General features: G+C 37.1%; 3 protein-coding genes across 9 annotated transcripts; 1 reads left to right on the plus strand and 2 right to left on the minus strand.

The window, feature by feature from the left end:
* The first annotated feature begins 38,749 nt into the window (after positions 1–38,749).
* Positions 38,750–55,291, plus strand: LOC131161544 (protein MITOFERRINLIKE 1, chloroplastic). Of its 5 annotated transcripts, none has more exons than XR_009138528.1 (3): positions 38,756–40,115; positions 40,532–40,705; positions 55,114–55,291. XR_009138528.1 is itself a non-coding variant. In XM_058117373.1 (2 exons), the coding sequence occupies exon 1, from the start codon at positions 38,871–38,873 to the stop codon at positions 40,068–40,070; it is 1,200 nt and encodes a 399-aa protein (XP_057973356.1). In that variant the 5' UTR covers positions 38,750–38,870; the 3' UTR covers positions 40,071–40,115; positions 40,559–40,890. The 5 variants fall into 5 exon arrangements, 1 of the variants encoding a protein (XP_057973356.1); XR_009138529.1 differs by having other exon boundaries at positions 40,559–40,705; XR_009138527.1 differs by lacking the exon at positions 55,114–55,291 and adding an exon at positions 41,159–41,538.
* Positions 55,292–59,151: 3,860 nt separating this feature from the next.
* LOC131162523 (transcription factor bHLH57-like) lies at positions 59,152–64,312 on the minus strand. Of its 3 annotated transcripts, none has more exons than XM_058119108.1 (7): positions 63,860–64,312; positions 62,849–63,409; positions 62,312–62,725; positions 61,149–62,062; positions 60,924–61,048; positions 60,708–60,793; positions 59,152–59,410 (listed from the first exon to the last, which is right to left on the minus strand). In XM_058119108.1, the coding sequence occupies exons 1-4, from the start codon at positions 63,947–63,949 to the stop codon at positions 61,976–61,978; spliced, it is 1,152 nt and encodes a 383-aa protein (XP_057975091.1). In that variant the 5' UTR covers positions 63,950–64,312; the 3' UTR covers positions 59,152–59,410; positions 60,708–60,793; positions 60,924–61,048; positions 61,149–61,975. The 3 variants fall into 3 exon arrangements, with proteins under 3 accessions (XP_057975091.1, XP_057975090.1, XP_057975089.1); XM_058119107.1 differs by having other exon boundaries at positions 60,708–60,804; positions 63,860–64,219; XM_058119106.1 differs by lacking the exon at positions 60,708–60,793 and having other exon boundaries at positions 63,860–64,219.
* Positions 64,313–107,726: 43,414 nt separating this feature from the next.
* LOC131162459 (NDR1/HIN1-like protein 12) lies at positions 107,727–108,700 on the minus strand. The gene has a single exon (XM_058118957.1). It carries the CDS (start codon positions 108,540–108,542, stop codon positions 107,943–107,945), a length of 600 nt encoding a protein of 199 aa, XP_057974940.1. The 5' UTR covers positions 108,543–108,700; the 3' UTR covers positions 107,727–107,942.
* Positions 108,701–144,179: the final 35,479 nt, after the last annotated feature.

Here is a 144,179-nt window from a genome sequence, read left to right on the forward strand (position 1 = left end):
ACCTAGGAAACCCAAATTGAAAATTCACTACGGATAAAATGACGACAATCGAGGCTAGGACCTCGTGGTGGTGTCCGATCATCAATTTGGCTAAAGATTTAAGCAAAAACTGAGAAAAGGAAAAGGGTTTACCTTACCCTAGGAGTGGTGCCTACGTCACTCCTACGACAAATCCACTCTAGTAGGAATGTCGGTGGTAGAGAATGGAACCTGGTGATATTTTCTGTTTTTCAATCGACGCCCGTTTGGCTGACGAAATCAAGGAAAGAGAGAGAGAAGACGAGGAGACGTTTAGGGGGGCAGCCTCTCTAGAAAAAAAATCCTTCCTTCAAGAAGGATTGAATATATATATATATATATATATATATATATATATAAATATAAAATATAACATTAGATTATTAAATTATATTATATTAATATATAATTATATTATATTATTTAATTAATAATTATTACTTAATTATTGAATTTATTTATTTATTTTTTACACTTCCATGCATATTAATTTTCTGTTGCGTTACATATGGTAGCCATTTTTTTAGCTTTTAAAAGTCCCTTTTTACTTTTTTGGAAAACTTTCAAAAGTTACGAATTTGAAACTTTTTAAAACTAAAAGCCAACTTTTCCCCCAACAAAATATTCTATTCTATTGTTGTCTTTATTTTTTTTCAAATATTACAAAATTATTGTTGTGAATAAACTCGAATTTTGTATAGCAGAAATTAAACGCAACAACCAATGAAGAACAAATATGAAACAAACACACACGGAATATATATAGAAGCAAGAACAACAATGTAACAACCCCAAAAATGATATGCATGGAAGTGTAAATAATAATAATAATAATAATAATTAATGTAATATAATAATATATTAATATAATATTATATTATATTATAATATGATATATATATATATATATATATATATATATATATAGAGGAAGTCAAAAGACTTCTTAAGTAATCCAGAGAGCCATCCCTCGTGAATTCACTGCTCTTTCTCTCTCTCTCTCTCTCTCTCTCTCTCTCTCTCTCTCTCTCTCTCTCTCTCTCTCTCTCTCTCTCTCTCTCTCTCAAATTCTCTTCCATTTCTTAGCGGAATTAAAGAACATACACCATTTTAGGGTCTCAGCTCCGCTCTGCAATGATTTAATATAGCAAATTTTGTTGATTGCACGTCGTAGGCACCACTCCAAAGCTATTGTAAGTGGACTAGATTATGGTAGGTTTTATTTTAGAATATTACCGATTATATTTTAGTACATGAATTTAATTATATTCATGTTATTTCCATATGCCTGGGTTCTTGGGAATATTTTAGAAATAAACTAGACTGAGAGGATTTGATCATATTTGAGTATTTAAATATACTGGGAATTAAATTTAAAAACGGGGATTTGATCATACCCACATTTTAATTAAATCTACTGAGTATATATTTTGAAAATTCTGCGAGCAATTTTTGAAATTATAATTAATGAATAAATTGTGTGGCATGAGTTAATTTAATTTTGTTGCCTAATTGAGCAAATTAGAATTTTACGGTGTTATATTCGATATATATGTTTGATTTGGAATTTTGATGAGATTTATGACAATTTGTACAATGAAAAATGATGAGATTATTATTGTATGGTGTTATAGTAATTATGTGGCTCATTGGAAATATTGATGAGATATTGTTACAATTACATGTTGAGAAAATGATGAGACATTGTATTGTGTTGTTGCATAAATTGCAATTATATGTTTTAAGAGTCCTAATGTGCCGCATGCGTGGTGGATGCTCAATACCATAGCTACAGATGAGTATTAGTGCAGCCACACTGTTGTGAAAGTGTTGGCGGTGGATAATGGATTTGGCCTGAGAAGGGTAGTACACACCTGTTTCCGGACCAGGATGTGAGGCAAATCTCACTTACGGACAAGTTACTTTTGATTTTGCCTTGGTTGGCCAACTAAGGTTAAGTCCAGTCTTCGGACCATACAACTAGGTCATGGGGGTTACACATGACATGCATCGGCCGAAAGAAGTCTTGTCTACATATTGAGTATTTATGTGATGATAACCTTTGATAGGCATAAAATGTTTTGAAGGAAAGTATGAGTATTTGATTATATACATGATTAAAAGATTACAAATGATATTTTTATTAAAATAAAACTTTGATTAAATTGTTTTGACACTAAAACTTATTTCAGTCACACATTGATGATAATCTAGTCCTTATTTATTGAGAGATGTCTCTCCCAATTATTATTATATATTTCAGATATCTTAAAGAGCATTGTCGAAATCAGAGTAGCGCAACAAAAGCGTGGTTGGGATTAGAAAGAGAGGTTTAGATTAAATGTTAATTTTATTATTTTTGGTTTATCTTGAAATTTCTTAAGGATGTATAAAATTTTTGGGTTATTACAGTTGGTATCAAAGCAATTATTCGAGTTACTATAGTTGGTATCAGAGCCTAGGTTATCGATTCTGTAGACTTTATGAATGATTTTTACCAAAGTATAAGTATGCATTATGATGAGAGTATGAATGGATAGGTTAGGTATTGTAAGATTGATCGGATATAAGTTGTCTTGACTCTATGAGTCTGATCCTGTTTTGATTATGACAAAACCAATGTTTTTCACTTGTGCACTGAGCTTCTTGAACAGGTCTATCCTTAGCATGCACTGTTGGTAGGAACTCAAGCAAGCCATATGAACTATGAAGATCAAGCTTCATTTATGACGTCCGAAGAATCGAAAGAATGAAGACATATTCTCTATTGTATTTGCATTCCTTTTTAATTGGTCTATAATAATTTATATAGTCTAAATTAATGCATCTGCATGCATGATAGGATTTAATGCTCAACAAGACCATAGGGACCGAATGACCTTAGGGCACCTTTCAATCGACCGAGACGTTCTTGAAAAGACCTTAGGTCCTAACACATATGCACTAAAAAGTCCCCATTATCATTCACAATCAGGGGATTAAAATTGAGATAAAATGGACTTTAATTGAGAAGGTTAAGAGGGTTCGAGTGACTGGACCCAAGCTGTGTAAAACGGCTCGGGCGACCGAACAAGTCAACATGTTGACTTGGATTCGAGCGACCGAACATATTTGACCGCATCTTCCACGGGTGACCAAATACCTAACTTGACACCTTTTCACCAACCCGGGCAGCCGAATCCCACGTTCAAATATGCCTCGGGCGACCGAATTGGCAAGTTTGGGCTACCAAACTTAGCTTCGGACACCCGAATTGCAGACAGAAACATTCTGTCTTTTGTTTAACCGACCAACCCTTATTTCGGGCACCTGAACCTTTAAAAAGTGTATTTTTGAGTGTGTATTCGAGCACCCGAACCTTAAACCAGGCACCCCTGGTAAATTAATTTTTACTGAAAAATTAAAGTGATTAAATAGGGTTAAAATGTTAAACTCATTTAAAATCTTTTTAATAGTGCCCATTAAGTCTCCAACAGTCATAATTTTGCCCTTGCCTATATATATCTTCTCATTTGCAAAATTAAGAGTTGATTAACAAGATCATTAAGGAAAAACTCTCTCAAATTTTCAAATCTCATTCAGCCCATACTACTTCCATACACTCTCTATTTTGCTATTCCCTTGATAGATCAAGTTCCCAAGAGTGTTATTGAGTGTTTTACATTACTAAAACTCTTCTTGCTTGTTGATTGATTATTTTCATTGAGAGTTCTTAGCTAGGATTTTTCCCCCGGTTAAAACAATAAATCCTTGAGCGGGAATACCCTTATAGCTAGTGAGTCTTTGCATCTTGATTGCAAGACTCATCAAGCTTGTGGATTTTGATTTGAAAAAATATTATTTTACACAAGCTTGCATATTATCTTTGATATTATTTTTTCCAACTTCAATTCAAAACATCTATTATGCTATACATTTAGAATATTCTTGAGATATTTGATTTGGATTGTGTTAAACTTCATTTAATTATTTGTGTGTTGAATATCTTATCTTGAATCAAAGGTTGAACTCTTACATATACATACACTCACACATCTTAGAGAGTTTACATATTGGATCTCACCTGAGTATTAAATCCATATCATCTGTGAGTGCATATTTGTTTGTGTTGTATTTTGGTACATATCTGCTTTACATGAAAGCATAAACATTGTACCAGTTATGTTGTGAAAATACTGTTGTATTTTAGGCGTGGCTTGAGGGGGCGGTAATCCAACCCGATAAGGATTGTTTGTAAAGGTTGAGGTCAACCCTGTGCTAATTGACCTAGTTGTTTAGGTGCTGCTCCACCCGTTAAGTGAGCCTTAGTGTAATCCTTGTGCGGGTGTGCCAAGGTGGGGACGTAGGCAGGATTGGCCGAATCTCAATATCATATTCGGTGTCACATTTACATTTCTTGCATTATATTCTGTTGTATGCTTGATTTAATTTCCTTACTGAATATACTGCGTATCTAATAGACACAAAATTGCATTAAGTTGAGAAATACTGAAATTGCATTGTATGCTTTGAATATTGTTAAATATTTCATATCTGCAATTTCATATATAATTAGACTGCCCCTAGGTTGTGTAATACTGTTGCTAGATTAGTTTAACCTAAGAGGAAATTTTTAAATACCAATTCACCCCCCCTCTTGGGATTGCACCAAAGCTAGCAAGTTGCACAGCGGAATAAAATACACTAAGCAAATTGAAATTTTAGATTTCTGTCTTGTAGCTTAGAAACAGAAATCCATCGACGGTTTTCTGAGATTTCCTGAAATAGTCAACGATTTCATAAAAGCCACAGCAAACCGTCGATGGTTTTTCTCCTAGAATGCTGCATTATGTTATTTTCCTTGTGTAAATTAGTTCTTTCAAGAAATGAGCCACCATTCATAGTACTAGAAAATTTTAATTAGAATTTCGGGCATTTTGGAAGGTGCACACGTTGGAGTTTACTCTTAGTTCTCTATGATTCTTTTATGGTTTAATGTGCATGGATCTAGGAGCAACTGAAAGGATTTTGGAGGTTACCATAGGGTTCTGAAAGTAGAATAGAGATCCCAAGAGGGGGGTGAATTGGGTTATTTAAAAATTTTAAGTTTTTTTAAATTCTTTTACTTACTTGTTTAGTACTCACAACAAAACTTAAGTAAATCAATCAATTATCAATCAAAATCAAAACACACAACAATTTGCTAAAAACTTAAATAATCCAATTAACCACACAATACCAACAACCAAAATAACCAAGAAGTTGCAACTCTTTGAATTGCTTTCAGCTTTTGTAATTAGCCCTGTAATTTGTATGCAAGCTCTGCTTTGGATTGAATTTTATTGCATTTCTCTCAATTAAGATTTCCGCAAATTAACCAATGTACTCCCTTGTGGGTTTCCACAAACGGTTAATTGAAACATACTTTCTAAAGATTAAGAGTCTTCTTTGAATTCAGTGTTTAAGCCCTGCAACCTGCACTTAGCATACACAAGAATATATATATATATATATGTATAGTGCATAAATTAAAAAGAGTAGGGTTGAGAAGAACATAAAGTTTTACGAGGTTCGGCTTATCCCCAGCCTACGTCCTCACCTTTGGTCAATTCCACTATGTACGCTATTTTCTAAACGGAGCAAGCCTTTTATAATAATCCCTCTTTTTCAGGAAGAGAAACCTCTTCAAGCGATCAACCCACGCTTGGTACAACGATCCAAATCAATTTTGAACCGTCAAAATACAATGAAAAGGCTACAAGAATCTGAGTACAATGAAACTCTCAAAACAGAGCATATTTGTACAAGTTAGAGCACAGAATATACTTCAATCAAATAATAATATAGAAAGTATGAAGCTCAAGTATAGAGATCACCAAGGGTTCTTTTAATGATTGAGAAAACTCAATGTTAGAACCGTAGGTTGATGATTCAGCAACAATTTCAAAAGATATCTCCCAGATGGAGTGTGAGCAATAAAGAACTTTGAGAGAGATTGAGAGCTTGAATGCAAGAATGTTGTGTGATTGCTTGGTGATTAATTTCTTGGGATTAAGAGAGAGTATTTATAGGCTTTTTAGGATTTGTTTCCTTGTTCCCCAAGTTACTTGAAGTATCCACCAAGTTTTTATAGCGTTCATATTTGAAAAACTAATTTTTAAAATTTTCCCGTTGAAGTTTAAAAATTTGAAATCCCATGGAGTCAGTCGGCTGAACAGGCGACTAGGTAGTGTATTTCACAGGGTCAGTCTACTGGACAAGCAGCTAAGGTCTTTCTATCTGCCAAAAATAAATTCAATTAATTTGTCAGTCGGCTGGCTTAACCACGTTTAAAATGTCAGTCGGCTGGACATTGTTAGTCAGCTGAGTAAGGTTAGTTCATTTGGTCAGTCAATTGGCCAGTTTATTTATCCGTTGTATTCTTGTCAGCCGGCTAAGTAAACCCAGTGTAATTTGGTCAGTCGGCTAACCAGTCCATTCTTTTTCCAAAAACTTCTAATTTTGATTTGTAAACCTTTGTAATTTAAAAGACTCAAATGCAACTTTACAAAATCATTTTCCAGGGTTTTCAAAAACTAGTCTCTGAGTCTTTGCACCCTAATGAGCTTCATATTTCGAAATTATATTTGATTTGAAGTACTTACAAACGACTTTACTGAATATGACTTTTTAAGTACTAAGTCTTCAAGTCTCTTGAGGTTCATCTTGACTTCGAGTCCCACTTAGCCTTTAAGCTTTTCATTTGTCTTTTATTTCTTCAATACTTTAAGAAGCTTTCACTTGATCGACTTTGATTTCCAACTTGCTTCCATGACAAACATGAGTATAGTTTTATGTAATCTTGAAATAAAGTCACTCAACAACACATGTTAAAATATCCTTCATTTGTTTTCATAAAAACAAGATTGAAAAGTCTAGTTAGGCCAACAGGTTCAAATGCTTAGAAATCCCAGGGGTTCTTTAATGGTGAAGTTCTTAGGGAAAACTGGTTATCCTAAGGTTCTATGAAAAGTTAGAGTTCTCTTGTGCATGTTGTTCTTTTATGTTTCCTTGCACTTAAAAGCAAATATTCAATCTTTCCATATTCTCATAAGTCAACCATGAGTCTTTTGATCACTTTCTAAGGAGAGTATAGGGTCAAAGTTTAATTTAGGTCTGCAATAAAAATATTAAGGAAGTAAATTTAAATTTTGTTCAATCAAAAGATGAATGGAAGATACTTTTCAAGTAGCCCATGAGTCAAGTATCTAATGAATTTAGAATTTCAAAGATTGAGGATCTTTTAAATTTGTTTAAGAAAATAAAACAAGAATTTAGAAATAAAAAATAATAATAAATAAAATAAAATAAAAGAATGAGATAGATTTAATTTAAATGGGACCCACACATCAAAATAATATGGAGAATAACTAATCCAGGTGAGTGTGAGAAGATCCTACAATGAGAAATAACATTACTAGCACATAGAGATACATCCAACACCCAAGGGAATATCAACATGTAAAAGAGACTGTGATGCATAAGGTGTCTTAAGACTCGTCCCATGATCAGTCTGACCAATCATCTCAGACTTGGAAGTTACAATTTTTGCATCTATTTAACCAAATAATCTAGTATTTTAAGTTGATGATCTAAGGACAAAAATTTAGTTTTAGGAAATTATCAAAACTTTTTAACATATGAAATTGGAATTCAAATAAACAAGCACATATATATAGATATGGAATCGAAACTCCCACAAAATAGTGCCAGATTGAAAGAAAATTCTTCAATTTGCAAGTAGAAAAGTTTGGATAGAGCGTTTTGTTTGCTTGGAGGAAAAACCCAAATGTGTAGCTGATGGACTTGGATTTCCTTATTTGGTGGCTAGATGAGTTTGTGAGTGCTTGCCTTTATTTTTGAAAATTGAAGAAAAGCACTTGTACAAAAATTGGAGAGATAAATTTTTGGGTGGGAACTAAAGAAAATTAGAATGGTAAGCTTATAGAGTTGAGTTTACAATTGAATAGCAAAGGTTCTTGTAAGAGTTACAGGCGATTGTGGGTTTGGAGAAGGCGAGTGTAGTTGAGACTTAATTTGAAAATAGTCCTCCCGAGATTGGAAGGAGGACCTAACCGGTTGTTTAGATTCAGTGAAGTGTGACAGGCAATGTGGAAATTTCAGTGGTTCTGAATGGTTATCAGTCTTTATGTTGTAGTATTGTTAGATAGAAGAGAAGTCTTCCTTTTGGTTCATTCAAAAAGAGGTCAGCTAGTGAGAAGAGTTAGTTGAGGAAGAAAAAATAGTTGTGGTCTCCTTCAAGTTTATTTATGGTGATCTTATTGTCGTCATATCTTCAAGATTCTAGGATACTATTGCTTAGGAAAGCAAGATTCTAGATTCTTTAGGGAATTGATATTTTTGTTTAATTAGGTTTCTTAATTTAGCTTCCTCAACTTTCAAGCATAAGTTTATGAAGGCCGTATACATTAGTTTTGGAAAGGGTTGTCATTGAGAATTAAAGTTGTTGGATATTGATCATGTATCACTGTACGTAGGAATGTTGCTTTGCCTTGTGGTTATATTTTTGTACTTGGGATTCCCAAAATCCTTATTGAGGTGATACAGTATAATGGAAGCTTAGAATACTTTAGTCTTGGTGAGTTTTTTTTTTTCCCATATTTCCTTAAATCCACTGTTCAAAATGAAGCAATTATCATGGAGGTTCACCATTGTCTTTTGTTTCAGAAGTTGAATTTGAAGTCAATGATAAGGTTCTAGTTAAGAGTCATTCTACAAATAAACCAAATGTACTAGGAAAATATTTGGCAACTCTTGTTTAAGTCTTGGGGGTAATTTAAGTTGAAGTTGGCCTATTGCACAAGGCTTACACTCATAACAAGGTCCAGAAAAGTGGATGTGCGGATCTTATGGTTGTTTGTGGTCTAGACTTTATGTAGTTGGTGTAATGAGGTTTTAGTGATGTATTTCAGTGGGAAGTGGAGTCAAAAATGCATGTGCGTCAAAAATAAATGAAGACATCAATATTATGTTGTGGATTAAATTTTATTTAACTTATATTCGAATCTATATGCGCGTGTGCATGTAGGAATATAATATCTTGGTATAAATCAGTAATAAATCAATTTTGAGTGCTGTCTACGATGATGAGTTCCTATTGTCTTCATCTATAATACAAGAATTTTTCAAGATTGGTACCTACTTTTGTTATTAAGTGGGATAAGATTATTGTTGTGGCTTCCTTGTGGAGTCCTATGCTAAGAGTTTTTAAAGGAGAATCCAGAACATATTGACTGTTGAGAGAGAAAGATTATGTCGTTGTTAGATTTTGGGGGACTAGAAATGAGAATTAAAGTTGTTGGGTGTTAGTTATGTATTAAGTGGTATTAGAGCAGGTCATCCAATCCATCTGTCAGTGTTTGCTATCAATTTTTTTAGAGGGTTGATTATGAGTTTTAACTCAAACTTGTTGGGTTGACGATGGATTTTATTTGGAGTTAAGTTTAGCAAATTTCGAGAATGAAATTTTTATAATGAGGGGAGAATGTAACGACCCTAAAAATGATATGCATGGAAGTGTAAAAAATAAAAAAAAATATAATAATAACAATAATTAATTAATTAAATTATATAATATAATATAATATAATGTTATAATATGATAATATATATATATATATATATATGTATAGGAAGTCAAAAGACTTCCTAAGTAATCCAGAAAGCTCCCTCTCACGAATTCTCTACTCTCTCTCTCTCAACCTCTCTTTATTTTCTCTTTCCATTTCTTAGCGGAATTAACGAATGGACACCATTTTCGGGTCCCAGCTCCGCTCTACAATGATTTAATTGAGCAAATTTCATTGATTGCACGTCGTAGATGTCACGCCCCAAACCCGGCATTGGGACCCAGGGTGTGATGTAGTAACCTAAACTGTCCCTGTGCGGCTTTAATACGCTCAAACAAAGTTGGTTGGATCACCAAGCTAGCAATGAAAGCCTGACGATCACCAGCCACCAACTCTATGCCAAGGCTTTCTAGATCTCGTTTGATATGATGTTGAGTTACAACTACAGATACTACCGCATGCTTCAACTTCCTACTCAACGCATTAGCTACCATGTTAGCTTTTCCCGGGTGATAACTGATGGTCCAATCGTAGTCTTTGATCAGCTTAAGCCACCGTTTCTGCCTCATGTTCAACTCCTTCTACGTGAAAAAGTACCTGAGGCTTTTGTGGTCAGTGAAAATCTCGCATTGAACACCATACAGGTAGTGTCGCTAGACCTTCAGTGCAAAAACTATAGCAACCAATTCCAGATCGTGCGTAGGGTAATTCTTCTTGTATTCCTTGAGTTATCAAGAAGCATAAGCTATTACCTTACCCTGTTGCATAAGCACACATCCCAAACCCTTCAAAGATGCGTCGCTATAGATCACAAAATCGCCATCCCCAGAAGGAATGGTCAAGACCAGAGCAGTAACCAGTCGCTGTTTCAACTCCTGGAAACACCCCTCGCAATCTTCGGTCCAATCAAACTTCACACCCTTCCTGGTTAATCGTGTTAGAGGCCTAGACAACTTAGAGAATCCCTCCACGAATCGACGATAATAACCCGCTAGTCCCAAAAAACTCCGAACCTCCTACACACTCTTTGGTCTCACCCAGTCGACCACAACTTCAATCTTACTAGGATCAACTGAGATACCGCTCTTAGACACTACATGACCTAAAAATGTGATCTGATTCAACCAAAACTCACATTTCTTCAGCTTGGCATACAACTTCCTCTTTCGTAGAATCTGTAGCACCAACCTCATATGATTTTCGTGCTCTTCTGGACTCCTTGAGTATATAGAAATGTCATCGATAAACACCACTACAAACTGGTCTAGGTACTCATGGAAAACTCTTTTTATCAGATCCATGAACACCGTCAGAGCATTCGTCAACCCAAAAGGCATGACTAAGAACTCGTAATGGTCGTATCTAGTTTGGAAATCGGTCTTCGCAACATCCCCAGATTTAACCCTCACCTGATGATACCTTGACCGTAGGTTGATCTTCGAAAAGACCTGTGAACCCTGTAGCTAGTCAAAGAGATCATCAATATGAAGCAACGGGTAACGGTTCTTCACAGTCACCTTGTTGATCTCATGGTAATCAATACACATGCGCATCGACCTGTCCTTCTTCTTCACGAACAAAACTGGAGCTCCCTAGGGCGAAACACTAGGTCAGATAAAGCCCTTGTCCAGTAATTCCTACAACTGCTCCTTCAACTCCTGAAATTCTGCTGGAGCCATCCGGTATGGAGCTTTAGAGATTGGTGCCTTACTAGGTAGCAACTCTATTGCAAACTCCACCTCATGATCCGGGGGTAAACCGGGTTAGTCTTCTGAAAACACATCCGGGAACTCATTAACCACCCGAATATCCTCGAGCTTCAATTCATCCTACGGTGGTTCCTTCACGCAAGCTAGGTACCCCTGACCTCCGTCCAAGAGTAGCCTCCTCGAACCCTGCATTGGGACCCAAGGTGGGATGTAGTAACCTAACCTATCCCTGTATCATATAAAACACAAATGATACTATAATGAATGAGGATCCGACCCCGTAGGGTTCCCGTACACCCTATGCACATTCACATACACGACATATACGCAACGAAAAAGTTCATTCTATACATACATAGTACCATACCAGAGTCTATACATATAAAGTCTAAGCTCCATAATACAAAACATAACCCAAGGTGCCAACAAATACCCAGAACGACAACCCTATTACAGTCCAAGTACTTACACTAGTACCCTACATAGTAAACCTACCACCACGCTCCCAACACAAGGATGCTAGTTCCAGTTACTCGAAGGACCTAAAAACATATACGTACGATAGGGGTGATACACCTCTCAGTAAGGCAGATACAGGTTATATCAATGTGTGACATATGAGTGTTATTATGACATATAAAAATATACACAGTTCAGTTCCAGTATTTTCACAAAACAATTCCCAACACACACATGATCAAGTAACTCGGTGTCGTCACACCCTTCGACACGAAGCCGACCTACATTACATGACATCCCCAGCACATATCGTAGCCCCAAGCTCCCATGGCATCGTACCAGTACATTTGGTGGATCCACACCCTTTGGTGATCAGTCAGTAAAAGGCGATATTTTCTGCCCTCGGATATAGAGCCAGACACTCTTGCCACTAGCAGGTGGTATTTCACACCCTCAAATATAGAGCCGGACACTCTTTCACAACCTGGAATAGTTCAGAACTCATGTTCTTATATCTCATTTCAGCAAATCACAACTCAATGCATATTCATATAATAGTTCATTCCACACTCATTTGGTAATCTCAAAAATCATGCTTTTCAAAATATAGTTTAAAACAAGTCAAGACAGACCATCTCCATAACACAATATATAACACAATATATCCACGATTTTCCAACTAAACCAGAGATGCAACCCGATGCCCCCTTTTTCCCAAAAACTATAACATGAAAACCACGTAAATTTTACCTGTTAGATTTCCCCAAATAAGTAGCAAAAACATACACAGGATCGTGAACCACAGTTCTATCGAATTTGATTTCGAAAATAACCGATATAAACAGAATTCCCTTACCTTTCCCCAAAAATCCAACCCAGACTCTACGGCTCCTAAACAACGAATCGAGTTCCCAAAACCTATAAACCATAGTACAATAATTACTTACAATCTTACTCCCAACAATTCTACTGAAACGGAAATGAAAACCGAACCCTATCTCAATTTTTGGGTCAAGACCTGAAGACCTCAAAATGAAGATCCGTTCCACAGAACACATAGAGATTTCTTCCATAATCCTCGCAGTAACGTTGGTTTGTCGATTCTAACAATGAATGACGAAGAAATCTAGAGAGAGAGAGAGTGTGTGTGTGGCTTCAAGTTCTAGAGAGAGAGAGAAAACCTTAATAACTTAGCTTCAAAGCAAAGAAATGGATATTTATAGAGCCTTTGACTTGGCCAACCTCATCGATGAGGCAGCGTCTTTGTTGACGAGCTAGCGAAGGAAATTCATCGACATAACGGTGGCCTCGTCGACGAGCCTGAGATTTTAGGATTTCCCAAAACCTCTCAGCTTCTCATTGTCGACGAGCCTTTGCATTTCGCCGCCAAACAATAGAAGGGTCTTCGTTGACAAAAATTTGGCTTCGTCGACGAAGCCTGCTTAATTTACTGTTTTACCCTTTTCTTATTTATTTATTCCATATCTCACGGGTTGGGTTCTTATAGTAGACATCACTTCAAAGGTAGTGTAAGTGGACTAGATTATGTCAGATTTTATTTAAAATATTTCTAATTATATTTGAGCACGTGAATTTAATTATATTCATGTTATTTCCATATGCCTAAGTTCTTGAGAATATTTTGGAATTAAATTAAACTACGCAGATTTGATCATATTTGAGTATTTAAATATATTGGGGGTTAAATTTAAAAACGGGGATTTGATCATACCCGCATTTTAGTAAAATCTACTAAGCATATATTTTGAAAATTTTACGGGCAATTTGTGAAATTATAATTAATGAATAAATTGTGTGGCATGAGTTACTTTAATTTTGCTGCCTAATTGAGCAAATTGGAATTTTACGGTTTTATATTCGATACATGTGTTTGATTTGGAATTTTGATGAGATTTATGACAATTTGTATAATAGAAAATGATGAGATTATTATTGTATGGTGTTATAGTAATTATATGGCTCATTGGAAATAGTGATGAGATATTGTTACAATTACATGTTAAGAAAATGACGAGACCATTGTATTGCATTGTTGCATAAATTGTAATTATATGTTTTAAGAGTCCTGATGGGCCGAATGCGTGGTGGATGCTAGATATCGTAACTACATATGAGTATTAGTGCAGCCACACTGTTGTGAAAGTGTTGGCAGTGGATAGTGGATTTGGCCCGAGAAGGGTAGTACTGTAACGACTTGCTTGATTTACTACATAATTAATCATAATAAATACCCTGATACCAATAACTAATGGTATAGCGAAGTCAACCCGAACCCGTGGGTAACGGGGACACACTTGTTATACACAACAGATACCTAAGCAACAGTAAACGTAATCCCATTCATAATATACAATACCAGAGTTTATAAAAACCTTACTATGTCTGTAATGTATATACACAATCCTCACAACCCCAAAAGACAAAACTATAATCATACACCAAAAACTAGTTGATCCTAGTTCAAAAACTCACCCTCCTAGCAGTGTAGTAAAAACTGCCTCTAATGGCGCGGAGCTCGGTCCTCCTGTCTGTCTGGGTTTCCTGAAATAATTTTAAGCAGGGGTGAGACAACTCTCAGTAAGGGAAATAAATTAAATACAATTGTGTAACAACATGAATATTTTCGTATTATAAATAAATAAACAGTACGTGATACATGCTTGGTAAAAATCTATAATATAATAACTTAGTAATAAGTATATAATCATAAGCATATTAAATCATACTAACTTTCTATTATTATAAAATTGTCTGCTATAACTGATAATACTGAAATAGACACAGGATGGATAGATAGTTGATGTCATGTATTACCCCACATTACGGGTTGTGCAGCCCGAAGGCGGGAGCTGACAATGGTTAGTCGATCACTGTCAAGTCAAATATGTCTGTAAGTACGATGGGCCCGCCCCACCTTAGTTTGGACTGCCAGGGGGACATCTACAACACTACACTGAAGCCACATCGACTATCCATCTCCCACCCCCTCTACTGGCAGGGGTGGTAGCGCAAGTCTGAACTGAACTGAATAGCTACGGTATCGTGCCTTGAATACTTATCTAAACTACCATCCGGATTCTGATAACATATAGTACATATACATATACTGGTTTAACATGAAAACTAAATTGATAGCATTTCTCTGAATTTTGTCATATCATAGTAAACACGGCCTTGCACCGGATAAAGTACATAATTACGGCCTTGCGTCGGCTATCAATCGTGGCCTTGTAACGTACATATTATACATACTAATCTGAATAAATGCATTGTTTATCATAAGTGCTAAAACCATAATTTCCTATATTATCCATGTTTTTCCTGAAAATAACTATAAACATGTCTTTTCTGTAAATCTGACTTAACATAATACAATATACGTGAAATAATATTCATGCCACACAAACTGAATAAAACATGAAATCTGTTCTAAAATTACATTTCTTGACATTTTACACTAAAACATATTCCTCTATAATAGCAAGATTTTCCCAAATATATTTTCTCAAATATACTCATACATAATACATGCTTTCTGAAAATTAATCTCCTATTAGATAATAATAATTTTCATGAAAAATTACTATTTTAACTTACTCCCTTACTTGACCACTAGAAAGCCTAAAAAATAACTACCTTTGCACCCGCTGGGTTCTCAGCTCAACACCCTAAAAATAACATTTTTCCAAACAGCACTTCAATATTTTTCCAAATACTAATTTTCTATAACTTCAAAAATACCAAATATCCATTAAAAAGCCTAAGAAAACCAACTTACCCCGAATCTGGGATGGTGTCCAAGTTAGTCCTACCAACGATCTACTCTAGCAGAAATGAAGAGAAACTTCCCACGAGTAGCGTGGTGGCTTCGAATTGTCAACCCGATGAAAAACCAGCCCGAATTTTTAAAGAGAAGGGGAGAAAATCGTACAGGAGAGAGAGAGAGAGAGAGAGAGAGCTGAGAGAAAATAATTTCTCTCAAAGAAAAGGTCATCTTAGCATTATTAGAATGCTTAGCCACGTGTCTTCATTGACGAGACATGTCACTTTGTTGATGAGGCCATGTACGAATTTTGTCGACAAGCACTTACCCTCATCGACAAATTTCAGGTCCAAAAACAGCCTTCTTGGTATCTTCTCATCGACGAGACATGTGTCCTCATCGACGAGCCCAAGAAGCTCGTTCGTCGACGAGACCCTGCTGAATTTCCTATTCCAATTTCTTTTCCTCTCCTTCTCCTATTATTTAATTAATATAATTCATCAAGTCTCTACATTCTCTCCTCCTTATAAAAATTTCGTCCTTGAAATTTAGTATCTGTACGATTCCCCATCCCTTAAAGAAAAGTGATCTACTTATTTTATTACGTACCCTCACTTGTGGCAGAGGAATACCATGGTTACATTTAAGGTTTTGGGAGATTACATATACACATAAAATAAAATTCTCCCATAACTAAAACATTACCTACTAACAAAGCTGCTACATGTACTAACTAACTTGCAAAAGAAATATTACATAACCACTCACACTTTTTTGAATATAAATGAACCCCACTGAACAAATGCGGATATTTCTACCTTATCTGTTTCTCGAGCTCCCAAGAAGCTTCTTCTACCACATGGTTTCTCCACAGAACTTTTACTAAAGAAATCTTCTTATTGCGCAATTCTTGTTCTTTCCTATCCAGAATCTGAACTGCTACCTCCTCATAAGTTAGTGAATTACTGAACTCTAATTCACTATAGTTGATTACGTGGGAGGGGTCTGGGACGCATTTCCTTAACATGGAGACATAGAATATGTCGTGTATCATGGAAAAAACAGGTGGTAAAGCTAGCTTGTAGGCAACTGGTCCTAATTTTTTCAAGAATTTCAAATGGACCAATAAACCTAGGACTAAGTTTACCCTTCCTTCCAAATCTCATAACACCCTTTAACGGAGCTATCTTTAAAAACACATGGTCTCTAATATCGAACTCCAATTCCTTGTGGTGAGTATCAACGTAACTCTTCTACCGGCTCTAAGATGCACTAATCCTCTCTCTGATAAGCCGTACCTTATTATATGACTGTTGCACCAACTTTGGCCCCACAACTCACCACTCACCCATCTCATCCCAGTATAAAGGAGAACGACATCTTCTTCCATAGAGCGCCTCAAATGGTGTCATTCCAGTACTGGCCTGATAACCATTGTTATATGCAAATTCCACCAACGACATAAACTGAGTCCAACTACCCCCAAAATCTAGCACGCACACTCGAGGCATATCTTCTAATATTTGGATCATCCTCTCACTCTATCCTTTCGTCTGAGGATGGAACACCGTGTTGAAAGATAACTGACACCCTAGAGCTTCCTGTAAGCACCTCCAAAATCGTGACGTAAAACACAAGTCTTGATCTGACACTATAGACACTGACACAATGTGAGAACGAACTATCTCTTGAATATAAATCTCTGCTAGTTTGTCCATGGAGTAGTTGATCTTAATGGGAAGGAAATGGGTAGTCTTTGTCAAAGGATCCATGATCACCCAAATTGCATTCTGACCATGTGATGTTGTCGGCATACTCGAAACAAAATCCATAGATATGTGATCCCACTTCCACTTTAGGATGAAAAGTGGCTGCAACAATTGTCACGACTTGCTCATTTTTCCATAAATTTTTTTTTATAATAATATCATCATAAAATCAATACCACACATCACACATTCCAGCTCAGCAGGTCACCATCCACCTGGACCCATGGGTACTAGGGATAAAACAGAACATACAGCAGAAGCCTACGTAGTAGAAAACACACAGTAATATGTATTTAATCATATCATACACTACAATATTCCAGAGTTACTACATCCACTGTATTTCCAGACATACATCCCAAAAATAAAACCTAGGGACATTTCCCACAAAATCTAACTGTCCCTACAAAACTCACCCTTCAAAAGGGCAGCTAACAGCTCTATATCAGCGGGGCTTTTCCCGCTCTCTTATCTGGGGCTCCTGAAAAGTTAATAAGATTTAGGGGTGAGACACCTCTCAATAAGGGAAATAAACTAATACTAGTGTGTGGCAACATGAGTATCCCATGTTCTACATATACCATACATATCATATTCAATACTGTTTATCAAATCTGGGAAAACATATGCATGTCAAAACATGGCAGAACATACTACATTTTCATAAACATTTCTCATCTCATATCATAATAATAATAACATTAAAACAATCCTAGTAGGTTAGCTGGCTGTTGTCATGTATTACCCCTACATGACTGGGTTGTGTGGCCCAAAGGTGGGACCTGACAATGGTTGGCCGACCACTGCCAAGTCAAACAGTAGTCTGTAGGTCCGATGGGTCTACCCAGACTGGTCCGTACACCAGGGGAGATAACAGCACACTTCTTGAAAATAACCACATCGACCATCCAATCTCACACCACTCCGTACAGCGGCTTTAACACAGATATCATGATCACGAGGACCATGGACACATAGCAACAGTACCGTGCAAGTGCTAGCCTAGATCAAGCCAACCAAGTTCTGATATCATATACATATACTAAAATCGTGATACATGGATATCTCATATCAATAATTATCAAATTAATCATATCATTTTTCACATATACATATTTCACGAAAATCATCGGCCCGTACGCCGAAATTACACATTTTATTATAGCTCGGCCCGTACGCCGGAAAATCACATAGCACAGCCCATACGCTGGCAAATCACATAGCTCAGCCTGTACGCCAGCAAATCACATAGCACAGCCCATACGCTAGCAAATCTCATCCACATAGCACGGCCCGTACACCGGCAAACATATCCACATAGCACGGCCCGTACGCCGGCAAATCACACACACACATATATATATATATATATATATATAAATATCTTGGCCCGTACGCTGGTTTTCCATCATAGAAATCCATATCATCCCCATTCCCAGAAAACAATATTTCACAACATTTTTATACTCATGCCACACTAAACAAATTTTCCACGTATTCAATATATCATCATTTAAACAGTATTTTCCAAATATAAATCATATATATAAATATATTTATTTTTCCTGAAACCAGATACTACATATATATACATGCATTTTCTCAAAACAAAACTAGCTTAGTTTATCCCCTTACCTGATTCCTGCAAAACCCCTAAGAAAATCTTCCCTGCACCCGCAGGGTTCTCAACTCAACAACTCTGGAAATGAAAACTCACAAAATTAAAGTTCAGTATTTTCGTACGCACAACATTTTCTATAACTAAGTTAAATTCGGCTTAAAAATTCTTACCTCAACTTAAGGATGATTCCCAACGTTCCCAAACAACACCCCTGGAAACGAAAACTTCCAGTATTAAACTTTAATATTTCAACGTGTATAACACTTTTCTTAACTGTCACAACTTCAAATTTGACTTAAAAAGTCTTACCTTAACTTAGGGATGATTTCCAAATTGCTTTCTCCAATGATCCGCTCCGATAGATTTGTAGAGAACTTCGCCAGGAGCGGCGTGGTAGCTTTGGTTTGTCGATTCGGCGTAAAACTGGTCCGGAATCGAAGAGAGAGAGAGAGGAGAGAGAGAGAGAGCACTTCCAAAATAAAAAATCTAAGCAAGCTTCTTGAAGAAGCTTGCACACTATTATGTATATATATACATATATTAATATCATACTAAACATTAATTAAAGTAAAACTTCTTGAAAAAGCTTTCACACTTTATATATATATATACCTTTAACCTATATATTAAATGTATATCATAATAACTTACTTATACACACACACACACACACACACACATATATATATATATACATGTTTCAAAATATATATATATGTATATATATTTTTTTCTTATCATACTATTTATTTTACTTGTTAATTTTATTATTATTATTATTATTATTATTTTAAATTTTATTTTTCCCGGTTACTACAGCAACGGCCCCACCAGTCTCTGGTGCTCAGCCTTAATCTGCTGACACATTAAACACCGAATTACATATTTGGAAATCTCCTTCTTCATGCCACTCCATCAGTAAGACTCTCACAGATCTTTGTACATTTTCATGCTACCGGGATGAACTATATATAAATATCTATGAGCCTCCTTTAGGATGGTCCTCTTAATATCAGCATTAGTAGGAACGCATAATCTAGAACGGAATTGCAAAGTTCTGTCATTTGAAATACTAAACTCCTCTCCCTAACCATCTCGCACCCTGGCTATTACTTCTACTAATTATGGGTCCTCTTTCTGAGCAACTTTTATCCTTTCCTTACCGTTTCACCCTTACCTAGTCGCAGTAACACTAAATTGTCGATGGTTTTTTGCGCCCCCACCAAACCATTTTCCCTCTTTCCATTGTTTTTCTTATTATTTCTATTTTTCGAGTTTCTACATTCTCCCCTTCTTATAAAAATTTCGTTCTCGAAATTTGTTACTCTTAACTTACACCAACCTTGAGGAAAAAGTTGAAATTTTATTAATTACCCTTACTTATGACGGAGAAATACCATGGTTATATATGCAGGTTCTGAGAGATTACAATCAATCACATAAAAAGAAAATTCTCCCAAAACCATTCATAACCTATAACCAAAAACACTAACTTATAACTACTTATCCTATCGTGTACAATTCAATAATCAAAATAGTCATTACATTTACATTTACTAGCTCAACGCTAGGTCCCATTAAATAAATGTAGATATCTCTGACACATTTTCTCTTCCAGCTCCCATAAAGCTTCCTTAACTTCATGATTGCACCAAAGTACTTTTACTAATGGAATTCTTTTAGTGCGCAAGTCTTGTTCCTTTCGGTCCAAAATTTGAATGGGCACCTCTTCATATGAGAGAATATCTTTGAGTTCCAGTGATTCATAACTAATTACATGTGAAGGATTTGGGACGTATTTCCTAAACATAGATACATGGAATATGTCATGGATTCTGGACAGTATAGGAGGTAATGCTAACATGTAGGCAACTGGACCCACTCTTTCCAAGATATCAATGGTCCAATATACCTAGGGCTCAACTTACCTTTTTTTCCCAAACCTCATAACTCCTTTCATCGTTGCAACTTTCAAGAATATATGATCCCCCACACCAAACTCCAACTCTTGTCAATGAGTGTCTGCATAACTTTTTTGTCGACTTTGAGTTGTTTTAATTCAGTCTCGGATGAGTCTGATCTTCCTGAAGTCAATTGAACCATCTCTGCCCCCAAAACCTGCCTTTCACCAATTTCATCCCAATATAACAAAGATCGGAACCTCTTACCATGCAATGCTTCATATGGTGCCATCCCAATATTGGTCTGGTAGCTATTGTTATAAGCAAATTCAACCAATGTGTTGACTCTATGAGTCTAATCCGGTTTTGATAATGACAAATCACTTGGTATTTGATCTGTGCATTGAGATTGTGAACAGGAACTATATTAAGCATGCACGGAAGGATAAAAAGTCATGGAAGCCATAAAGAATAAAGTATACACAACTTAGCAGATCCATGGAACTCAAAGAGTACAAGAATGAAGATGTAAGCACCAAGTTCAAGAACGTCATGAGAATGGGTGTTTAGAACTTATGTATTTACATTTTCATATGATTTAATTTGAGGCTCAACATATACCATAGAATGACTTTAGGACTCATGCATTTCATGAACACCATTAGGGGACATTCATGAATTTAGAAATATTTTTAAAACCCCGAAAAATATTTTTATAAAAGAGCCAAGAAAGAAAGCAAAGCAAATTTATAAACTAGAAAGAAAAAATTCAAAAGATGGGAACTTCAGTAGCTTGAAGTTAACCTCAGTCACTTGAATAATTTCTTTAGGAGACCGAGGATTAAGTTTAGTCGCCTAAAGAATTAATGGTGAAACACAGAATCTGACCGAGGCACTTCGGTCGCCTGAACCTGAAACTTCCGTCACTTGAAGTTGTCACTTCAGGAGCCTGAACTCAACTTCAGTCACTTGATCCTGTATCCAAGTTGATTTTTCGAAGAACTAAGGAACTTCGATTGCCTAGGCATTCGACCTCAATAGTCTAAACTTGCAAGAAAACTTAAAAATTTAATTTTTATTAAGAGAACTCGCGAGATATTTTTTAATCCAACGGTCAAAATTGATTCTAAGGGTAAGACACCTCTATATTGAATTTCTAAACCCTAGTGTGGTAGCTATGACAAACAAGAAGAGAAGAGAACATCTTGTTGAAATGAGAATTGAGAAACTTGAACGTCTTGATATACGATTGCCTGCACTCCAACGTACAATCATCAAGCTTGGGCAAATCAACTCAGAAAATCAAAGGGAATCTATTTACACATCTTGATTTCAACTTGGTATTGAGGTTTGGTAAATCCATTAGTGTTTTTTCTAAGAGTTTCTCACATCATAATTTGTTATTGAATATCGTTAAAGAGTTTGATCTTAAGTGTTCCTAACCATATAGAGATTTTTTTTGACTAGTTTGTTACTTGAGAAAGTTTTAATTTTGCCATTGATATATATATTTTTCAAAGAACTTCTCATTTCAAAATCTATTGTTGAAATAGGCTGAGTGATAGATAGTGAGTATACTTTTTATATATATTATTTAGATAATCTCACTACTTGATAAAGGGTTTCATCATTGGTTAAATAGATTTGATTCAAGTGTGTGTTCTGTTAAAAGATCTATATTTTAGATATTAAAACACTTAATTAAATATCCTTGGTGTTCATAAATATATATTTTATTTTGGAATATTTTCTGAAAGATATTACATTTGGTTTTTTGATCTTTGGAATACATATCGTATATATATAGATTTGCATATTACAAAGATCGTGGTGTAATTGAATAGTTGAAAGAAAGATTTTTTATTTAGATCTTTACAATATTCAAGAAAATTTTTTTAACAAGATCATATTTGATATTTGTGCATCTTGTCCTCGAGGCTATTACTCATACAAATATTTTGGAAGATTTGATAAAAGAGAATTTGCATATTGAAGCATATCATTCATAAACGATTGTATCATTTCATACACTCTCAGCTTCAAGTTTCATCATATGATTATGTATTTGGAATTTGAATTGTACTCACGAGCTTTGTTGGAAGCAACTTTGAGTGTTTTTATAGATTTCATTGTATTCACGGTTCAGGTTGTGAACCGGGTTTGAGGAGAGAGTTGTATCTCTTGTAAGCAGCGGATTGTAAGGGAAGCTCTGTCCCAATTTAAGGAGCAGAGATTATAGTGGAATCCTTGAGTGGGTTGCTTAAGGCAAGGACATAGGTCGGGTTGGCTGAACCTCGTAAAAACTGTGTTTACATTCTCTCTTCCCTTATCTCTTTACTTTCCGCACTACATTTCATTACTTCCATTGCATGTATGTTTGTTGAATAATCTCACACGAACTTGATAAGTAATTGGTTACATTTAGACATAAGGACTAAGTGGTGAATAAATTTCAAAGAATTTTTAAAATACCCAATTCACCCCCCTCTTGGGATTACACCTAAATCAACACAGTGGTAAATACTGGATCCAACTACCTCCAAAGTCCAGCACGCAAGCTCACAACATATCCTCCAGTGGATGTGAACTGTGGGTCTTGGTCCGATACAATGGACATTGACACGCCATGCAGTCTAACTATCTCCTGTATGTACAACTCTGCAAATCTACTCATGGAGTAGTTAACTCTAATTGGTAGAAAATTGGTAATCTTCATTAATAGTTCAACGACTACCTAGATGGCGTCTTATCCATGCAATGTCGATGGTAATCCTGTGACAAAATCCATGGAAATGTGCTCCCACTTCCTTTAGGGATGTGAAGTGGTTGCAACGTTCCCGCCGATCTCTGATACTCAACTTTCACCTGCTGGCATGTCAAAGACTACTCTACATATTTAGTAATTTCTTTCTTCATATTGCCCTACCAAAAAGACTCACGTAGATCCTTATACATCTTAATACTTCTTGGGCGCACTGTATAAAGGGATCGATGCGCCTCCTCAAGAATGGTTCTTTTAATCTCAGCATCGGCAGGTACACATAGTCTGGTACGGATTCTCAAAACTTCGTCATCTGAGATATTAAACTCTACTCCTTGACCATTCTGCACTTTTTCCATAATCTTTACTAATTCCATATCCTTCATCTGAGCAGCTTTAATTCTTTCCTATAAGGTGGGCTAAAGTATCAGATTAGAAATGAGTGCCTGGTAATTTCTCTCTACTAACTCCACACCAAGCCTTTCTAAATCCATTTTAATCGGATGCTGAGTCACTATTGTTGATACTGAGGCATTCCCTAATTTTCAGTTTAAAGCATTAGCTACCTTATTAGCTTTCCCTGGGTGGTAACTGATGGTGTAGTCGTAATCTTTAATCAATTCCAGCCACCTCCTCTACCTCATATTCAACTCTTCCTATGTGAAGAAATACTTCAAACTTTTGTGATCAGTATAAATTTCACATTTTCTGTCATACAAATAATGCCTCCAAATTATCAATGCATATACAACCGCTGCTAATTCCAGATCATAGGTAGGGTAATTCATCTCGTACTCTTTAAGTTGTCAGGAATCATAAGCTACCACTTCCCCCTGTTGCATCAGTGCACAACCGAGCCCTTTGTGTGACACATCATTGTAAATTACAAAACCTTCTTCTCCCGAAGGTATTCTCAAAACCGGTGTAGTGATAAGTCACTGCTTTAACTCTAGAAAACTTTGTTCACACTTATTGGTCCAATCAAACTTCACACTTTCCCTGGTCAATTTTGTCAAAGGACTTGACAATTTAAAGAATCCCTCTACAAACCGACAATAGTATCCTGCCAATCCCAAGAAACTCCTAACTTCCTACACATTTTTGGTCTTTCCCAGTCCACTACCGCCTCAATCTTGCTTGGATCTACAAAAATGCCACCCTTAGATATCATATGTCCAAGGAAAGTGACTTTCTTTAACCAGAACTCACATTTCTTGAACTTTGCATACAACCTTCTTTCTCTTAGCACCTAAAGAACTATCCTCAAATGGTCCTCGTACTCCTCAGGGCTCTTTGAATAGTCCAAACTATCATCAATAAAAACCACAACAAACTGATCTAGGTACTAATAGAAAACCCTATTTATCAAGTCCATGAATACAGCAGGAGCATTTGTCAGTCCGAACAACATAACCAGGAACTCATAATGGCCTTATCGAGTCTGGAATGCTATCTTTGGAACATCCTTTGCCTTGACCCTTACTTGATGGTACCTAGATCATAGATCAATCTTCAAGAAAGTATGTGTCCCCTGAAGCTAGTAAAACAAATCATCAATATGTGGAAGCGAGCATTTATTTTTAATTGTCACTTTATTTATCTTTCTGTAGTTGATACACATTCTCATTGACCCATCCTTCTTTTTCACAAACTATATCGGCACTCCCCAGGGTAACATGCTAGGCTTGATGAACCCCTTGTCCAGCAATTCTTGTATTTGCTCTTTCAACTCTTTCAATTCCGCTGGAGTAATTTTGTATGACACTTTAGAAATCGACGCTATTTCCAAAGATAGTTTGATAGCAAATTCAACCTCACGATCACGAGGAAGTCCCGGCAAATCCTCCAAAAACACATCAGGAAAATCTTTTACTATCGCAATATCTTCCAACCTAGATTTCCCTTCCAACAATTTCTTTACATAAGCCAGGTACCCCTGGCATCCCTCCAACAGCAACCTCCTTGCCTGAATAGCTGATGATATCTGTGGTGGGTCGCGCACATGTGTCCCCAAAAATCTATACTCCTGCTCTCCTGGATGTCTGAATACTACTTCTTTCTTATGACAGTTGATACTGACATAATTGGCAGCTAGCTAGTCCATTCCTAGAATTACCTCGAAAATGTGCATGTCTAGGACTACCAAGTTAGCTAGCAAAGACTTCCCCTGAATATTGATTGGACAATCTTTAAATACCCTCATACACAACACTACAGTCCCAATCGGTGTAGCCATAGATAACCTAATATCCAATGGTTGAACTTCTATTCGCATCTCTTGATAAATTTCCAGGCTATGAAGGAGTAAGTCTCCCCTGAATCAAATAAGACAATAGATTTATATGACAGAATATAAATGATACCTGTCACCCCATCATCAGCCGCCTATGCGTCTCCAAGGGTCAAAGCATAAACCCGTGCTGGGGCAGTATTCCTCTATTGATTGTCGTGGGGTGTTTGATTATTTCCCCAATAGCGATTTGGAACAGGCGCCTGATTCAATGGCATACGACAGTCTCGTACAGTATAACTCGGTCTACCACACCAATAGAAAATAATCACCCTAGCTCGGCATTCACCTGGATGTCTCATGCTGCACCTCGAGCAAGTAGGGGGTGCTAGATCAGCCTGAGGGACTCGGTGTCCCACTACCTACTGCTAACCCCCATCGTATCTCCTCCACTGCCCCTGACTAGTACTGGCTTGGAATCCAAAAGGCATGGGCCTCTTTCTCTAACTTTGCCCTCTTGTACCCCTCTGCTGACTGATTTCTGCTATAGTGGCCTTGTCCACTAGTTCTAAAAAATATCGTACCTGAAACACTGCCACCTGCTCGTATATTTCCTGTTTCAGCCCTCTCTCGAACCTCTATGCCTTTCTGAATTCATCCGAGATTATAAATGGGGCAAAACGTGACAACTCCACAAATTTAGCAGCATACTGTGGCATTATCAGATGGCCTTAGGTCAAATTCAGGAACTTCTCCATTTTGGCATCTCTAATGGAGGCAGGAAAGTAGCGATCATAAAAGATCTCCTTAAATCGTCCCCAAGTCAGCGCTACAGGTATTGGTCTCTGCTCCTCCAGGAGCTTTACCATTGACCACCATCGTTCTGCCTCCCCTATCAACTTAAAAGTGGTATACAATACATTCTGTTCGCCGGTGTAATGTAGTATTGTCAAGATTTTCTCAATCTCCTACAGCCAATTTTCTACCATAATCGGATTGGCACTCACAGGAAAAGCCAGGGGATTCATTCGGGTGAACTACTCAATCGTGCAGCCCTGATCTACTAGCAAACAACCCTGCTCCCTAGAACTCCGAGCTATCTCAACCATAACCTGCCGAGCAATGCTACGCAATACCTGATCTAAGTCACTGGCACTTGAACTGGATGCCCCCACATGGCTACTACACCAAACCAGTTTCCCTCTTTCCTTTGTTTTTCTCATTATTTCTATTTCCTAGGTCTCTATACCCTGAGTTTGGTGCCGCACCATAATGTTCAAAGTGGGACGATGGTGGCTGAAGTCCTAAGGTTATAAAAAAAAAAGAAAAAAAAAAAAGAAGCAATGTCAATCAATTCATTTTCATTGTATGTGTTAGTGCGTGCATGTGCATACCATTATATGTGTATATTATTATGTCCATATATTATATGTTTGTATACACATATATATACACACACTAGTTAATAGCACATAATAGTACTAAGAAATATAATACCAAAATTATAATTTTTGAAATTAAAATCAAATATAAAACATGTGCTTACCCCAATTTAATTAATAGAAAATTTAGTTATTTTTATAACATTGTAATATAGGTATCTAGTGCTAGTTTGTATTGTGCTTATACTTATTTTGATAAGATATTTAATTATTTATACTATATTAAAAGTTCACATTTTTTCTAATTAAATTTAATAAAATATGGACAAAGATACAATAAACCTTGTTAACATATAGAATAATCTTTTATTGGTGTAAAAAAAGTTAAGTTAATGTTGAAGAGAGAGAGAGAGAGAGAGAGACGCTACAACCACTTAGCCCCTATTGTTTTTTTTTTTTTTTTTTTAATTCTCTTAATTTCAATTCTATCCCTTCTTATGTATCGTATACATTGAACCATTTTTTTCTTCTTAATTGAATTTTTTCGATTTTTTGTGTGATGTTTTAGGTTCATTATAATTTGGTGATTGTGTATCGACATTAATTTCAATTAATGTCTAGAATATAACTCATATTATGATGAGTTTAAACTTCTTCTAATTTTTTTAATGATATTAAAACTTCCATTATCCATAATGACAACTAGTAGTATATTATGGTAGTCCAAATTATACCGAGTTAAAAGAAAACCTATATACTATAGTTAGCATGTGATAAATCCTTTCATCAACTAATATCCTTGATTATACCGATATGCTATAAAGTTACTATCAAACCATTAGTTCACTTACATATATATGCCTAACTTGGAGAGAATGACTCCTTAAATAGGGTTGTTAACTTTTTTCTAATCACACTTCAATCCAAAAGACAATGCACATGGAATACAACAATAAAGCCTCAAATTAAGGATACCTTTACTCTAAGGTAAGGGGCTTTTTTTGGAACTCACAACGATTGTTGTTATCCCATGTAAACAAAAGCTAATTAAAGGATAAAAAAGATCCCCTTAGGCCATTTTAGGCCTTTAAAGCATTTATTTTACTCTTTTATTGTAGTAAGAATAATATTGTTGATTTTAGGATTATAGTTTGACTTGGACTGATATTTACATCAACACATTATATTCTTACCATATTTCTCAAGTTTCTCACCACTTGACAAATAAACCAAATTTGGGTTATATAAGATATCTTAATCAAAGATAAGTGTTAGGACCGGAGGAGCCCATGGGTAAGCTTGACACATATAGGTGAACACCAACTTGACCCAAAAGCTTAAGCCTATTGGGTCTTGGGTCCAACCATGTATATAAGCACCCATCATCAACTTAATTTTTTCAATGTGGGACAAACTCACAAGTGAAATTCTCAACAATCTTCACCTCACTTGTGAGTTCTAATCCCAATTCCCCAAGAGTTGCTCAAGTGGGTCTTACCACTAACGTCTTATGTGCCTCAAATTGCATTCCATGTGCCTCTGAACCAGTCCTACCTATAACGACCCAAAAAAATAATGATATTTAAATATTAAAAGAGAGGGAAATGGAAACAGAAACAAAAGGAGGCAGCAGGGAATTCGTCAACAAACACAGGGAGTTCGTCGACGAGTGCATAAGGGAACTTGTCGACGAAGCTACGCCTCATCAACGAGAAGATACCAAGGGTTTTGGGACAGAATGAAATTCGTCGACGAGGGAGGAAGTTCGTAGATGAAATTACTGAAGGACTCGTCGACGAGGTGACGTGTCTCGTCGACGAATCCAACCCTAAAAATAGCTAAAACTCGGATTTTTATCAAAATTTCAGCGCAGAACTCTTTTCTCTCTCTCTCCTACGACTCCCTCCCCTTCTCTCTTCGATCTTGGCCCCATTTCTCATCGGATTGAAGATCCGAAGTTGCCATGACGCTCCTGGCGAAGTTCTCTACAAGTCTGCCGGAGCTGATCGTGGGGAAAGTTGATTTGAAACTCATCCCAAATTCAGGGTAAGACATTTTATTCAGTATTTGTCTTTCCCTCAGTTATAAGAAATACAATACACGAAGAAATACTGATGTTTTGTTCTGAGAGATTTGATTTTTAAGATGTTGAGTTAGGAACCCTACGGATATAGAGTCAGAATTTTATAGGGGCTTTTCAAAGTTAAGGTAAGGAAAATATGCTATGTTAGGAGTTTTATAATGTTATCAAAGATTTTTATATATGTATATATCAGCTTATTACCCAATTTTGCAGGATATGTGTTTTAAATTCTTGTGTGGCCTAAGTAGATAATTATTTGATGAAAAACATATACAGTTCCTACAGTATATCATACTATACAAAACACACAGAAATAGACCATAAATACAGTTTATATAGTTTTTCCAGTATATGGAGTTATACAAAATATATAGATATAGTTATATATTCACAGAGATTATACAGAAAGATATGTATGCATATACAACTTTTATACGAATAGTTTCATAAAACATATATATATATATATATGTGTGTGTGTGTGTGTGTGTGTGTGTGTATAGACACATATACATGTATACAATTTTACTTAGACCAGTATATATATTACAGTTTTACTCATAATAGTATATACATTGTTTATAGTATGCCATGTTTCCTATTACTATAACATATAGAGTATACAGATAGAGTATGTAGACAGAGTATACAGATAGATATACAGAGATAGCATCCAAATGTTACAGATACAGTATACAGAGATTACAGTATTTACAGTACAGAAAGATAGCGTTATGGTAACTTTGGAAACATGATGAAAACAATAAAAGAGTATATATGTATATATATATATATATATATATATAGTATCAGATCCCTGAGGAAAGAATACAGACAGATACAAATAAAGAATACAGAACACGGTACCATTGCTATATACAGATAGAGTGCAACCACATATCTCAGATAGTGTGGGGGTATCGTCGACCGTGCTCGGAGAGTATGTTGCTCCCCAATTTACTCGGTGGAGGGGGCCGGTTTGACGAGGTAGTAGCTAGTTCCGAGCCTAAGAGTGGATGCAGTTTGGCAGGGCTGAGGTAGTGTAGAGTATATTGACTTATCTGGAGGGCCGACGAGATTAAGTCCCACCTATGGGCCGCACAACCCTGTCATGAGGGGTCAAATTATGACATACAAAGTTCCACGGATAAAACACAATTATGTATATATATATATATATACAACTTTACAGTATATGATGAGTATAATATGATATTAGCAGTATGAAAAGTAGAAAACTCAGATGATATAGTTATATTTTAAATTGTGAAAAAAAAGATATGCTTTACAGATTTATTATTGTATTACAAATTAGTTATTGAAACAGTATTTTAACTTAGTTGCCACACACTAGTAATAACATATTTCCACTTACTGAGCGTCGACTCACCCTATTACTTTACCATTTTTCAGGTGAGCCAGCTAGGCGAGCAGATTAGGCTCGCGGATAAAGAATATATTGATTACCCTGGTTCAGAGGGTAAGTTTTGTGTAGGGTTTTGTATTTTTAGGTAGTTGACACTGGAGAGAGAGAGATGTCTTATATAGTTATGGTCCGAAATACTGAATTCTGGTATTGTATATACATGTACATGTGGTTATGTGATTTATGTTCTTCCGCTGCATAGGGATGCCATTACATGCAGGTGATGAAGTAATTTATTATTATTAAAAAAATGATGAAAATTTTGAGGTTGTTACACTACCTCTCACGTCTTGACCCTATTCGGATCCATCCCAGGCATAAATGATTCTTATTGGCCTCGGTCACTTAGCACGTTAAGAGAATTAGTTTCACATCTCGATTTTTACACATTCGCTCACCTAGACTTATGAACCGTCAGCTCTGATACCACTTGTTAGCATCGGAGGAGTCCATGGGTGGGTTTGATATACATGAGTGAACACCAACTTGACTTAAAAACTTAAGTTGAATCATAAATTGGTATTTCAACAACATAACATAGAATGCATGAAATCAGTGATACATGACTCTCATGTTCCAACAAATGGGTCTTACTTGATGATTAGGTGGGTGGTATTGGCTAACATGCATAATAAAGGTATCAAACCAACTTGTTTGATAAGCAAACTAGCCAACTTGTAAGTGGCTGGTGAAGATGAAGTGAACATGGAATCCTTGGTTTGACCAAATATTAGTGGTAATAATAAAGTATAAAGCATCCACGAGAATGGTATACCATGAGTTTTCATTGCCATTGCATAAAAACGTTAAATTCTAAGGAGATCAACATTCACTAGGGAACATAATTAGGAAGAAAAATTATCTGTTGTTTTTTTTTTTGTCCCACATTGGTAGAATACTTCCACCTTAGTATAAAAGGTGGTTTTGAATTTTTTATATTATTTGTCCCACATTGGAGAGAAGTGTTTTTTAGACTTGAGGTTGAAGCTATATAAAGAGTTCAACTCTTCATTTGTAAAACACACCTCAAAGTTGTACTTTGTCAAGAAGTAGTGGATTGATCATCAGCGCGCGAGGACATAGGTCATTCTATACCGAACCTCGTAAATTTCTTGTCTTGTTCTTTTTATTGCTTTATTATTAGTTTCTGCATTACTTTAATTTCTTTTATATTCAATAGCAATAGTTGTAGTATTGGTGTTTGGCACAAGTGGGGTGCCCGGCACAATAATTGGTATCAGAGCTAGGTTGAATAGTGTTGATACGGAGGTGTTCCTTTGTTAGGATCCTTGATTTCACGTTTGATGCCTAAGAAAGACCTTGTCTAAGCGAGTGCTCGGAGACCATTGCGACTCAGTCGCTCCCTGGAGGTTGGCCTGGTCAAAGTGGATTTTCATAGGATAAAACAGAGTAGACACAGTTGGTACGTACTATTCATCCTAGGCCTTTTGCTTTGTTGGTTGCTATTGAATATATAGAAGATGGTAGAAACTAGTGCAACAATAGAAGAAACTCTGTCCACACGAATTCCAACCCCTTTGGCTTCAACATCATCATCGAAGACGATAGCTAATGCTCGGTTTGAGGTGGAGAAATTTGATGGTACCAATAATTTTGGTATATGGCAATGTGAAGTGATTGATATCTTGTATCAACAAGAACTAGATATTGCTTTGGATGATAAATCGGTAGATATGGGTGACAGAAATTGGGAAAAGATCAATCGTCAGGCATGTGGTATGATTCGTTTGTGTCTCGCCAAAAATCAGAAATATTGTGTTATGAGGGAGACATCTGCAAAGAAATTATGGAAGACAATGGAAGATACATTTATGACCAAGAGTTTGGAAAATCGGCTCTATTTGAAAAAGAAATTGTTTCGCTTCCAATATCAACCAGGTATTTCGATTAATGACCATATAAATGCTTTCAATAAAATTTTGGCCGATTTGTTAAATTTGGATGAAAAGGTGAAAGATGAGGATAAAGCCATATTGTTACTGAATTCTCTCCTTAATGAGTATGAACATTTGACCACCACTTTATTGTATGGGAAAGATAAAGTTACTTATGATGCTGTTTGTACTGCATTGATTAGTACTGAATGCAGAAAGAAGGATCAGAGTGTCCATGAGGAAACAGCAGAAGCACTAACAATAAGGGGACGTTCTTAGAGTCATATGCCTGGAAGGAAGAGTAAATCTCATGGGAGGAGTAAATCTCGTGGGAGACCTGCTAATGATGAATGCGCCTTTTGTTGTGAGAAAGGGCATTGGAAGAAAGATTACCCTAAATTACAGCAGAAGAATAAGGGCAAAGCATATTCTAATGCCAATATAGCCAATGAAGATGGAAGTGAGTCAAATTTTTCTCTTGTTGGAACATCTTCGTCACATTATATTGGTGAGTGGATTTTGGATTCTGGTTGTTCCTATCACATGTGTCCCAATAGGGAATGGTTTTCTAATTTTGAAGAATTAGATGGTGGGGTTGTTTTTATGGGAAATGATAATACTTGTAAAACAATTGGAATAGGATCAATACAGTTGAAATGTCAAGATGGAACTATTAAGACCTTGACTGATGTTAGGTATGTTCCAAGCCTAAAGAAGAATCTGATTTCATTGGGTGCCTTAGAATCTAAAGGGTTCACTATCACTTTGAAAGATGGAACCTTAAAGATTAAATCAGGTGCACTGGTGGTGATGAAAGGAATAAAGAAAAATAACTTGTATTATTTACAAGGTAGTACAGTTATTGGTTCAGTAGCTGTTGTTTCTGAGAAAGATGCAGGTTCAGATATAACCAAGTTATGGCATATGTGATTAGCACATGCAGGAGAAAAATCTTTGCAACAATTAGCTAAGCGAGGTTTGTTAAAAGGTGCAAAGGTGTGCAAACTTGAATTTTGTGAGCATTGCATTTTGGGAAAACAAACTAGAGTGAAATTTGGCACAGCAATCCACCAGACTAAAGGTATTTTAGACTACATCCATACAGATGTATGGGGGCCCACAAAAACGGCTTCGTTGGGTGGTATGCATTATTTTGTCACTTTTGTTGATGATTTTTCTAGAAGAGTTTGGGTGTATTCTATGAAGCATAAAAATGAAGTATGTGATATTTTCCTTAAGTGGAAAAAATTAGTTGAAACTCAAACTGGTAAAAAGATTAAACGGCCCAGATCAGATAATGGTGGTGAATACATGAGTGACCCGTTTATGAAGATATGTCAGGATGAAGGTATTGCTCGACACTTCACAGTTCGAAATACACCACAGCAGAATGGGGTGGCAGAGCGTATGAATCGGACTTTGCTGGAGAAAGTTCGATGTATGTTGTCTAATGCTGGGTTAGACAAAAGGTTTTGGGCTGAGGCTGTTAAATATGCGTGTCATCTTATCAATCGTATACCATCATCTGCAATAGGGGGAAAAACACCCTATGAGGTATGGTCTGGAAAGCCTGCTAGTGATTATGATTCTTTACATGTATTTGGTACTATGACTTATTATCATGTTAAAGAATCTAAGTTGGACCCAAAAGCCAAGAAAGCAATATTCTTGGGGATAAGTGTAGAAGTCAAAGGATACCGTCTTTGGTGTCTAGAGATGAAAAAAATGATTTTAAGTAGAGATGTAACTTTTGATGAACTTGCGATGATGAAGAAAACAATACGCAAGGAATCACGAGTTAAAGAGAAGACCAGTGGTACTCAACAACAGGTGGAGGTTGAGACAATTTTGGGAAACCCAGTGAGAAATGAGACTACACAAGTTAACTCTCCAGTTACGGTAGGGACTAGTGTACAAGAAGAGGAGATTTTAATTCGAGAATCTTCACAGCAACAAGAATCAATTGTTTCTCAAAGGCCAAGACGAGAAATTCGAAAACCTGCTCGGTATACTGATATGGTGGCCTATGCACTTCTAATTGTGGATAATAATGTTCCTTACACTTTTAAAGAAGCAATGAGGTACTCTGAATCAGACAAGTGGAAAAAAGCAATGGATGAAGAAATGCAGTCTCTTCATCAGAATCAGACTTGGGAGCTAGCCCAGCTGCCTAAGGGTAAGAAAGCAATTGGTTGTAAATGGGTTTATGTAAAGAAAGAAGGATTTCCAGATGCAAATAATGTTCGCTTCAAAGCTAGATTGGTAGCTAAGGGCTACGCACAGAAGGAAGGTATTGATTATAATGAGGTGTTTTCTTCAGTTGTTAAACATTCTTCCATTCGAATTTTGCTGGCTTTGGTAGCACAATTTGATCTTGAACTAGTTCAACTCGATGTAAAAACTGCATTTTTACATGGTGATTTGAAAGAGGAAATCTATATGACTCAGCCAGATAGATTTCAGGTTGCTGGAAAAGAAAATTGGGTATGTAAACTAGGTAAATCGTTGTATGGTTTAAAACAGTCTCCAAGACAGTGGTACAAACGATTTCATCAGTTTATGATGGGTCAGAAGTACATAAGAAATAAACATGATCATTGTGTTTATTTTCGCAGACTACAAAACGGATCTTTTATATATTTACTCTTGTATGTTGATGATATGTTGATAGCTTCAAAGAATAGGGAAGAAATCAACAAATTGAAAAGTCAGTTAAATCAAAAGTTTGAGATAAAAGATCTTGGTGAAGCAAAGAAGATACTTGGCATGGAGATTCGCAGAGACAAAATGAGAGGAAGAGTTAGTTTGTCTCAGAAACAGTATTTGAAGAAGGTAGTACAGAGTTTTGGCATGTCTAAGCAATCAAAACCAGTAAGCATTCCTCTTGCTCCTCATTTCAAACTTAGTGCTGCTTTATCTCCTAAATCAAATGAGGAACGTAAGTATATGTCACAGGTTCCTTATGCAAGTGTTGTTGGTAGTCTGATGTATGCAATGGTTTGTACTAGACCTGATATTTCACAAGTTGTTAGTATGGTGAGCAGGTATATGCATGATCCGGGTAAAGGACATTGGCAAGCTGTGAAATGGATTTTGAGATATATTATGAATACGATTGATATTGGTATAGTATTTGAGAAAAATAATACTATTGAACAACATGTTGTTGGATATGTGGATTCGAATTTTGCAGGTGATTTGGATAAACGTCGATCAACGACTGGATATATTTTTACATTTGCTAATGGTCCAGTGAGTTGGAGGTCTACCTTACAGTCTACCATTGCCTTGTCTACAACAGAAGCAGAGTACATGACAGCTTCAGAGGCTGTTAAGGAAGCTATTTGGTTGCAGGGTTTACTTGAAAATTTGGGAGTTGTACAGAAGCACATTGTTGTGTTCTGTGATAGTCAAAGTGTTATTCATTTGGCAAAGAACCAAGTCTACCATGCACGAACGAAGCATATCAACGTTCGGTTTCATTTTATGTGGGATATTATTGATGGAGGCAAGATACTTCTTCAGAAGATTGCTACAACTGAAAATCCCGCAGATATGTTGACCAAGATTGTGACAACAATCAAGTTCAAACATTGTTTGGACTTGATCAATATCCTACAAATCTGAGTATTTTTGGAAGGCGCCGATGATGTGGAACTCCAAAAAATATTGGTGACTGAAAATTTTGTTGAATTTATCGTCAAGGTGGAGATTTGTTGTTTTTTTTTGTCCCACATTGGTAGAATACTTCCACCTTAGTATAAAAGGTGGTTTTGAATTTTTTATATTATTTGTCCCACATTGGAGAGAAGTGTTTTTTAGACTTGAGGTTGAAGTTTCATAAAGAGCTCAATTCTTCATTTGTAAAACACACCTCAAAGTTGTACTTTGTCAAGAAGTAGTGGATTGATCATCGGCGCCCGAGGACGTAGGTAATTCTATAGTGAACCTCGTAAATTTCTTGTCTTGTTATTTTTATTGCTTTATTATTAGTTTCCACATTGCTTTAATTTCTTTTATATTCAATAACAATAGTTGTAGTATTGGTGTTTGGCACAAGTGGGGTGCCCGGCACAACATTATCATGTTAGGTTCTTTAAATGTTAGTGTTTCAAATCTAAAGATAAACAATCATAAATACGTGTTATATAGATCTTGTGGAACACAAAGAAAGAGGACGAAGCAAGAATGGGTGAATAAAAAGAGAAAATCCAAATGAAATTCTCACAAATGTAGGTAGATTTAGGGGTGAGCATAATTCGAGGAAACCCGAATTAATCGAATTAACCGACCAATTTCTATTGGTTCGGTTCGGTTAAAAAATAGATCGGTTCGGTTCGGTTGTGGATGTACCAAATTTCGGTTAATCGGTTATCGGTTCGGTTAAGAGAAATTTTAATTTGATTAACCGAATTACCCGAAATAATAATAAATTAAAATTTAAATATAAACGAATAATATATATATATATATACGCGGAATGGGGGAAAGGAAGAGGTGGTTTTATTAACTGTGTCTTTGTGCCTACATTGTTCTTGCCTCCAGAAATTCGTTGTCCAAAGGCTGGCCTGCAAAATAAATGCACCACATATCCATGCCCTGGTGGTGGAACAATGCCACCTGAATGGAAAATCTAGAAATAATCTCTAGCTAGTTAATTGATAGGATATTGGGATCTGATGCAAGAAGGAACTTATTCTTTGTGATGAATGTTCCAATAACATAGCTAGATCATTTCCCACAAATGAAAGCCATGACATGATGAGCTCATGTCCATTGCTCTCTTAGAATTATGGAATTGAGTTGTAGTAACTCCACTGGAAGTCACCAAGGGAATGCATTCAGTTTCTATGACTGCATATCATCTGGACAATAGGATTTATAAATTCCACTTTTATAAATTAATAGTAAAATATTATTTTTTATTAATAAAATTAATAGATGCAAAATATTTTTTTAATAAAATTAATAAATGAGTTGCAGGTAAAAACGTTATAATTATAATCTATTTTTAATAATTAATTTAAAATAAATTCGGTTAACTGAATTACCCGAAAAGGTAATTCGGTCGGGTGAGATTCGGTTAACATTCCTTATTCGGTCGGTTCGGTTAATAAAAAACATTAACCAAAAATTTTGGTTAATTCGGTTAATTAACCGAATTTGACCGAACCGACCGTTTGCTCATCCCTAGGTAGATTACATAAAAGAAGGAAGAGAGGGGGAAAGACAATTCGGAAAGTATGCCCTAGTGTCTTAGAAGACATCCTATTAACCAAAATTTGAATTTCCTTATTGAAGATCTTTGATTCGAAATATGTGGAAAGAAATATAAGATATGATAATACTACCTCTTTTTGTATAATTCAAACACAGTTTGGACTTCCAACTTAACCTTAAAAAAAAAAAAGAGGTACTCCCCAATCTCTTTCCCTTGCATTATTCCTTTTTGAAAATATTAGAATAATTTAAGACATGCCTGATTGAGACAAATTATGGAATTGAACAACAAAGCTCCAAGGACAATGTTCTCCTTTTTATACTAGTTTATAGATTTTATACATGCTTTGCTATTTTTTAAATAAAATTCTAAAAATCATTTGTTAAATATAAAACGAAATGAATGAGATCAAGAATGCCATGAATGCATTGTTATGGATGATTTTTTTTGGGCAAAAAATATTGACAAGGTTTGGTAAAAAGATACTAGCATCCTGTGGGATTTAAAAAATTTTAAATATCTCATTAAGGTTTTAAGATTTTCAGAAATTTTTTTAAAGGTTTGCTAAAAAAAACATAAACATCTTCTTGTATTTTACAAAAAATACAAATCTTTTGAGGGAAAGTTTGTATCTTTTTATCTGAGGAGAGATTTATGATATTTTTAAAATCCTATTTGAGATTAATGAAATTTTTGAAATTTTAAGAAAGGTTAGAAGCGAAGGTAATGGTCCTTTATTTATTTATTTTATATAACTAATTGATAGATTTTTCTTGTGCTTTGTTATTTTATAAAATCCTAGAATTACGGCTGGTATTAAAAATTAATTAATTATTTTCACACGAGGGTCAAAAATCTCTTGCAGCAGCTTCAATCTGCGTCATCTCTCTAAGCTCATTCGTCCCCTGAGTCCAGGCCAAGCTCAAGATTTTTTATTTAATTGAAAGCTAGAGAGAGAGAGAGAGAGAGAGAGAGAGAGAGAGAGATAGTCAGGGAGACGGCCATGGAGAGTAGAATCTCTGCATCCCTCGGCCTCCCGTCCCCCAACCCCAGCTGCCATAGCCGAGCTCTCATTGCATTCGATGGCATCGTCAACCACTTCAATGCCCTGGTGTCCTCCCCAGATCTCCATTCCTTAAACCCTATCACCAAAACCCCGAACATCATCGATGCCGCTAACACTGCTTACTGCTTCTCTTCGACTTCTCTGTCCATGAAAACCCGGAAATGGCCCAAACCCGCCTCCAGAGACAGCCTCCATGTCCGCTCTCTCATCAAGAATCTCTCCCTATTCGAGCGTGCCCTCATAGGCGCTTCCGCCGGCGGCATCGCCGGCGCCTTCACCTACGTCTGTCTCCACCCCCTCGACACCATCAAAACAAAGCTCCAGACTAGAGGTGCCGCAAAAATTTACAGAAACACGTTTGATGCCATAATCAAAACTTTCCAAACAAAGGGAATTCTAGGGTTCTACAGCGGCGTATCGGCCGTAATTGTTGGCTCCACCGCTTCTTCGGCGGTGTATTTCGGGACCTGCGAGTTTGGGAAGTCGCTTCTGTCGAAATTGCCTCAGTACCCACCTCTGCTCATACCCCCAACCGCCGGAGCAATGGGCAATATCATGTCGTCGGCGATTATGGTGCCCAAGGAGCTCATTACGCAGAAGATGCAAGCGGGGGCGAAGGGTAGATCGTGGGAGGTTCTGTTAAGGATTCTAGAAAAAGATGGGTTTTTGGGTCTTTATGCAGGGTACTCTGCTACATTGCTCAGGAATTTGCCTGCTGGCGTTTTGAGTTATTCGTCGTTCGAGTATTTGAAAGCTGCCGTTTTAAGTAAGACGAGGAAGGCTAATCTGGATCCACTTCAGAGCGTGTGCTGCGGGGCATTGGCTGGTGCGATATCAGCGTCAATCACGACGCCTTTGGATGTTGTGAAGACGAGGTTGATGACCCAGGTTCATGGGGAGGCAATGAACAAGGTTGCTGCGGCTATGTACACTGGGGTTTCGGCTACCGTGAAACAAATTTTGAAGGAAGAGGGATGGATTGGATTGACCCGTGGAATGGGTCCTCGAGTTCTTCATAGTGCTTGTTTTTCGGCATTGGGTTACTTTGCCTTTGAGACGGCTAGGCTCACAATCTTGCATCATTATCTGAAACGGAAAGAGTTGGACTTGGATGAAATTGCTGTTGCTCCCTCCTGATCCAGTGGCATCAAAATCATATGTTCTCGGAAGAGACAGTGTGTTGTATGTTGGTGAAATCTTCGATCCCTTCCATATCCTGTTTTGTATTTTTGGTTTTTCTGCTTAAGCAGATCTTTAGTTGTTTATGCTTGCCTTGGCTATCAGAGAACTCTTGCTTTGTATACATTTTACATAAGGCACTTCAACTATGGTGATTTCCATGTTTCTGGGTATCATCTTTTTTAAAATGTGGTTTCATTGTTAATATATAGTGTAAAAAGTCCTTTAATTTTGAGAAGATCTCCAACCTACAGAAGTTTCTTAAGTATTTGCCAAAATACAGTACTTGCATGAAATCAAATTTAGCTGATTTTGTTAAAGTTGTTGCAATGAACTCAAATTTAGTAGATTTGATTTCAGTGCTGAGTTTGTTTTTGCAATTACAATGAAATCGAGATCAGTAAATGATTACTTGGCAGCCTTCCTCTTTGTTCCTTCAAATGCAGGAAGAAAAGCTACATAGAGCAACAGTAGCAAAGGGTGATTTCCTCTGATAGTCAAATGTTGGGGCTCAATAATTGACTGTCATTTGAAGATTACAAATTGAATGTTGGCAACGAATCTTAGCAAGAAATTGGCTACGAACACTTGAGGTAAGTACCCTAAAGTCCCAGTTCTAGCCCAAACTCTGAGCATCTTATCCAAAATTTGAATCAAACTTGTGTTTTGCAGTTTCTATGCATAATTGAGGATAAAACAACAATATAGTATAAATCTAAACTCAGTTTTGTTTATGGAATTGAGAAATTTGTACATTATCGTGCTTTTGAGTTTGAAACCCATTTTACTGTGTAAATAAGTTTTCAAGTTTTAATTTTTTTTATTTAGCATCTCAAGTAGCCTGTTTTCATGATGGGAATGCTTGTTTGTTGTTCTCCTTGCCTTTTTATTTTTTTAACAAAATTTTCTTCATATTTACATGGAATGCAATATATTATACGCTTGTCGGCACCCTTCATGCAATCAGGTCTTGGGTTGAGTTTAACACTTCTCCTTTGATATTTCTACATGGATTGAAAGTAACCAGACGTCTTTGGTGTTGCTAGGATGAGGGGAAGATTAACGAGAGTGTGGGTGAAGAAAATGGAAGAAGATATAGTGAAATTCTATAAACAGAAGTATGACCATAAATTGAGCTGAATAAGAAGAAGGATTAATGTAACTGATTCTAGGCCGGTTTGATGTTGTCATCGTTGTGGTTGTGGTTGTCTTTTCGGTGTTTGTTGGGTCAGATGTGTTAATGGCAAATGGCAGTGGACTGATTAGTGACAAAATGAAATTTTGATGCTCTGCGTCTGTTTATTTGTTTATGGGGAGCTGAAAATCACATGGCCAAAAAATAATTGTACTTGTTTTTAACTGTATAATTCTTAATTTTTTTTTAGTGTTGAGGTGTATCCATCTTTAATTTAAATTTTCTAGAGAAGTTGTGTGTGTGGTTTCTTTTGGGGTGTGGTTTTGTTCCCATCTGCCATTAAATGCTTCTTTTTAGTCAGCAAAAATATAGAAATCACCCATAATGCAGGGTGTCAAAGAAACCGAGAATAGTATGGGTGTCTATCATGTGCAATCCACCATACCAACTAATTCAGCAGTGGAGCTGATCCTTTGTAGGTTATTCTATTTTTTTCCGCTCACAATCCAAAAAATGGTGAAGAGAAAAAGAATGAAGCTGCCCATCTTTGTTTACTTGATTGAATGCCTTTCCATGCCCATCTTTCTTTCTCCACTATCATAGCCGTGAGTAGTGACTCACTGCGGCCTCTGGTCAATGCAGTGGCCAGAACCCAGAGATGTCTGGTCCAGGAACAGTGTAGAAGGATATGGTCAAACATCTTGGCATCTTCTTTGCACGAACGACAACTGTTGACAAGGGGAAGTCTCCTATTCTAGAGGTTGTTTATGGTAAGGATCTTTCCAAGGGTTGCCTCCCTAGCAAAAAAAGCAACCTTTGTGGGGCAAGGAGTCTTCCAAATAATCTCCCTTGGAAATCTTCTACGTGTCACTGCTCGAGATGAGTTTCCTGCAGTGAGAGATGACAGCAAAGCTGCTGCTATAGCCCAGGTTCCACTTTGATTCATTAGAGATGTTTTAGAATTGAACTTTGTACAGACTGCCAGAGAAATCGACAAAGCTCTCAATCTCCCAATTGTGGGCAACTGAGCATTCCACACAATTGGGGTGGCCTTGGTTCGAGTAGCCTGCTAAAGTGCATAGTTGTGGTAGGTCATTTTAAAAATAGTAGGAAACTCCTACACCATAGGATTCTCTCACTTCTTTAGGGTTCCATTTGGATTAAGGTTTTGTTTGAGGAAGGGAAGGAAATTAAGAAGAGAATTCATTTTGCAATTTTGTTCTCTCTCTCTCTCTCTCTCTCTCTCTCTATATATATATATATATATATGTATCTTGTACTAGGAAATGAATATTTATTTTAATATTATTTTAAAATTAAGAAAAATTTAATACTAATGATGTGCAAAATTAAATTTGTGTTCATTAATTTGTTGCAGGTGTTATTTTTTTATCACTTTCCTTGGTAACTAAACACGAAAAAAGTGATTTACGTTGTATTTTTGTTTCCTTTCCTTAATGTTTTCCAAGTTCCAAACGGGGCCTAGAAGTCCAACAGTCTTGATCAAGACCATATTTTCAAACAATGGTCTTTCTCCAACAATGTCTTCATGAACCTCCAAACTCATTTCCCGAGGAGGGCTTTGTTGAAGGTAGACAGGGGCTTGAGAACTGAGCCTCCATTTTGTATAGGTTGATTGATAACCCCCCCTTTGACAAGATGGCTTTTGAACTCTTCTCTCATATTTCCCCAAAAAAATATTTTCTCAATGTCCTCCAATGTTTTAGCCATTGAGCAAGAATGTGGAAGTGGGACATGCATTAGACATTTAGACCAGTAGATTTAAGAGTGTACTCTTTATGTGCCCAAGTCTACCTTCTTTTGATAGGTAATTCATTCTTTTCAATCTAGCAAGCTTTTTCTCAATTCCTTTGATGATTGGATCCCAAACTCCTTCATCACTAAATTTATCTCTGAGAACAAGACCAAAGTTGGTTAGAGGAATAGATCTCTGCATGTAGCCTAAGATGCCGACAAGGAAACCCTCTCATTGCTGTCTCCGGTTGGGCATAATTTCACTTTTTCCCAATTTGACTTTTAGCCCTGAAAATGCTTCAAAGGAGAGGATAATACATCTTAAATTGAGGATTCACTGATGATCCATCTCACAGAAGATAATGGCGTCATCAGCAAAGACAAGAGGCTCAACACATACGTCACTTTGATGAACAGTGAGGGAAAGAGAGGATCTCCTTGCTGTAGGTTCTCAACTCTCTAGAGGAATTGAAAAAATCCGAGGGGCAGCCATTTTTGAGTGCTGTAAATGTGGAGTGATGATACATTGATGAATCCAGTTATGCCAAAGATAGCCAAAGGCCATTCTTTTTGAGAATGAAGAGGAGAAAATCCCAACTGACATGGTCAAAAGTTCTTTCTGCATTAAGTTTGCGAACCACCCCATATTTTCTTGCCTCGGAGAAGTTATCCACAACTTCAGAGGCTACAAAGGCAGTATGCGTAATTTGTTGGCCTGGTTTGAAAGCATGTTGATGCTTGCCAATGACTTCTAGGATTGCTTTCTTGAATCTCAAGTGAAGCACCTTGAATAGGATTTTATAAGTACTTCTAGCCAGGCTGATAGGCTGGAAATCCTTGATATTGAAGGCACCTTCTTTCTTAGGTATCAGGGCCATGAATGTTAAGTATGCTAAAAAAATCTCTGCATGTTCTTTGAAAATCATAAAAAATCCTGATAATGTCCTGCTCATGGCTACCATAAAATGCTAACACTCTAGCAAATCACATATTGGTAGGACTATTCCAAAATGTTGTATATTTTTGCTTCCGAGTTCTAAATTTAACAGGACAAAGTTTTAATTCAATATTTTTCACATAGCTTTTTATTGGTTAAAAGCGGGGAATCATCGCATTTTAATTCTATTTCTTTCATTATCGATCTATTTCACTACAAAAAATCTCGTCTAGATATAGAAACACCTCAACATCCTCTCCGAAACATATAAGTGCCATTACCTTTTTTTTCACCAATATATATTAATATATTTGTATATGTTTGTGTATATATATATTTAAAGTATACCCCTAACATTCCTCATTTTAGAGTATGTTCTGTACAACGATCTTGTTCCCATTTCATGAACCAAATGTTCCATTCTAGATTACATTGGTCCTTCTGTGGGCATTTGTTGTTTGGTGTAGACATCTGGTGTTCAAATCCTTCTCTTTGTGCGTCTTGCGCCGTAAGGCTCTAGTTTTTTGTTTCCAAGTTGTTTCTTCTTTGTTAATGACATCAACCAGCTGTTTTTCCTCAAGAACCTAGCTTTGTCTTCAGCATTGAGGCCTTGAGCTAATTCTTTATCATGTTGCTCCTTGATGCCCTCATGCCCCAAAGGATCACATCCTTTTTCAAATGCATATTCCCATGCGTGTTCCTATTCCCCCATTTCAACTTTTCTTTCTATCCCTTCAGTTTTGAAGCAGCCACGTGGTTTGCTTGCACTTCAAAATGAAGTGAAGACCACCATAGCATGGCTTTGTTGGCACTTGGCAAAACCCTCGTGCTTAAGCCACATATTTTAAAACAGAAGAGAGTTAAACCACATTTAACCCCAGAATGATAGGGAGATGATATGAGGAAGGCCTTGGGAGAAGCTTTTGGGAAACCTTGGGGCAATGCTCTTTCCATCCTGTTAAATTAGAACCTTGTCAATCCTCGAGGAGGGGATCGCACGAGAATTAGACCAAGTGAAAAAGTCACCAGGAAGAAGTAGGTCAAAGAGGGCATTGACATTGATAAATTCAAGGAATTCCTTCTATTGGTGTTTCGTCCGACTTGAACACGCGTAGTGGAAGCGCACACAATCAATCACGAATCACTCAACAATCACTAATGTTAACACTCGATGATGAAATATACTAAAGAAGCAATCAAACAATAATAAGAACAAGCAAAATAAAACTAGAACGCACAAGATATACGTGGTTCGGCAATCGCCTACGTCCACGGGAGCAGCACTTTGGTTTTCACTATGAACAATGTCAAAGCTTACATCTTTGGGTTACAATAGTGTTTAAGTATGAATCCAATGCCTAATAGAAGAATTCTAGTAAAATTAAACTACATTTATAGTGATCCCCCAGAGGAAAATCCTTTAGATAAGCCCAATCTACAAGTCCCCGATTTGATATCACGTAATCTGCGTCGATTGAAACAATCGACTATTTAGGCCAAACAATCGACTGTTTGGTGCTGAGAAAATACTCCTGCGTATTGCTTGAAACCGTCAATGATTTGGTCTAATCAGTCGACGGTTTGCCCCAGTGCTGCATACTCTTCTCATGCAATTGTCTCGTCTCACGTAGCTTTCTCTGGTACATGTGATCCGCTTAGAATATGAGCCACATCTCCAACAATCTTAACCTTGGCGAATATTCATCACCTTGGAAATCTGAAAGCACAACTGATGCTCCTCCGGGGCCTGTAGATTGGGTCTGTCTCCCCTCTAGCACTAGGAGACGTTGATTAAGTCCAAGCAATGCATGAACTTGTTCATCGTGACCGGCTTCGTTAGCATATCAGCCGCATTGTAAGATGTATGGACCTTCTCAAGAAGAAGTTTCCTTGAAGCAATCAGTTCCTTGACCCTGTGATACCGCACATCAATGTGGTTTGTCCTCGCATGATACACCTGATTCTTTTCTAAGTAAATGATACTCTGACTATCACACTGCAGCCGAACTCCACCTTGCTAGACACTCAACTCTTTGACCAACCTCGTAAGCCACAACGCTTCCTTGGCAGTCTCAATAATTGCCATGTACTCTGACTCGGTAGTAGACAATGACACGAGCAATTGTACCATAGACCTCCAACAAATGGGTCCCCCCACAAGGGTAAATATGTACTCCGTGGTAGACTTCTTGTCATCCAAGTTTCCTGCGTAGTCAACATCCACATACCCCGCCATTGTCGGATCACTTTGTTGTGCTTTGAACTCCATGCCATACCTGGTCGTACCCCTCAAGTACCTGAGAATCCACTTCTTAGCATCCCAGTGCTGTCGACTCGGATTCGAGAAGAACTTGCTCACCACACTGACAGTATGTGCCAGGTCTGGCCTTATACACACCATGACATATATTAAACTCCTCACTGCTCTAGCATAGGGACCCTCGACATATCCTGGACCTCATCGTCCGTACTTGGGCATTGGGCAGTAGACAGCTTGAAATGACTCGCCAAAGGCGTGCTCACTGATTTAGCATTGGCCATGCTAAACCTCTCCAACACTTTCTCCACATAGCCGCCCTGAGATAACCATAGTCTCCTTGCAGTTCAGTCCCTGCGAATCTCCATGCCAAGTATTCTCTTGGCTGCACCCAAATCTTTCATATCGAACTCTTTTTCCAATAGAGTCTTTAACCGATTTATCTCGGTCATGTCTTTAGCAGCAATCAACATATCATCTACGTATAACAGGCTTAGCTGTAAAAAAATAATAGACCTATCCACAAGTTCCCTCACATAGACATAGCAATCGTACTCACATCTCCTGTAGCCGATCTGGGTCATATAGGCGTCAAACCTCTTATACCACTGCCTCGGAGACTACTTTAGCCCGTACAGTGACTTGTTTAGTTTGCAAACTAAATGCTCCTGTCCAGGTTGGCTGAACCTTCTAGCTGTGTCATGTAAATAAGCTCTTCCAGGTCACCATGAAGGAACACCGTCTTTACGTCCATCTGCTCCAGATGCAGATCATGTTGCGCCACTAGCTCCAACACTATCTTGAGGGAAGTGTGCTTGACCACAGGGGAGAAGATTTCATTATAATTTACTCCCTTCCTCTGCGAGTAACCCTTTGCTATCAAGCGAGCCTTGTACCTCTCTATTTTCCTTTCTGAAACTGCTTCCTTTTTCCTGTATATCCACTTGCATCCAATTACCCGCTTCCCAGTTGGAAGCTCCACCAAGTCCAACATTTAATTCTTATACAATGACTCTATCTCCTCCACCATAGCGCCTATCCAACTACCCTTCTCCTGGCTATGCATTGCCTCCTGATAGGTAGTAGGATCCTCGCTGCTGGTGATAAGTGCATAAGACACCAGATATCCAAACCGTATCTTAGGGGTGGCCTGACGATGCGTCTAGGTCTGTCTACAGCTATGCTCCAACACGGCTGCTGGTCATCCGAGTTAGAACTCCTTGTGTCATCTCCACCTTGAGTTTCTGACTCCACTTGCACTGCTCGCCGATCTCTTAGGTTAGGACTCCCTGCATGTCTACCCAAAGTCTCTAACTCTACTTGAATTACACGCTCATTGTTGCTACGATTTTCTAGCATCTGTTTCTCTGTTTTTTCGTGAGTACGCCGCAACATGGCTTTCTCATAAAAAATCATGCCCTTACTGATCACCACCTTGTTTGCCACTGGATCCCACAACTTGAACCCTTCCACACCTTTCTGATATTCCAAAAAGATGCACTGTTTAGACTTTGCATCAAGTTTAGATCTCTCCTTACCTAGAATGTGCGCATAGGCCGGACACCCAAATACTCTAAGTCCAGAGTAGTCTACCTTTTCACCGGTCCACACCTCCTCAGCAACTTTCCCATTTTATGATGCCCTAGGTGATCTGTTTACTAAGAAACACGCCATATTAACTGTCTTGGCTCAGAAATTCATGGCGAACCCAGCCTACAACTTGAGGTGTCGAGCCCTTTCAGCTAGGGTCCGGTTCACCCTCTTTACTACACCGTTTTGCTGCGGTGTCCGGCGTATAGTAAAATGCCTTCTTATGCCTTGTTGCTTGCAGAACTCTCTGAATTTCGAATTTGTGTACTCAGTCCCATTGTTTGTCCCGAGGAATTTAATCTTTCTCCCGGTCTAGTTCTCCACTTCAACTTCCATACTTTGAACCTCGCAAACGTTTTCGACTTGTGATGCATGAAGTAAACCCAAACCTTTCGTGAGTAGTCGTCTATAAAACTCACATATCCCCCTCGTGATGCCACTCTCACTGGTCCCCAAACATTCGAATGACTGTAGTCCAGTACTCCCTCTGTCTTGTGCGTCGCCGTCATGAACTGAACCCGGTTTTTCTTCCCAAGTACGCAGTATTTGCAGAACTACAACTTGCATAATTTTACCCCCTTCAGAAGATCTCTTTTGTGAAGTGCCTGCACCCCACACTCTCCTATATGCCCTAGACACATATGCCACAGAAGAGTACTGTCAGACTTAGACTCTACGGCTATAGTTCCACCTACAACTGTGGTACCCAATAGTGTGTAAATATTACCTGACACTCTCTTCCCTTTCATCATGGTCAGAACTCTTTTGCTCACTTTCATTACCCCACTTTCGGACTTGTAACTGAACCCGTTGCAATCCAAGGTGCCTAATGAAACCAGATTCTTCCTCAACTTTGGTATGTCCCTCACATCACACAACGTTTGCACTACACCGTCATACATCTTGATTCTGATATTCCCCATCTCAATCACTTTGTATGCAGCATCGTTCCTCATTAGAACGGAACCAGAACTGACCAGTCTGTACATAGTGAACCAGTCCTTATTTGACGTCATATGATACGAACATGTAGAGTCCAAAATCCAAGAATCCACGAACTCATCCGATCCCAATGAAACCGAGAGCCTATCACTGTCACTGCTCCCAAAATCTCCTTCTTCAACTACATTCGCTATTGTTGGCGAACCTTCTTTGTTTTCAGCACCTCCTTTCCTCCTTTCCGGACATTTGGGTTTTATATGCCCTCTTTTGCCGCACTTAAAACACTGCACATCTTTCTTCTTCTTGGACTTAGACTAAGCCTTATGACCGCTCAATCCACTCCGAGAACCGCTCCTCTCACGATCCTGATTCCCCTTGCCACAAGCCCTTCAGCATGTGAACCCTTGTCGCTGGTCTTCTTCCTTTAGTGGAACCCCAACAAAGGCACTCTTGATATCCTCCAACTCCAAAGTTTCTTTCCCTAAGTTTCGTAACCAGGTTTTCGTATGTTGGAGACGTCGGTAGGGAATTTAGTAGCATCAATGCCTTATCTTTTTCCTCAAACCTCATATCGACGCACTTCTGATTGCTAATGATTTGATTGAAAGTGTTGATGTGCTGAGAAAGATCCGAACCCTCTACCATCTTAAGTCCATAAAGCTTTTGCTTAAGATACAACTTGTTCGTAAGCGACTTGGACATGTACCGGCTTTCAAGCTTCAACCATATCGGTGCCGGTGATTCCTCATCCATGATGTTGTATATAACGTCATCAGCCAGACAATGTCGGATTGTGGAAACGACCTTTGTTTTAAGCTCATACCAACTTGCCTCATTCATGTCTTTCGGCTTCTTTCTGTACAAAGCCTTCACCATCACTTGTTGCACTAGAAGATCTTTCACTCTTTGTTGCCAAAGCCTGAAATTACCCATTCCATCGAACTTATGCACATCGAACTTTATCGAAGAGACCCCAGCCATTGCAGAACCTGAAGCTCTGATACCACTTGTTGGTGTTTCATCCGACTTGAACATTCGCAGCGGAAGCACACACAATCAATCACGAATCACTCAACAATCACTAATGCAAACACTCAATGATGAAATATACTAAAGAAGCAATCAAACAATAATAAGAACTAACAAAACACAACTAGAACGTACAAGATATATGTGGTTCGGCAATATCCTACGTCCACAGGAGCAGCACTTCGGTTTTCACTATGAACAATGTCAAAGCTTACATCTTTGGGTTACAATAGTGTTTAAGTATGAACCCAATGCCTAGAAGAGTTCTAGTAAAACTCAACTACATCTATAGTGATCCCCCAAAGGAAAATCCTCAAGATAAGTCCAATCTACAAGCCTCCGATTTGAAATCACATAATCTGCGTCAACTGAAACAGTCAATTGTTTAGGCCAACCAGTCAATTGTTTGGTGCTGAGAAAATACTCCTACGTACTGCCTAAAATCATCGACGATTTGGTCCAATGAGTCGACGGTTGTGCTGCATACTCCTCTCATGCAATTATCTCTCGCCTCACATAGCTTTCTCCGGTACATGTTATCTGCTCAGAATATGAGCCACATCCCCAACACCTTCATACTGATGCTCTCTGAATTTCCCCTTCTTTCACGAGGCTATAAAACCATGTTGAACTCTCACCCAATGACCTGAGGGGCATCCCATTTGTCTTTGATCTCGAAAAGCTCATTACAGAGTAGCTGCCTGGAGGGTCTTTCACGTGGACCATAAATTCTAGTGAAAATCCCTTTGAATTTGTCCCCCAAGTTCTTGAGAAGGCAAGATACCGAGAAGATATTTACTGTGTTCTAACATTTCCATTCTCTTCCACAGAACATGATGACTTCCTGCATTTCCAGCAGCTCCTAGATGGATCTATTTTCAGTGTTTATGCCCCCATAGGCTGTTGATCTCAAGCATATATGGTCTCAGTTTTGATTTCCTGTAAGCAAAGCATATTGTGTCACCTCTGCATTCTTTGGAGAAACATTTAACCGTTGCCCTTTCTGAACTTTCATGCAAGCTCCTAACAAGTCCAAGAAATAAATGTTAACAACATGATTTCACCAAAAATCCCTGGATGCTACCAGCTTCTTCTGAGTCAGAATCTTCTGCCAGACATTTGGGTTCTTTGTTAAGTGTCCTCTTTTGTTTCTGCCTTGTGATTTTTTGATAATTAGCTTCCCTTCTTCCCTTCATTTTTCTCTATTTCTTCAAAGAGGCTCGGACTTTTCTTTGAAGCTTTCAAAAGACACTCAGGCAGTCTTATTGACCGTCTTCACCTTGCAGAGGGACCCAGACAGATCCTGCACCTTGAAACAGATAATAATGTCAGTATCCAGCCTTTCAGCTCATTTTCTGGGGAAAGAGGTCCTTCGTGAGTGTCATCCAAGCTTTGTTCAGAAGCTGGGATTAGTGCTGGACAAACATCGCTATCCAGGGACTTGGCTAAGTCCATGGCATCCTGCAAGGTTGCTCTCTGAGCCTGCATGAGCTGCTCCTGAATCTGTCCAGGTTCTAGGCCTGAATGCAGTGGGTCCCAATCGAGATTGAAGCTTTGGGGATTACATGGTTTAGGTCCTTGTTGGTTGATATGATGCCAAAAGTATGATGTGTGGGTATAAGGGCCAAAGAAGTTCCCTGGATTGCTCATTCTTGAAAATCTCATATTGAGGCCCACATAGAGCTCAGCAAAGCTGTTGAAGAGCTCAAAAGCCCAGACTGGAATTTCAAAAAGTTTGCCATTGGGGGTGGGTCCAGCTGCCTCCCGAAATTTGATCCTTGCTTAATAATGCTTGTGAAAGAGTGTGTGAGGTTGTCTCCAAGCCTTGGACTGGGGGTTGTCATCGGTGCATGTGTGATGTTTGTGTGAACTGATGGTCTAGCTCAGTGTGTGGCCACAATGGAGGCAGGAGCAGTCTGCCTTTGAGGGATTTTGGATTGTGGATCCTTTGAGAGGTGGAGACTTCTTCATCATTACAGTAGGTATCCAGGTTACCTGCTTTCTGCTACATAACAGGTCCAAGGGCTTGTCTATTGGAGCAGGGAGCGATGTGTTGACCCAAAACTTCTGTGGCTGTAGAGAATTTTTACCATCGCGGAGTTCAAACCCTCTGGAAAGGTGATGTTCCTCTAATCCCTTGCATTGATTTTTGACAAGGCTGGACCTGATGTATCTATTTCTTTTCTCCTCTTTTTTGCCTTTTAAGCCACAAAGATGCTTTGTTACAAGCCCTGAAATCTTCTCAAGAGGTGAGAAACCTGTCCACCTCGTCCACTTTGAGGAAGATGGAAACTTTTCTGGCCCTTCGTTGTTCGGTTATTCTGGGAAGGTGGACTCGTTTGCCATTGAGCACCAGTTCTGAATGACTTCCTTTCCATGGTCACCGATCTTCATGCGTCAGTTCGCATGAGAGAGGGAGAGAGGGAGAGAGCGAGAGAAGAGATGTCACACTTAGAGATTCCCCATCTGCCAGTAAGTGCTGTTTGCAATTATTGATGGGATTGGGATTTTGTAGAATTCCTGATGCAGAGAAGACCAAAAATTTTTGGTGATCATGACTGTTTCCAATGGTGATCAATTTTTTTGGTCACTGCTGACTTAAGAGGTCAGGATGTAGCTAGTACATTTGTGCTGGTTGAGGTATTCTGAACATCAATTGGTTTTAGGATGGAACTAATACATTTGTGCTGTTTTAAGGTGTGTTGCAAATCAATTGCTTTTATTGAGGCTGTCTTCCCACTGAGCATGGGTGAGAAAACCTTTCCACGCATTGATTGAGGCTGTCTTCATGCTGTCTTCCCAAGAGGTGAGAAACATGTCCACCTTGTCCACTTTTTAGGAAGAAGGAAACTCTTCTGGCCCTTTGCTATTCAGTTATTCTGGGAAGGTGGACTTATTTGCCATTGAGCAGCAGTTCAAACAATTTCTTTTCCATGACCACTGATCTTTGTTCATCCCCTCGCATGAGAGAGGGAGAGAGCGAGAGAGAAGAAATGTCACACTTAGAGATTCCCCATCTTCTGGGAAGTGCAGTTTGCAATTACTGATGGGATTGGATTTTGTAGAGTTCTTGATGTGGAAAAGACCAAAAGTTTGTAATGATTGTGACTGTTCAAAGATGATCATTTTCTGGTCATTAAGGTCAGGATGGAGCTAGTACATTTCTGCTAGTTGAAGTATGTTGCATGCCTGCACATCAGTTGGTTTTGTGATGGTGCTAGTACATTTGTTCTGGTTAAGGTGTGCTGCAAACCAACTGCTTTTATTGAGGCTGTCTTTGCACTGCTATGGGTTGGTTAATGTGTAATCCCTTTTTTTTTTTTTTAAATTCCGGTTGTTGATTACTTGGTTAGCTTTTGCACGTGTGCAGAGTAATTGCATGTGGACTAGCATTAGCCTCTTTTTCTTTATATGTAGAGTACTGTAAGTCGGGAATTTTCTGTATAATTTACAAGATTTAGGTAAAAAAAAACACCATTATCTATATTCTATTGCACATGACAACTTCTTAGGATCTGCAGAGCCTTGAGTTGTATGGGAGTATTTTGGTGTTTTATTTTATTTCATCTTTTTTCCCATGTGAGAGCTGTAAGTTTGTAGCGATGGTTAAAAATCAGATGGGAAACCATGCTCAAAATGCTGCGGATCTAAACAGTTAGACACGCGGTTGTACCATGTAAATGTTGCTGTATTCTCGTTGTGAAGGCATAAATGCATTTTTTCCGTGTTTTTTGGTTAGATCTTTGTGAAGAAATGGGATCTATTCTTGGGAATAAAAGAATTCCTATGAAACATGGTCATCCTATTCTCACCTCCTCCCAATTAGTTTCACAAAATTCTACCCTTCTGAACCAAATTGTCCTTGCTATTTTGGTTTTTGAGCAATAATGCCCTTATAATATGATATAGTGATAAAATTAAAAAAAAGGGTAGTCCGGTGCATAAAGCTCCCGCATATGCGGGGTCCGGGAAAGGGGGGGGGGGACCACAATGGGTTTATAGTACGCATCCTTGCCTTACATTTTTGCAAGAGGTTGTTTCCACACATTGAATCTGTGACCTTCATGTCACATGACAACAACCTTACCATTGCATTTAAGCTCATCTTCATTATATTTCAAATAATAAATTACTAATAAACACAAAGCAAAAATTTTAAATTAGCATAAATATTAATGTTTTAATTAGAAATATATAAAATGTTAATTAAAGATATTACTTATAAGGTTTAATAAATTTGAAAATTTTTTAATTGGGAACCAATTAAAATTTTAATTTGAAAAGGTTAAAATGGCAATTAAAAATATGACTCAATACCTCTTAGGAAATATTAATTAATATAATATTTGTTAATTTTTTAATTAGAAGTATTGAAATGTTAATTTCAAAACTTAATTAGAAAATTTTAATTGACTTTTTAATTCAACAATATTTAAAATGTCTATTATTAATATTTATATTAAAGAACATTTTAATTGAAATTTATAATTTATTCAATAAAAATAGTATTATTATTGTTTTTATAAAAGTTTAATATAATAGTTAATACTTAGACGCAATAATGCCCTCAATTACTTCAGTTAATCACTTATTAAGTGTTAAATGCTTTAAATATGTAATTGTTGAAAATTTTAGGATATAGATTTAGTTAAATACATATTCTTAGTAGGTCTTTTGTGTTGAGATATAAAATTATTCTTCATAAAGATATATACTATGATTAATATGTTGAACCAAACATTATCATCTGAATTCTATGTGCATTTCTAGGAACCTTGAATGCAAACCAAAAAAAAGAAAAAAATATTCTCATGAAGTAGGCATCCTATTTTCTCATTCCTGAAAATGACATTCCATGCGAATATTTTTTGATGTCATGAACTAAATGCCACTTGTAGGGTATTGATGTTGCTAAATGAATATATTTTTTTGGTGGAAAATGTGCAATCCTACTATTTTTGTCCTAGGGCTTAAACCTAGGTCGCGTTGCTCAAATAATGAGAAAAAAATTAGGTACTTTGGAAGGACTAGCGTGACCCTCCTATCTAATGAAATCACTTTAAATAGTAGGACCCATTAGAATACATATAGATCCTTGAGATTCACTGTTAGGAGTGATTTCATTGGATGATAGGATCTGATGAAGGGACCATGCTATTCCTCCCGAAAGACCTAATTTTTTTTCTCAAATAATTGGTTTGATATTGGATGTAGCTTTTACCTAGACAAGATGCTTAATGTTTACAATGCCCTTGTCATTAGGGATGGAGATAACATTGATCAACCTCTTATTGTGATTTTTGAGGTGGACAATATGCAAATAAGCTGCTTATTTTGCAAGCCTAATTTTTTCCAGGAGGAGACCAAGCAAATGGAATGACTATGCATGCTACTATGATGGATCTCAATGTAAGCAAAGGCAAAGCAAAAGGGATTTGGGTAGTATTAAAGGGATTAGATAGATAAACATTTTGAGTTCATACTTTAAAAGCCCCCATCCATTTTTTTTTTTGCAATAAATGGCTTGTGTCAAATCTGTCGATATCCTCATTGGCTCATCTAAAAAGCAAATCATATCTTCTTGCAATTTAATGTTCATCCATAGTCGGCAATAAAAAACAAAAAAAGAAAAAAAAAAAAAAATCTTTGTAGCAGTTTGATGGGTCAAACTGGTATCTGGTTTGTTCTTGATCTTAATTCTTGATAATGTTATGGTTGGTAGCTGACCAAAGTGTTTAGATAATACTTGTTATTGTTGTGGTAAGGCTCTGCCTCAAAAAGCTTCATTTTTGTCTTCTAACAGAGGGAAGATGTCCCTAATGGAATTCTTGCCTGATTTTTCAGTAGAATTTGAATAAACATGTGAACTGTTTTTGTGTTCTAGGCCAGACCTTATCCATATGTTGTAATGAATGACTGCCCCTGTTTTTGGGCTAATGCTGGTGCTAATTTAGTTGAAGGGGGCTGCATTTATTTCTTGTGACAGGAAAAAAAATGTCCTTGTCATAGGCAGAACTTGTCCGATTTTCAGTCGAAGTTAAGGAAATAAATTATTCGTAAACAAATCACAATATAAGAATTTGATAATTTATGAAAAATGTATTGTAATCATAAAGGAAATGGCAATGTAAGAACTTTTCTTAATTCATAACTCGAGATCTTGTATGAGTAATTTGTTTTCCCTTAAATCTTTGATTGATATATAATTTTTATTATATAGCGTAGGGCAAAAGACATTAACTTCTTTTGAAATTTGACAAAAAGATAAAAACCTCTATTGAGATTACAAAAATTTCACAGACTTCTCTCGACATTTAAATCTTATGATACTTGCACTCTTCAAATAGTGTCTTTTTGCTAAATATAAGAGGAGGTTTATGGTTTTTTTTTTTTTTTTTTTTTTTTTTTGGGGCAAACCTTAGGGAGGTCTGTCAAATTAGTGAAACCCTAATAGATGTTTAAGAAAATTTTAAAATCTCAGAAGAAGTTTTTATCTTTTTGTCAAATTTTAGGAGAGGTTAATGTTTTTACTCTATAACTTATTCTGTTTTATTTCTAGAAATAAACATTTCCAATCAAGCATACCTTATCTTTTGTAATAAATAACTTGTGTCCAAATCCTTATCAAAATTTTTATAAAAATCATATCATCCTTGTTTGTTTGTCTCAGATATTAATACTGCTATGGATTCGTGTTGATATCATTATGTGGGAGATGCAGCCTCCATTTGGACCGAAAATGACCTAGTTGGAGGCATAATTTTGCCTTATTTTTGGAGAATTTTTACGAAATTGAAGTTATGAATAAGCTATTTAAGTTAATATTTTCAAGAAATTAGTACATTAGGAGAAATATTTAGGACTTTCTCGTAAGTAGGGTTTACAATCCATTAGTCGAAATTTATTATATGAATGTTTTGGACCTATTAAAGTAATGTGAGATCCATATCATTGAAATATGTACAAAATTATATTTGTTATGTGAGACTTGGTTATCCTTGCTTCGGCCTTAGGTCTTACAACTATGGTACCATAGACATATCTAGTTAGCCTTCTTCTTTCTTCGTCCTCTTTATACTTAGTTGCTTTAGCCTTCGTTTTTCGGGTTTAGGATTGTCTCTTTTTCAGGGGCAGGAGCGGTAGAAGAGGCTTTTGCTCCTACGGAAGACCTTGCTTCAGAACTATTAATCTAGCATCTAATAATTAGTGGGTTTTAAATTTTACGGGAATGATTGCCTCAGATTGTCTCCTACGAGCCTCTCATATGTTATTTCATTTTGTGATAAAAGACCAACACAAAAATAGTAAAAGCAATATTAATTATTATTATTATTAGGGCAAAAGAGAATAACTCCATCCAGGGTTTGATAAAAAGATGATTCTCTCGAGTTTTAGAAATTATGTAGACTTTTCATTTGGTTTGAGAAAAATGCATCAATCTCTTTTAAAGTTCTAAAAATTTTATAGACGTCTTTTAATATTTGATTTTTAGGACACTTAAATCCCTATTATCGGCATCTCTTTCTTATCAAATTTAGGAGAAGTTAATATGATTTTTAAAATATTAAGGGTTGTTTGTTTCTTTCTCAAATTTCTAGGAAAGTTCTTAAAAATTTAAAATTTTTTAAAACTTCACCTAAATCATTCTCTTTATTGTTTTATAATTTATAATTTATTATTTTTAGCTTTATGCTCCCTTCGGTGTTGAAGAGGTTATATTAAGGTTACATTTGATTCATAAAATAAGAATATGTAAGTTATAATTTTTAGTATATAAACAATTATATTGTAACCATAAACCAAATAACTTGATGAATTTTTTATTTTATAATTCCATGACAAGAAATAAACAAGAAATAACTATTCATAAGTTTTACCACAGGAATGTCTATTCCTTTCACATTACATGTCAGATAAAATAATAAGAAATATACAAGGAATAGTTGTTCCCTTATTTCCAAATTTCTCATTGCATTCCATTTTATTTCAATGAATAACTATTCCATGAACCAATGGCAACCCAAGTCTTATGTGTTCTGATAAATGATAATGTTATTTTTTGAGATTTAACGAAAAGACAAGAATCTTTCCTGAGCTTCTAACTTCCATTTTAAATTTGATGAAAAGATGCAGAGTTTCCTTTATTTATTTATTTATTTATTTTTTTAATTTCACATATTCTCTAAGAATTTGGCAAAAAAAATGTAGTATTTTCTTCATACTTGGCAAAAAGACATCTCAAAAAGGGAGTATAAATTGTTATGGGATATTTGAAACTTTATAAGAGATCTGTGTCTTTTTGGTGAACTGTTAAACTGTAAAACTTTTTAGATTCTTTTATTAGACATCAAGAAGGTCAATGTCTTGTATTTTTTTTTTAACTTATTTTTTTTTTTCATTTTTATAGAATCATTTATATGATTTTCTTTTGAAAAGAAAGACACTTTTCCGTCCTAATATTCGTTAAAAAGATGCCCACTTCATTTGAACTTTTAAAAATCTTATGAGTATTTTTAAGAACACTTGTAAACTTTTATTAAACTTAAGAAATCTTATTAATTTTTAAAAATTTAGTAAAAAGATAAATCAAAGAGATAATTTACAAGTGTTCTAAAAATAAAATGTGCTAGCCAAGGCTTTTGAAAAGGAAAGGAGATCTTTATTTTTCTATCAAGCCGAAGGAAGAAGTTGGGAATTTTCTTGGCCATTTTCTTTTCTTTTCTTTTCCTTTTTCCTGAGGCATCTGACCTAGGTGGGGCGGAAGAAAATGAAAAGAGTTGGCAGTCTTGAGGGCGAAAGCAATGGGGGAATAACACGTACAAAATGATGAAGACAAAACATCCAAAACCTCTACGGACATCCCAAGTCAAAATATACAATATATACAAAAGAAGCACAGCAAGCACGCTGCTCTCTCCCAATCATGACTTTCAGTATAAAACTAAATAAGAAAAATGAATGCAAACTGATCAATCTGCTCAGATAAGGGTAAGCAAGATGGACCCTATCACCCCACCTTGTTGTCCTCGCAAAATTATGGCACATGTATAACAAAGGTAAGGAATAAAGAAAATTAACAATGAAAGAAAAGAATACGAGTTTATATGATTTGACAATGCATCTATGAGTTTATGAAATTTATTTTATATAATTTTTACTATCAAATGCGCCTCTCTCCCTCAATGCACCTCAACTGAGTTTTGTTTAAATAAATAAAGAGGTTTTGCGGGGGCTCTGAATAAATCCTATGAATATGAACAAAATAATGATGGTAAAGTCATATGATTTATAGTTTATACAATCGAAAAATGTCACAAAAGTTTCAAACTAAGCTCACATATCAAATATGCAAATCCATGTATCATTGCAATGCATATTTGGTAAACAAGATGAGTTGACCACATGGGCAATTGCAACTTCAAAATTCATTAAACTTATCAAAGTGAACTAGCTATATACATAATTACATACAATTGTTGAATGTCATCATGTGTCTTTCAGCAGTTTACATGCTTTAATTTATATAAATTTCACTGACAATTCAATAGAAAGAGTATGTCCAACGTTCTCAGGTACTCGAGATTGCATCTTGCTGCAAATGAGAAATGGTTCTCCCTCCCAACACTGCAAAACTTTCTCACATCTTCAAGAGTCTGCAATTTAGGTACAGGGAAAAAGTTAAACGACTATTTAGGAAAATGAACGTGTTCGTACATGTACATTTAGCTATGAGAATAGCCTGCTCGCATGACCCAACGTTAGGTCTAGACCGATGAAGTAGTTCACCGCTCGTTCCTAGTCCATGCCTATATCGAACTCAAGACTGCTGAATCTCTAACCAAAATGAATTGTAGGCAGACATACAAGCACCAAACAGAAGCTATGTACATAGGGGAGCAGCTAGAGAAGCATTCCCATTCAAGAGAACAATCTAAATGTTAAAGCCAGTAAAAATGTCAACCACAAAAGTTTGTATAGTAATAGTTTTACAAAGAGAATATCGTGGTTTGCAACTGATCAAGTGACTCAAAGAAATTGCATTTGGCTCAGACATAAGATGGGATTGTATGTTCCCTCTTGCTGAGCAAAAAACCAAATGATCAAAGCAGGCATACATCCAGCGGATGGAGACATTCAAAACATGTAATTTAACAAAGCTTATACTTGACATTATTAGCATGCTTTAAACAATTTCCAAATCCACTATTTGCAATCCACAACTACTAAAAATATCCCATGTCAAACAATGCAGACTCTCTTTATGGAAATAGTACTTTTTTATTTTTTGGAAAAAGAGGGCGGCACCTCCTATTTTTATTAGAAAACCCCTCACTTATGAGTTATGGCGGAGGAATATCGTGGTCTGGAAATAGTACTTGTTGAAGCGAAAGAGTGTCCTCAAATATTTTTAGAACACATGTTACTTTACTTCGAAAAAATAGAGAATAGTGAATGGATGCATGGGGACATCAGATTAAAAAAAAAAAAAAATTGCAAATGAATGAGGCATCACATTCCCAATTTCTTTTTTCTATGAGAAACTTTCCTATCAATGTGAAAAACAAGTTTAATCTGCGCACCAGTTATTCATGTTACACCGAAAACCTGGAGATATAGAAGCATGTGATTTTGCCAAACTTAGATGGAATTGCAAAACTACTCAAAATGAGGGTTTTTATTGTAGACATGGTTAATTACCTTGGCTTAAGTAGAAATTATGAGAATTGTTGGTGCATGATGTTTCAGCAATTGAAAAATAAGTACAAGAACAAGCAGTATATCTATGAAGAAACAATCTTAAATTTTCTCCCCTACCTATACCATATTAAATATTTCTAATCAAACCAAATCAATTGTGCAGTGATCAGTTAAAAAAAAAGGGTCGCCCTGTTTAAAATTCCCCAACAAATTTTAGAATCCCATAAAAAAAGGGTAAAGACAGAATAACACCTTTCCGTATAAATTGGTCTGAGCACTTGCAGAAGATTATGCAAGTCAAGCATATACAAAGGTGCAGCAGCACAGCTGAAGGTGCACTGCTCAACAACTCAAAAGATAAAAAAGAAACAAAAAAACTCTGATTAATACTTCCCAAAATTTTCACAAGCCCATAGCAAAAAATAAAATAAAATAAAATAAAATGAAGAAAAAATGATAGTATGATACCTTTCAATTGGTGTGCCGTGCACATACTTGCAAAACTTCTGCAGATAGTATTCAAGCAAAGGTCCAGCAGAGAAGTGCCTACTGCCTCCACACTACTTAAGACTCCAAATAAAACGGAATGTGCACTGCTCAACAAATCAAAAAGAAAATAAAAGAACCCCTAATTAGTATTTCCCAAAAAATTTCATAAGCCCATAACAAGAAAATGGAGAAGGAAAATAGTACCATTTGTTAGGATGGGTAGTTGCACTTAATCTGCAGATTGTTAACACGCCAAGGCGCAACAAGAAAATGCCTTCAAACTAGTTTGTGGTTCAAAAAACATTGGGATTCTTGAACCCTCTCTGAGATGGAATTGTCGCAAGTGAAATCAAGGTCATTTTGCAAATTTATATTGGCAGAAAACCATAAGGATGTAAAGCTTCAAGGGTTGTTTCCGGTTCAACAAATCTTTGCAAATGAGTTGAGAATTCTTGATATTCCCATTCCAAAATTTTGTGAGGAAGATGTTTGGGATTTACTTGACACGCAATGTGCTCACAAAATACTTTTATCTTACTTTTTGATAACCCAAATTCCTGTAGAAATGGTACAGCACATTCCTACATATGGGTTTCAAGTTCAGCTATTTCCACTTTCTTAAAGTAAATGCTTAATTAGGGCTCTAAGAATGAACGAGGATGAGAATGGCTTGCTATGCAATTGGAACATATTAAGGTGAAGAAGATGAATATAAGAAGAATTGCTGAGGTGTGTTCAAGGAAAGGAAACAATTGCCCTAGGGTTCTAAGGAGGGTGGAATGGATGTGGGAAGAAGTATTCATTGTGAGATGCTAGTGCAGGTTAAGGGAAGAAATCAATGGCAGGGCTGGTTGTTTGCCATATTAGAGATGGCAATGAAAGAGGATGCAAAGGTAATTAAAGTTGGAAATTTATAAAACTATATGTCAAAAATAAAATTTTCAAAATTTGTTCACCCAGACCAGACCCTAAAGGAAAAAAAGCATCTGCCTTTTAGCAGAAGGGGGTCAGTTGTCCCTAATCCCTAATCACTATCGGCTGCCATTGATAAAGCTAAAGATCTGATGAACTGCTGCTGCAATCTCATCTGCTGATCCCAACTTGCAATCTTCCTCTATCTGCTTTTCACCATGGTCAAAACCCCACCAAAATCACAACAACAAAAGCCATCCATCAAAATATAATAATAAATAATAAACAAACATAAACAAAATCAAAAACCAAAAGCAAAAGACAAGCAAAGATTCTGGCCCCTGCACATGGGGCCTAGGGTTTCTCCCCTCACTGTGTTGCTGCCGGATGACCCAGAAATAGAACAGTAGATTCCCATCAAAGAAGAAAGAAAATAACAATAATAATGATAATACCTTGAGATTGAAGGAGTAAAGAACGGAGCACTGTGAGGAGGTAATGTTGAGATGCAACACTGTTAGTCTGAGATCTTCCATGGCAACAATGCCCTTGAGCAGCTGCCCCGGCCTCCTCCGGCACTGAATTTTCATGTTCGCGTGCGTTTGGACCACGCTCACTGTAACGTCGATTTCCGCCTCCGACGACGACAACTTGTTCCCCGGCGCTGAAACACTCCCGTTGTCGTACTGCTGCTGCGGCTGCGGCGCCGTGAACAAACAGCCGAACGGCGTGGAGGACGACGCCGTGGGGCAGCCATCTCCGTCTTCTTCGGCTTCCTTCATCCTCTTCTGAGCCTCCAGAGATTGAAGCAGTTGCTCCAGCTGTTTCACGAAGTCGATTGCGCCGCCAATAATGGATGCTTGGTCACCCTGAAGAATTCGAACAAAAAAAACCAACATTAACTAATCGGAGACTGAGGACAGAAAATAATGGATTAATTTGAATTCTCAAAAAGGGTTTTGGGTATCAAAACGGCGAGAATCGAAGAATACCCTTTGGATGTAGGATGCGGGCATGAGGGATTTCAGTGCATTGAGGTGGTCGTTCATTTGGCGGCGCCGGTTGCGCTCGACGGCAATGTGGGTCATGCGCTGGGTTTCCACCTCCTCCTTGTTCTTCATCGCCCTCGTTCTCTTCCGCTTTCTCCTCTCCCGGCAAGGGGCCGCCGGGGGCCGAGATTTAGGGTGTTCCCGTTCCTTGGATTTGACAGGCGTAGGCATCTCCGGCATGTCGTGGGTGACGCAGCTTTCGTGCTCTATGGCCTGAACGTTCCGGCCGGCGGTGATTTCCGGCGAATGGGTGATCTGTAATGGCTTTTTCTGGTGCTGTAATCCCAAGAGCATCACCTGAAAGCTGGGCTCCGTGAAGGGTACGAAATGTGAGGATTCCACGCTTTGCAGCATCTGAAGGAAAGGCATATTGTCCTCTAAGCCTGTTTTTGTTTCTTCTTCAAATCTGAAACTCCTTGCGTCCACAAATTCATGCCCTAATTCCGAAGCTACTCTGCTTTCTTGCTCCAAACACAACTCACCCTCCAGCTGTTCTCCAAAGAACTGCATCAAAACAAAACAAAACCAAACAAAACCCAGCATCAGTTTATATATATATATATATATATAAAATTTTAAAAATTATTTGTTTATTTGAAAATGTGAAGGTAGAATCTGCTAAACTAGAAAGTAAGGCAAACTAATATCTTTGCTGCATTTTCTAAGCCGAACCTTGAAGGAATCAGATGAGCAATAAATGGTGTTCCAGACAATAGATGAGGAAAGAATGTATATAGGAAGCAGAAGGGAATGAATGCAAATGGAATGTTGTGAGATAACAGAGCATAGCCAAGGTTGGCGTTTGCAGAAACACCAGCACAATGCATTGAATGCAGGCATTAATTCCCTGAAGTTAAAAGTTAATGCGCTCTTACTCTTATTTTGATTTTGGAAAGGGATTCAAAAGAAAACTGGAAGAGAGAAATCAAGTGGGTACGAAAGGAGCTAACATACAGAAGGATTAATGGTTCCTTGGAGCCTCTCCATTACAGCTTCACTCTCTCTCTCTCTCTCTCCTCCTTGCTTTATCTGGGCTACCAACATTCCATGGCTGGTGATGCTAACGAAACCATGATGATAAATGTAAGCTCAGGGCAGCACAAATGCAGGACATGTTCCTCTGATGCTAACGGGGCTCTTAAATGGAAAAACATTAAATGCTTTGAACAGGCTTGCAATGCACACATACAGAGAGTGAGTGTGAATTGTTGCGACTCATGCTAGCTTGAAGAGTGCAGACACACCAAATGACCAAAGCCCGTTTGACAAAATTCTCATAACCTTATCCCCCAAAAACTGTGGCCTCCATTTTTCTCATCCTTTAGCTCCACTGCTTTCACATGCCATATATAAGAGAACCAACATTCCCCTTGTACCATAATCCCTTTGGACAGCTACTCACTATCCAAATTTCAAACAAAAACATTGTAATCTTATCCCCATCTCGCCACCCTCAGCCTCTCCCCAATTGGTCCTAAGAATTACACTGCCACGTGGGACACCACACCTCTCTAGTGATGTGTTTGGTGAGAAAGAAAATGTGGAAGAAAAGAAAGTTTTCTTAATCCAATGGTGCTACATACATTTGGGTAGGACAATTTTCCATCCCTTCAACCTGGGTTTTCTTCCTAATGTAATGATTTTCTCTAGCTTGAAGTGAAAACCCATCTCACATTCTCGCTCATGAAGCTAGAGGATGGGTAGGTCCCCACTTTGAGCTTCAGTTCATGTGCATATAGCATGACAGAGGCCTTTCTGGTCTGCAAACGTTTTTTCCTATTCGAAGGATAATCCAGAAAACTCCGTAGCTGAAATGCTTAGCTAGGAGAAAAGATGAAAAGGATTGATCTTAAGATGCCATACATGAACACATACTATCATCAAACACAAACCCTGGAGATCAAATGGTTGGAAAGCAATTGCAGAATTGCTAATTATATCAGCAAAGCTGTTAATTTCTGCATATACAGATCCACATGACGAATGGAAATCAACCTGGTCCCAAACACCAACAAATAAACACACACACACACACACACACACACACACACATATATATATATATATATATATATATATATATATATTTATGTATACACATACATACACATGAATTAGAATCCAGCGTAAGAACCACAAATGAATTCTGAATGAGTAATGTATCATTGAACAAATGTAAGCAAAAATGCACCTTGCAGTTTGTAAATGTGTGATCATTCAATTGGATTCCCTTATTGCACCTTGCAGTTTGTAAATGTGTAATCATGCAATTGGATTCCCTTATGTTGGAGTATAGCATTTCACATTGACAAGTTGGAATTAAAATCCAAGGAAGAAAGACTCAAGGCAAAGAAATGAGACAAAGAAGATTCAAGCAACATTTTAATTGTTTAACTAATTTAGTTTGACATAGTTAGTTTTCAGTTATATGGTTATGGTCTTAGATGTATTATATAAGCCACAATTCTGTTTTGTGTTAATTATTATTTTTTTGAAGTTAGATTCTAATTTCTAGCAGTATGTTATATCTCGGTTGTATTTTCTCAGTTGTATTAGTTGCTTGTATTCTTGGTTCAATACAGAGAAATAGAATTCAGTTCTTCTTCTCTTCTCTCTGATTGTTGAAATTCTTAACATGGTATCAAAGCAAAATGTTCTGATTTTTTGATTCCTGCTTCTGCATACATTTTTTTTTTCTCTCTATTATGGAATTCTCTTCAATATTTTTTTGTTTCTTGAATCTTCTTTACAAAAATGTCTGATGCAAATCCTCTTAATTCTTCAGATTCTTCTCATTTATCAGATGATCTTCTTGTAGTTCCTTCCAATGATTCTTCAAGCCCATACTTTCTTCATCCTAGGGATAATCCAGGGTCCTTGCTGGTTTCTGAGATCTTTGCAGGAGACAATTATATTGCCTGGAGCCGATTGATCACCATTGCTCTTACAGTCAAGAACAAGGTAGCTTTTATTGATGGCTCAATCTCTGTTCCTGCTACAAATAATCGTATTCTTCATATTGCTTGGCTTCGTGCAAATAATCTGATGCTTTCTTGGCTCATGAATTCAATTTCTAAAGATATAAGAAATAGCCTGTTATATGTTACCTTTGCTGTTGATCTATGGAATGAACTGAAGGTAAGATATCTACGTAGTGATGGCCCAAGAGTCTTTCATCTTGAAAAGGCTCTCAATTGTATAAACCAGGGTTCATCTTTAGTTACTGAATATTTTAGTGTTTTCAAAACTCTTTGGGATGAGTATATCAGTTATAGACCATTCCCAACTTGTACGTGTGGCAAGATGGCCTCTTGTACTTGTGATTTGTTCAACTTCTTGATCCTCCGACAGCAATTAGATTACGTATTGAAGTTTCTCGTAGGCTTGAATGATTCTTTTGCTTCAATAAGAAGTCAGTTGCTACTCACCATTCCATTGCCTAGCATGGCCAAGGTATTCTCTTTATTACTTCAAGAAGAAAAGAAAGTCAACGACAACTAACAAATTTTTCAGCTGCTGAAACACATGCTTTGTTAGCTAAGCCATATAATCAGTCTACTCAGCATAATCAGTCCAAGTTTTCTAAAGACAAGTCAAAGAATTCTTCATTGCATTGTACTCATTGTGGCTACAATGGTTATACAATTGATAAATGTTTTCAATTACATGGTTATCCTCTTGGTTGGATTGGACCTAAGGGAAAAATAAATATTTCTTCTGCACATGCTGCCATTACAACTAAAGATATCTCCAATCAATAGAGTAATGATGCTCCAAGGATAAGTTTAACTGTTGAAGAATTCAATAAACTTTTAGCTCTTGCAAATTTAGGTTCATCTACTCAGACCACAACAATAGTAAATCTAGCCACTACATCTAATTTCTCTGGTAACTTTTCACTTACTGTAATTCAGTCTCTATCAAGATTAATTCTGAACTTTCTTGGATCTTAGATATTGGAGCAATAGATCATATGATTTGTTCACCTTAACTTTATTGTTATCATCCTAAATCAGTTTCAATTTCTATTAATCTCCCTAATGGACAAATTGTTCTAGCACTATATACTGGAACTGTAAATCTTTCTAGCACTATTTTTTTTGCATAATATCCTGTGTGTCCTTAGTTTTTCATTCAACCTTTTGTATGTTTCTAAACTAACCAAAGATTCTAATCTTTGTATATCCTTCTTTGGTTCTTATTGTCTTTTACAGGACCACTCAATGAGAAGATGATTAGGATTGCATTTGAGAAACAAGGACTTTATCACTTTTCTCAAGCTTCATCGAAAGTAAATTCCTGCCAACATTCTTTGCAAATTCCTTTTTTGCATTCTACACCATCTTTCGCATGAGTCACTACAAAAATTAAGTCAAACCTTTGGCATTACAAATTAGGCCATATTTCGAATTCTAGAATTCCTTTTCTTCAACAAATAGACAATTCAATTGCATTTGATTGTACAAATGTTTGTGAGCTTTGTCCTCTTGCAAAACAAAAGAAGCTCTCTTTTCTTGTTTCTCAACATAATTCTAATAAAAAGTTTGATTTGATTCATTAAGATGTATGGGGTCCATTTGCTGCTGTTTCATACTCTGGTTTAAAAATTTTTTAACCATTGTAGATGATTTCACAAGATGTACTTGGGTTTATTTACTTAAAAACAAATCTGAAGTATCATCTCTGCTCCTAGACTTTTGTAAAATGGTCTTGACTCAATTCAATACTTCTGTCAAAACAATTAGAACAGACAATGGTTCAGAATTTATACTTACCAATTTTTATAGAACATTTGGCATCATACATCAAAGAAGTTGTGTAGAAACTCCACAACAAATGGAGTTGTTGAAAGGAAACATCAACACTTACTAAACACAGCTAGAGCACTGATGTTTCAAGCAAATTTACCTTTAATTTTCTAGAGTGATTGTATAATAACTGCTGCACATATAATAAATAGAATTCCAACTCCTCTTCTCCAAAACAAAACACCTTTTGAAATGTTATTTCATAAAACTCCAAATCTTTCTCATCTAAAGGTTTTTGGTTGCTTATGCTTTGCATCTACAATTGTTCATCATAGACAAAAGTTTGATCCAAGAACAACTAAATGTCTATTCTTAGGTTACCCTCCCAATGTCCAAGGATATAAACTCATGGAGTTAACCACAAATAAAATCATTATTTCCAAAAATGTTGTATTTCATGAAACTACCTTTCCTTTCAAAATTCTTCCATTTAATTTTGACATTTCAAATTTTTTTGTTTCCTCCATCAAATTTCTAACATGATTCTATTAATCCTATCACTTCTGTTCCACTTACCACATCATTCCCTTCTCCTGTTTTAGATTCATCTCACATTGACAGAGATCATTCTGATTCAGCAGCAACTGGTTCACTTAATAACACCTTATTATCTCCTTCTGCATTTGATTCTTCTCCATCTACCAACAACCACTCTGAATCAGTAGTTTCCATTCCTCATGATTCTTGTATCAGAAAATCATCCATAATCAAATGCCCACCTAAGTTCTTGTAGGATTATTATTGTGGTAATGTCTCATTGTTTCCTTATGCAACAATTCATCTCCTTCCATTGATTGCCTCTCCAACAAAGGTATTCTTTATCCTATTTCATCTTTTCTTTCTATTAATAGACTCTCACCATCTCATAAAGCTTTCTTAACTTCAATTTCTGTCACCAAAGAACCAAAGACATATAAACAAGCTGCCAAATTACCTGAATGGCAAACTACTATGAGAAATAAATTACATGCTTTAGAGTTAAACAAAACTTGGGAATTTGTTACTCTTCCTCAACACAAACAGCTAATTGGTTGTAAATGGGTCTTTCGAGTAAAATACAAGGCTGTTGGAACCATTGAAAGACACAAAGCAAGGCTGGTAGCTAAAGGTTATACTCAACAAGAAGGGTTAGATTTTTTTGATACCTTTTCTCCAGTAGCAAAAATTACTTCAATTTGTTTATTGTTACCTGTTGCTGCTGTCAAGTGTTGGCACATCCATCAATTAGATGTAAACAATGCTTTTTTACATGGCGATTTACATGAAGAGGTTTACATGGAAGTCCCTCCTGGTTTAGATGTTCACCAGCCCAATTTAGTTTGTAAATTACTCAAGAGTATCTATGGATTGTAGCAGGCCTATCGGCAATGGTTCGAAAAATTTTCTCAAGCACTTCTTAATTATGGTTTCACTCAAGGGCAGTCTAATTGCTCTCTTTTCATTAAGAAAACAACTAATTCTTTCACAACTTTACTCATCTATGTCGATGATGTTTTCTAGCTAGTGATAGCTTAATTGAAATTCAACAACTCAAGTCTTTTCTACATGATAAATTTACAATCAAAGACTTAGGATAGTTGAAGTATTTTTTGGGATTGGAGGTAGCCAGATCAAAGTCTGGAATCTCTATTTGTCAACGAAAGTATGCTTTAGACATACTTCAAGATTATGGGTTTTTAGGTTCCAAGCCAGCCGCTTTTCAAATGGAATTGTAGAGACTCAAAGAATTATAGTAATTAAATAATAAAAGAAAAGAGAGAAAAAGGAAAATTTCAAAAGGGTACTCACAGGGTCTCGTCTACGAAAGCAGGGCATTCATTGATGAGCATCCTTCTTGGGCTCATCGACGTGGACACGTGTCTCGTCGATGAAAACTTATTGAGAGGGCTGATTTCGAGGCCTGAAACTTGTCGACGAGGGTTAGGTGTTCATCGACGAACTCCCTTCTAGACTCGTCGACGAGGCCACATGGCCAGTCACCTATAAATATGCAAAACAAAGCTTTTTGATGAAAATTTTAGTCTCCCTTTCCTTTCTCTCTCTAGATTTCGGATTCTCAGCCTTCTCTTTATGATTTTAGGTCCGATTCTCCCTGATTCGATGATCAGAAGCCACCAGGGTGATCCTGGGGAGATTCTCTACAACCTAACTAGAGTAGAAATTCGATTTGGAAAGTTTGGGAACCATCCCAAAATCAGGGTAAGTGGATTTTTTTAGGTATTTCCACTATTACTAGTTTTATTTGAGCTTGGATTTTGTGTTGTGAGGGTATATACTAGTGTTTTGTGGAATAAAATTAGGGTATTATATTTTCAGGGTTAGGGTGTTTTTGGGACCCTGCAAGCATGGGTTGAGAAGCCCAACATATATATATATATATATATATATATATATATTTTTTTTTTTCTAGAAGCCTAGGTATATTAAAGTTTAAGAAATTGTGAATAGGCAGGTTCAGGAAGTATGAGTGGATAATTTTATGGGGAAATTCAGTGATTCACCGAGGAATTTGTATAAATTATTACAGGATTTTGAGATTGGTATGCTGAAGGCGTGAGGGTAGAGTTAGAGGCGAGCCTCCAAGCCAAATAGGAAAGGAAAATATGCTATGCTAGGAAATTCAGGAATTTTATCAGTAAAATATGGTATTTGTTTAACAAGGTGCAGAATATTGATTATATAGTTTTACGGATTTCAGATTATGTGTTTTATGTGGTCTGAGTAGATATTTGTTCAGTATAGAGTTTATACAATTTTTCATAATACCATAACTTTTCAGAATTTATGCACAGAAATATGTATTATCAGATTTTACATAATTATAAATTACAGTGTATATATATGAGGATAGATAATTTATAGACAGATATTTTACAGATATTTTATAGATAAATATTTTGTAGCATTTACAGAATTTCATGATTTCTAAAACCATAACACTCAGACATTACAGATTATTTAGTTAGATATTATAGATTATTCAGTCAGATATTTCAGTTAGATATTACAGTTATTTCAGTAAGATATTTCAGTATTTTAGATCAGATTTATAGTGTTATGTTTATTTTGAAATCATGATGAAATAGCAAGATAATACATATTTACAGTATTAGACGCTGATGAATTATATCAGTTATTAGCAGAGCACGGTATCGTTGTAATTTTAGATTAGTTTTCCAGCTATCGAGCCACAAAGTTTGTGTCCGGGCCGGGCTGAGGATTGGTGGTGTGCAGTTTACCAGCTACCGTGCCATAGAGTTTGTGTCAGGGCCAGGCTGAGGAGGGGTAAAGGTTAAATCATGATATACAGTTTTCTAGGGTATTATCACAGTTACTTGTATGTCTATAGTTTTACAAAACAGTAGCATATATTTTTATAGTACTAGAATTATGAATAAATAGTACTCAGAGATGTCAGTGGTATTTTAAACTATATGAGATGTTTTGCTAGCTAAATTTAGTTTCAATTATTTATCAGTATAATATGTTTGTAAGCTTAGTTTCCACACACTAGTAAAAGCATATTTCCTCTTACTGAACATTGTCTCACCCTAGTGATTTAATATTTTTCAGGTGATCTAGTCAGGCAAGCGGATCAGGCTTGCAGATAGAGAGGGCGAGTACATTACCCTATTTTTTGGGTAAGTTTTAATAGATGGTTATATTTTTGGGTAGTAACCAGGAGTTTTGGGATATATAATACTGGGGGTGTAATTATGTAATTTTGTTTTGGGAAAAAACTGGATTCTGGTATTATAAATATGGATGTATATTTTTATGTTTTCCACTGCTTAGTTATGTAATATGAGCAGGGTTTTCTTAGTGCTCACTTGGGGTCTAGGAGGTTATAGCAGAATATTCAGGGGTATCAGCGTGAATAAGTTAAAAAAATGGTATAATTTTTGGGTCATTACAGTTTGGTATCAGAGCCTAGTTTGCTAGGTTCTGTAAACTTTAGAGTGCAGTGGAAACAATACCAGAATATGGAAAAAGGATTTGAGGTTTTGTTATGTGGTCTGGGTACAGGATTTCATGGTGGTTTCTATATCTTTCCCGGGGTGATGATTTCAGAAAAGCCATAGTAAACTATTGTCGGGTCGTGTGTCTAGGTTGCAGGATTAATGTCATGACCTGCTCCTTTTTCCACATATATATTTTTTTATATAATAATATCATCATAAAATCACTACCACACATCTCACATTCCAGCTCAGCAGGTTATAATCCACTTGAACTCATGGGTACCAGGGATATATCATAACATACAGCAGAAGCCTACGAAGCAAAAAATGTATAATCATATACATACCATCATATCATACATCACAATGTGTATTACAACACCAAAGTTACTATAATCACTGTATCCTAGTATATACATCCCAAAAATCATATCTAGGGACATTTTCCACAAAATCTAACTGTCCCTACAAAAAGAATCTTACCCTTCAAAAAGGGCAAATATCCAACACTAGGTCAGCGGGGCTTTTCCCGCTCGCCTATCAGGGGCTCCTGAAAAGTTTATAAAATTTAGGGGTGAGACACCTCTCAGAAAGGGAAATAAACTAATACTAGTGTGTGACAACATGAGTATTCTGTGTTCAACATATATCATACATAACATGTTCAGTACTGTTTATAAAAAATGAAAAATACTTATATATAAATCAAAACATGACAGAATATACTGCATTTTCATAATATATCTCATCTCATAATAATAATAACATAAAACAATCCTAGTAGGTTAGCTGGCTGTTGTCATGTATTACCCCCACATGACTGGGTTGTGTGGCCCGAAGGCGGGACCTAACAATGGTTGGCCGACTACTGCCAAGTCAAATAGTAGTTTGTAGGTCCAATGGGTCTACCCAGACTGGTTCGTACACTAGAGGCGATAACAACACACTTCTTGAAAATAATCACATCGACCATCCAATCTCACACCATTCCGTACAATGGCGTTAACACAAATATCATGATCACGAAGACCATGGACACATAGCAACAGTACCGTGCAAGTGCTAGCGTAGACTAATCCAACTAGGTTCTGATATCATATACATATACTAAAATCGTGATACATAGATAACTCATATCATTAATTATCAAATCATTCATATCATTTTTCACATATACATAAATCATGAAAATCATCGGCCCGTACGCCGGTATTTCACATTTTATCATAGCTCGGCCCATACACCGGCAAATCACATAGTACAGCTCGTATGCTGGCAAATCATATAGCTCAGCCCGTACACCGGAAAATCACATAGCACAGCCCATACGCTGGCAAATCTTATCGATATAGTACGGCTCGTACGCCGACAAACATATCCACATAGCACGGCCCGTACGCCGGCAGACATATCCACATAGCATGGCTCGTACGTCGGCAAATCACATATATATAAATATCTCAGCCCGTAAGCTGATTTTCCATCATAGAAATCCATATCATCCCCATTCCCAGAAAACAGTATTTCACAACATTTTTATACTCATGCCACACTGAACAAATTTTCCACGTATTCAACATATCATCATTTAAACAGTATTTTTCAAATATAAATCATATATATAAATATATTTATTTTTCTTGAAACCAGATGCTACAAATATATACATGCATTTTCTCAAAACAAAACTAGCTTAATTTATCCCCTTACCTGATTCCTAGAAAGCCCCTAATAAAACTGCCCCGCACCTGTAGGGTTCCTAATTCAATACCCTAAAAATGAAAAATCCCAAAATTAAACTTCAGTATTTCTAAGTGTATAACACTTCTTATAACTATCATTAAGTCAACTTTGGCTTAAAAGCCTTACCTCAACTTAGGGATGATTCCCAACGTTCCCCAATCAACACCCATGGAAATGAAAACTCCCAGTATTAAAGTTTAATATTTCAACGTGTATGACACTTTTCTTAACTGTCACAACTCCAAATATTGAGTAGAAGGCCTTACTTTGGATTTGGAATGGAATCCAACTTCGTTTCCCTGACGATCCGCCCCAGCAGACTTGTAGAGAACTCTACCAGGATCGTCGTGGTAGCTTTGGATCGTTGATTCGGCGACTGGTGGGGCCGAAAATGAAGAGAGAGAGAGAGAGAGAGAGAGAGAGGAGAGAGATTTCTTAAAAATGAAGAAATTCTTGAATTTTCCATATTTATAAACAGCGGAATTCGTCGATGAGCCCGTCCTTTGTCAACGAGTTCCTCACAAATTTCGTCGATGAAATCCACCCCTCGTCGACAAAATTCAGTCGGCTAAAAAACCCCTTTTGGTATTTTCTTGTCGAAGAGCCCCCTTTGTTCGTCGATGAATTCTCATAAGCCTTCGTCGACGAATCCCTTGTATTCATCGACGAAGTCCTGCTGATCTTTTTTTTTTTGTTTTTCCTCCCAAAGTTCAATGTCGTCGACGGCCTCCTTCTGTTTTCGATCTCTATTTGCCTCTCTTTATTTATTAAATACCATTCTAAATTCGGGTCATTACAATTAAATTTTGAATTAAGATCAGGAAGCGTAGTTAGTTGTGAATATGAGATTTCAGTTAGATGAAATAAATTAGATCTGTATGGGAGATAGAGTCCTTAAATTACGTTCATTGTTTTTTCAAGATGGACCTAGGGAGCAGTGATACGAATTCTAGGGATGATATAACAGGACTTTCCAGTCCGGGGGGTAGAGATTCCGATGCGGTACTACACAGCATCACCTAGCAGGTGATGACTGAGATGGCTAGAAGCTCGAGGGAGGGTAGTTGCATGATCGAGCAGTTTACGCGGATGAGACCTTTGTAATTTTCTGGAGGAGCAGACTCTCTAGCCTTTGAGAACTGGATTTAGAATGTTGATGATATAATGATGGTCCTCTCGTGTACTAATGAGCAAAATGTATTGTTTGTGACATTTAAGTTGACCGGGGAGGCAAAACGCTAGTGGAGATCAGTGAGGTTGATTGAGGAACAGAGGCCTGATCAGGTGGCGGTGACGTGGAGCCATTTCCAGGAGTTGTTTTTCAATCGGTACTTCCTTGCCACTGTTAGAAGAGCAAAGGCAGTAGAATTTATACACCTGACTTAGGAATAGTGACATTATAGCAATATGCAGCCCGTTTCATAAATTTGTCTCGATTTACCCGACATTTGGCACCAGATGAGGAGAAGAAGGCAAGGAAGTTTGAGGAAGGCCTGAGGCAGAATTTGTTTGAGCATGTTATCGGTTTTCGGGCTCAGACATTCGCGGAGGTTGTGGAAAGAGCTGCAGTAATTGAGAGTGGCATGCAAAGAGGCACCATAGCTCAAAGTCAGAGTCGGAGTCAGAGGCCCACGCCTCAGGGTTTACAGGCAGGTTCCAACCGGGGCCCATGGAGAGGAGACCTGTATGGAGGAGGTCAGGGACAGATGACGAGGCATGGCGGTTTTTAGAGTGGGCAAACTTTTCCTGCCTATCCTGAATGTGGTCGGAGGCATCCAGATGAATGTAAAAAGGGATAAAATATTTTCTATCGTTATGGGAAACTTGGTCATATGGCACGAGTATGTCAGGGACCGCTGATCCATAAGCCAGCTTAAAGACCACTTCATGGTGGTTATCAGGCCCCTCGTGGAGACCAGTAGAGGAATACAACACCGGCAAGGGTGTGTGCTTTCATTCCAGGAGACGCTGAGGCTGCTGGAGATGTTGTTACAGGTATCTTTATTGTTTTTTCCTATAAAGCTGTTGTTTTGTTTGACACAAGTGCCACCCATTCTTTTGTCTCGTTGGGGTATGCTAAATTAGTTAGGATTGAAGTACATTTATTAGATGTTGAGTTGGTTATAGCTATGCCAACTAGATCTACCGTGAGGTGTAGGAAGGTACATAGGAATTTTCCAGTGGACCTTTAGGGGAAAATACTATCAGCTGATCTTGTGATATTAGATATGTAGGGGGTTGATGTAATATTGGGTATGGATTGGTTGGCAACTAATCACGCCAGCATAGATTTCCATCATAAAGAAGTAATTTTCAGACCCTCAGGTGAGCAAGAATATAGATTTGAGGGTTCACGTGTGTGCACCTCACCACAGTTGGTGTCAGCTATTTAGGCAAGAAGACTGCTGTAGGGTGGTTGTTAGGGATATGTTGCTTACATAAAAGAGTTGTCAAAGGAAGAACTGAAATAAGATGATATTCCAGTGGTTAGAGAATTTTCAGATGTTTTTTTAAAAGAATCCTGGCTTACCACCTGACCGAGAGATAGATTTTGCAATTGATCTGCTTCCAGGGATGACACCAATATCTAAAGCGCCTTGTAGAATGGCTCTAGCAGAATTAAAAGAGTTAAAAGACTAGTCGTAGGAGATGTTAGAAAAAGTTTTTATTAGGCCTAGTGTCTTGCCTTGGGGGGCACCTATTTTATTTGTGAAGAAAAAAGATGAGACTATGAGGATGTGCATTGATTATAGAGAAATAAACAAAGTGACGGTAAAGAATAAATATCCTCTTCTCAGAATTAATGATCTATTTGATCAGCTTCAGGGGACTACTGTCTACTACAAGATTGATCTCTGGTCAGGTTATCACCAGGTGAGATTTAAAGCAGAGGACGTTCCGAAGACGGCTTTCAAGACCCATTATGGGCATTACGAGTTTCTCGTTATACCATTTGGTCTGATGAATGCACTGACAACGTTTATGGACCTGATGAATCGAGTGTTCCATCAGTATCTGGACTAGTTTGTTGTGGTTTTTATAGATGATATACTGGTTTATTCAAAGAGTTTTGAGGAGCATGAACATCATCTGAGGTTGGTGTTACAGATATTGAAGGAAAGAAAGCTGTACGCGAAATTCAAGAAATGTGAATTCTGGTTGAAGAAGGTTACTTTCCTCAGGCATGTGATTTTTGGGGATGGCATATTGGTTGACCCGAGTAAGACAGAGGCAGTGGTGAGTTGGGTGAGGTCAGGAAATGTCCACGAGGTCAGTAGTTTTTTAGGTTTGGCAAGCTACTACCAACACTTTGTAGATGGTTTTTCCAAACTGTCAGGCCCCTTGACACGGCTCATGATAAAGAATGTGAGGTTTGAATGGTTTGATGAATGTGAGTAGAGCTTTCAAGAATTGAAACAGTGGCTGGTTACTGCCCCAGTGCTAGCTATTCCATCAGAAGAGGGTTGATTTGTTATTTACAGTGATGTGTCTCAGAAGGGACTCGGGTGCATGTTGATGCAGCACGGGAGAGTTATTGCTTATGCATCTAAGCAACTTAAAGAATATGAGAAAAACTATCCTGTGCATAATTTGGAATTAGCTACAATGGTGTATGCTCTGAAGATCTGAAGGCACTATCTTTATGGTGGGAAATGCGAGATTTTTACGGATCATAAAAGTTTAAAGTATTTCATCACCTAGAAAGATTTGAATATGCGACAGAGAATATGGTTGGAGTTTATCAAGGATTATGATTGTACTATCAGCTACCACCTAGGGAAAACAAATGTGGTGGTTGATGCATTGAGTATGAAAATAACAGGAGCAACAGTGTTAGTAGTTAAGATTCAGCGCCCTATCCAGATGGATCTGAAGAGACTTGGAGTAGAGATAGTAAAGGGTGATCACCAAGAATTCATTGCTAACCTGGTGTTACAACCTACATTGCAAGAAAGGATTAAAGATGCCCATAGAACTGATCCAGAACTAGCAGAATTGATAGAGAAAGTGCAAGATGGGCAGGAGGAAAAGTTCAGTATATCAGATGATGGAGCCTTGCGTTTTCGTACCAGATTATGAGTTCCTGTAGATGCTCATATTAGGAGAGTTATCTTAGAGGAATCTCACAAATCTCTATACACCGTGCATCCAGGTAGTACTAAAATATATTAGGATCTACGTTAATCCTTCTGGTGGAGCGGCATGAAGAAGGAGATTGCTGAATTCGTAAAACAGTGCTTGATGTGCCAGCAGATAAAGGCTAAGCACCAGAGACCCGTGGGGCAATTGCAGCCACTCTACATCCCTGAGTGTAAATGAGATCATACCTTTATGGATTTTGTAATAGGGCTACCGCCGACACGATAAGGACAAAACGCTATATGGGTGGTCGTAAATTGGTTGACAAAGACCGCTCACTTTATCCCTATCAAAGTCAACTATTCTATGGATAGACTGACAGAGTTATATATTTAGAAGATAGTGCGCTCACATGGTGTGCCAGTATCTATAGTCTTAGACCGAGACCCCCGATTTAATTCACGACTTTGGAGGAGTTTTTAGGAGGCTATGGGGTCACATTTAACATTTAGCATAACTTTTCATCCTCAAACTGATGGGTAGATAGAGAGGACGATTTAGATACTTGATGATATGCTGCGAGCTTGTGTACTGGATTTTGGGGGTAGCTCAGCCCAATATCTACCATTGGTTGAGTTTGCATATAATAACAGCTATTAGGCTAGCATTAGGATGACACCGTACAAGGCTTTATATGGTAGGAGGTGCTGTTCTCCATTACAATGGGATGAAGTGGGAAAAAGATGAGTATTGGGATCAGAGTTGGTGCAGTAGGCGTACGATAAATTATGGCTTATTAAATACAAAATTAGTGCAGCTGAGGGTCGGCAGAAAAGCTACGTAGATACTTGTTTTCAGAAGTTAGTGTTTGACATGGGAGATCAGGTATTTTTGAAGGTAGCTCCACTTAGAGGAGTTATGAGATTTGGGAAGAAGGGTAAGCTGAGCTCTAGGTACATTGACTCATTTGAGATACTTGAGAGAGTGGGTCAGTTGCCTATAGGCTAGCTCTACCACCAGCTCTATCTAAAATTCACAACGTATTTCATATTTCCATGTTAAGGAAATACATCTCAGACCCATCCCACATGATCAGTTATGCAGAGATAGAGCTTAGAGAGTCACTGTCATATGAGGAAGCACCTGTACAGATCCTAGACAGGAAGGAACAAGAGTTGCACACCAAGAAAATTCAGTTAGTAAAAGTCCTGTTGTAAAGACCCGGTGAATTATATTAATTAAATAATAGGAGAAGGAGAGAAAAGGAAATTGTAAATTTGGAATTCAATAGGGTCTCGTAGACGAACACGCTTGATGGGATCGTTGATGTAGACACGCGCCTTGTCGACGAGAAGTTACCGAGGGCCTATTTCCAGTTTTGAATTTTGTCGACGAAGAATAAGCGTTCGTCGATGAACTCCCTTCGTGGCCTCGTCGAAGAGGTGACGTGTCTCGTCGATGAGTGCATGTGTATAAATAGCCTGAACTCAATTTTTATCGCAGAATTCACACGAAGAACTTCTCTCTCTCTCCTCTTCGGTTCTCCTTCCTTCTCTCTAGATTTTGGGTCTGTTCTTTGCCAGATCGACGATTTGAAGTGGCCAAACTACTCTTAGGGAAGTTCTCTTCAAGTTTCATTGGTGGGGCCAACTTGGACTCCATCCCAGGTTCTGGGTAAGGCTTTTTATTGAGTATTTGACATTCCTACAATTGTAGAAAGGGTAGCATTTGGAGAAATACTAAAGTTTTGTTTGGGGCAGTGTTGTTTTCAGGGCGTTGAGCGGGGAACCCTGCGGGTGCAGGACTAGTCGTTTTAGGGGCTTTCCAGTAGTCAGGTAAGGGAGTCAACTAAAATAGTAATTTTTCATGAAAATTATTATTAATTAATAGCAAATTAATTTTCAGAAAGCATGTGTTATGTATGAGTATATTTGGGAAAATATACATTTGGGAAAATACTGCCGTTACACAGGAAAATGTTTTTAGTGTAAAATGTTAGAAAATGTAATTCTAGAATAGATTTCATGTTTTTATTCAGTTTGTGTGACATGACAATTGTTTCATGTATATTGTATTATGTTAAGTCAAATTTACAGAAAAAACATTTTTACAATTATTTTTAGGAATATCATAGGTAATACAGGAAATTATGGTTTCAGAATAAATGATAAACAATACATATGCTCAGTTCAATATTTATGATATGCTCGGCGCAAGGCTGTGATTGATAGCCGGCACAAGGCCACAGTTATATATGTTATCCAACGCAAGGCTGTGATTATTTATGTTATGACAGAATTCAAAAAATGCTATCAATCTATTTATGTTAAAACAGTATATGATCATGTACTATATGTTGTCAGAACCCGAATGATAGTTCAGATCAATTTTCAGGAGCACGGCACCGTAGCTATACAGTTCAGTTCAGTTCAGACTTATGCTAACCACCCCTACTAGTAGAGGGGGTGGGAGATGAATAGTCATGTGGTTTTCAGTATAGAGTTGTAGACGTCCACCTAACAGTTCGGACCAAGGTGTGGCAGGCCCGTCGTACCTATAGTAATTTTTGAATCGGCAGTGGTCGGCCAGCCATTGTCGGGTCCCGCCTTTGGTCGGCACAACCCGTCATGGGGGGTAATACATGACACCAGCTAACTATTTATCCTGGGTATATTTTAGTATTGCTAGTTATAGCCGATGATTTTATAAACAGTGAGATACAGTATAATTTAGTATAACTATGAAATTGTATGTTTATTTAGTTATGATATTATCTGTGTTTTCAGGCATGTAATATCTACTATATATTTATTATAGCACGCAAATATTCATGTTGTCATACAACTGTATTTAATTTATTTCCCTTACTGAGAGGTGTCTCACCTTAACTTTAAACCATTTTAGGGAACCTAGAAAGATAGGCGGACCGAGCTCCGCATCTTTGAGGCAGTTGTTCTAACTTGCTAGAAAAGCGAGTTTTGAACTAGGATCTGTAGGTTTTTGATGTAAGATCCTAGTTTTATCTTTTGGTATTTTTGAGGATTGTATATATACATCTACAGAAATATGGTGAATGTAAGTAACTCTGGTGTTGTATTCTATTGTTGGATGAACGAAATTTATATTTACTGCTGCTTAGGTGTCCGCTGTGTATGACAGGTGTGTTCCCGTCACCCAAAGGTGTCGGGTTGATTTTGTTCTATTATAAGTTAATGGTATCAGGGTATTTAATGTTGTTGATTATATGTAGTAAATTAAGTAGGTCGTTACACCTGTAGAGGAATCATGCCATAGAGGAAGCTTTGTGGGAGCGTGAGGAAGAAATCAGATAGAAATACCCACACCTATTTAGTGTGATACAGTAGGAGTCAGTACTGTTCAAATAACGATAGTTTTATTTTATTCAGTAAAGAGTGATGAATGTATAGTTGTATTTTAGGTTATAGGGTAGTTAGTGTTTTTGGGGGAAAATTTTCTTTTATGGGTATTATTGTAATCTCCCAGAACTACTTATGTAACCATAGTATTCCTCCACCATAAGTAAGGGTAATTAATAAAATAAGTAGCCGATTTTCCTCAATGAATAGTGTTCAATACAGATAGCAAATTTTGAAGACGAAATTTTATAAGGAGGGGAGAATGTAGAGACCTAAAGAATTATAGTAATTAAATAATAAAAGAAAAGAGAGAAAAAGGAAAATTTCAAAAGGGGACTCTTAGGGTCTTGTCGACGAATGCCCGACGAGCATCCTTCCTTGGCTTGTCGATGTGGACACGTGTCTCATCGACGAGAACTTACCGAGAGGGTTGATTTCGGGGCTTGAAACTCATCGACGAGGGTTAGGTTTTCGTTGACGAACTTCCTTCTGAACTCGTCGACGAGGTGACGTGGCTCGTTGACGAGGCCAAGTGGCCAGTCACCTATAAATATGCAAAACAACGATTTTTGAAGAAAATTTCAGTCTCCCTTTCCTTTCTCTCTTTAGACTTCGGATTCTCTACCTTTTCTCTATGATTTCGGCTTTGATTCCCCGGTTTGACAATCAGAAGCCATCACGGTGATCCTGGGGAGATTCTCTACAACCTAGCTAGAGTAGAAATTCGATTTGGGAAGTTTGGGAACCATCCCAAAATCGGGTAAGTGGATTTTTTTAGGTATTTATAGTATTACCAGTTTTATATAAGTTTGGATTTTGTGTTGTGAGGGTATATATTGGTGTTTTGTGAAATAAAATTAGGGTGTTATATTTTCAGGGTTAGGGTGTTTTTGGGACCCTGCAAGCATGGGTTGAGAAGCCCATCATATATATATTTTTTCCAGAAGCCCAGGTATATTAAAGTTTAAGAAATTATGAATAGGCAGGTTTAGGAAATATGAGTGGATAATTTTCTAGGGAAATTCAGTGATTCACCGAGGAATTTGTATAAATTATTATAGGATTTTGAGATTGGTATGCCGAGGGTGTGAGGGTAGAGTTGGAGGCAAGCCTCCCAGCCAGATAGGTAAGAGAAATATGCTATGCTAGGAAATTTAGGAATTTTATCAGTAAAATATGGTATTTGTTTAACAAGGTGCAGAATATTGATTATATAGTTTTACGGATTTCAGAGCATGTGTTTTATGTTACTTGAGTAGATATTTGTTCAGTATAGAGTTTATACAGTTTTTCAAAATACCATAACTTATCAAAATTTGTGCACAAAAATATGTATTATCAGATTTTTCAGAATTATAAATTACAGTGTATATATATGGACATATAATTTATAGACATATATTTTACAGATATTTTATAGACAGATATTTTGCAGCATTTACAGAATTTCATGATTTTCAAAATCATAACACTCAGACATTACAGATTATTCAGTTAGATATTATAGATTATTCAGTCAGATATTTCAGTTAGATATTATAGTTATTTCAGTCAGATATTTCAGTATTTTAGATCAGATTTATAGTGTTATGGTTATTTTGAAATCATGATGAAATAACAAGATAATACATATTTACAGTATTAGATCCTGATGAATTAGATCAGTTATTAGCAGAGCACGGTACCGTTACAATTTAGATCAATTTTCCAGCTACCGTGCCACAGAGTTTGTGTCAAGGCTCGGCTGAGGATTGGTGGTGTGCAGTTTACCAGCTACCGTGCCACGGAGTTTGTGTCAGGGCCGGGCTGAGGAGGGGTAAAGGTTAAATCATGATATACAGTTTTCTAGGGTATTATTACAGTTACTTGTATGTATATAGTTTTACAAAACAGTAACAGATATTCTATAGTACTAGAATTATGAATAAATAGTACTCAAAGTTGTCAAGGGTATTTTAAACTATATGACATATTTTTCCAGCTAAATTTAGTTTCAGTTATTTGTCAGTATAATATGTTTGTAAACTCAATTGCCACACACTAGTAATAACATATTTCCTCTTACTGAGTGTTGTCTCACCCTAGTGATTTAATATTTTCAGGTTATCCAGTTAGGTGAGCGGATCAGGCTCGCAGATAGAAAGGGCGAGTACACTGCCCTATTTGTAGGCTAAGTTTTAATAAATGGTTATATTTTTTGGTAGTAACTAGGAGTTTTGGGATATATGATACTGGGATGATGTGTAACTGTGTAATTTTGTTTTGGGGAAAAACTTGTTTCTGGTATTGTAAATATGGATGTATGTTTTTATGTTTTCCACTGTTTAGGTATGTAATATGAGCAGGGTTTCCTTAGTGCTTACTTGGGGCCTGGGAGGTTATAATAGATAATTCAGGGGTATCAGAGTAAATAAGTAAAAAAAATGGTATAATTTTTGGGTCATTACAGGAATCACATATCAAACTTAGTGCAAATGATTCCAATCTGTATGACGATATCTCAAGTTATAGGAGATTAATTGGTAGACTTTTATATTTGACAATTACTAAACATGATCTAATTTATTCTATTCAAGTTCTTAGTCAGTTTCTTGCTAAACCAGCAATCTCTCGTCATCAAGTTGTTGTCCGTGTAGTTCGATACTTAAAAGCCACACCAGGCCAAGGATTATTTTCCCTTCATCTTCAAATTTGCAGTTGAAGGCTTTTTCTGATAGTGATTGGGCAGGTTGTTTGGATACCAGGAGAAGTGTTACTAGTTTTGCTATTTTTCTTGGAGATTCATTTTTCTCTTGGAAATCAAAGAAGCAGGCCATCGTTAATAGATCATCTGTTGAAGCAGAATATAGAGCCCTTGCAGCCACAACATGTGAGGTGCAATGGTTACTCTTTGCCCTTCAAGACCTTAATATTGATCATCCTTAACCATCATTGTTATATACAACAAATCAGTTTTGTCCATTGCTACCAACCCGGTACAACATGAGAGGACTAAATACATTCAAATCAATTGTCATCTTGTTAGGAAAAAATTACAACAGCATGTTATAAATATTTTTTATATTCCCTCACGACTACAGCTGGCAGACATCTTTACTAAGCCCCTCGGTTCATTGCCTTTTCATCATAATTTGAGCAAGAGGAACATTATTAACATTCATGCTCATCTTGAGCGAGGGGGGGGGGGTGTTGGAGTATAGCATCTCACATTGACAACTTGGAATTAAAATCCAAGGAAGAAAGACTCAAGGCAAAGAAAGGAGACAAAGAAGACTCAAGCAATATTTTAACTATTAACTAATTTAGTTTGATATAGTTAGTTTTCAGTTATATGGTTATGGTCTTCAGATGTATTATATAAGCCACAATTATGTTTTGTATTAATTATTATTTTTCTGAAATCAGATTCTAATTTCTAGCTATATGCTATATCTCAGTTGTATTTTCTTAGTTGTATTAGCTTCTTGTATTCTTGGTTCAATACAGAGAAACAAAATTTTGTTCTTCTTCTCTTCTCTCTGATTGTTGAAATTCTTAACACCTGACTTGGGTAAGACATGCAATGCTAGCAATCCTCTACTTATAAAATTAACATAGAAATATACATGAGTCTTGGCTTCATCTTTCTCAACATGTATAACCAACATGCACTCAGGTTTACATTGCAAATGAAAAATTATCAAATTTAAAGAATTTAGGTTGTGTTTGGGAGTATGGATTTTAGACCTTAGATTTGGATTTGGGTGAATTTAAACAAATTTCAATAAAGTCTTTCCAAACATGGGATTAATGAAATTTCCTCTCAATTCTATAAAATTCAACAATATCAAATTATCTCTTACCAAAAACATTTGGCCTACTGAAATTACCAAAATTTTCGAACTAAAATAACTAAAATACGGAAGTCATAGCTAAGGTTTTGTTTAGACCAATGGTTTCAAGAAAAGAAAATTAATAAAAAAAGGCATCATTTTTTCATTGTATTTTTTCTCTATATAAAAGATTACTAAGAATGATACTTTGTTCAAATACAATTAATTTTTGAAACCAAAGATTAATGATATGTAAAATAATTTTTTTGATAATCAATTATTTATATATTTTATTTTTTACTCTTCTTATAACCAAATATGAAAAAGTCAATTCTTTTATATCTTTTTCCTGATATTTTCTATATTTTAAAATCAAGCCTAAAGTTAAAAAAAGAAGAAGTTAGATTACTAGTTTATTTGTAAACTCAAAATATTAGATTGTGTATTGTTATAGATAACATTTAATACGATGAACATAATAATTTTTGAACACAATGAATTCAGAATCTATTTTGTTTATGATCACTTTATTTAAAAATTTAACCTATTATTTGGTAGCCAATCACATATATCAAGCTTAACACATTTAGGCATGTTTAGATTGTTTCAGTTGGATAATGGTTATGATATTTTTTAGGATTGGTTTTGATGTCTGTGATGATTTTGATAGGTTAAGTGTAAATCTCATGTGTCCTGCTTATAATCATGATATTCTTACGTCATAACTGAGAGTTATCAATAAAAATTGAGGTTTTCGTAGTATATATTCCTTCTCATGGTTATAATCATGATGATCCAATATTTGTTCCCTCCCCCATGAGAGAGAGAGAGAGGAGCATTGTATATGTACTATATATATATATATATACTTGCCATGGTCATCATGACATATATATACTTGCCATGGTTATGATCATGATGATCCAAGATTTGTTCCCTCCCCCATTAGAGAGAGAGAGAGAGAGGAGCATTGTATATGTAATATATATATGTACTTGCCAGGGTTATGATCATGATGATCCAAGATTTGTTCCCTCCCCATGAGAGAGAGAGAGAAAGGAGCATTGTATATGTAATATATATATATATATATATATATATATATATATATACACACACACACTTGCCATGGTTATGATCATGATGATCCAAGATTTGTTCCCTCCCCCATGAGAGAGAGAGAGCAGCATTGTATATGTAAAAATTGAATGCAAAGCAAAGTCTAGCTACACTATGAAGAGAAAGAGGGGGGGGGGGGGGGGGGGGGGGGGGGATTGTATAACTTTATATATTAATTACTGGGAAGCATCTATTCCCAAAGACATGCAAAGAGACTTGTTACCAGCTGCAAGCTCTAACTTTCTAGTTTCTACAGCTGGAGAACAATGCAGCTTTTAACATTGCTTTAATGAAAGATAAGAGAGAGAACCATGTGCTGGGCATGCTTTCCCTAGGAAGCTCACTTGCCTAGGCATCATTGGGACATTTAACCATGCCAATAACACAATCCCCACATAGGGAAAAGTTACTCTAACAATAGTTGCTGAAATCTACACAACGCTGGCTTTGAGTTCCCAAGTAGTGAAAAATTGTACCCACTGATCATTGCTTAATAATGACCACAACTACTATTCTTTACTTGATGAAAAGTGATATGGCTATATTTACTAAACCCTCTTAATGAAAAGTGTAACGAATATATTTGCTAAACCCTCGCGACCAACTTGATAGAGCTCTTTCTAAATTAATTCGAAATTAACGTAGTCTCCGTTTAGTACTTCACTACTTTTAGATCCTAAGTTTAATGTCAGTTGAAGAACATCATAGGCATCATTTCATTTATAGTGAAATTTAACATTCTAACTATTTTGTTATTATTACACTCTTAAGGACTTTATTTGGAACTTGAAAAATATTAGAAAAAAGAAAGGAATATATCATAGAATTCACATTTTCATGTTTAATTATCAAGTGAGAAAAAAAAAAATAAAAAATATACCAGATCTATATATATAAAAAAAATTTGATTTTACAAATAGTCAATATTTGATTTTTCTTAATTTTTAGTTATATTAAAACAAACTTTCATTTTTGATAGCATTAAATAGAGAAGGAAAATAAAAGAGTATAAGTTTCCTTCTTATTTTTCTTTCCTTAAGTAAAATCCTTAATTGAAACTGATTATAAAAGCCAGTTTAGATTGAGTTGCACCTCTTTCAATTTGCCTTCACCAATCTTGAACTTCACTATATACACTAGTGAAACTAACATTACTAAACCCTAAGGACCCAATTTGGTAGAGTGCTTTACATGGCTCCGGATGCCATAAGAATTGCTAATTATCAACTTTGAACTAAGAGTTGAAGGAAATATTGATTAGTGAATGTGTTAAATTTGGTTACAAATACTGTCAGAAATAATTTATAATTTTTCGTACATCTTAAGATCAAATTCCACATCAAAAGCTACAATTCAAAACAAATACTAAAATTTAGATAAGTCAATAGGTAAGGAAAGAGAGACTTTCTGTTCTAAATCAAACTTTGGTTGACTAGAGTTGAGAACCACACGTGCTCAAATCCATCATCCAAATCTTATGAAGACGATATAAATTTATGACTCATAAATACTAAACTTATTGGTGAGGTACATCACGTATAATTAAATTTAGGCATAAGAATTCAAGACAAAGCATAATAGAGCAAATTAGGATACTTCAAAAATATGCATGAATTGCAAGTATTCACCACCTAATATGTGAAAAGAAAAAGTTAACAAAATGAATAAGACAATGTCGGTATGATTACCATGCTCGTAATTAAGTTGAGAAAAGGCAAAACAAAAACAACGACAAAGTAGTTAAAACATTTCTTAGCTCTGACCAAACTAAGGGTTTGAACAACATTCGCAAGCAAGAATCTAGAAGTCAAGATAAAACTAATAATAATGAATAATAGGGTATGTAGGAACGACAGAATAAGAACTTGCCTTTGATAAGAAAATAAGGCATTTTATCGATCTTTTATAATATGTTTCATATATAAGAATGAAATAAAAATTGAAGGAATTGAATCAAACTTAGCACTTAATTTTTTCATGTTTACCATTCAAATTTTCATTCAATTTCATTTCTAACCCATTCCATTATTATGAAAAAAGAAAAAAAGAAGAAGCATGACATTGCATCCTATTAGGATTATCTTGTTGCCATGTAGGGACTCTGATTCAGGCCACACAACTTACACAAAGCCTGAGCAAGCAAATGTTATGTTTCTAACGATCCCAAAAATAATATGTGTGTAAGTGTATAATAATAATAATAATAATAATAAATATTATATTAAATTAATTAATTAAATAAACCAATAAAATGAATAGTATAATGATTATAATAAAAAAATATTGGAATAAGATATATATATATATATATATATATATATATATATATATAATACCAGTCTCATCTGATGAAATCAATTGAACATTTCAATTGAATGGATCGAGAGACTTCCTTTTCTCCCCCCTAGGCGTGAATCTCTCTCTCACTCTCTCTCAGATCTCTCCCAATCCGTAAGCTAAATCAAAAAACGAACACCACCATGAGATCCCGATTTCAATTTAGAGTAAGTTAATTGGAGTAGATTTTTGATTCGGAAATCTTAAGCACCACTCTAAGGCTAAAGTGAGAAGTACAAATTATGTTTGTTGTTTTAAAAATTTAATCGATTAAATTATAGTATTTAATTATTAAATTGTAGTAATTGATTATATTAGATTTCTAGAGATATTCTTGAAATTAAATTAAAGTGTATGATTGGATTATATTAGATTTTTGGAAATATTCATGGGATTAAATTAAACTGTAGGATTGAATTATATTAGATTTTTAGAAATATTCCTGGGATTAAATTAAACTGTAAGATTTTATTATATTAGATTTTTGGAAATATTTCTGGAATTAAATTAAATTGTAAGGATTTGATTAAATATAATTTTTGGAGAATATTTTGGAATTAGATTAAATTGTGGGGATTTGATCATATTGGTATTTTTAAATATGTTAGAAATTAAATTTAAATATGCAAAGTGAACTATACCCGCGCTTTTTTTTTTTTTTTATAAAGAATTTAACCGGTTGATGGGAGCGTGTGAGCCTAGATAATTTAAGATAATTGTAATTTTGGGGTTGAACTGATTAAACTGAGAAAATATAATTTTATGATTTTGAGCTCCGAACATTGTGGGTGTTGGTTTAGAGATCTTAGCAGACACCCTCTCAGTAAGCAGGGAAGGGGAATAAATTATGACATATATTTTTTGAAAAATTAATTGGTTAATTTAAAGTATATGAAAATGAGAATACTGTACATTGTTTTGGAAAAACTATGATATGAATATTTTTCCAATGATTATTATATTATAATTATCAGTCTAAAATTGTGTGGCATGAGTAATATGAAATAACAGTTTTATAGTGGAAATGTGATTGATATTGAAATATATGATTTGCACTGAGAAATGATGTATGAGAAACACAGATATGATTTTATACAGTAATGAAGTTGTGAGATATACATATATGTTTTTATACAAATATGATAATATGAGATATACTGATTTGTTTTATACAGCTATGAAGATATGAGAAACCCAAATATGTTTAATATAGATATGATGATATGAGATTTATACACAGACATGTTTTTTTTTTTTTTTTTTATACAGAAATGATGATATGAGAAATATAGATATGTTTTATACTGAAATGATGATACATGATATAACACATATGTGTTTATATAGAAATAATGATATGTGATATACACAGGGACGTTTTATACAGAAATGATAAGATGAGATATATACAGATATGAAGCGAATTATACAGATATGATGAGATATACAGATGTGATGAAAAATGAATATATAAATGTGGAAATGAGAACCCTGATAGACCTGAGTTATATAGAGAGCATGGTACCGTTGCTAGCATATGTGTTAGGGCAACCACACGTCTTGAATAGAGTGTGGCGAGACAGTTGATTGGGCCTATGCAGAGTATAGTTACCCCTGGAGTCCGGACTAGGATTGGGTAGGCCAATCATACTACAAAAGCGTTTAGTTTTAATCTATCCTGGTAGGCCAGTGACGGTTAGGTCCCGCCTACAGGCCGCACAACCTGGTCATGTGGGGTGAATATATGACGATGTGACATGAATATCCTTAGAATGGTTTCTCATTAGAGACATGATAATTGTATGATTCAATATGATGAACATCCATGAGTTACAAACACGTTGTGCTATATGATGGTGGATACTCATGGGCTAGAATATGAATATGAGAAATGAAATGAAATGAAATGAGAAATGAACAACCATGAGTTATAGACTCGTTGTGTTATATACTGGTGGATACTCATGAGTTAGAACATGATTATGAGAAATAAAAGCTTCTAAAAATATGTTGATATAAGATGAGGAGTAATGAAAGCTTATGAAACTATGTATATATATATAAATATGACTATGAGTACAAATCTATATGATTTTCTCAGTTGTTATAATTATTTAAATGAATGTGTTATGATATAACAAAACCCATGTTGCCACACATTGTCAATAATTTGTTCCGTCTTATTGAGAGGTGTGTCACCCCAAAGAATTTAAACATTTCAGGAAATCATGACAGACAAGCAGAGAGAGCTCCGAGGTAGAGGAGATCTTGTTACCCTAGTATTCAGGGTAAGTGTTTAGAGTTGGGGATATGTTTTTTATAACCTCTAGAGTATTTTTTGAATTATTGGGGTAGTATATGTATATGTATGGAGGTTATAGCACTTTGGTATTGTATATGAGACTCAAAAGCTTTTTGTATTCCTTTGTATAGATTGTATGTATTGATGGTTAGACTACCTGGTACCCCACTTCGGGTTGGGTCATGTTGATATATGGTATCAGAGATATTTGATAGATGAATTATTATTTCTTATTATAAAAAAAATGGTGCAGAAATCAGGTTGTCACAGTTTGGTATCAGAGCTTAGGTTATTAGGTTTTGCAAACTTCAGCGGAATACAATTCCAGAGTATATGAATAAATTTTGATAAGGATAAGAGATAGATAGACTGTGATTATAGTAAGTCCTTGTTGGAGGTGAAGATTGGTATTTAGAATTTTGTCTCGCAACCTAGAGGTGGGAAATTCCGTGGTGGTTTCTGTGATTTTCTTGGGGTGATGATTTCAGGAAAGTCATAGTAAACTATCGTTAGTTTTTTGTTTTTTAGAGGTAAAACTGAATCATAAATTGGGAAATATGAGGACTTTAGGATGAATGGTTATAGGAGAATATCTTATGGATCTTAGTCAGACAAGTGTATTAGTCGTATTATGATGATAGAATTCTAAAACTATTTGTTCTATTTTCAGGATGGACCCTAGAAACAACAATATGAATGCTGGTGGTGGTGACGAAGTAGAGCCTTCTAATGTGGGTAGTGGAGATCTAGATGCAGTGCTACGTAGTGTCGCCCAACAAGTGATGGTAGAAATGGCCAGGAGTTTGGGGGAATGGGGCTGTACGATTGAACAGTTTACACGTATGAATCCCTCGTCATTCTCCTGAGGGCCCGACCCATTTGTGGTAGAGAACTGGGTCCAAGAGATTGAGGAGACGTTGTCAGTTATCCTTTGCACCAAGGATCAGAGAGTATCATTCACCACTTTTAAGTTGACTGGGGAGGCAAAACGATGGTGGTGGTAAGTGAAATTACTGGAGGAGCAGAGGCAAGTGCCTATACCTATGACTTAGAGCTACTTCAGGGAGGTATTCTTAGAGCGGTATTTCCTAACTACTACTAGAAATGCTAAAGCGACAAAATTTCTGAATTTCACTCAAGGACACCTGATGGTCCAGCAATACGCAACCAAATTTATAGAGCTGTCCTGATTTGCCCCACACATGGTGCTGGATGAGGAGAAGAAGGCGAGGAAATTTGAGAAGGGTTTGAGACATAATATATATGAGCAAGTAGTGGCTTTTTAGGTCTAGACTTTTCCAGAACTAGTAGATAAAGCCACAGTTATAGAGACTAGCCTATAGAGAGGTGATGGGGCACATTGTTAGAGGAAGAGACCCACTTCTCCAGATTTTCAAGCAGGGACCAGTTAGGGGCCTTGGAGGAGGCATGGTGGCAGAGGAGGTTAGAGACAGGGGATGGGAGACCGAGCTATATAAGGCAAACCTTTGCACCCTCCCTGTCCCAAGTGCCACAAGAGACATCTAGGAAAATGCCGAGTCAGAGAGGTGATTTGTTATCGATGCAGTCGACCTAGACACATAGCACGAGACCATCATGCACCACTAGGCAATGCGTTTGCGCCTAGACTGTACCGAGGAGATAATCAGGCACCCTGAGGTGGTCAGCAGAGGAATACTACCCTGGCGCAGGTCTATGCTTTGACACCAGGAGACGCTGAGGTGACAAATGATGTAGTGATAGTTATTATTTAAATTTTTTCATATAAGGCTATTGTTTTATATAATTTAGGGGCGACTCACTCCTTCATAGTCCAGGAGTTTATCAAGTTTTGTGGAATAGAAACTCAGCCACTAGATATCAGTTTATTAGTGGCTATGCCGACTAGGACTATAGTGTTGTGTAGGAAGGTACTTAAAGACTGTCTAATTTGTTTTCAAAGGAAGTCCTTACCAGCTAATTTGGTAGTCCTAAACATGCATGGTTCTGAGGTAATTTTGGGAATGGACTGGCTAGCTTCCAACTATGCCAGCATTGACTACTATCAGAAAGAGGTAGTATTCAGACCTCTAGGAGAATAGGAGTATAGATTTTTGGGGACATGTGCGTGCACCCCACCACATGCAGATAATATTAGCCATTCAAGCGAGGGGGTTATTATTGAAGGGATGCCAGGGATACCTAGTCTATGTAAAGTAACATTGGAAGGGCAATCCTGGTAAGTCCTCTAGAAAGACGTCTGAGAATTCCCTTATCACTGGGATATCCTCGAGCTTCAGTTTCTCCTTCAGTACTTGTTTTATAAAAGCAAGATACCCCTGGTAGCCATCTTGAAGCAACCTATTCGCCTGAATCGCTGAAAGAATTTGTGGTGCTGAGCACACACACGACCCGAAAAATTTAAATTCCTGCCCCCCTGGAGGTCTGAACACTACCTCCTTTCTATGGCAGTCAATGCTTGTGTAGCTGGATGCTAGCCAATCCATTCCTAGAATAATGTCAAATCTATACATATCAAAGACAATTAGACTACGAGCAACCTTCTCCCCTGAATCTCCACTGGGTAGTCTCTGATCATCTTGTTACACACTACCACTAACCCTGTTGGCGTGGCCACACCTAACACGGCATCTAACGGCTGTTGGCTGAACCAAGATCTTTCATGTCAAATTACTTATGCAACAGGTCCTTTAACTGATTCACCTTAGTTAAATCTTTTGCAGCTATCAACATATCATCGACATATAATAAGAAGAAAATAAGTGAGCCATTATCAAGTTTATTCACATATACACATCAATCATACTCACACTGTTTGTAGCTAATCTTCATCATGTACGAATCAAACTGTTTATACCATTGCCTTGGATACTGTTTTAGCCCATAAAGAGATTTCTTCAACCTACAAACAAAATTTTATTTTCTTGGTTCAATGAATCCCTCCAATTGTAGCATGTAAATTTGTTCCTCCAAGTCACCGTGAAGAAATATTGTCTTCACATCCATTTGTTTCAAATGAAGATCATAATAAGCTACCAACCCAAACACAATTCTAATAGAAGAATGTCGGACCAATGGAGAAAAGATCTCATCATAATCTATCCCTTTCTTTTGTGAGTATCCTTTTGCCACCTATCGTGCCTTGTATTTCTCTCATTCCTTTGCTCAAATTGTCTCATTCTTCCTATACACCCATTTGCAACCTATCGGTCTCTTCCCAGCTGGAAGCTCCACCAACTCCCAAGTTTTGTTCTTATGCAGTGATTCCATTTCCTCAATCATTGCTCCCATCCACCTATCTTTCTCTTGGCCTTGCACTGTCTCTTGAAAAGAAGTTGGATCGTCGCAACAAGTAAGGACCATGATCATTTCTGTTGCCTGCTGGCTTTCCAAGCTGGAGCTCCCTGCAACCACTGGACCATGATCATTTCTGTTGCCCTGAACTTCCAACTCCACCTACACGATATGTTCATCACTGTCCCAGCTTTTTGGCTCTTAGTTTTGTTCATCAAACTCTTGAGTATGCTTCACCATAGCCTTCTCATCAAAGACTATATCTCTACTGATCACCACCTTGTTTTCCACTAGGTCCCACAACTTATACCCCTTCAAACTCTCTGGATATCCCAAGAAGATGCAACGATGAGACTTTGGGTCAAGCTTAGACCTCTCCTCACTAGACACATGGACATAGGCTAGACACTCGAATACCTTCCATTCGGAGTAGCCTACTGCATTTCCCATCCAAACCTATTTCGCCACTTTACCTGCTAGTGATGCCCTTGGTGATTGGTTAACCAGAAAACAAGCCATATTAACTGCCTCGGCACAGAAGTTTTTCAGTAGCCCTGCATTCAATCTGAGACACGGAGCCATATCAACAAGAGTCCGGTTCATCCGTTCTGTCACACCATTTTGCTGAGGTGTCCAGCAAACTACAAAATGTCTCTTGATGCCCTGCTCCGCATAAAACTCCATAAACCGAGAATCAGTGTAGTCGGTCCCATTATCTAACCTTAAGTATTAGATTCTTCTCCCTGTCAAGTTTTCCACTTCAGCCTTCCAAATCTTAAACTTGACAAATGTACTAGATTTGTGACCCATGAAGTAAGCTCATACCTTCTGTGAGTAATCCTCAATAAAACTTACATAATACACATGTCCACCCTTTGATGCAACTTTAATTGGGCCCCAAACATCTAAATGTATATAGTCAAGAATTCCTTTCGTTTTGTGAGTAGTTGAACTGAATTTTGCCCTGTTCTGTTTTCCAAGAACACAAAATCTGTAGAATTCCAAATGACATGATTTTAAACCTTTCAACAATTTTCTTTTGTGTAGTTCTTTCATGCCATGTTCTCCCATATGTCCAAGGCACATATGCCACAAGACAGTATCATTTGATTCAGCATCCACCATTGCAACTCAACCTACAACGGTAGTTCCCAACAACGTATAAATATTCCCATCCAGTTTCTGCCCTTTCATTACAGTCAGATTACCTTTCCATACCATCAAGACTCCACCTTTGAACTTGTAATTGTAGCCATTACAATCCAAAGTGTCAAGAGATATTAAACTCTTTCTCAACTCAGGTATATGTCTTACATTACACAATGTTCTTACAACACCATCAAACATTTTTATCTTTACATTTCCTATGCCAAAGATCTTGTAAGAAGCATCATTACCCATAAGAACTGTTCCAAAATTTACTAACCTGTAAGTGTTGAACCACTCCTTGTTTGGAGTCATGTGATAAGAACATCCTGAGTCAAGTATCCAAGAGTTCGTTAGATTATCCGACTCCGTTGAAACTGTTAGAACATCACCATCCGCTAAATCCTCTTCTTGAACAACATTCACAGATTTAGAAATCCCCTAATGCTTATTAACATTTCCCTTCTTCCAATCGGGACACTCCGGTTTCACATGGCCCTTTTACCGCATTTATAACACCAAATTTTCTTATTCTTCTTGGATTGATTCTAGGATTTCTGATTAGACCCATTTTTAAAATTTCCTTTTGCCTTGCTCATTACTACCCTTTACCACAAGTCCTTCTCTTTTATCACATATTTTCAACCTTTGATGAAAATTTAACAAAGCACTTGTTACCTCTTCTAAATCAAGTGTTTCTTTTCTCTATGTAAAAGTGGTCACAAGATTTTCCTGGGTATGAGTTGAGGGCAAAGAATTTTAACAACATCAAAGCCTTATCATCCTCATCAAACTTCACATCAACTCTCATAAGATCACTTATGATTTGATTATATGCATTGATGTATTTATTTAGACTAGATCCTTCTACCATCTTAAGCCGATATAAACGATGCTTAAGAAAAAGTTTGTTATTGAGGGATTTAGACATGTACTGAATTTCTAACTTTCTCCAGATAGCCACTGGAGAATCCTCCTCCATCACCCGATAGAGAACTTCGTTGACCAAACACAAGCGTATTGTCAATGCTGCCTTTGCTTTCAAATCTAACCATGTTGCCTCATCCATTCCTTCTGGTTGAGTAGCAAGCAGAGCCTTAACCATTCCTTGTTGCACAAGAATGTCTTTTACTCTCCTTTTCCATAAACCGAAGTTTCTGGTTCCATCGAATTTGACAATGTCAAATCTTACAGAAGATGATCCCGATGCCATAACAACAATTGCTCTGATAGCAATTTGTTGTGATATGGATCATATAATGAAGATGCACAACGAATAAACAAAAAAAAAGTGAATGTAAATAACACAAACAACCAGAACAAGATCAACACAAAGATTTACGTGGTTCGGAAAAACCTACATCCACAAAAGTAATGACACACAAATTTCACTAAGGAAATCAAAATGTAAACAATATACTTCTTTAATGATCACTCTCCACTCTCAAAATATGCCTAGATGACATATATAGAGTTTCCTTGGAGGTTTTCCCCCGTTCGCCCAATCACTAAACATTCAAAAATTCAAAATTTCAGAAAACTACCGCAGCCCAGGCGCCCCTCGTCGACGAACACAGGGGCTTCGTCGAAGAGACCAAGAAGAACCTTCATCGATGAATGTAGGGCTCTCGTCAATGATGCTTTAAGTCTAAAATTTCCTGCTCTCAATAATTGTTCATCAACCAGCTTTAGAGCCTTCGTCGACGAACCTCTGCTATACCTTCATCGACAAATATAGGGCTCTCGTTGACGAGTCCTACTGTGCTGCCCCTTAATGTTTTTCCTCCTTCCTTCTTTGCTTATAAAAATAGAAGTATAAGAGCCACAAATAACAGATTCCCCCTTAAGGCATTACGTCGGTGAATTACCAAGGGTGCACAAATGGACGGGCAGCTTTCACCTTCTGGGTTTGGTGCTACACCATAGCATCACGATGGTGGCTAGAGTCCCAGGGTTATCAAAAAAAAAAAAAAAAAAATTGCTCATTTCTTACCCAATTTTAGATTGCTCAAAAGCTTAATCCCGTCCACCTTGCACATCCCATATAAAGACAAAATGCACAAATCAAGGCCAAGATTGAACATAGCACATCTAGACTACAATCAAGCAAAAGATCATTCAAAATCAATTTTGTATTTTTTTGTAACTACAACATTGACTTAGAAAAATTTGTAACTGCTGCATAGTTGTATAAAAATTGATGTACATTACCGTAAATAGTTTTTCCCAGCTGTGTACATAAGTCAGCTTTTATTACATCAATAAAGTGTGGGAAAATATTCATTGAAAAACAGTAGTGTTATTTCTTCTATATGGTATCAAAGCTCCATTCCTGCAAGAGCACACGATCTCCATTTTGTTCGTGATCTCGTTCAACGTGATTCACTTCAAGTTAGACATGTTCATACACAAGACCAGTTGGCTGACCTGTTGACAAAGGCATTGTCAAGAAAAAAAATTGAAATCTTGAGAAACAGGATTAGGCTTACTGATGGAACCTCAATCTTACCGCCTGGGGGGGGGGGGGCGGGGGTGTATAAAGACAGATTGCATAAATCAAGGCTAAGATTGAACAGAGCGCATCTAACCTACAATTAAGAAAGATCATTCAAAATCAATTTTGTATATTTTTGTATCTACAGCATTGACTTAGACAAATCTGTAACTGCTACATAATTTTAGCAAAATTGATGTATGTTGCCATAAATAGTTTTTCCCAGCTGTGTATATAAGTCAGCTCTTATTACATCAATAAAGCATGGGAAAATATTCATTGAAAAACAACAGTGTTATTTCTTCTATATCCCAAAGCTTAGAATAATATGTCAGCCTCCAAGACATCTTTCAATTAGCAATGTATAACATTGCTCTACACACACACACACACACACACACACACATATTGGTTGAAGACTCCAAGAGTTTAGGAATATAGAGTCTTAAAGAAGTTTTCATGTAAGTACTTCAAGTAAAACTAAATATAAAATGTATTGAAGCTCTTTAAGGACAAATTAAAATCTTAAGAAACCATTTTTAAAGACCTTGAAATATAATTTCCAAAGTTATAAATAATGAATATTTCAAATGAAAAAAGTTTTCAAAGTCAAATCTTAAAAAACAAATGTTTTTGAAAGCTCAGGCGCCTGCCCAAAACTCTCAGGCGATTGACTATATTTGTGTATTTTAAGAGCTGGAAGACAGAAAGGTGCTAGGCGCCTGATGGTAGCCTGACAGGCACCTGCCTGTGTTTTGACAGGTGACTACCAGTATTTTGACTTTCAAAAATAACCGAGACAGGCACTTGACTAGTCGTGCCAGGCGACAGCCACTTGAGGGAATTTTTAAAATTGATTTCTTGGGCTGCAATCTTTTTGTAAACTTGACCAACACTCCAAATAAACTTGGGGAGCAAGGAATTAACTTTTTAAACTCTATAAATAACCCCCAAAACAATGATTTTAATCACTAAGAAACAATTTTCAGCAATCTAATACTCCCAAGTGCTCTCAATTCTCAAAAGCTTTCTTGCTCACATCTTGCTGCTTACTTAACCAAGTTCTTGCTGATCATCTCACATGAAATTGTGCTTTAAAGTCTGAATCTTTCAATTAAAGGAAGATTAATCTGGTGATAGAGTTTCATTGAGCTTCAATTTCTTTATATTGAATTTACATTAAAATATATTGTGCTGATTGTTGTACTAACCTACTCTATCTGAGAGTGTCTTTTGTACACAAGTTCTTTTCTACTTTTTTCTTGTTTCTTGAAGGTTCAGGGCTATTGGATCGTTGTAACCAAGCGTGGGGTATCGCTTAGAGAGGGATCTCTACCTGTAAAAGAGGGAATTGTAAACGGCTTGCTCCGCCCGAAAAGGAGTGTCTAGTGAAATCCTTTGGTGGTATTGGCCAAAGGCGAGGACGTAGGTTGGGGATAAGCCGAACCTCATAAAAATCTCGATGTTCTTTCCCTACTCTTTATTTTCAACACCTTTATATATTGTATTATGTTGTATGCTAAGTGCAGTTTGCAGAGAACAAAAGTGAAATTAAAAGAAGACTTTTAATAAAAAGAAAGTATATTTTGATTAACACTTTGTGGAAACCCAAAAGTGAGTACATTGGTTAATCGTTTGCGCAAATCTTAATTAAGAGAGAGCAAATAATTTCATTCAAATACAGGGCTTGCAATTACTCACGGGGCTGCTAAAGCAAAAATTTTCAAAAGCTGAAATTCCACAAGTGCCGCAAATTGTGGTTGATTGAGTATTTTTAATTGGTTATTTTGAGTTATTGATTGGTAGATTGATTGGTTAAATTTTTATTAACTTGTGGTGTGTTTAGTATTGATTTGTGAATTGATTGAATTAATAAAGCTATGTGTTTGATAAAACAAGTAATTCAAGAATCCATGAAAGGAACAAATTTTTTTTTTAATAACCCAATTCCCCCCCCCCCTCTTGGAATAATTACTTCAGTTTCAATTGGCTGAGAAGGCTTTGACTGAGGCTAATCAGTTGGGAACTCTATTGAAAGGTTTTGAAATGAATTTGTTGGGTACGGCCAAGAAGGGTCTTGGTTTGATGATTCATATGGATAGGGCTACAGGGAGATTGGTATTATCTTAGGATGGTTTTTTGGATGGAACCACAGGGAGACTTTGTTTGCCTTCTTAAGGGGGTTATATGGAGAATCAATATGAAATGTCTACCACTCGGTGCCCAAGGATGAATTGTGATGTCTGGGAATGGGATATATCAAAGGTCCCCTATGATGGTGTAATGGGGTGTTTAGGCAGGCAACAGAATGGACCATTAGTTGTGAGATTTGTTAAAGAATATGTAGGGGCCGTTGGTGATAGAAGGCTTGCAACGGCATTTGTGTTTACTGTTGTGCGAAGGCCTTGTTGGAAGCCTAGGGTGAATTTTTATCAGTTGGGAACTTTATTGAAAGGTTTCGACATGAATGTGTTGGGTACGACCAAGAAGGGCCTTGGTTTGATGATTCACATGGACAGGGCTGCAAGGAGATTGGTGTTATCTCAGGGTGGTTTTGTTGATAGAACCACAGGGAGACTTTGTTTGTCGCCTTAAGGGGGTTTTGTGGAGAATCAATATGATATGTCTACCGCTTGGTACCCAAGTACGAATTGTGATGTCTAGGACATGTCAAAGGTCCCCCATGATGGTGTAATGGGGTGTTTCGTCAGGCAATAGAGTGGACCGTCAGTTGTGAGATTCGTTGAAGAATATATAGGGGGCTTTGGTGATAGAAGGCTTACAGGTGTGTTTGTGTTTAATGTTGTGCGAAGGTCTTGTTGGAAACCTAGGGTAAAGTTTTCTGATGTAACATCTACAACTGAATTGGGGTTGATGGCAGAAGTTGAAGTTGCCATCGGCAAGTTCAAGAGGCATTGCTTGGACTTGGTGATTGTCTCCAGTTGCTAGATAGGAGACGGTTCCAATCTAAAGTCCCAAGTTCAAGATGGAGCAACGGGTTCATGTTTTTGGTTTCTCCTAAGGGGCGTATGTTTGTCAATGTGGATATTGTTGTGAAATATAGCTCACATTATAAAGGAAAGTATGAAGGGAATCAGGGTGTAACAGTGCAGCAAGGAAAATCGTAGATAGTAGCCCTGTAACCGTTGACGGTTTGGATCGGGACACTCAGCGCAAATTTCAAATTTTGAATGGGAAACGTTAGTATTGTTAGGGTTTGGAGGGAAAACCTCTGGGAACTCTATATATATGTTATATCTTATGTATATAGAGTGTTGGTTAATAATTGTTGAGAGTATTGAGAGGGTTCTTGTACTACTTTTGTAATTTATACAAGAAGATACTGAATCCTTGTCATTTGCTCTCGTGGATGTAGGCATTGTCGAACCACGTAATTCTTTGTGTCATTGTGATGGTTATTGCTTCCTTTAATTTGTTGTGATAGTGGATTGTTATGTATTTTCATCATTAGAGTACTGCATTGTGTGTTTAATCCTTATACAAATTTTTGCTGTGCGTATTTGGGGTTTTTACACAAAAATTAGTTAGAGAGATTTAAAAATGGGTAACGATTCACCAAACTTGTGTCAAAATTATGCAAAAAGTACTGATTTTTATAAAATACTTGACCATTTGAGAAAGTAACACCATAACATCTTGTGTACGTAAAGCTTTTCTTACATTAATAAGAAATCATTATTCATCATGCACACAAAAGATTGCAAAATATGGCTTCTATATGTTGTGGTCTAATCGATTTTTTTTCAGATTATGACCCAAAATATATGCTAAATTAGTGATGGAACTAAAATCGTCACTAATAATGAGCCATTAGTGACGAAAATAAAATTCGTCACTAATAGTCAACATATTAGTGACAAAAATATTAATCGTCACTAATAATGCATTTTTAGTGATGAAAATGAAATCATCACTAATACTTTTGTCACTAAAAGTAGAGATTGCTGGACATTTGATTCTTTACACTTACTGTGAGATCAACACAGTTATAGCCTAACTTGGAGATAGACACCATAATAATAGGTGCAGAAAACATTAGCTTGTTGCTTGAAGCTACACATGTCATCTTCAAGGAAACCTTTCATGAGTTCAATGGCTTAGCAAAACTTCACAAGCCTTTTCAACTTTTATTGAGATGCCAGACATCAATATGGAGCCTGATAATTTTACTTACCCTTTTCTTATAAAAGCCTATTCGACTAAACCTTCACTTCGAACAGTTGAGATGATACATAACCACATTGAGAAATTTGGTTTTTGTTAAGATGTGTTTGTGCCCAATTTGCTAATTGATACATACTTGAAGTGTGGTCCAGTAGGCGTCAATGTAGCAAAGAAGTTTTTATGGCAATGCTGGAGTGGGATATAGTTTCTTGGAATTCGATTATTGGCAGGTTGGTAAAGGCGGGTAAGTTGGTAGAGGCTCACCGTTTGTTCGACGAAATTCCTGAGAGAGAGTCGGTTAGTTAGAACACGATATTGGATGGGTATGAAAAGGCTGAAGAGATGGACAATACATTTAAACTATTTGAGAAGATTCCTGAGGGGGACGTTTTCTCATAGTCGACAATGATTTTGGGTTATAGCAAAGTAGGCGACATGAGTTTTGGGTTTTTCGAATATGTTGAGGGATTTACTGGAACAACATGGAAGAAGTCATCAAATTCTCTGAAACCCATCACTAGGACAAATACAAAATATATAATCTATGCTCAAAGAGGCTATATGATGCATCATTATTTGAAGGAAAGCTAACTAGTTTCCCATTCTATGACCATAATTACCTTCCCATTCAACTCATAATATTATTATGTCAAAGTGCATACTCATGATTGAAGGAGGATATTGATAATGTTATGGTTGTGCACTGTAAGGCTGGAATGGCTAGGATATGATTGATGATTTCTAGCCTCCTCCTTTTTCTAAAATTCTTCCCTATGGTTGAGGAGTCTATTGATTACTACAACCATAAAAGATCTATTGATGGAAAAGGGCTTGCTCTGCCAAGTTAGATTAGGTATGTCAAATATTTTGAGGCGTACCTTAACATACTTCCATGGAGAAAGCCAGTGTGGTCGTAGGTGCCTACTTATGGGGTTCTGACTTCATAAGTGTCCTTGATGCTCGAACATAGCTAAAGGAATTGGTTGCATCAATAATCGCAAACATTGTATTGAATCTTGGGCATTGGAAATTAACACCTATCAATAAGAAAGGGCATTTAATGCAACTAGAATCAACGATTTTTAATCTTCTGGGGCTTTTTTCTCTTGCAGTGGGTTTTGACTTGGAATTAGATGATGTGGCCATACTAAAAGATGGAAAAACTCCCAGTTCCTACCGACGGCACCAACTATTGCTACCAAAAATCGAATGGCTTTTCCATTGTTTCCTTATTTTGGGACCGCCATGCATATTTTCCTGTGTTGATACCCCAAATAGAATCTGACATCGACAATGAATTCATAGTAAAAGCACAATGGGTTCAAGTTAGAATCTTATGTGAAAAAAAAAAAAAAAAAGCAACCTTAAAATGGGGTCTTAAGTACCACAAATGCAAAATTTGCGTATTTAATTATTTGATTTATTCTAAAAATGCATGGGAGTTCATTTATTTCTCACTTATAGGTTGCCTTTAGTCATTTTATAATCAATTAATCTTTTTATATGCATGTCTCGTTTGAAGAAAAGAAAGTCCAAATCCATCCAAATTGAAATCCAAGATCCGAAATCCATGCTCTCAAACATAGTATGAAAAAAATAAAAATAAAAAAATGAGACTGATTGTGAGACAGATTAAAATTTAAAATGAAATATGAAATATGCATCCTAATTTAGAAACTAGGGATGCATTATTATTCATTTCTTGCTCAACTAGGCTAGCTTAAGTGGTAAGGGCAACTTGTGACTTTGGTGACCCCAAGGTCACAGGCTCGATTCCCTTTGAGGCATTATGTCGGTGAATTACCAAGGGTGCATCAATGGGCGAACAACTTTCACCTTCTAGGTTTAGTGCTGCACCGTAGTATCACGATGATGGCTGGAGTCCCAGGGTTATAAAAAAAAAAATACCCATTTCTTACCCAATTTTAGATTGCTAAAAAACTTTAGCCCGTCCACCTTGCACATCCCATATAAAGACAGATTGCACGAATCAAGGCCAAGACTGAACAAAGCACATCTAGCCTACAATAAAGCAAGATCATTCAAAATCAATTTTGTATATTTTTGTAACTATAGTATTGACTTAGACAAATCTGTAACTATTGCATAGTTTTAGAAAAATTGATGTACATTTTCGTAAATAGTTTTTCCCAGCTGTATATATAAGTCAGCTCTTATTACATCAATAAAGAGTGGGAAAATATTTTATTGGAATTGGTGTATTCCCAAAGGGGGGTGAATTGGAATTTTAAAACTTTTGCCTAAGTTAAACCAGATATCAGTAATCCACAACCTAGGGTATTTATAAGCATATACAAATTGCACAGATAAAAGTAATATGCGAAAATTAAATCATGCACAACATTCACAATATATCGAATATAACATACATGTGTAGAAATATAAAGTACTGGAAATTAACAGTAGACACACGATATGTTTCGGGGTTTGGCCAATACTGTCTACGTCCTCCTCTCAGCTCGTAAGTCCGAGGATTCCACTAATGCTCAATTAACAGGTGGAGCGGCACCGGTTACAACACTAGGTCAAATTACCAGTGCTGACCTTAACCTTTACAAACTCTCCTTACGGGGGCAGAGAAGGCCCAAGGTCACATTAATAGGGCTGACCCCAACCTTTATAACCTGATCCTTATGGGCTAGAATAACATCCCCTCAGGTCACGCCTGGAATACAAGAATGAATAAAAAAAATGTGTACAAATAAACATGCTTCTAACACAAGCAGATTTGTATTGATACGCACAAGCAATAACCAATGCACTTCAATAGGATAGGAAGTATAAGCTCAGTGAAAATATGTGAATTTACTCTCAATATTGTGTCAATATGCAATCAAAGTGTGAGAGTGTGTTAGCAAAGTTTCTTTGAAACAATCTATATAAATATATCAACCACAAATAATGTTTCAAAGATTTCAAGTGTATAATCAAATATCTCAAAATAATTTCCGGAAACTCAAGCACAAGAGATATTTAGAAAAGCAAGCTTGTCTAAAAATATTTTCTTCCCTAAACACAAGGCAAACTCAAGAGTCTTGTAATAAAAATGCAAAGACTCAAGCTTAAAAAGTCTTCCCCAAAAAGATTATATTGATTAAATCATTGGGGAAAAACTTTGGGCCTAACTCTCTCTAAAATCAACAACCAATATGAGAGCAAAAGCTAGTGGAAACAATGTAGGATCTCTCAAAACACTCTCACCAAATTTGTTTTAGCAAAGGAATAGGAAAAGGTGGAGTATATAGGCTTGTTTGGGATTGAAAAGCTCAAGGAGATTCAGAGATAAATTTTGTTAATTAAAGTACTAATCTCCCCTTGGTTTTTCCAAATGAGGGTATATATATAGCCTTCAATAAAAATATGACCGTTAGGATATAAAGGGAATTATTAAAAATATTTAATGAATTTTTAATCCAATTTACCCTTAATTAACCTCTGTTACAGCAGTTAAAAATATAACAACCCAAGAGTTTTGATCGACCGTATTCATGGTTTGGTCGACCCAATTGTGAAGTTCAGTCGACCGTGAAGATTTTGAACTATGAATATAGTCAACCGTATTCAAGGTGATTTTGAAAACATTCGAGGTTCGGTGGACTATATTTGAAATTTAGTCTGCTATTCATATGGTTCTATCGACTCAATCACAAATGAACTAGAAGTTCGGTCGACTAAGCTATTGGGGGTTAGACACGTGCCAATTCGTTCGACTGTGGAAGATACGTTAAAAAACTGAACAGTTGACCAAGCGAAGTCAACAAATTGACTTCTAGTTAGTTCGGTCGACTGAGGCATTTTTAACGCGCTGAGTTCGGTCAGTCGAAGCCTTTTCAAACTTAAAAATTTGTCCTAATTTTGAGTATAGTTTACCCTTGTTTGCATAGTTATGATTTATAAGATAGAGGGGATTTTTCCAAGTGACGTGCAGGGACCTAGGGTCGTTCTAAGGTCTAGGATTTTTAATTTACCTAAAAAACCTAACGTCAGTCGATCGTCTATAGTCATTGATTTCGCTATGGTCATTTGAGCTTATAGTCCTACCATGCATGCAGCGCATTAATTATTACAGACCTTTGATTATTACAAACCCAGAAGGAAAATATAATGCACTACAATACAACTTGAAACAAACAAAAAACTTCATGCTCTGCTCCTCTGCAAATTCATTGATTGGCCCGATTGGTGTGCACATTTAAGTGCTTTTTGGCTTCCATTGCTCATCTATCATAAGTGTTTAGAAAAATAAACCTGTTCAAACACTTAACACACAGATGAGATACTGTGGCTCATCATAATCAAAACAGGGATCGAATTCAAAAAGTCAAGATATTCATTGAAAAACAGTAGTGTTATTTCTTCTATATGGTATCAGAGCTCCATTCTTGCAAGAGCAAACGATCTCCATTTTGTTCATGATCTTGTTCAACGTGGTTCACTCCAAGTTAGACATGTTCATACACAAGACCAGTTGGCTGACCTGTTGACAAAGGCATTGTCAAGACAAAGAACTGAAATCTTGAGAAACAAGATTAGGCTTACTGATTGAAGCTCAATCTTGCGAGGGGTGTATAAAGACAAATTGTATGAATCAAGGCCAAGATTGAACAGAGCACATTTAGCCTACAATCAAGTAAGATCATTCAAAATCAATTTTGTACATTTTTGTAACTGCAACATTGACTTAGACAAATCTGCAACTGTTGCATAGTTTTAGCAAAATAGATGTATATTGCCGTAAATAATTTTTCCCTGCTGCGTATATAAGTTAGCTCTTATTACATCAATAAAAGGTGAAAAAATATTCATTGAAAAATAGCAGTGTTAGTTCTTCAATATCCCAAAGCTTAGAATAATATGTCAGCCTCCAAGACATCTTTCAATTAGCAATGTATAACATTGCTCCACACACACACACACACACACACATATATATATAAAGGGATGAATCTGATACCCCTCACCACTGCCCTTTCCCTGCCAGCTTCCCTCATGTTAAATCATTCTTTCTCTTATGGATGGGAGAAAAATGAAAAAAAAACATATCCACTTGACCTTAAGTTTTGGAGCATATTATTAGAGGATGCGATGCCCATTATGTCTCCTCCTCTTTTCCCAAACTGAAAGTCCACAATCAGATGCTTTCACGTATTGAGGAAGCCTCAATCAAAGAATATGAGTAATAGATTTATAATTTTCGAGTTTCTAACATTGGCATAAAAAACTTGACATTAATAAAATTCTATTTTTTCTACTTGTTTAATACAAATTACTCATGAAAAAAATAAACAATAATATGATATTTTTATAATTATTTCAAAAATAAAATAAAATAAAAATATTTTCCACACATGAACAAACCTTCAAATTAATTTTTTTTTCCCCTTAAAACTATGGTGTCCGGGGCATTCCGAACACTTGATTAATCCATCGGAATAATGGGTTCACTTTTCTGCCATTGTTCACTTAAATTCGAAAGTATTATCTCAAATAAAGAGTCATAACTCTCAATACTCGAACTTTGATCATTTAACCAAAAGAGTCTTGAATTTACCAGTTGAGCCATCCTTAAAGATCGAGCCGATTAAATTAATGTTTTAAAATATATCTTTGTCTAATACAACAAATGCACACATAACTTTGTGTGGGAATATGGTGCGTACAAGGCATTATTATAACACTCAATGAACATACTATTATCAGATTAGCCAAACACACAGGGGAAAACAGCTAAATTAGGTCTTATTTGAATCTGAAAAAATTTAGAGAAGAGAAAGAAAAAAAAAATACAATTTTACACACCATTTACATTTGATTTTTAAAAAATTTTAATACCGTAACAGCATGTATAGAATAAAACAATTTAATTATGCAATTCCATTAAATGATAGCTCATCATATGCAATTTTTTTTTTTTTGCAACATATATTTTTCTAAACATATTTTTTTAATGAATTTAAATATTAATATAAAATTTTGTAACTAACAAAATTTTAAACCTCCAAGTGAAGATTGAATGGCTGCATGAAAGTACACGCGTCACTCTGTGGCACACTGACTCCCCCTAACGTGGCAACAACCCACAAACCCAGCAAATTCTTCAACTCAGAAGATCATTATTTATGAACAAAATGCCCAAAAACAGAAGAAAAAAAAAACTCAATATAGGGAGAAACGATTTACACTTCACCAATTTTAAGCTTTTGGACTCTGAGTTACGTTCCAAAAATACGAATAGTTAAAAAAGACAAAAAAATAAAAAACAAAAAAGCATTTCTGGCTAGTCGTCTAGAAATTTGTATTTCGGAGAAGCTAGCTAGCTCCGGCGAGATGATCTGTGAATGGCTAAATATATATTTATCAAACGTCGACGGCGCAACCCGGAGCTCCGAGCAGAGGGACCGGACCCACAAGACCCGGCTTCAGACCCACCAATACATCACACCTCACGTAAACCCCATAATGCGCCGTCTTGATGGCTCCGGCCTTCCAACGCAGACTCCCCAGCAGCGCCACCCTCAGCCCCACCACCCCGTACGCCTGGTCCACCGCCAGCCCGTTGGCCACCTCCGCCGAAATCGGCACCGCCGAGCCCCCCAGCACTGGCGAAAGCGACACCGTGCAGTGCCTCCGGTGGTAGAGCGGCGGGAGCGCGGCGGAAGGAGTGATGGCCTGGTTCCGGTAGGAGACGAAGGCGGAGAGGCGGTCGTAGTAGATGGAGACGCGCCGGTTGGGGTTGCGGGTGAGGATCGTGAACTGCATGGTGGCGGAGATCATGGGCGGTGCGGAGGTGTTGAGGGCGTAGACGGCGGCGCCGACAACAATGAACTGGGGGCGGTGGGGGCGGTAGACAAGCCAGACAGTGAGGGCGGTGACGCCGGCGAGGAGGAGGAAGATGGTGAAAAAGGTGCAGACGCCGCGGCCGAGGGTAGGGGGGGAGTAGCCTGATCCGGAAGCCATGGCTATGTCTTAGGGAGGAACTTCGCTCATTTTGGGGTGGCTTGGGTTTCTGGTGCAGGGCTGTGCTCTTCTACCATGGAAGGAGCTTGGTTGAAGGGTATATATATGCCAATGAGAGAGAGAGAGAGAGGAGTGGGTGGTGAGCGTGGCAAGTGAAAAAGCGTGAGGGGTGAAGAAGGACGGAAGGAGAGAGTGGGACAAATGGCAAAATAAAGAGAAATAAAGTTTTGAGGGCTTTAATGGGAAAGTGCCTTACGGTTGCACTCTGGAATTTCCGTGGATAATAAAATATAATCACTTTTACTTTTTTATTTATTATTATTATTATTATTATTATTATTATTATTATTTTTTTTTTTTTTTTTGATTGAATGGAAGAAACTAGAAAGTGTAAAAAAGATGGGGAAAATATTGCAGGGAAGATAATTACAGCCTACTAAATTATGTAACTAATAGAAGAAAGTCTTTTGAAGTTTTAAAGAAAATGAGAATCAAATTAATTTATTCGGGTTGAGAAAGAAAAATTAGATACTCCGTTAGCAATGTTCTTGTAAAAAATTAAAAAAGAATTCTCAAATAATATCTAAGAGCATGAATTTTACTTTTTGAATTTGAATGTGAGAATTTAAATAAAATTTGATTTAATTTTGTATTGCACTTAGTGTAAATTCACATAAATTGAAGTCTAAAGCTTAAAAATTCAAACTCCTAAATATAAGGTTAATATAAAATTATGATAATTTTCAAGCCAGGTAAAAAAATTAGGATAAACTTGATGCATCTTTGATTGCAAGTGAGGGAGTAGACTATTTGTGGAAAAATAAAATCAAAAGCTTTGTATGCAAATTAGATTTGGAAAAGGTCTTTGATCCAACTGGAAATGCCTCTTCAACATCCTTAGAATCATGGGATTCGGAGAAAAATGGTGTAATTGGATAAATTGGTGCATCTCAACGGCCTCTTTCTCAATTTTGGTTAACGGTAGGGCAACCGGCTTCTTTAAGAACACAAGAGGATTGAGACAAGGCGATCCATTATCTCCTTTTCTTTTTTTTGTGGTCAAGGAAGCTCTTTCACAGATGATTTTCAAGGGTCTGGATAACAATCTATTGAAGGTGTCGGTCTTCACAATTCGTCTCAATCTACTACATTATCCCATCTCTTTTTTGTAGATGATACGTTGATTTTCTGCAGTAACACTGATTCTGAGTTCAGGAACTTAAAAGTCATACTCCTCTGTTTTGAAGCAATCGCGGGTCTAAATATAAATTTATCTAAGAGTTGCATTTTTCCTATAGGAAGAATAGAAGATGTAGAGAGGAAGGCTCTAATATTCTTAATTGTAAGTTACTCTTTCCACATATCATATACTCTCCCTTGAGGTCAAATCATATTCCAAACACATATGGGACCTAGTGGTTCGTAGAAATGATGGAGAAGAAGCTGGCTACTTGGAAATCAAAGTTCTTGTATATGGGAGGTAGATTGACCCTTATAAACTATCTGCTTTCTAATCAACCCATATACTATATGTTTATGTTTCCTATTTCTAGGAAGTGATACAGGTTATAGAAAGAATCCAAAGAAACTTCCTTTGGAGGGGAACATAGGAAAGCTTTAAATACCGTCTCGCCAAATGGAGCTTAGTTACTCAATCAAAGAAACAAGGCAGACTGGGAATCAAGCAATTACAGAATATGAATAAAGCTCTTATGAGGAAAATGGATATATGAAGATTCAGCAAGGAAGACAAAGCCTTACGGAAAGAAGTGATAAGTATCAAGCATAGGTACAATTTTGCAAATTGGCATCCAAATTCAAGTTCCAGAAGTACAAACTGGGGACTTTGGAAAAACTTTACCAAAATCAACTCTATCAGTTGGGAACACATGAAGATCATGGTGGGGGAACAAAACATAATTCTAGTTGGATAAATGGGCTGCTAAAGCCACTCTTCAAGAACTCTTTCAAGTCTTTTCCAGGTGGTTAGTTAAAAGAATGCTAAAGTGGCATATTTACTAAGTTTTCCCAACAACAGACCTCTTTGGGATTTAAGATTTGACAGACATGTCAGGGGCAAGGAGATCAACAAAGTCACGGAGCTGTTCAAATTGATTTACAATGCCAACATAAACAGGGGAAGAAAATATCTATGTTATTGGACCCTCAATACATCCCATAACTTCATGGTTTCAAGCCTTTACAATCACTCTACTAGAAGGAGCAATTGCTTACAATCAGTCGTGAAATTCTTTCACTCCGTCAAAGGTGAGTATTTTCTGTTGGCTTGTAATTAACAACAAAATCCTTATCTTGGACAATATGCCAAAAAAAAAAAAAAAGGCTGGAGATGGCTTCTTGGTTTGTTTTATGTAAAAAGGAAAGTGAAGATGTGGATCATATTTTCCTGTAGTGTCATTTTAGCTGACAGATTTGGGCTAAGGTGTGTTAGAGAGTGTTGTCAGTCGATCTTGTGGTCCTAGATATGCAAGGGTTTGATATGATACCGGGCATGCACTGACTAGCTACTCATCACGCTAGTATAGATTTCCACCAGAAGGTAGTGATTTTCAGACCCCCCAGAAGAGCAAGAATACAGATTCGTGGGCTCACGTGTACGTGCCTCACCACAGTCGGTGTCGGCTATTCAGGTGAGGAGGTTGCTATAGGGTGGTTGCTAGGGTTATGTCGCATACATAAAAGAATTTTCAAAAGAAGAATTGAGACAAGCTGAAATACTAGTAGTGAGGGAATTCCTAGATGTCTTTCTAGAAGAATTGCCTGGTTTGCCGCCTAACCGTAAGATTGAGTTTACCATAGATCTGTTGCTGGGTTTTGCACCAGTATCTAAAGCACCGTATCAGATGGCTCTAGTCGAGTTGAAAGAATTGAAAAATTAGCTACAGAAATTACTAGACAAGGGGTTTATCAGGCCTAGTGTGTCGCCCTAGGGAGCACTAGTGTTGTTCGTGAAAAAGAAAGATGGAACCATGAGATTGTGCATTGATTATAAAGAGATAAAAAAACTGAAAGTCAAGAATAAATATCCTCTCCCTAGGATCGATGATTTATTTGATCAACTTAAGGGGAGCCAGGTTTACTCTAAAATTGATTTGTGGTCGGGTTACCATTTGGTGAAAGTTAGAGCAGAGGAAATTTTGAAGACCGCATTTCGAACCAGATATGGGCATTACAAATTCTTAGTGATGCCATTAGGGTTGACTAATGCACCAGCAGTATTTATGGATCTAATGAAGTGGGTGTTCCATCAATATTTGCACCAGTTTGTGGTTGTGTTTATTGACGATATACTGGTCTACTCGAGGAGTTTTGAGGAGCATGAACATCATTTGAGACTGGTGTTGCAGATATTGATAGAGAGAAAATTGTATGCAAAATTCAAGAAATGTGAGTTCTGGTTAAGGCAGGTTACCTTTCTCGACCATGTGATCTCTGAAGCAAGTGTATCAGTTGATCCGAGTAAAATATAGGCAGTGGTGAGTTGGGAAAAGCCAGGCAACGTTCAGGAGGTCAGGAGTTTCTTAGGATTAGTAGGCTATTATCGGCGCTTCGTAGATGGCTTCTCCAGACTATTAGGTCCATTAACACGACTTACAAGGAAAAATGCAAAGTTTAATTGGACCAACGACTGTGAATAGAGTTTTCAAGAGTTAAAGCGGCGGTTAGTTTCATCTCCGGTATTAGCTATTCCAACAGGGGAGGACGGATTTGTAATGTACAGTGATGCCTCTTTGAAGGGTCTTGGATGCGTGTTGATGTAGCACGACAGGGTTAATGCGTATACGTCTAGATAGCTTAAAGAGTATGAGATCATGTCCATGATTTAGAGCTTGCTGCGGTGGTATATGCTCTCAAGATATGGAGGCATTACCTATATGGTGTAAAGTGCGAGATTTTCACAAATCACAAGAGCCTGAAGTATTTCTTTACTCAAAAGGAACTAAATATGAGACAAAGAAGGTGGCTAGAGCTTATTAAAGACTATGACTGAACCATTAGTTACCACCCAGGGAAAGCGAATATGGTAGTTGATGCTTTGAGTAGGAAATCAATAAGACCAGTACTAGCAGCCATGGAGATTCTGCATTCAATTTTGATAGATTTGGAGAGGCTCAACATAGAATTAATAGAGGAAAGTCCTCAGGCAGTCATTGCCAGTCTAGTGGTTCAGCCTACGCTATACGAGAGGATTAAAGCAGTTCAGGGTGATGATGCGGAGTTGGCATAGGTGATGGCTAGAGTGCGGGATGGTCAGGGAGAGGAATTCATCATATCAGATGACAGAGCCCTGCGATTCCGTACTAAGCTATGTGTTCCTGCAAATACCGAGATCAGGAGAACTATACTGAAGGAGGCTCACAGATCCCTAAACACCATACATCCAGGTAGCACTAAAATGTATCGAGATCTGTGGGAGTACTTCTGGTGGAGTGGAATGAAGAGAGAGATAGTTGAATTTGTACAGCAGTGCTTGACATGTCAGCAGGTTAAAGCTAAGCACCAGAGACCAGCAGGGCAGTTGCAGCCGTTGTTTATTCCAAAGTGGAAATGGGATTACATTGCGATGGATTTTATTACGGGATTACCACCAGCGCGGCAGGGGTTGAATGCGATTTGGGTGGTTGTCGATCGTCTGACGAAGACCGCCCATTCCATCCCTATTAAAATATGCTATTCCATGGACAGACTGGTAGAAATATACATTCGGAAGATAGTTTGCGTCCATGGTGTACCGGTATCCATAGTCTCCGATCGAGATCCTCGGTTTACTTCACAATTCTAGAAAGTTTTCAGAAGGCTATGGGTACACAGTTAGCATTTAGCACTGATTTCCACCCACAAACAGATGGTCAGACTGAGATGACGATCCATACACTAGAGGATATGCTTCGTGCTTATGTGCTTGATTTTGGAGGCAGTTGGATTCAATTTATGTCATTAGTCGAGTTTGCTTACAATAACAGCTATCAGGCTAGCATCAGCATGGGACCCTACGAGGCATTGTATGGTAGGAGATGTTGTTCCCCTCTTTTTTGGGATGAAGTAGGCTAAAGGTGAGGTCTAGGTCTAAAGATAATACAACAGGCGTCCGACAAGGTCCGATTAATTAGAGAAAGACTCAGTACAACACAGAGTCGGCAGAAAAACTACGTAGACACTCACCGCAGAGAGTTAGAATTTGATGTGAGAGATCGAGTATTTTTTAAGATAGCTCCTTTGAAAGGAGTTATGAGGTTTAGAAAGAAGGGCAAGTTGAGCCCTAGGTATATTGGCCCTTTTGAGATACTAGAGAAAATAAGGTCAGTTGCCTATAGGCTAACTTTGCCACCAGCTTTGGCTCGAATTCATGACGTGTTTCATGTTTTTATGCTAAGAAAATATGTCTCAGACCCATCCCACATAATCAACTATGCAGAGATCGAGCTTAAAGATTCATTAGCTTATGAAGAAGTACCGATTCAAATTCTAGACAAAAAGACACAAACACTGCGCACTAAAGAAATATAGTTAGTTAAAGTTTTGTGAAAAAATCACACTATAAAGGAAATTTTCTTGGGAGCTTGAGAAGCAAATCAGATAGAGATACCCGCAATTTTTTGAAGAGGTTTAGTGGTAAACGGGTAAAGTATAAGTATATAGGTTATATTGTCTTTTGCAGGTACATGTATTGATGTAATTAGTGAGTAGTTTTTAGCTTTATATGTAATCTCCCAGAACATATTTTGTAACCACGGTATTCCTCCAGCCATAAGTGAGGGTAAGTAATAACATAAGTAGATCATTTGCCTTGGTGAGATGATAGATGAAGATACAGATAGTAAATTTCAAGGACGAAATTTTATACAAAGCCTCGTTGATGAAGTCACGTCTCGTCGACGAGAAGATATTGAGAAAGGGTTTAAGGCTGACTAAAACTCGTCGACGAGGGTGCAGGTTCGTCAACAAAATTTATACAGGACTCGTTGACGAGGTGCCGTGTCTCGTCGACGAATTCGGCCCTATAAATACTGAAAACTCACATTTTTTAGCATTATTTGGCACAAAATACTTCCTTTTCCTCTCTCTACGCCCCTCTCCCCTTCTCTCTTCAATTTTGGCTCTGTTTCTTACCGAATTGAAGATATGAGGCCACCACGATGCTCCTGGCGAAGTTCTCTACAAGTCTGCCAGAACTGATCATGGGAGAAGTTGGTTTGGAATTCATCCCAAATCAAGGGTAAGGTATTTTATTTAGATTATGCCTTTCTTGTAGTTATAAGAAATGTTGTACGTAAGAAAATACTGATATTTTGTTCTGGGACATGTCATTTTTAGGGTGTTAAGTGGAGAACCCTACGGGTGTAGAGCTAGAGTTTAGTGAGGGCTTTTTAGAATCTAAGTAAGGGAAATATGCTACGCTAAGAGTTTTGATTATGTTAACAGAAATTTTATTTATATGTATATGTATTAGTTATTATGTAGTTTTACAAAACATGAGTTTTTAAAGTATGTGTGGCCTGAGTTTATATTACCTGATGAAGAGTTTTATGCAGTTTTTCCAGTATATCAAGTTATACAACATATAAAAATATAATCAGACATTATATAGATAGATTCACGTTTATTTATAGTTTTATTCAAATAATTACATATATAGATGTATGTATAACTACACATAGGTGTTTATTCAGATCAGCATGAATAGTATTTACAGAATGTCATGTTTTTCTAAATGTCATAACACACAGTTTATACAGACATATTATACAGACAGTTTATAAAGATAGATTATATAGTTATAGCATCAAGATGCTACAGTTACTCAAATATTACAGTATTTACAATACAAAATTATAGCATTATGGTTATTTTGGAAACATGATGAGAATAGCAAAGATATATGTACTTATATAGTATCAGATCCTTGTGGAAATATTACAGACAGATATAGTTTACAGAGCATGGTACCGTTGCTAATACAGATTGAGTGCAACCACATATCAAGGGTACTGTGTGGGTACCGTCAAACTGTGCTCTGCAGCTCCCCAGTTCATTGGGTTGAGGGGGCCAATTTGACGAGGTAGCAACCAGTCCTGAGCTTAGAAGTGGATGCAGTTTGGTCGGGCTGAGGTAGTGCAGAGTATGATGACTTGCCTGGAGGGCCGACCAGGTTAAGTCCCGCCTACGGGTCGTACAACCTTGTCATGAGGGGTCAAATTATGGCATACAGAGTCCCAGGGAAGCAGCACAATTATTTATATGTATACAGTTTTATAGCTTTTGTCATATATAGTATGATATAGCAGTATGAATGATAGAAAGTTTAGATAATACAAATTTTTTAAGCTACTATACAAGATTTGCGTATCGGATCTTCGTTTCGGGCATTTTCAGGTTTTGGCTCAAAATCGAGGTAATGCTCGGTTTTCTATTTATGTCGATTATTTTCGAAATCAGACTCGGTAGAACTGTGATTCACGGTTCTATGTGTGTTTTGGTTACTCATTTGGAAAATCTAACAGGTAAAACTATGGGTTTTTCATGTTACAATTTTAGGAAAAATGGGACATTGGGTTGCATCTCTAGTTTTGTTGGAAAACCGTAAATATATTGTGATATATATCGTGTTATACGGATGGGCGTGTCTTGACTTGTTCAAACCTGTAAATGCTTGGGAAATCATGATTTTAGATTACCAAATGGGTGTGGTTTGTTTGGTTATATGAGCATGCATGGTTGTGTTTTGTTGCAATGTAATAGGAACTAGGTTCCGAATTATTCCAAATATTGAAAGAGTGTCCGGCTCTATATTCGAGGGTGTGAAATATCACTTACCATGTTTGGAAAAAGTGTCCGTGTAACAACCCGGTCCTTTAAAAAGACCCCAATTGCTACCATGCCTATTGAAAAACCTGTAGCTGATAACATACAACAACCACCCACCCTACATAGGGACATACAGGTGTATCATACACATAATTGTAATGTAAATGTTGCGAAAAAATATAAACATCCATAAGGATTCTATTAGACATATGCCAGAGTTTACTATTATATCCTCATATACATTTATCCAGACTTAGAACATAACCTATTATTACAACCTCCAAAAAGGTGCTCCAACTAAGTTTAATACACAAAAAGAACACTTACATCAGCTTAACCCAAAAACAACCTCCCAAGTCCCTCTAGCAACTAGGATTGACGTCCTGATGGACCTGAAAACAAAGTTTGGATAATGGGGTGATACACTTCTCAGTAAGGCAGAAGATATTACAATCAGTGTGTGACCACATATGCTTATTTCAATTTAAAACTGATACATACAACTAACATTTTCAATACTGTAATGCAACAGGAATATCAACACAAATACTATAAATTTTCTCCATAAAAGCTTTTAAATCATGTACATGAATATTAGAATAATGATCAGCTTGGTATGAAATATTATGCCTATTTACCCTGTGGCACGGGTTGTGCATCGATAACTCTAACAATGCCCTATTCGTGCAGGCACTGCCAAGTATCTATTATATAGTCCGACTGCCCCCACCTGGTCCATTATTTCACCAGCGGTTTCATTACTCCTGCAAGCTGACTATTTCTGTACCCAGACTAATTCACATGTGTGATTGCACTGTACTTTACTAGCTACGGAACCAAGCCTTTGGTAACGGGAGTATCTTTCAACCTCTATACTGAAGTATGTTTCAACTCCTTTACTGAAGTATCTTTCAACTCCTTTGGTTGCAAGTTGTGGTTCCATTTATCATATATACAATTAACAATAAACATAATAACCTGTGCAATTCCAGTATTTTCACAAACTCATACAATCACATCGAGTATAACCGGCACATACCCTCTCGGTTTACCCTTTTACGTGTATAGCACGATATATTTATCCGGCATCTGTTTTCCACATTTTCAATATAGTAAAATGGAATACCAGTTCCCATAATTCATACAAATATTATAAAAGATTCTCACGTTCCATTTTGATATATATGTCACACTAGTTTGATCAAAAGTCCGCTATATAGGGTATAATTCAATAATCATCATTTAAATGAGAAATAAGGGATTCAAGCATCTCCTACAATAATATTAGTGCAAATAAAGAAGTTTTGTAAAGTTTGGCGATTATACGCCAAAATCCTCATTTTTACAAAAAATTGTAAAACCATAAAATCGGCATTTTTACCTAGTGAAACTTAGCGAATAAGTAGTCAAATCATACATATAAGCATAATCTATCTTTTTAGCGGTTTAGTTTTTCAAAAAGACTATTGCAAACAAATTCCCCTTACCTTAAATCTGAAACTAGAAACAAGAACGGAACGGTCCAAAACAACGATCCTGGATCCCCGAAACCTAAAAACCACAAAACATTACTTCTCTATAATCTTGACTACTATATAACTACCTAATCGAAATCTAAATCGAAATCAGATCCATACCTCGATTTTTAGGAAACCTTGAAAATCTTCAAAACAACAATCCAATTTGCTATATTTGTAAAGTTTCCTCCTCTGATCTACACAGGAACCTTCGATTGTCGAAACAAACGACGAACGGCGAAGGGTTGTAGAGAGAGAGAGAGAGAGAGAGAGAGAGCTTTTGGGAGTATCTTAGCCCTTAAGCAACCAAATAGGATATATATAGGGCCCTTGACCGAGTCAAACTCATCGACAAGGTGGCACCTTCATCGACGAGCTAGCCACGCAGTTCGTCGACAGAGCCATATGTCGACGAGCCCGCCTGGATATTTTCTTTGGCTCGCACGATATTCCCTCGTCGACAGCACTCCGAATATCATCAAGAGGTACCGAAGGAACTTTGTCGACGAACCTTTTGCCTTCATCGATGAACCCTGCTGCAATACCCATTTTTCTTATTTATTTTCCTTATTTACGGGTTCGGGTCTTTACAGTCCAGCTCTATATTCAAGGGCATGAGCCTTACTGACCGATCATCGAAGGGTGTGGATCCACCAATTGTACTAGTACGATGCCATGGGAGCCTGGGGCTGCGCTATGTACTGAGGATACCGTGTAATGCGGGTCAGCTTTGGGCGGAAGGGTGTGACGACACCGGGTTACTTAATCATGTGTGTGTGCGTGTGCTGCACTGCACTGGAACTATTTTTTGAAAATACTGGAATTGCATTAACTGTGTATGTTTTATGTCATGATAACACTTAAATGCCACACACCGATATAACTTGGAACTGCCTTACCGAGAAGTGTCTCACCCTTGTTGTACGTACATATTTTTAAGGTCCTTCGAGTAACTAGAACTAGCGTCCTTGTATTGGGAGCGTAGTGGTCGGTGTACTGCGGATAGCGCTTGTGTAAGTGCTAGGACTTTATCGAGTTGTCATTTTGGGGTATGGTTGGCACCTAGGGTTATGTTTTGTTTTGTGGAGCCTAGACTCCTTTTGTATAGACTCTGGTATGGTACAAAATATGTATAGAAAGACCGTTTTCCGCTATGTATCTATAATGTATATGAATGTGTATAGGGTGTACGGGAACCCCACAAGGTTGGATCGTCGTTCATTGTATTATGTCATTGATGATTTGTATGATATAGGGATATGTTAGATTATTTATTCATGTAATACCCCAAACCCACCACGTGGGGCCCGGAGTGTTATGAGACCAACACGCGTCTCTAATACCATTAACGCAGCAAAAAATAATAATATAATACCTTGAATATATTATTCCAAAGTTCTATAATCATACATCATCAAATCACAGCATAAATGTCCACACAGGACTAGTCCACATAGGACTCCTCAAATCAAAGGATAAATGTCCACACAAGACTCATCAAATCACAGCATAGTGTCCACATAGGACACAAAACAACACTTCGTTCATGGTAAATAGGTAAACAACCTCCTCATACCACTGCCAATGTTTACCTCCCAATATAAACGTCCATATAACGACCTCCTCATACCATTGCCAACATTACATGTCTGTTATACCAAGTACGATATAACGACCCCCTCATACCACTGCCAACGCTATATCGTAATTTGCATAAACCACAATCCAAATCAACAATAATCAGTCATTTAACATATCCACAATTTCCTCGCAACATAACAACATCAGTATTTTCAATTAGTCAAAATTCACAATCAAACGGTATTCATACCCTCAACAATTCTTCATTCCACATTATTCACAACCATTTAATTATCAAAAATGGTTTCAACCACACGATTTTCCCAATATAATTTATCTATCTAAAAACAACATGTTCAATACCAGTAAGGTTTAGAAAATTTTACTTGTATATATATAAAAATATATATATATATATATATATAGAAATTTATACTTGAAATTAGTCATTTAAAATTATTAAAAAGCCATTATAAAATATTTCCCCTTACCTACTCTTCGAAATTCAACCCAAAATCAACAAAACGAGACCCTGTAATCCAAAGTTCCAAATTTCTCCAATCTTAGTAAAACATCCTTGTAATACTTCCAAGGCTCCAAATGACAATATTTGCTAAGGAAATTCCAAAATAACTTACTTACCTTGGTTTTGGGATGTTTCCCAAACTTCTCAAATCAAAGATCCACTCCGCCTATTTTGCAAAGAATCTTCCCAGGAGTCTCACGGTAACTTCCGATCATTGAACCGAGCTAAATCCGGCCCAGAATTGAAGAAAGAAGGTGGTATGGCCGAAGTTTTTAGAGAGAGAAGGAGAACATCCAAGAAATTCGCGCTAAAATGAAAGAAATCCACTATTTATGTGTAGGGATTCGTCAACGAGACATGTGGACTTGTCGACGAGTCCTGTACACAATTCGGCGACGAAACAGTCAACTCATCGACAAATTTCAGACATGCAAAAAACCCCTCTCAGTAATTCCTCGTCAACGAGACACGTGCCCTCGTCGACGAGCCAATAAGAACATTCGTTGACGAGACCAGCATTGATTACGCGTCAAAACTGCGTAATTAGGCACTTTAACCCGGGTTTTACGGCTTATATTTTTAATTAAATGTCCAATTGTGTCTAATATTTTAACAAAGTGTCGAATTTAGTATTCTTGAGTTTCATTGCACAATTTATGAATTTTTGGTAATTTTTTGTCACAGGAAAAGTCCCGGGAGCCAATACCGACTTTGTGCATAACGTTTCCATCTGAGCTCCAATCGAGACGATTCAAATTTTTAGAGAAAGAGGAAAGGATTATCTACAACTTTCATCTTTTGAGTTTTATGAGAAACGGGCTCCAAGAAGGTCAAAACAGACAGTGTTCGTGAAGAACAAAAACTAAAAATATATATATATATATATATATATTTGTTTTGATGTGACCCGGCCATGCATGGCCGGGTCGGGTTGGGTTAGCCGGGTCTAGGTATTCTTCTTCCCTTTTTTTTTTTTTTTTTTGGGGGCGTGTCTCTAGCACACCAATCTCTGCTCCCTCTTCTCCTTTGCTCCTTCAATTCTTGCCTCTCTTCTCAGCCTTCTTCTTCTTCTCTTGTTCTTCTTATTCTTGCTCTGTCTCTCCTTTCCCTCAACTATCTCCCTCTCTTTCTCCTTCTTTTCTCTTCCCCTGTCTTCCTCTTTCTCTCTTACTCTCTCTGCCTCTGCAAACTCCCTGTGCTCCGGCGAAACCAGCCCCGACCTCCCCTCTACAAATCCACACCAGTCACCGCCGGCAGCCACCTGCTCCTTTTCCCGAACACAGTAGCCAAGCTCGAAGGCCCTCCTGCACAGCTGCTCTCTGCTACACCACTCTAGGGCTGCTCCAGACTCCGGCAACACCACAGCCACCTCTGCACAGCAACATAGCCACACCACCAGAAGACACAGTTCCAAAGACCTGCTGTGCTGCCTTCCCTGCAGCTGCTGCACAATCCCAACCCGTCTCTTTTTTTTTTTTCTCTCTCTCTCTCTCTCTCTCTCTCTCTCTCTCTCTCTCTCTCTCTCTCTCTCTCTCTCTCTCTCTCTCTCTCTCTCTTTTCTTTTCTTTTTTTTATTTATTTATTAAGATTGTTTATTTTCATTGTTTTAGTTATTAATTGAAAGATTGAATTTTTTTTAAAAACTGTTTTAGTTGCATTTTATTTTAATTAAGTATTTGAATTCTCAAGTAATTTTAGCAATAAATTTTATTCGTATTAATTTAATTATTTTTTTATTCATAATTTTGTTAAAGGTTCGGTTTTTATTGTCTATGTATGTGTTTGATTGAGTTTTTATTGGTGCGTGTTTTAATTTTGTGTTCAAAGTTATTGTCTTTAATTAACGTGTGTTTTGATACTTGCTTGATTAGACGTAGGATTTCCATTTTTTTTCTATTGCAAGCATGAGTGGCTAAGTTCGGTAACTCGGGTTGTGGGTCGATGTCGTTTGCGTTCCATGGTTTATTAGTTATCCTATGATATCATTGTTAAACTTTTATTTGGTTAAGACCAAAAATTGAAGGAATCGTTGATAAATTGCTAGCTCTTGCTTCTTGTTTTGTTGTTGACGTTAGGCACATCAAAACCTTGATTTAATCTAAGATTTTAATCAACTTATTTTTACATAAAATTCGGTTGATGGGTAATAAGAGTTTTTATTTTCTTCCGTTTGGATGTGGCCAATTTACTCGATCGTTAGTAATAAAATTTCATCTTATTAATGCCTTGATTGGATTAACAAGAAAAGGAGTAAGGCCTAGGAAATTAGTAAACGGTGGAAGCAAACAGACGTTGAACCCGTAACCCAAGTGTTTGGTAAAATTGTTTCAGTTAATCTGTTTAGTTTTGGTTGCATTATTAGATTTACATTTTTGGAAAATTGATAAAATTTCAGTTTCATTTTGATAGTTTACTTAAACTTCTCTCACTTTGTTTACTTTTTTTCAAAATCGTAAAAGACCAAAAATATTTTTAAACCCCATTTTTCAGCAACATGATTTCACTAAACTTGCATAAATACTTTGATACTCAGTGGTCCCTATGGAATACGATCCTAGACTCATCCTTGATACAACTTGACACTTCTGCACTTGGAAGCACAACTCAGAACAAGTCAAGTTTTTGGCGCCGTTGCCGGGGACTAATTGGTGTCATCAAAGTGTTTCTTAGATTTCAGAGAGGTATTTTAGAGTTGTGAACGTCTTCACAGTCTGGGTGATATCTACTTCCTCTCCTTTGACCTGTTTGCTTTTATTGCATTTATACCGAGTTGTATGACTGGTTAGGCTAGAGATAACACATTTAGACTAGTTAGGATAGACTCATCCATCTCATCATCGAGTGAACCTGTTTCACTTGAATCACTTGAATCACCATCTGACACGCGTAGCATCATGGCTGAAAATGAACCTCATGATATGGAGAACCCTAATAAGACACTTAGAGAATATTTGCAACATGTTAGGACCAGCACCCCATCCTGTATTATTCTACCTTTGAATGCAATGCTTTTAATTTTAAACCTGGGATGATTCCATTGTTACATCATTTTCATGGCATTGAATCTGAAAACCCATATTTGCATATTAAAGAGTTTGAAGAAGTTTGTTTCACATTCATGGATAGAACATGCACTGAGGAGGTAATAAGATTGAAATTGTTCCCATTTTCTTTAAAAGACAAAGAAAAAACCTGGTTGAATTCCTTAAGACCAAGATCCATTGGGACTTGGCAAGAAATGCAAACGGAGTTTTTTTAAAAAAAATATTCCCATGCAAAGAACTAACGCTTTGAAAAGACAAATCATGAATTTTTGCCAAAAGGATGTGGAGACATTTTATCAGTGTTGGGAACGTTTCAAAGATCTCTTAAATGCATGTCCTCACCATGGGTATGAAAATTTGAGGGTCATCAGTTTTTACTATGAGAGATTGCAACCAAAGATGAGGCAATTTGTAGAAATAATGTGCAATGGTGAGTTTTTCAATAAAGGGCCTGAAGAAGCTTTTGATTATTTTGATTACTTGGCTGAAAATATCCAATCTTGGGATGTCTCTGATGTGTATGATAGATCTGAAAAGCAAAAGTGCATTGGTGGGGGTGGTAAGTATCAATTGAAAGAAGTTGATGATTTGAGTGCTAGGCTTGCATTGATGTCTAAAAGGTTAGAGTCCATTGAACTTAAGAAGGTAAATGAAATGCACGTTTTACCATCATCTTCTGAAAAATGCAGCATATGTGAGGATCCAGGGCATGTGACTGATGCAAGTCCAACTATTCCTGCTTTTAAGGAAGTTTTGCTTGATTAATCTAACCCAGTGCATATGGTTTCTAAGAATTCTTCTGGACCTTATTCTAATACATATAATGCAGGTTGGAGAAATCATCCAAATCTCAGTTGGAAAAATGATCAAGTGGGGCCATCTACGCAGGGACCAAGTCAGTATAATCGTTATGCAGCCGCTAGCCAAGGTTTGGGGCCACCTCATTTTCCAAATCAGCCCCCCCCAAATGCAAAGAAGAGGAGTGGAAGACTCCAAAAACAGCTAACTGTTAGCTTGCAACAGTTTATGCAGAGTCAAAGCACGATCAACAACCAAAACTCCCAAGCCATCAATGACATCAGAGGGACTCTCACTAAAGTAACCACCACTTTGAGTAACCAGGAGAAAGGAAAGTTTCCAACTCAACCCCAGCCCAATTCACAAGGGCACAGTCGATCATCTCAGCATTCAGGTGAAGGGAGCAATGTGAAATCAATGAAAGCTATTACAACTTTGAGGAATGGTAAGGTTTTGGGTGACCCTGCCCATAGTGCAGGAAGTTCAGGTAAAAATGCTATTCCTCCTCTTGATAGTGGTGAGTCGAACACTTTAAATTCACATAATGATGCATGTTCCATACCTGCACCGTTTCCACAACGTTTGGTTTCTTTGCACAAGGATAAACAGCATGTTGAAATCTTGGAAATTTTTAAGTAAGTTAGGATTAACATTCCACTTCTAGATGCTATAAAACAAATTCCTGCTTATGCTAAATTTCTAAAGGATTTATGCACTGTAAAACACAAACTAAATGTGCAGAAAAAGGCCTTCCTCACTGAGCAAGTTAGTGCTATTATTCAAAATCACACACCACCTAAGTACAAGGATCCTGGGTCACCTACTATTTCATGTGTCATTGGAAACTCTAAGATAGGGCAGGCCTTGCTAGACTTAGGTGCGGGGGTTAATTTGCTACCTTATAGTGTGTATGAACAATTGGGGCTAGGGGAATTGAAAACCACATCCATTATCTTGCAGCTTGCTGATAGATCCATAAAAATTCCTAAGGGTATCATTGAGGACGTCTTGGTCCAAGTGGGTAAATTTTACTACCCTGTGGATTTTGTGGTCTTGGATATGAAAGTGTCATCCCGCGCAAATTCTTCACCACCTGTGATTTTGGGAAGACCATTTTTAGCAACTTCTAATGCCATAATCAACTGTAGGAGTGGTGTTTTAAAATTGAGTTTTGGAAATATGACTTTAGAACTGAATATCTTCAATTTGTGCAGGCAATCTCAAGAACATGAAGAAATCCAAGAAGTCAATTCACTAGAATCTTTAATTGTAGACACTCCTTGGTTAAACTATGATTGTGATGAGCAGTGGGAGGAATTAGAAGATTCCCTCAATTTAACTGAGTCCACTGATCATTTTTCTTTGCTTTGTGTTGCAAGTGACTCAACTGAGATGCAATGGAAGCTCAAATTTGAACCATTACCAGCAATACAAACCCCAGCACAACCATCCGATGAGAAGCCACCAATGTTAGAATTGAAGCCACTGCCATCGGAACTAAAATATGCCTACCTTGGACCAGAGAATTCATTCCCAGTGGTGATTTCTACATTGTTGACTCCTGAACAAGAAAGTAAGTTGTTGAGAATTTTGACACAACACAAATCAGTCATTGGTTGGTCCATTGCCGACATTAAAGGTATAAGTCCTCTCATTTGTACACATAGGATATATTTGGAAGAGGATTCGAAACCCTCTAGAGAGATGCAAAGGAGACTAAACCCCACAATGAAAGAAGTGGTAAAAAAGGAAGTTTTGAAATTGTTAGACATAGGCATCATATATCCAATTGCTGACAGTAAATGGGTTAGTCCAATACAAGTTGTCCCAAAAAAATCTAGTATAACCGTTGTAGAAAATGATAAGGGAGAATTGGTGCCTACTAGAGAGACCACAGGTTGGAGGATGTGTGTAGATTATAGGAAATTGAATGCTGACTCTAGGAAGGATCATTTTCCTTTGCCTTTCCTTGACCAGGTTTTAGAAAAAGTGGCAGGGCATGAATATTACTATTTTTTAGATGGATTCTCCGTTATTATCAAATAGAAATAGCTCCAAAGGACCAAGAGAAGACTACCTTCACTTGTCCCTTTGGAACTTTTGCCTTTAGGAGAATGTCATTTGGACTATGCAATGCCCTGACTACTTTTCAAAGATGCATGTTAAGTATTTTTAGCAACTTGATTGAGGACAGTGTAGAGGTATTCATGGATGACTTTTCAGTTTTTGGAAAAACATTTGATGCATGTTTGTCTAATTTGCAGGTTGTTTTGAAAATATGTGAAGAAAAGCAATTGTTGTTAAATTGGGAAAAATGTCACTTTATGGTCCAACAAGGAATAGTTTTGGGGCACATTGTATCCTCTCGAGGCATAGAGGTGGATAAAGCTAAAATAGACTTGATTTCAAATTTGCCTGCACCTAAAAATGTGAAAGATGTTAGATCATTTTTAGGGCATGCTGGTTTTTATAGAAGATTCATAAGGAATTTTAGTTTTATTTCTAAACCTCTTTCCAAACTTTTGATGCATGATGTTAAATTTGAATGGACCCAAGAGTGTCAAAATGGTTTCGATGAATTGAAAACATGTCTCACCACTGCACCTATCATTTGATCTCCTGATTGGTCACTTCCTTTTGAATTAATGTGTGATGCAAGTGACTTCGCTGTGGGGGCTGTTCTTGGACAATGAAGAGATAAACTACCATATGTTATATACTATGCTAGTTAAACTTTAAATGCAGCACAAAAGAACTATTCCACCAAAGAAAGAGAACTACTAGCTATAGTATTTGCATTGGATAAGTTTAGATCTTATCTTCTTGGTTCTCCTGTCATAATATTCACTGACCATGCGGCTCTGAAATTTCTATTGTAAAAAAAAGACACTAAGCCAAGACTGGTAAGGTGGATACTTCTGCTTCAGGAATTTGATCTCACAATAAAAGATAAAAAAGGAGTGGAAAATGTGGTGGTAGATCACCTTTCTCGGCTTCAACCAGAAGTTTCTAAGAAATTTTCTTTAATTTCTGATAAATTTCTTGATGAACAATTATTTGCCGTTGAATATTTACCATGGTATGCTGATATTGTAAATTTCTTGGTTACAAGGAAAACTCCATCTCGTTGGAATGCTCAAGACATAAGAAGGTTGAAGGCTGAAGCTAAGAATTTCTTTTACGATGATCCTTATCTCTCTAAATATTGTTCAGATAAGATCATTAGAAAGTGTGTGCCTAACAATGAAATTTCTAGTGTTTTAAATTTTTGCCACACGGAAGCTTGTGGTGGGCATTTTTCTGCCCACAAAATAGTGGCTAAAGTTCTTCAAAGTGGGTTTTATTGGCCAAGTATGTTTAAGGATGCTTTGAGTTTCTGTAAAGCTTGTGAACCTTGTCAAAAATTAAGGGGAATCACTAGGAGAAACATGATGCCTTTGCAACCTATACTAGTGATTGAAATTTTTGATTGTAGGGGTATAGATTTCATGGGACCATTTCCTTCTTTTGGCTATTTATACATTTTGCTTGCCGTTGATTATGTTTCCAAGTGGGTTGAGGCAGTCCCTTGCAGAACTAATGACCATCAAGTGGTTATAAAATTTTTGAAAGAAAACATTTTTGCAATGTTTGGCATGCCTAAAGCCATAATCAGTGATCAAGACACGCACTTTTGCAACAAACATGTTTCAGCCTTATTGAAGAAGTATGGTATCCATCACAAAACCTCTATTGCCTACCATCCTCAAACCAACGGGCAAGCTGAATTAGCAAATAGGGAAATTAAACACATCCTTGAGAAAACTGTTAACCCAAATAAGAAGGATTGGTCTTTGAGATTGTCTGATAGCTTGTGGGCCTATAGAACAGCTTTTAAAACCATTTTAGGAATGTCTCCATATAGATTAGTGTATGGTAAGGCTTGCCATTTGCCTGTAGAGTTGGAACATAAGGCGTATTGGGCAATTAAACAATGCAATTTTAACATTGATGATGCTGGTTGCGTGAGAAAATTGCAGTTATCTGAATTGGACGAGCTGAGGATGGATGCCTACAATAATTCTAAATTGTCCAAAGAGAGAATCAAGAACTTTCATGATAAACACATTCAGCGTAAGACTTTTGAGCCTAACCAACAGTTGCTATTGTACAACTCTCGCCTACACTTGTTTCCTGGTAAGTTAAGGTCTCGGTGGAGTGGACCTTTTGTGGTGAAGACTGTTTTTCCTCATGGTACTGTAAAGATTCTGAATCCTAAAAATGGTAATGTTTTTAAGGTAAATGGTCAAAGGCTCAAGCCTTCTATTTCTAACTTTGCACCTGAGGAATTTACTCTACATTTGCTTGATCCCACTTAGTATAGTTCATTTTCTTTTCTTTTCTTTTTCCTTTTTGTGTTTTTTTTTTCTCATTTATATTTTTATTTTTCTCATTATTTTCCTTTGTTCTGTAGTTTTTCTTTCTTATTCTCTAGCATTATATTCTTTTCAAAGCGGTTCAAGTACTTCTTCTTTTTCTCATTTATATTTTTAGAGTTGTTTTACTTTACGTTTAAATACTCTCTCGGGTAAATTCTTTCAATTCTCCTGCATCATTGGGGACAATGCTACATTCTAGTTGGGGGGTGGAAGAGAATTTATCTTGTGGTTTGCGTGCTTTAAACATATGTGGTTTGCCTTGGGAAAATAGTGTTATATTAAAAAAAAAAATCAAATATCAAAAAGAAAGAGAGAAAGAAAGAGGAGCACTGAAGATTTACACTGCATTATCCCATTTTTAACATTGACTCGTACCCTTCACATACCTGCATATAACCTAAGAACTACACACTTGAGTCATTTATGCGTAGTTTCTCTTTATATGATTTTATGACTCCATGAATAATTGATTGGTAGTACATTCGTGTTAATTTGGTTATATAATTTTCTGTATTTACATGACATCTCACGATGTTGAATACATACTCACGTGATTCATTGCACTTAGGGTTTTATGTAAGCATTAAGAGAACACCCGTGGCGACTATGACACCTTGTGAGATATCCTTGAGCTATGTATCGTCCTTTTGAGCGTTAATATCAAATCAGAGTTCATAGAACTCAATTCTCTTTTTTCTGGATGATTTCTTGTACACTAGTCTTTGTTTTTGATTTGCTAGCCTAGAGGTGACTTCTAGTGGGGAGATAGAAACCTAGGTTTTATAGCCTACTCAAGATGTGAAGGCTGAGCCACCCCTAGAGACAGACTTAGTTCATGGACCACTATTTGAACTCAATTCCCGTTGATGGTATGAAGATAACAAACGAAGTGTAATGATTGTCTTAATTGTTCAAGAAAAGGCAAAAAAATAAAGAATGAGCAGAAAAAATGATAAGAAATAAAAATGCGCGTGAAATGAAATGCTAATGTCTGCTCCATAGAAATATCACAAAAAGTCAAGGACACAACACATGTTCTCTACGTACGAAGATTCTTCAACCAGTTAATGCCTCAGATGTGTTCACGACAAGTTTGTGAATAAGTTGATCTAGGGTGGTCTCGGTTGGATGTGGCGAGTAGGTAAGAAGATGCTAGGGTGAAGGATCCGACGCCTCATAGATAGGCTAGATCCTTTCTAGTCTAGTCCACTCCGTACATTTACCGTTGTTCCTTTTATTATGTGGGATGTTTGATCGCAACACTCCTCCTCACATATAATGAACGAACCCATTTCTTTCTTTTTGAGTGTTTTTTAAGGTATACCAGCTAGGCCGAGTCAAAGCGACCGTTCTGTAGGTGTCCATTGGTATCCTAGGTGTATTGAGTCACACACACACACCTCGAGAGTCTACCTATTTATACTCAGACTTATACGATTGCATTAACTCTGAATGTGCCACTGATTAATTTCATGTGAGTATACTGCACTTAAATGACATATAAATGATGAAACTTGCATGAGTGATGTGCTTTGGAGAATGTGCATCGAATATGAATGAGCATGTGTGAAATTCAATTATATTCTTATATGTGAAACGGTATGCTTGTATCACATGTGCATTGATTTCATGATCACTGGAATTTGAAGTTGTAGGCACCGCCCTATGATTCATTCACGTCATTTGCTAGAGACTAGCAAAATGTTTATTGGGGGGTGTGATTACGTGTCAAAACTGCGTAATTGGGCACTTTAACCTAGGCTTTACGGCTTATATTTTTAATTAAACGTCCAATTATGTCTAATATTTTAACAAAGTTTCGAATTTAGTATTCTTGAGTTTCATTGCACAATTTATGAATTTTTGGTAATTTTTTGTCGCAGGAAAAGTCCCGGGAGCCAATATCGACACCTGTTCGTATTTTCTGCATAACTTTTTCATCCGAGCTTCGATTGAGACTATTCAAATTTTTAGAGAAAAATGAAAAGATTATCTACAACTTTTATCTTTTGAGTTTTGTGAGAAACGGGCTCCAGGAAGGTCAAAACAGACCGTGTTCGTGAAGAACAAAAACTGAAAATATATAAATATATATATATATTTGTTTTGATGTGACCCGGCCATGCATGGCCGAGTCGGGTTGGGTTAGCTGAGTCTAGGTATTCTTTTTCCCTTTTAAATTCTCCTCTTCCCTTTTTTTTTTTTTTTTTTTGGGGGCGTGTCTCCGGCACACCAATCTCTGCTCCCTCTTCTCCTTTGCTCATTCAATTCTTGCCTCTCTTCTCACCCTTCTTCTTCTTCTCCTGCTCTTCTTATTCTTGCTCTGTCTCTCCTTTCCCTCAACTATCTCCCTCTCTTTCTCCTTCTTTTCTCTTCCCCTGTCTTCCTCTTTCTCTCTTACTCTCTTTGCTTCTGCAAACTCCATGTGCTCCGGCGAAACCAGCCCCAACCTCCCCTCTGCAAATCCACACCAGTCACCGCCGGCAGCCACCTCCCCCTTTTCCCGAACACAGTAGCCAAGCTCGAAGGCCCTCCTGCATAGCTGCTCTCTGCTACACCACTCTAGGGCTGCTCAAGACTCCGGCAACACCACAGCCACCTCTGCGCAGCAACATAGCCACACCACCAGAAGACATAGTTCCGAAGACCTGCTATGCTGCCTTCCCTGCAGCTGCTACACAATCCCAACCCGGCTCTGTTTTTTTTGCTCTCTCTCTCTCTCTCTCTCTCTCTCTCTCTCTCTCTCTCTCTCTCTCTCTCTTTTCTTTTCTTTTCTTTTCTTTTATTAAGATTGTTTATTTTCATTGTTTTAGTTATTAATTGAAAGATTGGATTTTTTTAAAAAACTGTTTTAGTTGCATTTTATTTTAATTAAGTATTTGAATTCTCAAGTAATTTTAGCAATAAATTTTATTCGTATTAATTTAATTATTTTTTTTATTCATAATTTTGTTAAAGGTTCGGTTTTTATTGTCTACGTATGTGTTTGATTGAGTTTTTATTGGTGCGTGTTTTAATTTCGTGTTCAAAGTTATTGTCTTTAGTTAACGTGTGTTTTGATACTTGCTTGATTAGACGTAGGATTTCCATTTTTTTTCTATTGCAAGCATGAGTGGCTAAGTTCGGTAACTCGGGTTGTGGGTCGATGTCGTTTGCGTTCCATGGTTTATTAGTTATCCTATGATATCATTGTTAAACTTTTATTTGGTTAAGACCAAAAATTGAAGGAATCGTTGATAAATTGCTAGCTCTTGCTTCTTGTTTTGTTGTTGACGTTAGGCACATCAAAACCTTGATTTAATCTAAGATTTTAATCAACTTATTTTTACATAAAATTCGGTTGATGGGTAATAAGAGTTTTTATTTTCTTCCGTTTGGATGTGGCCAATTTACTCGATCGTTAGTAATAAAATTTCATCTTATTAATGCCTTGATTGGATTAACAAGAAAAGGAGTAAGGCCTAGGAAATTAGTAAACGGTGGAAGCAAACAGACGTTGAACCCGTAACCCAAGTGTTTGGTAAAATTGTTTCAGTTAATCTGTTTAGTTTTGGTTGCGTTATTAAATTTACATTTTTGGAAAATTGATAAAATTTCAGTTTCATTTTGATAGTTTACTTAAACTTCTCTCACTTTGTTTACTTTTTTTCAAAATCGTAAAAGACCAAAAATATTTTCAAACCCCATTTTTCAGCAACATGATTTCACTAAACTTGCATAAATACTTTGATACTCAGTGGTCCCTATGGAATACGATCCTAGACTCATCCTTGATACAATTTGACACTTCTGCACTTGGAAGCACAACTCAGAACGAGTCAAGCATGTTCGTCGAAGAATGCTCTTATTGGCTCGTCGACAAGGGCACGTGTGCTTGCTGCCACCTTTTCGAATTTATTCTTTCTTCCCTTCTATCTACCTTATTATCTCAATTTATTTAAAATTTCATAGGTTGTTACATTCTCCCCTCCTTAAAATAATTTTGTCCGCGAAATTCGTTAGTCTCCCATTTACACACCATTAAGCTAATTAACCACATTCAAAAATTCCAAATAACTCTCTCTTGTGCAACATCAAATCATGCAAAGTCAAACAACATTAACACACATACTAATATAAACATATTACACATAAGCATATTACCTTGGCCTTTAGTGTTGCCCTCTTCCAGCGTACCCAACATATAGATGCGCGCCAGGCCTCCGCCGCCCTGAGGCACCAGATTGTTCCTTTGATTCTGATTTTGGTTCAGGGCTGGTGCATTATTCAACGGTTCTCGACATTCCCGAGCTATGTGACCCTGTTTGCCACACCTCTAGCATATAACACTCCTACCCCTGCATTCTCTCCAATGCCGCTAATTACACCTAGGGCAATGGGGGCGTGATGAATCGCTCTAACGTCCCCGATCACTTCTTTTTGACCCCTGGCCTGCTGCATCTCTGTCTCCCCTCCATGGCCCTTTCCTGGAATTTGATTGGGATTGTTGAGACGCAGGCCTCTTCCTTCGTTCTGATGCCTCCATACCCCTCTGCAGACTCGACTCCTCCACCGTAACTTTCTCCACCAACTCCATGAAAATCCTGAATTTGCAAACATGTCATATGCTCGTGGATCCTCTGATTCAGGCCCCTCTCAAACCACCTCACCTTCTGATATTCATCTGGAACCACAAAAGGTGCAAAATGAGATAACTCCAAAAATTTAGCAGCGTACTGCTAAACAGTGAGGCGCCCCTAAGTCAAGCTGAAAAATTCTTCCGCCTTTGGATTTTTTGTGGTGGCGGGAAAATATCGGTCATAAAAGACCTGCTTGAAATGACCCCAAGTCATAGCTATAGGTATCGCTCACTGTTCCTCTAATAGTTTCATCGCATGCCACCACCATTCAGCTTCTCCAGCTAGTTTGAAGGTGGCGAAGAGAACCTTCTGCTCCATGATACAATTCAACATAGTAAGAATTTTCTCCATTTCTTGCATCCACATCTCAGTCTTAATCAGATTGGTGCCACCCTAAAAAACGAGGGTTTAAGACGAGTGCACTGGTCAATGGTGCATCCCCGGTGCATTGGTGGATAGCTTGTTCCCCCAAAATCCCATCTCATTTCTTCCCTAACCAGACGAGCTATTCCTCGTAACAACCGAGAGGTATCAATCTCATCCCCGCTGGAAGCTCCCATCTCACTTTCTCCTCCTTCATCCACATCCTTGCCTCTAGGATCCATCCTTGAATATAAATGTACAACAAAGACAACCTAAAATCTCCACATCTTTATATATTTGACATAAACACCACAACGTAAAACCAAATTAATATCCATATCCTTAATTAAACATCTAACATCCATTAGTCCACAATTATCTAAACTTTCAAATTTAAATTCCAAATCTTAGTTTCACAACTCCGAAACATCACCGTCTGATGGATTTACCATGGTTTTCTAAAACCATCGACTGATTCAGAAAATCACAGAAGTCCATCAAGGAATTTCTGCCTCCAAGCTACAAAACAACCTTAAACTCCTGTCAATACCCTAATCTACTGATTCCTACCTTTATTCATTTCAAACCTATACTCTAGTAATAATCATCCTAAGGTCCGCAAGACCGTTGTGCTCTGATACCAACTGTAATGTCCTAGACTCACCATGTAGGGCCCGGAGTGTTATGAGACCGACACGCGTCTCTGATACCATTAATGCAGTGGAAAATAATAATATAATACCTCGAGTATATTATTCCAGAGTTCTATAATCATACATCATCAAACTCTTTTACATTTCCACGTTCTCTACCTTACAAAACATGAAAGAAATATAATAAAACATAAAAACTAAAACACAACCATTTAAGTCCAACTCACAAAACTACCCTGCCCTAGAGCTGTCTAAGCTCAATCACCTGGATAACCAGAAAAATTTAGTACATCGACGGGGTGAGACACCTCTCAGTAAGAAAGAAATAGTTTATAACAGTGTGTGACTAAAGTGCTTAATATACAATTAAAATATCCATCAAAATGCATTCATGATCCACAAGTAACCCATAATCACAAAAATTCAACATCTTTGCCAACCAATCACGTACCCATAATCATCAATATTTTATTGGTTATTCCCGAGAATAGAGAAATCTACCCGCCCATACAAGTAGTTTCTCTCTACTCTAGTGCTAACACTAAAGCACTCACCTTTCTCAATAAGCCCCCGGGTTATGTATCCAGGCAAAGTCATCGAGAATAGCGAAGATCACACGCTCATACAAGTGGCTTCCCTTTACTTTGGTATCTACCAATAACTTCCAGAGTACTCGCCTTTCTCAGCAAGCCCTCGGGTGGAGTAATCTACTTTACCATAAATACTTAATTAATTAAATTCACACACATATGCCCGTACCACAATCAATCCACATAGAATATTCATACAGTTTCCATTTTACCCACACAGGGTTTACACCCACATATTATGTAATCGTCCAGACAAGACCCTAACAAATCACAGCATGAATGTCCACACAGGACTGGTCCACACAAGACTAATCAAATCATAGCATAAATGTCCACATAAGACTGCCCACATAGGACTCATCAAATCGCAGCATAGTGTCCACACAAGACACAAAACAACACTTCATTCATGGTAAATAGGTAAACAACCTCCTCATACCACTGCCAATGTTTACCTCCCAATATAAAAGTCCATATAACGACATCCTCATACCATTGCCAATGTTACATGACGCTGTTACCAGGTACAATATAACGACCTCCTCATACCACTGTCAACGCTATATTGTAATTTACATGAACCACAACCCAAATCAACAATAATCAGTCATTCAACATATCCACAATTTCCTCGCAACATAACAACATCAGTATTTTCAATTAGCCAGAATTCACAATCAAACGGTATTCATACCCTCCACATTATTCAAAACCATTTAATTTTCAAAAATGGTTTCAACCACACAATTTTTCCCAATATAATTTATCTATCTAAAAACAACATTTTCAATACCAACAAGGTTTAGAAAATTTTACCTGTATATATATAGAAATTTATACTTGAAATTAGTCGTTTAAAATTATTAAAAAGTCATTATAAAATATTTCCCCTTGCCTACTCTTTGAAATTCGACCCAAAATCAACAAAATGAGACCCTATAATCCAAAGTTCCAAATTTCTCAAATCTTAGTAAAACATCCTTACAATACTTCCTAGGCTCCAAATGACAATATTTGCTAAGGAAATTCCAAAATAACTTACTTACCTTGGTTTTTGAATGTTTCCCAAACTTCTCAAATCAAAGATCCACTCCACCTATTTTGCAGAGAATCTTCCCAAGAGTCTCGTGGTAACTTACTCGTCGAACCGAGCTAAATTATGCCCGAAATTGAAGAGAGAAGGTGGTATAGCCGAAGTTTTTAGAGAGAGAAGGAGAACATGCAAGAAATTTGCGCTGAAATGAGAGAAATCACTATTTATATGCAGGGATTCGTCAACAAGACACGTGGACTCGTCGACAAGTCCTGTACACAATTCGGCGACGAAACAGCCAACTCATCAACTAATTTCAAACATGCGAAAAACCCCTATCGGTAATTCCTAATCGATGAGACACATGCCGTCGTTGACGAGCCAATAAGAACATTCGTCGACGAGACCAGTCAGTTTGTCGACGAATGCTTGCTGCCACCTTTTCGAATTTATTCTTTCTTCCCTTCTATTTACCTTATTATCTCAATTTATTTAAACTTTCCTGGGTTGTTACAATTCACCACTGGGTCCCATTACCGGGTTCGGGGCATGACAATACCTCTTCCCCGACATTCTCCCCAATGCCTTTGATTACATCTAGGACAGTGGGGGCGTGACAAATCGCTCTATTGTCCTCGATCATTCCTTTCTGACCCCTGACCCGCAACATCTCTATCTCCCTTCCACAACCTTTTTCTGACATTTGCTTGGGGACAGGGAGACATGGGTCTCCTTCTTTGTTCTGAAGCCTCTGCACCTCTCTGTAGACTTGACTCTGCAACAGTGGCCTTTTCCACTAGTTCCGCAAAATCCTGAATTTGCAAACACGTCATATGCTCGTGAATCCTATGATTCAGGCCCCTTTCAAACCACCTCACCTTTTAGTATTCATCTAGAACCATGGAAGGTGCAAAACGGGAAAGTTCCAAGAACTTAGTAGCATACTGCTGAACAGTGAGACGCCCCTGAGTCAAGTTGAAAAATTCTTCCATCTTCGCATTTTTTGTGGTGGTGGGAAAATATCGATCATAGAAGACCTTCTTGAAACTACCCCAAGTCATCGCTATAGGTACTGCTTGCTACTATTCCAATAGCTTCATCACATGCCACCACCGTTCAGCTTGTCCGGCCAACTTAAAGGTCAAAAACTCCTCAGTACATTTCAACACTGTCAATAGTTTTTTCATCTCTTACATCCAAGTCTCAGCCTTGATTGAGTCAGTGCCACCCTAAAAAAACTGAGGGTTTCAAGCGGGTGAATTGATCGATTATACAACCCTGATGCACTGATCGATTAATATAACGAACAAAATCATAAAACAAGAAACCAATTTAATATCCAAATCCTCAATTAAGCATCCGACATCCAATTATCCGCAATTATCTTAACCTTCAAATTCGAATTCCAAATTTCTATTCTCTACTTGGAAATATCACCATCCATGGATTTACCGTGATTTTCTAAAACCGTCGACTAATTTAGAAAATCACAGAAGTCTGTCAAAGGATTTCTGCCTCCGGGCTATGAAACAAACTCAAACTCCTGTCAGTACCTTAATCTACCCATTCCTACCCTTATTAAACTCAAATCTATACTCTGGTATTAATCATCTTAAATTCTGCAGGACCGTTAGACTCTGATACCAACTGTAACGCCCCAGACCCGCCACGTGGGGTCCGGAGTGTTATGAGACCATCCACTTCTCTGATACCAATCACGCAGTAGAACTAACTAAACAATCCCAAATAAATACCAGAGTGCTATATATATATATATATATATATATATATATATATATTTACATATGCAAACCCATTAAAAGGTACAACCATATTCACTATATTACATAACTAGGACAAAACATTAAACATAAAACTGTACACATATTCGTTCTTTTTTTTTCTTTTTTTTTTCACCCACAAAATCTAACCTTGTTCTGGAGCTTTCTAAGCTTAATCACCTGAAAGACCTGAACATATTAATAAATTGTCGAGGTGAGACACCTCTCAATAAGGAAGAAATAAGTTACAATAGTGTGTGGCTAAAGTATTTAATATATAATTACAAAATATACATACATTTGTGTTTCACTATCAATAGCAGTTGAGAGAAAAATGCATTTATAATCACATCATTATCGACTTCTCTATTACCCAATCAAATACACACATACATGATTACTTTTACTGATAATCCCAGAGAATAAGGAAGCATACCCGCTCATATGAGTAGCTTCCTTCTGCTTTAGTACTGAAACCATGGCACTTACCTTCCTCAGTAAGCCCTCGAGTTACGTATCCAGGTAAATTCTCCGAGGTTAGAGAAGCTTACCCGTCCATACAAGTAGCTTCCCTCAGCTCTAGTAACAGCATAAAATTACTAGAGCACTCGCCTTCCTCAGCAAGCCCTCAGTGGAAAGTTCTATTTTACCATAAATTCCTATGAAATCAAAGTTACATGCAACAAATGCTAATCACTTCACAAAGTTCCACATGTACACGCATATCATAATCAATCCACACAAGATTACACATACCTCATTCATACCCATACAGGGTCCATATCCACACAGAATAAAACATCCTCACACAGGACTCTAATCCATATAAAACACATATCCACACAGGACTGTCAGCCATACAGGTTACAGCATAATCTTCTCAACCACACAGATTACAACACATACCGCCATGTTCATGGTAAATAGGTAAAACAAACTCCTCATACCACTACCAATGTTTTACCCCCTAATATAAACGCTCATATAACGACTTCCTCATATCACTTCCAACATCATATGACAGTTATATCAGGTACGATATAACAACCTCCTCATACCACTACCAACGCTATATCACAATTTACATGAACCAAAAAACAATAAACATCCAATACAAGTAAACACATCATTATATTTGTCACGCCCCGAACCCACAGATAGGCCCCAAGTGTGATTTTAGTAACCTAACATGTCTCTGTATCATTTAAAAACATACATGATACTACACTGAATGAAGGTCCAACCCCGTGGGGTCTACGTACACCCTATACACCCTCACATACACAAACATACACATCAAATACGCATCAAATATGCAGCAAAAATGCTCTTTCTATACATATATCATACCGTACAACGTACCATACCAGAGTCTATACATAACTAGGATCTACATTCCAAAATACCATACGTACCCCGAGTGTCTACAAAACCCAATTATGACAACCCAATTACCGAATCTGTACTTACATAAGTACTCTACATAGCTAACCGACACCCCGCTCCCGAACGCTAGGATGCTAGTTTCGACTACCCAAAGGACCTGAAAAATATTGTATAATTGGGGTGAGACACCTCTCAGTAAGGAAGAAAACAAGTTATATCAGTGTGTGGCATACGAGTGTTATTTCTGCGTAAAACATAACACATTACAATACTGTACAATACAGTTCTAGTATTTTTCAAAATCCAGTTCCAGTACATACGATACCCAAATATACGGTCAGTGTCGTCACACTAAGCATCTAATTACCCTGCGATAATCGAAGCCTCGCAGCGATAACGTTGCCAATACGAGCACCCAATAACCTACGATAACCGAAGCCTCACAAGGATATCGTTGCCACTACGGTGTAGCTCACACCCATTGGTGACCAGCCAAAAAGATCAGGTAATATTTCGCACCTTCGGATATAGAGCTGGACACTCTCACCCACGGTAATTAGCCGAGACATGGCATCAGCGTACGGTAATTAGCTTCCTTAGTTGATTCAGCGTACAATAATTAGCCGCCCCTAGCTAATTTACAAAACCAAGAACAATTTTGGAACTCATGACCCTATACTCATCAGCGTATGGTAATTAGCCGCCTCTAGCTGTTTTACAAAACCTGGAACATTTTACAACAGTTCATTCCACACTTATTTGGTATACAACAAATCATATCATTTTTAGTTCAAGAATCAAGTTTAATACAAATATGGGTACGACCATCTCAATACTACAGTTTTAATACAACATACGATTCCTCCAACAAAATAGAGATGATACCCGAAACCCCCAAATTTTCCCAAAAACTGTAACTCGAAAATTCCATATTTTCTCCCGATAGATTTTGCTAAATAATTAGCCAAAACATACATATGATTGTAAACTACATGTTTACCGATTCTGATTTCAAAAATAACTTATATAAATAGAATCGCCTTACATTTTCTCAAAAAAATCAAAAAACGAACTCTACGGCTTCAAAACTACGAATCAAGTTCCCAAAACCCAAACATCCAAGAATTATACTTCACTATAATTCTTACTACTACATATATACTGAAACAAAACTAAAATCGGACCCTTACCTCGGTCTTGGGTCCAAACCCAAAAATCCTCGAAACGACTTTCCGATATGCTAAAAACGTAGAGATTCCTCCCCTGATCCACACAGTAGCGTCAAATCATTAAATCAAGTAACAAACAGCAAAGAATTGAAGAGAGAATGAGAGATTCCACTGGTTCTAGAGAGAGAGAGGGAGAGTTTTAGCTTTCTTAGCTACTAAGTAATGAAGCAGGATATTTATAACCCCTCTGACCTGGCCAACCTCATCAACGAAATGGCACCTTTGTCGACGAATCATCCACACATTTCGTCGATGAACCGGCTCCTTCAACAACAAACCCTATTCTGATATTTTACAACACTTTCGGTATCTCTTCGTCGAGGAGGCTTTGAATTTCGGTGATAAAGAGTATGAGGGCCTTCATCTACAAGAACAATGGCTTCGTCAACGAAGCCTGGAAAATTTACCTTTTTACCCTTTCTCATTTATTCAATCTACATATCTCGGGTCGGGTTCTTACAACCTCCCCTCCTTACAAAAATTTCGTCCTAGAAATTCGCAATCTCTCATTTACTAACTCAACTACATACCCAACGCATATCCGAATCTAGAAAGAGCCGGCGACCACCCACATAGCAATCCCGAACCAAATACATACATTCCCTCACTTATGGTGGAGGAATACCGTGGTCACATACATACCATCTTAGGAGCTGACAATATTACAAAACTCTCCTAGAGACTAACCAAAAAACGTTACTACAATAGCAGAATATTACATACATACCGATCCTGCTATCAAAACTACTACTAAGAATAACTATAGATACTTCCGGCGTATTTCCATCTCTAACTCTTAAGAAGCTTCCTCAACCGCGTGATTCCACCACAGTATCTTCACTAATAGTATCTTCTTGGTACGTAACTTCTGAACTTTACGGTCCAGAATCTGAACGGGTATCTCCTCATACGCCAAAGCATCCCTAATCTCTAAGGATTCGTAACTAATCACATGTGACGGATCCAGCACATACCTCTTCAACATGGATACATGAAACACGTCATGGACCTTCAAGAGTGCTGGGGGTAGTGCAATCTATAGGCCACCAGACCCACTCGTTCCAGTACCTTAAATGGTCTGATATACCTCGGACTTAGCTTGCCCTTCTTCCTGAATCTCATCACCCCTTTCATCGGAGCGATTCTCAGAAATATCTTACCCCCAACCTTGAATTCCAACTCACAATGGCGAACATCCGCGTAACTCTTCTACCGACTCTGAGCTGATTTAATCCTATCCCTGAACAATCTGACCTTCTCATAAGCCTGTTGTATGAGTTCGGGCCCCAATACCTGCCGTTCACTAACCTCATCCCAATACAGATAAAACCGACACCTCCTACCATACAATGCCTCGTACGGTGTCATTTCGATATTAGCCTGGAAGCTATTGTTATAAGAAAACTCCACCGATGGTAGAAATTGAATCCAACTACCACCGAAGTCTAATACACAAGGTCATAAGATATCCTCCAAGATCTATATCGTCCTCTCTAACTATCCATCATTCTGGGGGTGGAACGTCGTACTGAAAGTAAGCTTTGACCCCAGTGCTTCCTATAAGCTCTTCCAGAATCGAGAAGTGAATCTTGGATCTTGATCTAAAATAATGTATACCGACACCCCATGCATTCTAACTATCTCCTACACGTAAAAATTTGCTAGCCTACTCAAAAAGTAGTTAACCTTCATCGGTACAAAGTGAGCAAATTTAGTCAACCTACCACAATTACTCAAATGGCATTTTGCTCGTGTAGTGTTAGTGATAACCCGGTGACAAAGTCCATGGAGATAAGCTTCCATTTCCACTCTGAAATATTCAATGGCTGCAACGGCCCTGCCGACCTTTGATGTTCAGCTTCCACCTACTGACACGTCAGACATTGCTCCACAAATCGAGCAATCTCTATTGTCATGCCACTCCACCAGAAAGATTCACACAAATCCCGATACATCTCCGTACTACCCAGATGTATCGTATACAAAGAACAATGCGCCTCTTCCAAGATGGTCCTCCTTATACCTTCGTCGTTTGGAACGCACAGCCTAGTCTCAAACCTTAGCACACCTCCCTCAGAGATGTTAAAATCTACAGCCAACCCTTGCTGCACTTTCTCCACAATCTCGACCAACTCCACATCACTAGCCTGAGTGACTTTGATCCTCTCAAATAATGTCGGCTGGATCACCAAGCTAGAAATGAAAGCCTAATGATTACCATCCACCAACTCCATGCCAAGGCTTTCCGAATCCCGTCTGATATGATGCTAACCTACTAGTGCAGATACTGACGTGTGCTCTGACTTCTGACTCAACGCATCGAATACCACGTTAGCTTTCCCCTGATGATAGCTAATGGTGCAATCGTAGTCCTTGATCAGTTCAAGTCACCTTCTCTATCTCATGTTCAACTCCTGCTTTGTGAAAAAGTATTTAAGGCTCTTGTGGTCCGTGAAGATCTCACACTATTCTTCGTACAAATAGTGTAATGACCTAGAAATTAAAACTATTAAAATAATTAGGAAGTATAATAAATGAAATGGATTAGCAGATAATAAGGAAAAAGGAAAGATTTTAGAGGAAGGAACAGCAGGCCTCGTTGACGAATGTTCTGTCTTCATCGATGAGTGTCCTTCTAGAGATCGTGGATGAACTCCAGTCCCTTGTCGACGAAGAAATCCCGAGAGAGTAATTTAAAACTCTGAATTTTGTTAACAAATGTATCTTCTCATTGACGAAGTCTCTTCAGTGGTTCATTAACGAACTCTTTCTTCTCGTTGACGAATCAACATGGCAGCAGTGTTTATAAAAGGACCCAAGGTTGCTTCCACGTAAAGAATTCAGATTTTCTTTATTTTTTTCTCTTTAAAAATCGCCTTCTCTGCCTTCTCTTTTCAAATCTAGCTTGGATTCAGCCCAAATAACTGAATGGAAGCCACTACGATGTTCTAGGGAGGATTCTCTACACATCTAGTGGAGCATATTTCTAAACGGGAATATTTGGGAATAGTCCCAAGTTGAGATAAGGGCTATGTTTCTTAGTTTTGGGGGTTTTAAATGCTTATTTGAGGTTTATAAGTTGAAAAAATGTTGAAAAAATGGGTTATTTGAGGTATATCTAACTAAACTAGGGTTTTGATTTTGGGTCCAAGAGAACGTCGCGGGTATCGGTTCAGGAATCCTACCTATGTAGTTCAGAAGTTAGGTAAGGGTAAATTATATATTAAATCAGGTTTTATGAAATAAAAGATCATGGATTATGTTATACTTATGTATATGTTTTGGTATAGGTTTTAAAATGCCAACCATGTAAATTATGTTTTTTGAGCCTAGGACCACTTATTTAGCTATGTATATGTGAAAATAGACTGATAAAAGTGAAAGGTATTTTCTAAAAAATTATGTAAGAAATGGAAGTTATATTTTCAGTATTCAAATGATAAATGTGAGTTGGCTTATTTTATAAGGAATATGTATGAATTTTATTGTTAAATTGTGTGACATAAGTAAATGTAAGTTATGTGCAAATATATGTTAAATGTATGAGATGTAGGCTAAGTAAGTAATGCACTGAGAATGAAATATGATATGAACTATGCTTCTTGTGTATGTTAATGCAACCATGTAAATGTAAAACAGCTGAAAAGAGTCGTGTTAGCAGATCTAGTGCATTTCTATGTAGACTAACTGATAACAGTTAAAAGGAGTCATGTTAGCAGATTCTAGCGCATTTCTATGTGGACTAACTGATGACGGCTAAAGAGTGACTGTAGTATGAGTGAATGAAATGAAAATGGAATGAAATGGAAATGAAATGACAATGGAATGAAATGTTAAATGTGAACAATGTAAATAGGAAAGAGTCACTTAAAGTGAAATGAAATGAAATATTAAAGTTATGAACATGAACAGATGTGAATGGTTGAATAATTACAAAAATAATAATGTATTATGATATTAGAAGTATTTATGCTAATAAAATATGTTACAACTGGGGCAGGGCATACTCTTTGTCCGAGGGTTTGCTAAGAAAGGCGAGTGCTCTAGTAGTATCAGATGTAACAATAGGCTGCATAATGCACTAGGGCAGAGGGAACCTACTTGTATGGGCAAGTAGATCTTCCTATCCTTTGGGCCTTTGCTAGTAAACCTTTGTTTGAACTATGTGAGTACGAGATCAATCTAACACTAGAGGGCTTATTGAGTAAGGTGAGTGCCCTGATATGCTTCAGTAGTGACCTTCGGGTTGTCAAATGTATCAGAGCAGAGGAG

This window comes from Malania oleifera, chromosome 8, assembly GCF_029873635.1.
Source record: "Malania oleifera isolate guangnan ecotype guangnan chromosome 8, ASM2987363v1, whole genome shotgun sequence".
Lineage (NCBI taxonomy): Eukaryota > Viridiplantae > Streptophyta > Magnoliopsida > Santalales > Ximeniaceae > Malania > Malania oleifera.

Bases quoted from the DNA above. Each gene is read 5' to 3' on its own strand.
- LOC131162459 (XM_058118957.1), bottom strand. From the start codon at position 108,542: ATGGCTTCCGGATCAGGCTACTCCCCCCCTACCCTCGGCCGCGGCGTC.
- LOC131162523 (XM_058119108.1), bottom strand. From the start codon at position 63,949: ATGTTGGTAGCCCAGATAAAGCAAGGAGGAGAGAGAGAGAGAGAGAGT. The intron at 63,410-63,859 runs GTATGTTAGCTC...GTTTTGATGCAG, and splicing joins AAGGAACCATTAATCCTTCT to TTCTTTGGAGAACAGCTGGA. The intron at 62,726-62,848 runs GTATTCTTCGAT...CGAATTCTTCAG, and splicing joins CCGCATCCTACATCCAAAGG to GGTGACCAAGCATCCATTAT.
- LOC131161544 (XM_058117373.1), top strand. From the start codon at position 38,871: ATGGAGAGTAGAATCTCTGCATCCCTCGGCCTCCCGTCCCCCAACCCC.